Genomic DNA, 144,179 nt, shown 5'->3' on the forward strand with positions numbered 1-144,179 from the left:
AAGGAGGGTTTCAGAAAACAGCCATCTCTTAAATAACACTGCTCATTTAAGGGTTGATATGGGTAACATATGACCACTGAAGAAGCTTTTGTACCAGGTCAGGGTACAAGCCTTGCATCCCCGGGAACAGGATTCTCTGAGCATACCTGAAAATTGCCTGCATCTCTGTCTTGATTAATGAATCACCGTTAACAGCATGAGGCAGGGACAACAATTATTCTAATGTGTCAGACCATTAAACTACTGCCATTTCTACATGTTGTTAGTAACTCTTAGCTTGAAGTCAGATTTTAGAAGGGAAGTTGATGTTTTTATATAAAAGCTATCTTTTAAATAATCCCACTGGTGGAGTTAACAGCACTTTTCTGCTAAGGGGTGTCCTGACCACCCCCTGGATTCAGCAGCCAAACTCCTTCAGATAGGAGTGATGTAATGAGCACATGAGTCTTGCAGCAGCCAAAGACATGGAAACATACATTATTTCTGTAAAAATCACCACATTAATTAGGGAGAACATATGATTTGTTTATGGTTTTAGGCTTTGAAAGAGTATTTGATGGTTGGGGAAAGGCAAGGGCAAAGTGTCTTCCAGTAAGATGATGGGTGAGCAGGTCACAGCAGCAGAGGGAGAGTGAAGAGTTCTGTTCTGGCTAATGAAAAGGATGTTTTTGTGAGTAATGACAGAGGCTGGGACAGGCCAGAGCCTTTTCCTGAGGCTTGGGTAATTTGAAAGACAGCCTATCCACAGATTTCTTAGGCAATTAATTGCTAAAGCTGCTTTTCAGGAAACTCACTTTCTAGCTTTTCCTCTGCCACTGTCTCCTGGGAAACGCAATGTACGTTGCTTAGACTGTCCATGCAGGATGGCCTCCCTTGCTAGATTGGGTCTAGCAGCCACAAAGCAGTACTGCTGACAAGTCACAGAGGTACTGTGCAGTGCCAGGTGATACAGTACTAGGAGGAAAGGCAGGAGAAAAAGCAACAGCCTAAACCAAACAACAAAATACCTAAAGAAAAGGCACACTGAAAATGATCATGAAAGGTGAAGACTCTGATTTTTGAACTAGAGCTCTTACGGATCAAGCAATAAAATTAAGAGTGTCTCTTCTAGCATACATCTGATTCTTTGGACTGCCCCTCTGTGAGAATTTGATGCAGTATCTCACCCACTCAGGTAACACTCAAGGAGCCTTAGTTCAGCAGTTTCCATCACCTACGGAGCCTCCTGACATGGCCCTTTGCTGACAGAGGCAGTTGGTAGCAGCAGCTTACCAGTTCGGTGCTCATGCTCTAGTGTTCTAGAGAGCAAATAATAATTAAAAGAAAAAAAAAGTTGAGAGTCAATACAGATTATACCAAAACTGCTGGGTGTTTCTCTGTATCTGGAGTGTACACATGCCAGCCTATGAAGGGTGACATCCTTGGTGGATCAAAACACGTTCTGATTGCTGTGAAATCCAGAATCAGCAGGTCTGGAGGCAGCTTGACAGCTTTCTTGAGTGCTCGGCACATCTGTGCAGCACCTGACACATCTGGGTGGTGTGTTTCCTGCAATACTCTCATCTATGCCACTTGACACAATTTATATTTTTTTATTATTTCGGGGTTTTTTTGTTGTTGTTTGTTTGTTTGTTTTCTATTTTTCTAGAAGATCTTGATGGGCGATAACAAGAAATGCAGATGGAAATGCATTTGGAGAATGGCAATGAGGGGCCATAAAGGGCTTGCTAATACAGACTGTGCATTCATTGTATCCTCAGCTTTCTTTATGGCCTAATTACTATGCAGGCTCATGTTTGGTTTCCCAGCAGTTGGGAAACTAGTTGGAAGGTGTATGCTGAAGCTACACTGTCTCATTATGCTACATGCTTCCTCGCTTGGAAAAATCATCTCTGACAAGCCACTTTCCTGGGTGCAGAGCTCAAAAGACGCCAAGAGGCTTGGGGCTCGATGAAAGGTATTTGATGTCAATAGCATTTGACGTATGCGGGTTTGATACATTCCTGGCTTCTAAGTGATGCCAAAAATGTAGCTTATGAGAATAATATAAAGAAGGAGGACAGAGATCTAACCTCCTTCAGATAATTGCTCTGAGTTGTTGCAAGGTGACCTTCATTCACTCACAGCTTATTGGTGAGAGTGCAAAAAACCTTTGTCCCTGCCCAATTCCTGCGGGCATGCAAGAAGCAGGCAGTGCTCATGAAGAAATGTCTGCTGACCCTATTGGCTGCACCAGTAGGTCGGACGGTAGTCGCAGATGAGCATAAGAGTACCCACCCCAATACTTTCCGAGACTTCAGCGGTCATGACACAGTTCCCTTGGTAAAACCAAAAGCTGTGGTTTGTAACCAGAAATGCTCCCAGAAATGCCTTCCAAACCACCACTCCCTTCTCTTCCCTGGCAGATGTTTAGGTGCATTCGCACAGAGAAAGAGGTGCTGAGGGCCAGCACAGCTCCTTTTTCCTCAAATAGCAGGATGTAGGACTTCCAGCAGTACACACCTGCATGGCTTTGTCCCATCCTTCCCTCTCTGCAAAGCTCAGTTTCTGTCTGTATCCCCTCTCAAAAGTGTGATTTGCTGTGATCACGGGAGCCCTGGACTGAGCCATGAACTGCTTATAATTAAATGGGAAGTAGGGCAGAACATTAATAAAACGGAAACACAGCACCTGCATGCTGGGCAGCCAGCTGGAAACCTGTTCTTCCCTCAGTCACACAAACGCAGACACTGACATGAAAGGCTCCATTTCCCATCGCCTTCCCTGAGGTCCAGCGCAAGGCTGAGGAAAGGTGCCAGGGGCACGGCTCTGAGGTGGAAGCTGGGCTCCCTCTGATTTCACAGCGTTGTTCGGCTGTGTGTGTAATGCCTGAGGGATCCTCCTGTCACTTCGCAGCCCCAGCAGCAGTGCCAGACTCAGCGGTCAACACAGAGGTGGCCGCCATCTTGGAGCAGCGCCCTCCATGGGCAGAGGCCTTCAGAGGCGCTGAGGCAAAGTGAGCTCCGCACAGCAGCACGAAGGGCTCTACAGCAGGGAGAGAAACCTGGGGATGTGTGTCCCCGCCAAAAGCGTGACTTCTGATCTCACTGTCCTAGTTGCTTGCTACTGGATTTTTTTCCTTCAAAGTCCTTTCCTTTGCGTAGTCCCTCTTGGCGTATCCTGGAACATAACTCTATGCCTGGTAGGAGATGCCTATGCCCAATGCCTTCTGCAGGCTCTTCTGAGGCAATTTCAGTAGAAAAGCCCAGAATAAATGGCAGAATAAATGAGATTACTTCTAGCAACGTAGGCGAGGGGTGGGGGAGGTGTTCCCTTGCTGCTTAGACTCATGTAAACGAATAGCTCTAATATACAGAGGAAATCACACAGAATCCTGTTGTCTGGATATTTCCGCAAAATTTCCCTCCAAGGTAAAAAGCTTTTCACACTGCACTCCCAAATATAGAAATAAACAGGAGAAACAAGCTTCTCTTTTACTGATTCATTTTCCTTGGTGTCAAGGCATCACAGAGGTGTGAGTTGAGAATATTGATGATGCTCACCTGGCCAGGCAGTGCTGCAGAGCCCCTATCAACACATGCATTGAGCACTGAAAGGGCAGAGAATACGTTTAAACCTTTGTCATGGAGCATTTCTACCTGTGGCTTCCTTCTTTCACATGCCAGACTTACCTCTCCCTAAATGTTTCTGGTTGCAGATGGTTGTCAGCAAATTACTTTGCTGTTTAATGAGACTGGCTTCCACCTAAGGCTGCTTATATTTATATCTCCTAATATGGTAGCCAAAGTAGTCTAATCTGGGGAAAACTTTTCTGTCCTCCAGCTGCCCCAAATCAGACAGAGCTGTCTGCTGAAAGCCTTCACCCATATAAGGGGCAGTTGCTCCCAATGAACAGCCAGTTTCACTCAGAAACTTTTAAAAACCACCCTCCAAATCTCACTGAAAGCCTAGTATTTTTTTCTTGGCCACCTGGCAGATCAGAGCCTCTAGGGTAGCTGGAACTTGGTTCCTGCATGATTACTGGGAAGAACTTGCAACAGGCTTGCAACCAACCTTTACAGAGTGCCCATCAAACTGCCTGTTCCCATGGGGCAAATGCTTGTCTTTTTGACACCAAAAAGACACAGTACAGAGGCGCTCAATGGAGATACTTGCTTTCAGTTTGCACCCTTTGCATTATACCTGATTTATCAACAGCTGGTAATGTCACATGATAAATAATGGATAGTCAGAACGTAGTGTACAACATGCTTCAGAATCATGTCCCACGCATACAAGAGGCAATTCTTGCCCAGAGATATCTGCTAAAATATCCACAACAGAAAATTGCTATTTTCTACCTTTTTCTAGCCTGTTTGTGCAATCTACAATTATCACTTATTCAAATCCATGCCTTTTACCTATTGGTACATTATTCTAGTGAGAGCCTAAGTATTTCTAAATACCATAGATCATGCTCCCTTTAAGGAAGGAACACAGTAAGACAATACTAATGTGAAAGATGCAGACAGATAAACACTGGGGTACAAAATTCCAGAGTGGAATTCTTGTGTACCATTTATATCCTTCATTGAAGTTTCTAAAGCAGCTACCCAGCTTGAAATCCAAGCATCAGACCTGGAAACCACTTTTGAAAGCAGGGGCCAAAGAGAATGAGTAATTTTTCAAAGATGTACAGGGAATTTGCGAGAGCACTGAAGAACAGGAGCAAGATTCCCTAGTGAAATATAAAATGCTAGTTGTAAAACTTGACTTAGTATAACACTATGCACCTGTTTCTCTGCCTTCTTTGTTGAATTTCTTATATATGCTTTTAAAATATCCTTTAATAACATAAAAAAGGAATAAAAAATATGCAGGTGCTTCTATTTATGAATAAGAAACTTTCTTAGAAGTTCTCAAGAACAACAACAGAATCAATGCGTTTTCCAAGGCACAATAAGATTTCTGAGCAAGCCTTCTTTGTTATTCAGTTTAAGCACAACTGAAATATACGGCCGCTTCAGATTTGGCTCTGACCTGAAGCACGCCTTGTAGAACAGTGTTTCTGCCTCCCTGTAAGCCCCAGTTTCATTTGCCAGGCCTTGTGAACAGTGATCTATCCATCCACGTCATGCATATTATGTCAAATTTATTACGGTAGCTTTTCAGCAAATTTCCTGTCAGGGCTTCATTCTTCTTGTAGATTCTGCAAATGAACAACATTTTTAGTTACAAATGCCTCCTCGTGAGGCAGCGCTCCTGACAATAGGACTGAACTTACTGTTCAGTACTTACTGTATTTCTTACAGAATTGTGACACCAGTATAACCAATCATTATGACACATTGCTGAGAAACACCGTTTTGCTCTGCTGTTGATGTATTTCCAATTCAAAACGAACAGGAGTGATACTGGGAGTCATTCAAGCCTTGATTAGTACTTGAATAGATCAAGCATACATCTTCATATCCCATTAGAAGAAGACAACACAAAGAATTGGCTGCCCCCAACCAAGGCCCTGAACCCTGGGAGAGGTTTGTCCACAGAACAAATGACAGATACATGGAAACATGAACATCAAATATGCACAGAGCGCGTCGCGAAACAGAAAGAACTGCAAGATGCTCTTGACAAATGGTGGCAGTGCTAATGAGCATCTGGACTAAACGATTATGTTCCCTTTTTGATTGAAAGCGCTTACAGGTTTACATTAGCTCTGACCCAGCAAAGCATTAACACCTGCTCCGAGCAAAGATGCAGAGGCTTCTGGGCTGTAAAGGCAGCGCTCATGCGTGGGTAGATAAATGAACTGGGAGTTCGGGAGAGAAATGCCCCTGCTGGCTCTTCCCAACTGGCAGGATCAGTGCCCAATAAACATGCCAGTGAAATGTTATTTTTAAGAGGGGAACCAGAAAGTCCTTCTGATTTTGTCTACAGAGGAGCCTTGAGCCAGCCCTGTGGACCTGTGTGAGCTGATTGCAATGCAGACAGCTGCACCCAGGCACCAGGTGAACTCAGACATGTTTATGAGAAGCTTTAATTCATTTTGATGAAAGTTTAACTATGGTTTCCTGGTTGTTCCTCCCCTACAAGCCTCACATTCCATGCCAAGCGTAGCAACACTTGCATTTCTTTCAGCAGAGGTAAAGCAGAAGGCTAAATATTTTGGAGCATCAGAAAACATTAAATTCCCTGCTGCTCTGAGAGTGCTTCTCATAAATACTGTGGGTAGGCTGTGTTATGAGTATCAGACACAGAGAAGAAGACCAATGTGACTAATCATAAATAGACCAAGGAAAACTCATGTTGGAGTTTTGAGGATTGCTACTGGTTGTTCTTGGAGAACTTGCAAGTACAAAGTTATTGAGCATCAAATGACTATTTAACCTAGCATACCAGCATTTCTCTTGCTTTGGAAGTCTATGCCAGAGACTGAAAAAAGCAGGATTTAAGTAGCTGTCAGAAAAACTGAAAAGGCTTTGTGACTCCAAAGGTCTGGAGAAAATAAATACAATCACTCAGAGTAATTTTTAAGTCATGGACAAATGGCATTGAATAAGCTAACCATGGTGAATTTTATAAAGCAGTAAATAGGAATATCACTCTTCAGCCCAAGATTTAGCAAAGGAAAATGTCCTTTGGCAGATGAGAAACTGAATTTCTTTCCCTCAGTGCCCCATGATGCTAGCCGGGAGTCAAACAGGCAGGTCCTACACACTGCATTTCAGTGGTTTTCTTACTAAGCAACACTGCTCATGTCCACGGTTGTGTATCTACTGTTGATGACACCAAGTAATACTGCAGAGCTCAGTTCTGCAAGGTGCTGAGCTCCTGCAGTGTCTCTGCAGAGGGATGAACTCCGGTTTCATTCCAGCTGATGCTCTTCTCTCTGTGACATAAGCATGCAGCTAAGCCATACAATGCTGACAAATGCTAATTCCCACCTACAAGGCAGTACTAATTCTATTTTCCAAATCTCAATTGTATCACGACCCATACTGGATTTTCCACTGAGCCCCATGCAAAGTGCAGCACAACCCTGTGTCACGACGGGGACTATCCACCAGATCAGGTCACCAGGTATTAACACATGGCTTTAGGTTCTGCTGCAGAAATAGTCCCAGGGCTCAAGTTTAAAGCAGCACTGTTGGGTGACAGCACTGAAAGCCAAAGTGCAGAGGCATGAGGCACTCTTCTGAAGGGATACAAACAATAATCCCCTCTGCAGGCATTGGTAGCAATACAGCTGGAAGTATGTGACAGTCTAAACTTTTCAGAGAATAAAGTGAACTAACAAAGACATCAGCATCCATCCATCAGCTGTCAGGGAACACAACCTCTGTCTTTCATCTTTGCTTATGGCAAAGCACACATTTAAGTGGTTTCCTACAGAGGGATGTCTTTGCTGAACTGAGGCCTGCAGGAGCCATTGATCATTTCCATGAGTAAACAACCTCGTTTTGCACTAAGCAGAGAACACATGGATGCAAAAATGCAGGTTGTGGTTTTGTAGCAAGCCCCAGAATCTCAGGAAGTATCTTGGGTATAAAAACAAAAACAAACTTAAAGAAAAGTTGGGATTTTGGACTCCCCTCCCTCCAATACGTACCCCTTGGCACCATCATCTTCTTCTCCAATAAAGACGAAGAACAGCTTCCATAATGTAACATCACAGGTAGAGCGCAATTTGTGCATCTAAAGTTTTCTCATCAAAACCAGAAAACAACCAGGCAAAAACAGATGTTGATTCTGCTATGGTTTTGTCATGTGAATCAATCAAACGCCAGCAAAACATTACTTTCGTTTCAGTGTGAACGATCATTTCCTCACTTCCAGTGAGAAAGATCCATTCCAAACGGCCATTTGTCTCCAAGTGCAAAAACAAATCTTCAGCTACAGTATTTCAAATTAACATTATTTTTTCTAAAAGGAAGAAGAAAATCCATTTTCAATCATCTGTGAGTAAAACACTTTGCTTCCTAATTCCAGGCAGGGCTCATGGAGCAGCAGAATCCTTTGTCTGCCAGTGTATGGACTTAAAGTGCTTTAGGATTAATTTTTTTTCCTTTTTTTTTTTTTGCTTCACACTGCATTAATTTTTTTGGCTGTTAACTGCGGTGATATGCAAAAGATACAAGTATTTGTAATTAAAATCTTCAAACTTAAACAATTCTAGAGTCTGGAATGTTTAATTATTTAGTAGTTGTTGAAGATATTCACAGTATCTAAAACACTGGAAATCTCTTAGGTATTTGCATGCTTTGCATTTATTACTGTTTTTCTTCTTTTTTCCTACAGATTTACTTTTCTTTCCAAGTTTGACCCAAGAATTATGAGCTACAGGAAGGCAAAGCCGAGGAAAACAGCTCAAATCAGTTTTCTTCAGTTAGGACTTTTGGTTGATTTGTTGCAGCTACAGCAAAGAAAACAGAAGCACCTCTTAACTAAGAAACTACTGAGAATCCAAGAGACAAGCAGATAGTTAAGAAACCAATGCTGCATTTGTCTCAAGATTAAAAGCTGCTCTTCCGAGGGGTTTAAAGAGGCTTCCTCAACTGCAACATTTAGAGGAAAAAAAAGAGGCATACCAAGAAATGAACTTCTCTTAAATGTTTCCTTCAAAAGTGTTCCCATCTTCACTGTCTGTAAGTCTCTTTACCTTAGGGTAAAGACTGCTTTAGCTGTGTTTTTGGTAATTCTTAGATTCATCATAATTACTACGTGTTTAAATAGAAAAACACGGTGAATTTCCTCTTATGTACAAAAATTAGAGCTGGTGTCAGAGCTCACCCACAGCATCGCTGCTAGGCTCTCAGCTGACTTGGTCCTCCAGTTGAGGCCACATCCCCTTGTCTCTCATTAAGGTAGGGGAAACACTGACAAAAAGGAAAATAAAATAAAAGAAGAAGAAGAAGAAAGGGAAGAAAAGCAAAAAAGAAATCTAAAAAAGAAGAAGAAACAGTGGAGAAAAAAAAAACCTCTTAAGTTTCTCGAAATACAACCCGCCACCCTTTGGACTGTTTTTGATAGGCCTCTGTGTAATTAGTTCTTGCTTGCAATTTCTGTGATAATTGCACTCTGTATTAATTGAGCATATATTGTACTCCATGCAGGCAGCAAGTGATGAAGCTGTCGGTGTTTTGTTAGCTATTACACTGCCTGATTCTTTGGGCTGTTTGATATTGGTAACAAATTAGCCAATTTATACATCATAAATAAGATTCAAAAGCCCTGCTTTATCAGCTAGAGAGAAAAATACTGTTATCTTGGTTGACAAAATTCTTGTGCTAAGATTCCCAGTGCCTTTTGGCAGGAATTCATCACAGCAGATGTATTCCTTCTATTGGGCATCATTTGGTCCAATTATTCTTAATGCTTAATGGCAGAATAATTGGACAAAATGGTAATATATACTCCAATAAAATACTTTCATCAAATACTTTAATTGCTGGATCTCCATAACTGCAGTGCTGAGCTCTTAACTCTGCTTATTGACATTTGACAGACAATGATCTTAATGGGCTATTTTTATAAATCTCTTGATGAGCTTTATCAGTAGCAAGCACTAAACCCACAGAAGCAGGTCCTACTTTGGTAAATGGGCTGGGGAATATGAACAAATAGGTTAAAAAAAACAACACAATGTGACATAAATCTGCTCCATGGTGCTACCTGAGGTAGGAAGAGGAAGGCTGGGAAGCTACTGAAAATCACTGGGACCAATGGTGAGAAGGAGAGGCTTAAAGTCAGGGGAAGACTTACGGACCAGACGAGGATTGCTGGCATTCCAAGGCACTGACCAGTTGACTTCTGTGTTGCCTGTTTGGATAATGTAAGGTACTATGGGCCCTAGGTCTTTTCAGAGCTCCTTGCTGCCCAGGGACAGAGGAATACATTTTGTCATGCAGAAAGCATGCATTCAGAAGGCATCTTTTCCCAGTTTCCATCACCCACAGTGTAGAAATATCAGGCAGAAGGACTTGGCAAGTACCTTTCCAGTTTGGATTCAGCTCAGCCTCGCTGAAACAGGAGGCACCTACAGGTGTGGGTTAGAGCAGAAACAGGACAGCTCTGCCAGGAAAGGGAACGGTGTTCATGCAATCCTACTCTGAAGGAGTACCTACTCTTGAGTTGCCAAATTAATGTCATATTGTGAATAATGAACAAAGAGGGCTGAGCTAGGGCCCGGGGACCAATGCAGAGATACTGCACAGCTGGTCCTGAATGCTGGGAGCCACACAGGCACCTTCTGAATTAGCTGCTTTTAGCACTCATCTTAGAAGAGGCTCGAACATAGTGGGTGGGTGGTTCTGTTATACCAGCAACAGACAGCAGAACAAAAGGGACCACACATAAAAGTCAGGCTGTGCTTCTGCTGCTGTTGCTGCATTTTCAGATCTTTGCAAGATCCGGAAACAACTGGGACAGAACTCTGTGATGTGAGAGATCTCAAGCTTGATAATGAAACCTGGAAATCAATCTTTAAGGAGGCACAGCTTTGGCAGACCCCTTCGTATCTCCTGAAAGTAAGCCATTTTCAAAGGGCAGCCTCATGAGGACGGATCTGGGAATTTCCCAGCTAGAAAAGCCAATGCAGCTGTCATGCAAGAACAGGCTGCCTTCAGCAGATGGAGCATGACAGCAAGAATTCTTTAAGCTTACAAGCAGCTATTTCTAAAATGGGTATAATCCAGAGAATAGCAGAAAAATCAATAGATGGGTAATGTTAAGGAAATCAATAGGATTGAAGCTTTAAGGCTGAGTTGTTCACGTGGAGAATTGATGCCAGCCTGGTGTTGTCCTAAAGCGTTTTGTCCTGATGAGGGTGCACTCAGCATTCCGGACATTGGTGTGAAAACAGCACTGCTTTGCACCCGTCAGACAAATAATGGAAAAAAGGATTCGTTCTCACAAAAGACATTCTGCATGTCTGAGAAAATTCACTTTCTGAGTGTTCTCTGAAGCAAATCTAAGGAGTGATTACCAGCTGCCCTGTGGGCAAGCTGTGGAGGTGAGTTAAGCCAAACATTTCACCAGGGCTACAAGACAGTAGTTATGGAAAGGTAAATGCAAAATAATTTATGCTTCATTTTCCCTGTGTTTTGCAGATGCTTCTTCAGAGCACAACTCAAAGGGGATTAACATCTCCACATCTGAAGTGGTAGTCTTGCTGTGCAATATGGGAAAAGCACTTGGGAAAGCAGTGGAAAAGGCTGCTGGCACGAAAAGCTTACAGTTCTTCAGGAACTCAGATTTAGGCTGAGCCGTGCTAATCAATAAACGTCAGGTGATGGCCAGGTTATGATGGCCCAGGGAAAGGAAGGGCCAGTTGCTGGCTCAGCTCACTGAAGTCTCTCCAACATCAATCAGCCCTGCAGAGCAGTCAAGCACACTTAGGGATCTACATAGGAGCAGAGGATTCTAGGGTTGATAGTTTCTACTGATTAAAAATGAACAAGGATTCATTGAGCTTGTCTGTATGTGCAGAGAGGTGCGCAAGGGCAGAACCCAGGTTTGTGTTTGTTATGCAAACCCTACCTCACACCTTGCTTGGTGGCAAAGCAGGATGAGCTCTTTGATGTCCGATGGCAGAGCTGCTGCTCTCTTATTTGAAAGGCAGCACGAATCCTTCCAAAGCTTCAGGCTGTGTGCATTCACAGCCTGCGATACTGCAGCTGTAGGAGATTAATACCATGCTGCTGTCAATAGCCTTCAAACGAAGCCTCTGAACACAACCAGCTGGGAAACACATCCATTTTGCTATGCAAGCTGCCCACGTAAGGCAGGGCACCGAATGCCATGTATTTCTTGAACTGTGCTGCCCTGCATTGGCCATGATCGGTCACGAGGCCAACCAGAGCAGTGCTCAGGTACAAAATGGCATTTTCTAATTCTCACCACTGACCCATCAGGGAAACAAAGGAGGAATGCCACTGCAAGTACTTGTTGCAATGCCCTTTCTTGCCTGTTATTCTTTATTTCTGTTTTGGTGCGGCTGGAGAGCAGCAATCGGCACCTAGCTGCAAAGAAGCTGCCAGATGCAATTACAGAGAAAGTCTTGAAGGACACAGTGCTGAAACAGAGGCATCTGAAATAAAGGGAGCAGCCTTGTTTAGCTGGACGGCCTTTTGCTGCCCTGCAATTCTTTATGTCGATTATAATAGAAAGATCAAATTCCTCATTTTCCCATCTATCTAGAGCAATGCAAAAACTCTTACACTTGATCCCTCTGAGCCCTCCTTTCCCATATTCACTTACAGATACTTTGTCACTGTCACCTCTCTGACAGCGGTCTCCTTGCATGCATGCGTTCAGAAGGCTTGCTCAGGTAAATACAAAGGACCCAGTTTCCAAATCCCATCATGCTGCACATCTCAACAGCAATTTAAAAAATGGAGTAACCTACTTCTGTCAGCTGCTTCCTTCTCCCCAGACTTGGCTACTTTTTTAGGCTTCATTTCAAATTAGCTGGGATGTAATTGGGATCTGGGGGCCAGGCTACTATTCTGTTGTCAGAGACTCAAGGAAGTTTGGAATGAGACATCTCCTGTCCCAAGGAGGTGGGCAAAGGCAATACGTTCCTCATGGCACTGCTTTTCCTTCCTCCTCCTTCATGACGTGGGAACGCTCCAAGGACACGTGGAGGACAGCGATGGGAAATTTGCCATGATTCCAATATGGAACTTCTTCATTGCCAGCAAGGTGGCATCACTGCCATAACCTTTCCCTCTTGGGTGATCCAAGACCCATTGGAAAGAAGTGTCCACAAGAAATGGAAAGCATCATATAAACCTGCATTCCTCCAGTGCTGCTGTTCCTACAACACTCGGCACTGACCAGCATGGGCAGAAAATACAGAACACAAATTCACACATGCTACCAGCTCTTGAATAAGGCAGTTTTATCTCATATGAATAATGACATCCATTAATCCACGTACACTTTTGTTTTTAATCTTTAGCTGGGACTTTCTGAGGCTGAACAAAGACAAAGATGTGTTCAGGATTCTACCAGGGACGCATCTGTCTCTGGATGAAAGGATCCTGACATCAAACTGAGTGCAGCTGGGCTGGAAAAAGTTTTAAATCACTGCGATCAACACAAGTTTTGCACCAAAGTAGAAATATGAATACCATGATTTCCTCTGGGTGACAGACAAATCCTGTTATTCTACTTATGAATGGGTCTCATTAAGTGAAAAAAAATTGTTGGTGCAACCTGTTCCCTTTTAAATTAAACATATTAAAGTTGATAGATACCCCTAATTCTCTGCTCAGCCTTTTATGTATTGCAATAACACTGTTCCCATTGTTAGGGAAAGTCTTGAGTCTGCATAATCTGCTTTTCATTTCCCTGGCAGCTGCAGATCATTCTCAGTGACTAAATTAAAAACAGTTTCTTTTAAGAATCCACCAGATCTGTCCTTCTGATTCCTCCCTGCACCTACAAGTCATGACAAAAATAACAAAACAAAACCTTACCAACAAGCATTAAATCCTAGCAAATCAGGCTGGAAGGTCACCTCAGCCATCCCTCTGCCCTGCGGCAAAAATCAACTCTTCTTAAAGCAGCCCTGGCAGATGCTCATCTGACTCCAAAACACATCCACTGATGATTTCATCGCTTGTTCCTTGGCTCACCTCTTGCCTATAAGTCCAACCTAAATGTCCTTTGCCACAGCTAAAGCTCCTCAATGCTTGTCCTTTTTGCAAGAAAAACTGTTTCTCCTTGGAGAAGCACTAAGCCTGATAGGCTGGTGGATTTCTGTAGCTAAGCAGATTCCTTTCAGAGGACACGGTGTTGCCAGCACCAAGCCTAGAGCACAGAGCCCAGTGGAAAGGCTTGGACTTGTGCTTCAGACCACCCTCAGTGCACTCACCAAGCACCGAGTGCCATCCAGCACATTGGCACCATCCAGACCAAGCTGCTACAGCAACCAGAGGCCTGAGAATGCCAGCAGTTCCCAGGCAGGGCAAGCAGCACAGCTCTGCTCCCTACGGGGCAGCAGGTTGCGCTGTGGAGCAAAGGCGCTGCCGACACATCTACACTGACCTGCCGTTCCCATCACAGCAATTCTGGTGATGCCAGCTGCTTTTCCAGACACAGGGAAGGAAAGCTCTGACAAACAGGTTAGCAAATGAATGTTAAGGACATAACTCAGAACTCCTAGCTGTTACATGCTGTTCGCTGTGAGAATTTCAGGGTACCCAGTTAAAGACAACACAATGTCAGCATTAACAGCTTCCTCTTGCTTTTCCATCTACATGCCCAATCCTACAGAGCTTTACTAATACAGGCTGAAATCTGAAGATTCAAAGGCAACTAAATCCCACTTAAACTCTCACAAAGGGGATTAAGTGGAACTTACTGCTGCTTCCACCCTGCTGCTCTCCGCAGGAGGGGCGATGCTCCCGTGTGCGGTGCCCTCCAGCTTTCAGTGCTAACTGCAGGACATTGGGTTGGGACAGCAAACCTCACTTGTGCCAGGCTGCAACTCTGCGTGCTAGAGCAAAAAGAGCATCCCTTCCAGGTATTGCATTACTTGTGATTTACAACAGCTAAGACCGCAGGAAGTGTAACCAGAAGCAAGGGAGACCAGAACCAGCTACTCACATTTCCACGCAGAGAGAAAGAACCCACCTAGTGATAGCAAACCAGTTCACAGCATCGCACACAGCGAGCTGTGCATTCAAAGCATGCCTCTGGTTACAGAAAGCCAGCGGTGCCATGGCTCAAGCACAGCATGCTGATTTGGAAACACATGCCCAGAGCTAAGAAAACTTTCAATGTAACAGCTGAAAAGTAAAAATGATACTGTTCTATTCTGCTTATGGCTTAACAGGAGTGAAATTTACGTGTACTGTCACTAGATTATGCATAAGAAATGGGGGAAAGATTATTTTTTATGGTATAAGGTAGACTGCGTTAGTGAATATAAATTCCTATGTTAACTTCATCAATCTCTAACAAAATGCTGAATGGAAGAACACAAAATACAACAAACAAATTAAATGTATTTTCTAGAGAGAACAAAGTCATTAAATGGGTTCATTTTTACATTTATTTGACCAAACAATTGGTGTAGATAATGTTAATCTTTGCAGAATAATCATATACACACACAAGAGTGGTTTTGGAACCCAAAGTAGATAGGCAGTGTATGACAACATTGCATAAACAGCTCTCCTACAGAATGCCTCTAGTTGCAGTATTCAAACACAGAAAAGAGTGGCTTTTGTATTTACCCTAGTGAGGTAAACATTTCTTCCTTCAAAGCTGTGCACATCCATGCACCTTCACAAGAACTGCTAATGACAGCTGTGCCATTCAGTCACTAAGTGCAGACCCAGTGGCATATTCACTGCTGTCCTAATGGCTGTAAGTTTTTGCCTTGAGCAACAGGGAGAGAGAAGAATGGGGAAGAAAAACCTACAGAAAGTGATGACAGCAGCCTATCTCCACTATTTGTGTGAAGGGGCAGAGATTAGTGCAGGCCATTTATTTAGAAGGTGATCGTTTTAAGGGAAACGTCAAGAAAAAATCATTTACATTTTTTCTAAACAGAACGTGGTATTGATCAGAGCTGCTCAAAAATCATCATTAAGAATTTATTAGACAAATTCTCACCTCTCTGCCCATTTACAAAATCTTCCAGACCCCATCGCAATACTCACTCTGTTCACCGTTCAATTTACTGATGACTCCATGCAGTCCCTGTGCTGAGTGAGATCTGTACTGATTTCTGTAGTTACACAAGCCACTGGTATTGTCTTCTGTTCCCTGAGTGAATGATTCATGTAACTAACAGCTTGAATTTGGACTGTTACAGAAGCATAGAGAAGCTAAATAAATTTCAGTCCGTATCTGGGTACTGAAACTCATTTCTGATATAGATTTTGACTGATGGCATAGAAATGAAATACTTTAAAACTGGAAACGTTCGTCTGTGTTTTATTCTCGATGAATCAGAAATGTTTTTTTTGAGGGGGTGAAGATATTTTAATTTAAGAATATTCCATGACCCTAATAGAAAACTGCTTCAGGATCTCACCTCACTCTAAGACCTCACAGCAGTGGTTACTTAGGAAAGTGGTTATTCTGAAAGGTGAGCAGCCATTTTCTGCCTGACGCACACATTCTCCTCACAAACCCCTCTTATATGCCACAGTCACACCTAGAAACACTGCACCTCGTTTCCAAAACCTAGAAGATAAATCACATTCCACCTATTTACAGGTACAGTATAAGAAAGGAAAGTCCTTCCCTTACCAACTACTCAGTCTCTTCTACTGTGAGGTATACTTGTGAATCTACAAAAGAAAGTCATCTTAAGGCAAAACGTGTGCTTTCTAAAAAAAAAAAACAGAGAGAAAAGAAAATAAACTTTCATTTGAATAAAAATAGATATTGTGAGCACAATTTTTTTTTACATTCTTTTAAAAATCCATAAAAATATAAACCCATTATCAGTTTGCTGACTCCTTACAATATAAAAAGATGATCAATAGTATTGTGAAATAGTTTTCTCAGTGTTTATCAGTGGCAAATTCTGGAAGAAAAGGAGAAAAAAAGATTTATGAAATTAAGTATTAATAAAACCCTTAATACCAAAATTATCAAAGCTAGGTGAAGATATACTTTTCAAGAAAGTAACTGCAAGAATTTGTGAGGCCCAATTTGCAAGGCTATCATTTGCCATGTGTCACAAAGAAAGTCCCCCATACACCGATGACAGCCTAGGAAAATTCCACCAGTCCTTCTGAAGAGACAACAGGGATGACGTCTTGTAAAACATGCACTCTTCCTGCAGGTATCTTCAAGGAATTATTTTTTGGCCACACTTGCCACTGCTTTCTTTGCTGCATCTTCAAGGTCACTTGCAGAGGTAATAGGGAGTCCACTTTCATTCAAGATGCGCTGGGCTTCGTGAACATTTGTTCCTAATAAAGAACATTGGCTATAATTAGTAATTAATATTAACGAATAAACGAGCCTCTTCTACTAAATCTCTATCAGAAGTGCTGATGCTTCAAAGTACACAATATTCCACTTAACGCCAGATTCAATGACTGATTTAGACTGAGCTGAGAGGAAGGAACTCAACTTCAGTGACAATTTGGAAAGGCAGCTCAACATGATAGCACTCCTCCCTGCAAGAGGGACTTGGTAAAATTAGAGGGTCAGTCCAACACCCAGCAGAAGGGGTAGAAAGATCCCACAGCAAGAGCAGTACATAACGGATCGTGTACAAGGCCCTTACGATGCTTAGAAATTCACCATCCACTCTTATCCCTGAAGTATAAAGGACTATGTACTGATGAAAATCTTAATCCTCTGGAGCTTTCCGCAGCAAAGACACTTTTGATCACTGATGTTTTGAACTTCAAGTCAGGTACTGCACTGAGCAAGTGGAATCCACCCTTCTGGATTGTGTCAGCAGTCACACACACAGCACCCCAACTCGATCCTTTTTAGGATCATTTCTACCCCCTCCTGTGCATAAAATTTCTTGTTCGTTTGCCACATCAAACCATTCAATTACTTTGTAATTCCTAGACCTATCAAAATGAATTTTAATTATACTTGGAACCACACATTAATTGCACCCTTAATAATTAACCAAGCAAGAAGCATTCTCTGTACTGTACAACTTCCAGAAAGCTCATTTTAAGGGGTGATTTTTTTGTTTGTTTGTTTTCTGTCAGTCGTTATACAATGTCTGAATTTATACAGCATAAGTAGAGAAATTTCAAAGCTTATCTAAGCAGTGTGCCAAGTCATGGTTCCCACTCCTGGACTGGAAAACTAAAGACATCCCCACAGCACAGCCCCAGCACGTTGTGATGGGCACAGGAGGTGGAGGATGGTGCAGCCCACAGAGGTCATCGATTTGCAGAGGACACACTGTGGAGACAGTGGCAACTTGGGGAGAAAGGTCAAAGACATCTGCAGTTTCTGACAGGAGGGAGATGTGGTTGCACAGTAACATCCAGAATGGTCCAGAACTTTTCCTACAGAAGAGCACAGTGACTCAAACGAGATCACGCTGTTTGAGGTTTTTCAATCATCCCATACATTGTAATGTGGAAGTTGCTAATTGCCAGCAAAGAACTGTATAGGAAAGTCATAAGACCCTGCATAGGTCCTCTTCTCCATTAAGTTCCTTACATTTGTACAGCAATTCCCATAGAGTCCCGAAGGTTTTATCTACTTTAGTGTCATAAACACTAAACACCTGAGATGATACCAGCCTCTCAAATAGGATTCTACAAGTGTTATCAGGAGAACAAATGGAGACAGGGAGAGATTTTTACTGGAAATTTTCCCACACAGAAACAAACACTGTGACATCTACATATTTAACATGAGCTGGTCACCAAATGGCAAATATTCATTTATCAGCAGGTGTGAACCAAACAATACCTTGGGTCTGCTCTGCTCTGCACTGACTGCTCTGCAAACGCCTGTCTAACATGCATCACCGAATCAACACAAAACATGGTGAAGGCAGGGAGGAGTTTATGCAGATGAATGAAAATATGAAAGCTTAAAAGAATCTCACTGCTGTCAGAACACTAAGGTCACACACACTATTTATTATACTGCTTTACAGACAGGCCATACAACCAAACATTTTTCAAGTATTTCATTTGCAGAATTTTTTTAAACAGACGCTTTTTATCTCATCATGATGAGTGTTTTAGACACAGAGGGCATGCAAACTGTAATGATGTCCTGTTGAAAGCAGAGTTTTAAAATTAAATGTTCAGGAAATAGTGGAAACATTTAAGAGTGTACGCAAGACATCATCTTATTAAAGTAGATGTTAAAATAAACAAATAAATAATGCCACTGTTCTGACATTAACCTCCTGCCACTGGATGGTGTCAGAGAACTGTACACAGAACCCTTATGCAGACTGTTGGAAGCAACCTGCTCTTTACCTGCACCATCACTAAGGAAGTGAAAATGCACAGCACTGAAGGCTGCAGGGCTTTGCTGCTGTTTTTTCCTCTCTTGTTGTCATTTGTTTTTTGCTTCTGTCTTTGTTCTGCTTTTTAGACTTGATTGCTATTAGGAGGATGCCTCTCTGATGAGGAAAAAAAAAGATGTTTTTTCCTTCTGACACGTGTTACTACCAATGACACTCCAAAGAAAAACAAGAAAGCTCTAATTTTATCAGTATATACTTTCAAGACTTTATATTCTATTGGAAACCTGAACTCTGAAACAACCTCAATATTTGTGTACATGTAATCTGTCACATTTACATTTCTATCACCTTGAAATCTCTGCTCTCTCTAGCAAAGTGAATCTATTCAACTCATTGCTCCTCGTAATAAATATTCTATCTGGGCATGATTCCACAATTGTAGGATTATACCTGCACACACTGTTAGGAAAGAGACTGCACGGGTTGAATGAAAACAAAAAATAAAACACCCAATCATACTGCAACAGGATTTTAAAGCCAGGATGCCAGAAGAGATGGATATAAAATAAGTTCTAAACGTGACCTTGAAATGCCCCATTCTTTACTATTGGTAGGTAATGTGGCATACTAAAATCACAGCTAATAGATACTAGACCATATTTGTGCTGACGAGCCATTGGGAGCGAGACAGACAAGCTACAGCAAAATTCCACTTGCAAAAGATTTCTGAATAGGAAAATAAAGACAGAAAAATCATCAGATGCTGAAAAATACAGAACACGGATCTTAAGGCTAAATATAAGAAGTCAGGGATTTAGGCATTTGAATAGAAGCCAGGTTGATTCCGTGTTTCCACATTTAAGTAGTTCTAATTCCTCCCAGTTCTTCTCATCCTAGGATGAGAAAAACACAATTCATTCTTTGAGAGAGAACGGAAAATTTCCAACACAGGAAGAAGACATCTAATTCACAGTTTTTTTTTATTCTTTGCTATTTTCATCAAAGACTGAGCTACATAAGTGAGAAACAATTTTTGGCTTCCATACAGCACTACTGGTTTGCTCTCACAAAACTTAATTGAAATACATTACATTTTAAAGGGGAAAAAAAAGCCCTGCATTAAAACAGCAGAAGTGAGTTTTCGACATCTGTAAGAGATAAAATTCAGAATATGCAGTTTCTCCGTTTGCCTGTGAGCCTTTCAAACAACAATAATCCCATGTCTCAGCTGGTGAGTTCTTTACTGATAAGGCAAGTAAATACATGTAATTATAAAGTTACCATTTTCAAAGAGAAGAGTAATCCTTTCTTTATCCACTGGTAAAACAGCTTGTAATTATAATTCAACTGAGAACAAAGATTTGTCCACAGAATCCTGCTAAATCAAGGCAGATTTGACTGATTAAAACTCTAGTCATCACGACATTTGTAATACAGGGCATGTGGGCAAAGAGTCTTTAAAGTGCAGGTCACAAATCTGTTAGATTTACGGAAATAACCATGAACCTTCTATCGGAAAAATGGAAATCCAAAAAAAAGGGCTTGTCCCTTTTTCACCTTTTGAAGTGTAAAGTGTTGTCAGTGATGTTTTAAAAAGTCCTGGGTAGTCTTATTACCTCTACCGTACTCGTTATTAATTCAAAGTCATATATTTGGATAACCCAGTACGAGTTCAAAGAAGAACAAGGAAGATGATTAAGGATCTAGAGGGATTGATTTCTGAGGAAAGATTAAAAGAACCAAATACATGTACAGTTGGGTTGGGTGATGAAGGAGCGGAGAAAGCTGGAGTTACATGCTAACAGCTCCTAGGTGTGACTGCTGAAGGCTGTAAACATCAGAGGTCAGCATCTAGAACGAATTCACAGAGAACACTAGGAATAACAGAAAGAATTAAAATGCTTTTGAGGTAAACATCATGCAGAAGTGGGAGCTGAATGTACTATAATGGGACACAATGTCCTAAGAAAACATGGCAACGTTATCCACTGCATGACCAAGAAGCCCAAGAAAAATATAATCAAACCTAGCAAAGAGTGTGCAATCACAGGAAGACAGCTGATGCAAGATATTTGCATTGAATGATGTGCTGGACTTGCTAAATATTGAGCTTTGATCCCTGTGCATAAGTAGCACGTGGCTCTGCTATAGGCCATGGGCCCCAAGGCAGAAGCTCTCCTGATCCTCCCTACTTCTGGGCAAACTCCATTGAGCAGCACCTTTCACATACACCTAAAAATGAATATTTAAAGAGACCATAAAAACTCTATTTTTCCAAGGCTACTTAAGTAAAAAATAGAAGTTTTAAGCATAGCTTAAAAGCTGTGCTGATTCCAGCCAGTATACTTTTTCTATTTAGTGGCAGAAATCTCTCTTCTTCCTTCAGGATATTTCTCAGAAATCAGAAACAGACTGCCTTTAAAGCAAAGGAAAGAAGAGGAGCCAGTAACCACCAAGGAATGCTCTTCCTCACCTCTTCATTATTTCTTTACTGGATTTCCTCTAAAAATTATTCTATATCTTTAGCATACTCATTTTTTTAATGGATTTTAATGGACACTTCAATTCTTGGCTGAAAACACACTGCAGTAAGCTCTCTGAGAAATACTACTTCTAACCTCTTTCTTTTAATTATATTGGAGAAAAATTAAGAAAACTATTTTGCTGCAGGTTTAGAAATAATAGAAATGCATTCAGCAAAAAAACACATGAAAAGGAAATATCTTCCAGTGAATAGCAACTTGCATCAAAATCATTTCTATTTGCATTGCAAATGTTACAAGCAAAACCATAATGCTTTCATTGCAAAATTTCATCTCTTTGCATACCACCTGGTACACCAGGGATATAGAAATACACAAGGAAAGAGAGTTTATTGGCTTTAGGTCATGCCATAGATAAAGAATTAAACATAGCATGCTGGACTTAGTTTAGAGCTTAGAAACCAACAAAGCTGAAAATGTGATCACTGTGAGCGTGAGGGAGGATTTTGTCTGGGACCACCAGCACTCACCTTCCAGCCTGACCACCAGAGGCACTTTCAGCTCAAGCTCTCGGCAGGCTTTGGTGATGCCATTGGCTATAATGGCACAGTTCACGATACCGCCGAAAATGTTTACAAGTATTGCTTCAACCTGTAGGAAAGAAGAGTGGGAAACAGTTATTTTCAATGAACATGTGTACCAGATCCAAAGCAGGGTAAAAACTTCCTCTGTTTGACAGAGTTTCATTTACAGAAGGCTGGAAGCTTCGTGGCTGTGGTTGAAGAAGTGGATTTTGAATGTATTGTTTCTGTAGTATGTTGCAATGATTAAATGCCTTAGTCTAAAGTGGCACTGCAGTTTACATCATAAAAGACATTGTTAAGCAGAAAAGGAGAATTTCTACTCATAAAATAAAAACAGATAATTTACACTTTGGATTTGGAAGAATCTTCAGAGTTTGGGGCTCAAGACAGACTGGATATTTGTTTATGCACACTTCACAAAATAATACAGATACATACTTGATTATAAGCAGTACAGAGGACATGATAATACACTTGCCCTGACTTGATAAAGATAAGTAAAAATCCCTTCTAATTAAAAAGGAGAGGCATGCAATGAAGAGTTTTCACTGCTACAGATTAATTGATAACAACTTCAGCTACTGTTCATCAGTTCGTAGAAATTGAAATTCCTGCACCCATTTCACCACCCAGATGCTTTGGGTCCCCAGCTTGAAAGGAGCATTTGATTTTCATGAAATCAAATACAGCAATAGTAAAAACTAATAATAAGGACGGGTAACAAGAATTGACAACAAAGGGCTACCTTGATGTTTGCAATAGAAAACAGCACAGCACAATGCCTTAGAAAGATAACTGTTCTTCTACACACGTAAAATTATGTCAAGGTAGCACAACACTGAATCCAAGCTCCCATGGCAGGCTTCCCACCAAAGCTCTTGGAGGGCTGAGGATGCTCCACAGTAACCTTCTCCAAGCAACACAAATAAGCTTTGCCAGATCATGCTGACTCACAGGAAGATGAAATAAAAAGAGGGGATTAGGTCTGAAGGAATGAAACAACACTGGATCTCACTTGTGCAGGATGTCGACCATAGTTATGCTAAACTCACAGCACAAGGTGAACAGATTCCCCTTGCCCTGCAGGCAGACGGCCTCATGCTGGCACTGAGAACACTCCCTGCAGTCACACGTGTGCAGTTCTGCACCACCAGGTCCAGCTTTCCTCTGCAGATAAAACGTGACAACTAGCACTGGAGATGTGCAGTTACACATCTCACCACAGTCAAAAGTACTGCCATCCACAATACAGCAAGGAAAAGGGGAAAAATCTTAACATATGCATCACTTCCCACAAGTAATCAGCTCACCTTTATCCTTCAGTAGAAACCCAGAGTGCAAAGCCATCACTTACTGTTGGCGTGTGCAGAGCAATGCAGATCTCCAACGCCAGCTCAACAACCCTAAAATGAAGCTGGCAGTGGGAGCACATCGCTGACTTCTCTCAACACCTTCTGCTGCTCCCAGTTCCAAGGCTTCTCATGACACTGCCCTTGTTAAACACAGGCCAACATCTTAATGTCACGTCAAATGCGTACGTTCACCAGTCTAGGGTTTTATGGTGATGTCACTGCAACTATTTTTTTCACCTCTGTGTTCCCAGAAAGTCCTTCCCTTTGTAGAAGCTACCAATGATGAAACCTTACAGGGCTCCTTCTCTGATTTCCTCCAACTCTGCCTACCTATGCAAAGATTCATGGGCTTGGGGTGTAAAAACATCAAGGGAAAATAGAGCAGTTCAAAGTCTTATGCCATGAACCCCTAAGGTAGGGAGCTACCTATGCAAAATGCTTTGATGTTGAAACTAGGAGGACAAGTCCCAGGCACTGCTTTGCCCTTCCTAACACATGCTCCTAAATCAGGGCCATTGCATCGGGCATGTGACATATCAACTTAACCAAGGGTATTTACTTTATTAGAGATAAAGAGGAGGATATTATGCTCAATACAGATATTTTAATTCCTAATGCAGACATTCTCATTTAAGGATCTGCTTTTTAGCTTTCAAGCTGAATTCTAATCAGGTCTTCTAATCCATTGGCAGCAAAAGGAAAAAAAAGTTGAGGGAAATTAGATGCAGCTCGAATAATTGATGTTTGTGTGTTTGACTTTAATAAAAATACACTGTTAAATTAAAGAGGAGTCTAAAAGGATTCAATCAATAAGAAACTGATTCAGGTGGAGAATTCAATCTTGGGTTTTATCGTAATCTTCCAAATAAGCCAACACATCAGTCCCAATGATGCTGAGATTCACTTTAACTTCACTGAAACTTGTGAACATTGCTTATATATGCTTGCATAGACTGACGAGATCTTGAATTTCTAGTTGAAAGAACTTTTAACATTCAGACCCAGCATACAGATAGAAAGGTTTTCAGTATTTCAGGTGCACAGAGAATGTGAATCTCTGCATGTTCAGTATCTAATGTGTGTTCAGTATCTAATGCACATGGAATGGGAGATTAATAGCAAGATGGTAAATTGCCCAACACAAGACTTGGTAGCATTATTACCACATCTACCCAATAGCACCCCTTACTAAATTAGTTTGTAGTTCAGTGACATTATCAAGGAAATTCAAGATACCAGCATATCCAAAGCTTGGGCTTTTTCCATCCACTGAAACAACTGATATGAAATCACCCTCAAATGTACTCAGAATTAATTACGGACTCCTCTGGAGAAACAGAAGAACCCACAACAGCATTAAGAAGTCACCACCAATGGTGGAAACAACCTGCAGGCTGCCAGCTCCAAGCAGAAGGGGTGGAAACTTAAGTAAGAGCTGCATTACTGCTGTCTTCATGCCAGGTACAGCATGAGGCATTGCAAATGCTGCACCCTCTATTAATTTCACAGCTCCTAAATACTGTATGAACATACATACAGACACAGAGCCTTCTCTCTCTTTATACAAGAAATATTTACGTGTAGCTGCATCTATATTGCTTAATTACTAACAATTTTAATTTACAGCGACTTTTTGTTAAAGCAAGCCTTGACAAGGTTTGACAGAGCCTGCAGTCGTGCTCTAAACACCTGACATTGGAAAAACAAAACCAAGCCAACAAAAACTAACAAAGTAGATGTAGAGACCAATGGCAGATGCTGCAACTCTAACAAAAACCCAAATTTCACACATTAAAAAAAAAAAACCACCATGACTGCTCATTAATCTGAGTTTTCACAACCACGTGAAACAAGCACAGGTGGCCACCAGTGAGGGCTGTCTTGCTTTTCTCCATCTTTTTCCCTCATACACACAAACAGATGCATGAGTATTCACAATGAACTGTAAATATTATTGTATAATCTCTGACCTTGTGTAAATTGTTATTTATTTTAAAAGTAGCCACTCAGCAGCTATCAATAAAACCGCACCTGCAGCAAATTAAAAGCTCTGCTAGCGACGAGCTCACTCATGCTTTGCCAGAAAAAAAGAGAACACACAAAACATACCCAGCTTTACTAGCTAACTGAATTCATTTATTAACCACTCCTAGCTCTTCCATCAGCTAAAGACACACACAGACTCTCTGAAACACCCCGCATTTGTCACAAGATTTGTTCGCCAGGACATTGCAGTTCACATCCACATTGAGGACAGTCCATCCATGGGCTTTTGTTGGCCAGCTTGTTCTTGCCTGGAGACTTACAGTGCTTCCCAAGGTTATAACACAAATCTTATCCCCTAGTCCTGATGGTCTAAATTTGCATCCTCAAAAACACAATATTTTACCAAAGTCATCCACAAATTCACCCACAATTAAAGAAGCTAAAGCCAGCAATATGCTGTCAGGCAAAACTGAGGTGAAAAAAAAAACATGCAGAAAATGGGAGATGTAGTTCTTAATTTTCAATTTAATAAGGCACATTTAATCCTTTCTATTTTTCCATCGGTCTTTATATGCATGTATTCACAGTTTTAAAATATTTGTTTTAAAGTGAGAAAATCAGATTGCCTGCAACTCCCAGTATCATGTAACAAAACAAATGCCATACATTTGCATCTTTGCTCCACTTCTCTGCTCCAACTGACCCAAACATTTCTACTTTGGTTCCAAGTTACAGCTATTTACTCTTATCCAGTACTGAAATCTTACTGTCATCTACTAGCTTCTTTTATCAGGCAATGTTCATGGTTCATCTGCAATTAAAGATGAAGCCTACTGTATCAGCAGTACGAGTCACAAACACAGAAACAATTGCTTCAGACATCCACTGGAGGACAGTGCAACTCAATGTGGAAAGGGAATACAAAAATCCCCTCGGAAGGAAGAGCGAGGTTATTTTTTCTACTTAAAAGCTGAACTCTATTTTACTTTATGAAATGAGAGGCAAAGTGATATTTTGCATCTTTAGGGTGGAATTTTCAAAGTCTGAAGGTGATAAAATTAAGGAAGATGAGTCATCCAAAAGTAAAGCAAGAATGCCTGCAGTCAAGAAATATCAGTGCCGTGCAATTTTGAATGTTTTTGACTGTTCTAAAATAGGTCAGGGTTTAGGATTCACTATAACACACCGTTATATCACAGCATGAAAGGAATGCTGATGAATCCTCCAAAGATTCAGATTTTCTTCTGGGACAGGGGGACTGGCTGACAAGTAGGAAAAGCACACTCAGCATTTCCCTTACTATTGTTATGCTATTTTGGCTTTTATTGAAGAGGTTCCTGAGGACTGTGCATCTCACAGAGAGTGAATGTGTGGCTCTTGCTACACCCAGCTGCTGTACATCCTTTGGGAGCAGAAATATTCCCTTTCTATGTGCACAGTCTCCTTCAACCTCCCAAATACCACTGCAGCCACCACAGCAGCCTTTGGAATATTCCCTTCAGCATTACTTTTCAGTGAGGCAAGTCACTGGAGAAGGCCTCTGAAAGGCTTCCCATCTGTGGGTCACACGCTGGGCATGTGGTCACACACTCATCACAACGATGCCATCACTGCTGTGCCACTGCACACAATCACACTTCAGGTGTGTTTTGGAAGATGTAAACCTTTCCATGTTTTCTGTGCCTGTGCTACTGCCTGACAACGTATCAGTCAGTTCCTGTCCTGAAACCATGTTCTCGACTGCGTTAACATGAGCTAATTAATCCTACTTCAGAATCCAGGCAGAGCGGGCAGAGGAGTGCCTGCAACCATGTAGGCACTGTTTTCACTGTTTTCACTGATAGGAAGCACAGCAATGTCCCAGTGTAATCTTTATTTATGGTAATAAGGGACAAGAATAAGGAAAGAGGGAAGGAAAAATCTTGAGGCCACAGTGCTATTCTAAAACATATTTGAGAGTTGAGAGAACAGCTTTTACTATCATTCGGGGGATGAAATGCAGCTGGCAGTGGCTAAAACAATTGCATTTCCAGTGCCAGTATGAGAGGATAATGATCATGGGTACAAGGAATAAAAAAGCATAAATTAAATTTGTTCTGACTATTGTTTAAATATCTGAGCTTCAGAGAGATCAAGCCCCTGGATGAACCCATGCAGATCAAAATAAAATTCAGGGGTAATGATGACTACCTCCACGACTGCATACTGCAAGAACAAAAAAATGCACACAATTCTGCATCAAAGGTGCAATATTGCAGATGTTTTTAAATTTTCTCTTTGCACCCCCAGAACCAAGGGTAGATGCATGTGTAGGTCTGAGTTAGGGATTTTATTTTGGAAAAGAAATGGCGCAGCCATCCACCCCTCTCATAGGCAAAATTGGAAAGCGCTGGTCATTAAACACTTAGGGAATTCGTGTTATTTGACTGCACCATATTAGCATAATTAGTTATAAATACTCTCCAAACCCACTTACCCAAGGTGGTTTATAGACTACAAAAGGTCTATTAAAATTGATCCAATATTTGCCGAATTTTGCCTGCGAACTTTTTAATTTCTCAGAGAAACTGTACTGTGTGTCACCCGTAACATTCGTAGCGTCTGAAGCTGAAATCGGATTTCTGACAAACAATAATCAGCTTTCTGAGAAATAATGCAGCAAAGTGATCCTCATCTGAGCAATGTCATCCGACAGGGTGCGTGCGCGCCTGCTATCTCAGCAACACGCTGTGCCCCAGGATGGATCTGTGCACCGTCTCGCTGGGCTTTACGATGCATTCAAAGGCCGAAGGCCAAATGATTTTACATCATTCAAACTCAAAAAACGCAATGTTCCTGGAAGGAGGGAGAAGATGGATAGATAAAAATGGAGCGAGCACAATACCCGACCACAGCGCGGGGGCTGCAGGACGAATTGTTCACACTAAGTGATGCTGCTCAGTGCATTTGGGTATGTTAACAAAAACTTAGCCAATGACCCAAACAATTAAGTTTTGCAATCAGGAATAGTCACAGAATGACTTGACTACATAGACCTGCTGTTTTGATAATCAGTTCAGGTCTTCATTTTTATTTCAGTTAAAAATTCGTATGATCCATTTGTGAAGATCTTCAGTTTTGCCTTCTCTCAACCTGTTGGCCACGGACATGATTCTGACATGAAGTTCAGCTCAGTGGTGCTTTACTGCAAACTGAGAGATTAACTTCAAAGTTCAGAAGTGGTGGGAACAACTGGGGCCTGAAATCTTGATGTAATGTTTGAGAAATACCAGACAAGTTTCCTAGCAAAGCACAACAATTCAACACGTCATTTAAAAACTATTTTCACCTATTTTAAAACTGTTTCAAAAGAAGAAAAATAATTCTTAGCCTATAAAGCTGCCTCGGGGCTTCTCTACCTACTGAAAGTTGGGAACTCCCTTTGCATGAAGATTTCACTTTGTTTGACTTCGTATCTTAACACACCCTAAGCCATCACACTACTCTTATCCTTCACTTTTCCCAGCGTTCAGTTCTACACTTTCTCTTGAGTAAGGGACAGGTCCAGCTGCTACTTTTCCAACCATTATGGCAAGGGGATTTATTTCCTGAAACTAACACCCATCCAAACCATTTTCATCCCCAAAGGTATATTTAAAGAGAGAATGGGAGTACTGTATTTATCTAGAGTATCAAAATATTGATTGTAACCACCTCAAGGGAGAAAACGTGAAGAACAGTGAATATTTTGCTGTAGAGAACCTGAGATCTTCCTATTTTTCACCTGGGAACCATCTCTGGCATGTATTCCCTACGTAGAAAAACATAAATGCTATACAAGCTTTTAACTAGGTCACACTTTTTTCTTATTAAGACAATGGAAACTTTTATAAAGGGATTTTGTAATTCCAGAAGCTTAATTAATGTGTAAAAATGCATTGTCATGGGTACTGAACTGCATATACACGTCTGAAATCTGCAAATAATTAGAAACAGTTCTTTTATGGTAACATGCTAGTCATCAAAAACCCAAACTGCTGTGCTCGTTAGGTTCTGAATTACTATCACGTAAAATCAGCTAACTATTAACACATAAATGAAATCACAATGGAAACAGTAAAACTAAGGAAGGTACAAAGAAGGGTAACAAAGATACTGAACAAGCTTTGGATACGGAACGAGCAAATAAAACAGGGCTTTCCATCTTAGAAAAATGAAAGCTGAAACACAGTATTTTGGGAAGACCGCAAGTAGCGAGAGGACAAGGAGCAAGGTGCAATCAGTGCCTGCCTCCAGGGATGTTTCTTGCCCAGCTCTTTGTTTGGGCAACGCCAGAGATAGCAAAAAAAAAAAAAAAAAAAAAAAAAAAAAAAAAAAAAAGGATAATCAATTGTTTGGTCATTTTTATATAGAGAATACTGTTACTGTGAGGACTGGCACAGCATACTGTGGATGTGAAAAGCTTACACGAGTCCAGAATATACAGCCATAAATTCATGGAGGAAAGGCAAAGGTTGGTGAATACAAGGATATCAAAGATCACTTGAAAGCAGGGGGCATGTGTCAAAAAGCATCCTCACATGCTTGTCCTCAGCTAATGCTCTTTTCTAGGAACTGGCTTTTGGCTGCTCTTGGAGACAGAAGATGATATATCAAAGCAGATCCAAACGTTACTCAGTGCAGATATGTTCCTCCATTAAACAACTGGTATATCTCTCATTTAATTATTATTCTTATGCATTCCCTGCTCAAATTAAATAACAAAGCAGTTAGTGCTTGAATGTTTGTTCCTTTATCTGTATCCCTGCTTACAGTACTGCCTAATTTCAGCAGTTACCGTTTAACTGTTGAAGAACGTGTCCATTTGGCAGATGATTGAATAGGTAATTAATACCCCACCATAAAAGCTTGCTGCCACCTACACAATGGTGAGAACTTTTGTTCCAGAAACTTCTTTGGAAAACTGGCTTGTCCAGCATTATATATTGTAGACATTTAGCTGAGAACAGGACTGCTGAAAGATGGATGTTGATCCTTATCATTTGCAAGGTTTATTTAAAGTAATTTAAACTAAAAAGAAAAGTGACAGTTTTAAAAATTAATGGCCAGTAATAACACCCTGACAAATAGGATGCTAAGCTAAGAACTATTACTGTGAAACAGGGTGACTCAGAAGCTGACGAAGTGGCTCTCCATTCTTTCTCGATTGCCTCGCTACTTGTGAAATCATAAAATGCAATTTAACATTATTGTTTTCCCTTAGAATTAAGGGAGGGAAAATGCCCTGAGACATCAGCGACGTTACCTTATTCACTCAAATAATCTAAACTCTCATCTTCATTTCCAGTAAAGTTTTTTTAACCTATTTTCTGCCTCGAAAAAAGGAATCAGCTTCAGAGAAATAATTATTTGATAATGAACTACCAGACACTTTTCACAAATTTATCAAAGCATCTTATAATAGAAGCAGAGTTGAATTTTGTTAACCACAATTCCAAAGTGATATAATCAGCAAATCTGAACTGTGAAAGAAGTTATACGGCTACATTAAGAAACAGATGGAGTGAGCATAAAACAATCACAGATAAGCCAGCATAAAGGAACTTAACTTTAGAGTAATCAAGGTTGAGATGCTCAAGGCAGCCATGGGGAGTCACAGACATTAAAATTAGCAGGAGAAGCATGTAAATCACAGTCTGCTTCTTATACTTCAGTGCAGGCTTGTATGGAGCAACAGAAAGAACTAGAATTCTCTCACTTAACCATATTACACTCCTTGACAAGAGATTTTGCAGTACGGGCGAGGAAAAATACTTAGGAGCATGAGGCTGAGTGTTCTGTAAGTACCTAAAAAAATCCAGATGCCTGTCAACTTCAGTGAGAAGCAGAAAATCTTAAATTTTCAACTCCCGCATTAAATAGAAAAAAAAAGTCAAAAGCTGACCATCTACCTCAAAGCCCAAAGACCTCATTTGGCTTGAGCAACTGACTTCCAAACTCAAATCTTCTGCAGTGATCCATACTGTGATATATTGTGAACCTAATATTGGTTCCTTGGTGTAGGAATATAAACAGGAAATGAACCAACCCAATTCTATTTCAACTGCAGTATTACATGCTAAGTGAACGGTTAGGTCCAGCACTGCCTCACAGGTTTTAGTTTCAAAATCAGTTAAACAAGTACATGCAAAACAATTTCTTCATCTACAAACTGATACCATAAAAGTGACATCATAAGTTTAGGAACTTCTTGTGGCCACTTTCTGTACTCCTTTGCTGGATGACACATGGAACGGGAAAGTTTGTCCTTATCTTGAAGGATATTTCATCACCTAGCATGCCTTGTTTGCGGACAAGTGCCCAGAACCTATCACAGACGGGAAAGCTGTACAAATAAATGCAAATTCAAAGCCTCTATTTCAAAGATAACAACGTAAATGATTATAAGTAAGGAAATTGATGCAGGCAGAAACAGTTTAATGCATGTACTGGGTGTAGATTTTGTTAATTACTTTTTAAGTACTTAAACACAGTAGTAGCTAAAGAGAATTTGAAAGAGAGATTACATACAAATGCTTCCAAGTGGGTGTTTCCTGCTGAGCTGCAGTCTGCCATAGCAGCCCTGATTAATCAGGGAAGCCTTGCCTTCACTTTCTAGTACCTTAATGGCCCAACACCACCCCCATTCCCACCCTCTCTCTTCAAGCACCAAAAAGGCTGCTCCTGCCTCCATTCTGTACTGCCAGCTGATGCCTGCCGCTGGCTAAGCTGAAACAGCCAGCCTAAGACACTTTCTTACCCAGAATTTCATGTCTAACAGAAGCTTTCCAATAAGATTCCCAATGCCACTCCACTGACACCTTTTAGTTATGGTAAGCTCAACCCTCAAAGAATTCTGGGTGTGACAAAGACAAGGCTGTGATTGTTGCTCTCCATCTCCATTTCCCAACCTAGATCATGCTGGAACCTTAGGGCACAAGTTCCTGAAATGGCTGGAATCCAAACCAAGCATGAACAAAAGGAGAGAGAAGCAAGATCTCACCTTTTCACCTGAATTACCTGCAATGCAAAATCACCTCCTAAGACTCAGAGCTCTTATTACAGACTTGGATGTTATTCTGCATCAGTGCACTGTATGGCACAGTGGTCCTAGGCCATCGAGAGCCAGAGCAAGAAAAGAAATACAGGCAGTAATGACACTGTGCTGTAACAGCAATTAGCCTCATCCAGCAGCTGCAAAACGACCGTAGTTCAACAGGGAACTAATGTACTGGCCCTGAAAGCCAACCCGTGTGCACTTCAAGCTATTGTCTTTTAATTCATTGCAGTTGGCATTTTAATGCTACAGTTCACCTCCATAAGGATAATGCTGAACAAATGTGGATACCTGCAGCCAGCATCACAGCAGTGTATGGACATACTCTCACCAGTACTATCCATAAGCAGACAGATTACAGTTCTGAGAAGCAAGAAGGTGACACGCAGGCGTGTCCCAAAAACTCTCATCCATTGCACACCTTTGCAACAAGTCCTTTGCAGAAGCAAAACTTCACCAGTAATCCCATTTCCACGGGACACCAGTCTGAAATAGTGTGCTACGTTTGGTCTTTGGGGCACCAACACATAGCTAAAAAACTCTGAATTCAAGAAGTAGTTCAATTTGGTAAGGCCATCTATCAATTAAGTGAGGACGCATGCTAAGAATCACACTGAAAGCCCCTCTAAAACCAAGACACCCTGCAGCACTCAGCACCTCTTGCCTCAGTGACACCTTGGAGTGCTTACAAGCAGCAAACAAGAGGACTCTGGCTTACTTCAGCCTAATTAAAATGTTTTAAAGGAATTTAATTACAATGTGCCAAACCACACAAATGTAAAGATCTTTCCTACAGAGAATTAGTGATGAATTGAATAATTTTATTTTAATCTAACTGTTGGCAAGCGATGTGGGTTTCTTGTTTGTAAACAACCATACTAATGCTAAACATATTTATTCACAACTTGACACGAAATACAAGTCTGTAATTAATCATTTCCCTATCTAATTCTGACAAAATAAAACCCCAAACTTGTACCCCTCTCACATTATGAAATAGTCAGTTACACGCAAGTGAATAATTATCCGAATTATCAACTATCTACAGATGCGCAGCTCCTTTCAGCCCAGACAATGGCATACCCCTGGTGCATACTGGTAATCTCTCACACATTCACTTCTTCTTTGTTTTAAGTGAGAAAATCTCCTTGCATATTAAATAAGCTCAATCATGGGCTATTTAAACTATTGTTTCAGGTTATCTATTAATTGCAGGCTTCCTTCATTGCTAAGATGCCAACCGTCTTATTGAGAAACGCCTGTGTGAGTGGGCAAAATGTCAAAGGCCACAGGTTGAGATTAATTCTGTAAAAATAAGGTAATGCTTAATTCCAGTGACAACTTTTCACAGCTTGACTGCTTGAAACCCTGTCTTATTGTGACAACACAAAAGCTAAGTTGCAAATAAAAAAATACTCATTAGAGCTTATTTAATTTCACAGTCTTAAATAATTTGCAAGAACAGTTTGCTTTTCGTATCAACAGATGTTTAAATCTGAAACTGTATGATTACAATTCCTGTAAAACAGTATTTTCATCTGAAATGCAACAATTAAGAGCCAATATGAAGACATTGAGAACTACGTTGCTCATGTAAAAAGATTAAATTCTTTGTACAAATGTTACATTAAACACAAATAAGACCAGAAATGTAATACATTGCTTGATTATGGCTTTGAATATAATGTTTGTTTGTATGTTTTTTTTCTGCTCTGCTTAAAAGGGAAAAATAGATACACAACATCTTCACAAGCTCACTGCAGTCTCACAGAATAAAAACAGCACACAGGCACAATGTGCAAGTGACACCTTTGACAGTAAAAAGCTTCTGCTGGTAAAAACACACATAAAAACCACGACTCAAACCACTGAAGACAACAGAACTCACCACATGCCACAACCTTGACTAGAACACCATGATGCCAACACCCTTTTTCATGATGTTTAACCCCTGAACTAACAAAAACCCAAATCTTTTGTTTGCAGACTCAATATCAGCGTGCTCTAGAAGTCTAACTTAGAAGCCAGCCACTTAATTTATGCACCTGTAAGTCACTGCAGTATCACAGACGGGTTTTCAGTGATGTGATGGAAAGACGAGTGGGAAAGGAAGAGAAATAATTAAACTTCATACTTCAGGAAGTCAACTGAATGATTCTTGAATAACAACAGATGATAATACACTTATCAAAGCTTCCTTTTGTCGTTCGTCTTCACTGACTGCAGCTGACTGACACATTCTTTTATAATCCTTTGCCAGCTGCAGACTGAGAAGTCTTTTAAGTTAGTCCCTCAACCCAAGCCTATGAATTCAATTCTTTCCACAACTGACTGGGCAATGGTTCAAAACCTCACTTCAAGACACCTGCAAAACCCAATGTTCGACTTAGCAGAAGAACAAACAGGTTATTCCTTGCATTTGTAGGAATGCCAATTCAGTTTAGAATTACAGACTATCTGGATGAAAAACTGTAGGGCTGTTAAAAGTAAAGCATCATAAAAGTACCTTTGCTCTCCAAACTTCTAAACAGTTCCAATTTTGATTCAAATTTGAGGCATATCTTAATTTCTAAGACCATCTGGTAAGTAGGATCCAAATAAATGTTTTTAAACCCATTTCATTGGCAATATTTTTTTCCCACCTATATACCATAAATTGGACCTTGCTGCTTATATCCACAAAGAAAAACATTTAACTGCCTAAACTTTCTTCTCCATTCCAAAAGCAATGGTGTATCTCAGTTGAAACTGCACAAAGAATGTATGCTTTGCAAAAAAAAGAAAACCCACAAAATAATTAAAGCCAAGGTAAATGGTGCAGTGATTACTGCATCATTCCTCTCCTTTGGGATTATTCCAGTCATACAGAGTGAAGTTGTTCTCAAAAGCTTTGATCATGTCCTCATGGAGCACATCTCAGCAATCGGAGGATTCCCAATTGCAACTCCAGACAACACATTACTGCAATCAAAATTGATGCAAATCAGGAATGAGAAGTACTGGAAAAGCAAGCGAGGTCCTTGCTGAGACAATCAGTACATTTCACTCATAAATGCTCTAAAACTTTCCATTCACATCTGTCATCATCTCTTGATTTTTGAACTAGCCAGACGACAAAACCCAAACATCTGATTAACAACGTACCAAGAGGCTTCAGAACTCAGAATTAAAGCACGAACAATCTGTGCCAGCCAGTCACGGCTGCTCATGCATTATGATTAAAATAAAGAAGCATTTCCAAAGGTTCCTCTGCAAGAGACTATTAAAGTAGCAACAGTGTGGAAGAAGCTGCATTATGATGGATTTAAATAAAGCCAGGTGGGATTCGGAAAGCGAGGAGCAGAGTGAAAGGGTCAGTGTTTATTTTAGCAGGTATCTAGAGTGAACAACTCAATGTTTCACTCAAGATATGCAGAAATTCTCTAGAAAGGCGAGAAGTTACATAGCCAGGGATGTAAAGGAAGCAAGGTGGGGAGAGTCAATGAAAATTAGAGGGAGAAATACTGAAATGACTCAGTTTACTATTTTTTATTTTACATTTTTTAGATTTTTAATTGCTTCACATGGGGTGTCTTTAGCCTTTTTCTTGGAAGGAGCTATCTGTTACGGGTTACTGTCAGAGATACAGTGACTAGGAGAGATGACAGCTCTGACTCAAATGCTTATAGCTGATTCTATATACTTTTCCTTGAAGGACAGGTCACTTTGGATGCAGCAGCTCACTGATGTTTCAAGGAAGTTTCATTCAAGCAAATTGCCAAGGGAAGACCAAGAACAAGTCGTATCACTGTTCCCAGGGTGTTTAAATTCTTAGTCTAAACAGTTAGACCTCTGAAACGGCCATTGTTTTTTGCACTTACTCAAAATGAGCACTCATTCAATGTCATCATCTCAGTTATTTTCTGGCCTGGACTTCAATTTCCCTTAAAAATTTCCTTCCCTGCCAAACAACTGTGGTCCAGTTAATCACCATCATAGCCTGCCTCCATTATTACCTGCTAGGTTTTGATTACCTGCACCTCGGCAAATCCAATATCACTGATTTCTGCCTATAGCTACAGCTGTGATGATGACTTCTAGAGAACAGTGGAACTGGCAGAAAATGCTATAGTAGTTCTGCACTGACAGCTCGCTTTCCCGTTGGCATAAAATTCATGCAGAAGTTGCAAAGCTACTTTTGACATATTTATTTATTTTACTGCTCAGGCTTTAAAATCAAAACCTAGCAAGACTTTACAAGTGCTATTATTTGAATCTGTCTGAATTCTTCTGCCATACTCAATACTCTGGAATTGCAACCCTCTCTCATACCCCATATTCATTATTTAACAAATGGGATCCATACACACATCTAATGGGAGAGCTGTGAATGCTCCCAGTGAATGGCTCACATGAAAAAGCCACTAAGATTCTTTCAAACATTTTGCTGCTGAAGAACTAAGAATCTGTTGCCAGCTCAGAAAATCAGATGACTACACTGGCCAACATTTAAGTTATCCTACCAGTTGAGGCACAGGCAGGACAAACTCTTAAAACAGGGATTCCTGCAACAGTTCAGCTCATGGATTGCTGGATATGGATGTCACCAGGGTGCCTGGATCCTGGTTCTAAACACCTCTGGTTTTAGCACTCATTAGAACAAACACTCATTGCCCTAAGCTTGAGCATTTTCCAGTCTTCACTTGTATGTCATATATATGTAAGCATTCATCTGAAGCCACGTCAGACTACCCATATATCAAAAAATAAGCATGGAATCCATTAAACACTGCACATAGCTGGGAGCGCTGCAACTCTGATGCAAAACCTCAAAGAAACAAGAACCATTCTATTGATTTCTGGATAGCTCTTTTGGTTTTCCAATTATGGAAAAGCTACAAGTAGCAGTTTTCTTCAGTATAACAAGATGCTGAAGTTGTCGCCTGTTTCTCATTAATTTTTCATTTCTACAAGCAGAAGTCTTTTCTAGGAGTGTTCTGTGGCAATACAAGTCTGTTCCATTCACTTTTCAACACCAGACACGTATTTATTTCTAAGCTTTCAATTTCATTGCATAGCTTGCTATGCAACTTGCACACATCAGCCAAAGCGGCAGACAGCTTTTCACCAAAAACTTGTAGCTTGACATATACCTTGTCTTGCCTTAGGCTTAAATTGATTAATTCATCTTCCACTTGCAGTAAAGTCTTCCATTTAAAATGTTTTAGTAGGAAGAGGCAGATTTTAAAAACTGAACCAGATAGAATGCTTCCAGCCCGCTCTGCATATGTAGTGTTATGCAGTGTTATGCTCTGCTGTTAAGGAAGTCTTTAATTTAATTTTGCTGTTACTAACTCCATAAATATCTGGTTTCCATATATTCCTTCCCAATTCCTTTCTGTGCAAGAAGACTACAAAGCAATGGCTGTCTCAGGGATTTATCCTCTTGGAGTTTTCTGGTGACTGGAACATTGACTGTAATTTTCACTTTTTATTTTTTTTGCAAGAAAGTTGAGTTGAAGAATTCTACCATAATAAAAACATGAAAATTGACTTGACTTCAGAAACTCAATCTAATACATTTTTGAATGGAAGATTCCAGAGTAAATTTTGCCCATAAAATACTTGAGAAGGCAACAATATACTGCAACTTGAAAACAAAAACTGAAGATTCTAATGTGAAAAACGGAATCACAGGTATAAAATTTGATAAAACATGGAAAAGCTTACAGGTACATATATGGTACCCTCCTTAATTAATGACATTTGTATACAAAGATTGAGAATTTCTTCTACAGAACAGTATGCAGCTTATTCAGCCACATGGCTTCGAATTGAAAGCAGGAATTTTTACTCAAGAGTTTGCAGGAGGTCAGACAAGATGATCTTAAAGATCTTTCCTACCCTTCAAATCTGTGACTCAAGGTGTACACACAGATTCAGTTTTGTAGAACTCCTGAGTATGGTAAAGCATTGAGCATATTACTAGTAATAAATTTGCTTTTGTCTTTGAGCAGAAAGAGTAGATGGCACCTGGCTTTCCCCCATGGAAGTAGGTATGGGTGTCAAACCAGCACATGCAAGCCTGCTCACTTGCTTTTAGAAAACTATACTAGATGAACAGTTGATTCACATTTTTTAAGTTTGTTTCATTGAAATGCTGCTGGTATCAAGGAAACTGGATTCAAAAACACTGAACTGAACAGCAAGTCCTGGACACGATATATTTTATACACATTAATAGCAGCGTCGACTGCAAGAGTTTCTCAAGCAAGCGAAGGGAATACGAAGCAAGCTCGTATTTCTGTGGGTATTCACTCAAAGTCAGATAAACAGAAACAAGTAGGGCATCTTTTGTAATACTGATGCTGACAACGCATCAAGGAGACGAAAGAGGCTATGGTAATTTCAGTGTTCATTAGAAACACAGAGGGTGGGGAAGAAATCAGATTTTGCCAAATAGAAAAAGGGAAATCAGTAGGGAAAGCAGCTCTAATTTCAAGCTTGTATTACAAATAAAGTTTAAAAAATAAACTTCATTCCCAAGTATTTTTGTATGCACCCTTTAGAAGTGCAGACACTAATTTAAGCACAGTCTTCTGCACAAAAAAAATAAAGGTAGTAACCTAAAGGTTATAAAGTTATAGCTCAGTGATCCTTCTTCATAGATGCCTCAAGCATTCCATCTCTTACTTTCCCTAAACACTCTGAGCAAGCAAATACCCAGTGACAGGAGCACACAGCAGGTGCTTCCTCAGCTGAGAGAAGGATAAGATGATCCATGCAGCATCTATCTACCACTCCAAAACCTCTGGAACATCCCAAAAGAGAATCTTCTGTTGACTTAAGTGAGTGCTGGATGTGAGCAAGGGGTTTCCCACTTCTCAGAGGTAGAACTACGCTTAACAGTAAAACAGATCCATCTAAATTCTTCTACTGACCTTCAGTAGTCCTAGAAGGCTGGAAACATTGTCTGAAAGGTGGCATCTAGTAAAAAGGAACACACTTTCAGTGAATATCTTGGTGAAATGTACCATTCACAAAGTACTGAGAGTAAGAGAGTGACATAGCATCATCCTATGGAGCACTAACAGCAATGGCAATCTACGTACACAGAGAACAGATGACTGATCATCAGCATATCCACAAGCTGTTCTCTTGATAGCTCATTGTGATGGCAGGACATGAAGGAAGTTTAACCTAGAAAAGCAGGCACCTACAAAAGACTATGCTGAATGGAGATAAACAGATGAAAAAAATGAAAGTTTCATTCACTCAGTTTTGTAACCCTAACAAACATAAAGACAAGCTGACTTTCAGCTGACATTATCCCTTTATCAGGGCAAAGTGTGGTAACAATGCAAAACACTCCTCATGTTGCAAACATTCTCCAAGCAGTGTACTGGATACCACATTTTGGGGGTTGCTAGAAACACCTCCTTCCATTTAACACTTCTCCAGGTGACACTGTCCTGTGGCTTGTAGTTGTAGGTCACAAATTGCAAACAGCAGCAGTGTTATTAGTTGATTTTCGCTTGTATTTAAGACAAGAAGTAAATTTTATACCTTTTCATATACAGAGCAAGTCCAATTAGCAGGCAGCAAAATGCTACGCCATGCTGTTCTGCAAAAAAAACAAAAAACCAACCCAAAAAAACACTGAAAACATCTTTGCTGAAGACAAGGAAAGATATGTGCCTTCACACGTTCAGGTAGATGAGACATAAGCAAATACCAACACTTAAAGAGGGAACGGGGCTGCAGAATAAAGAATCCTTGGCTGCTATGACATCCCATTTAAGCATGAAAACTAACTTTGAAGCACTGCTATGTGGCCTGTTCTCTAAGCACGCAGCCGTAATCGTTCCACTCACATTTCCAAAGCTGAATTTATCCTGATGTTACAGCCCCAATTAGTGAATATAATAAAAAGCAACCTAAGCAGTGGAGATCAGAAACTCTTATTAAGCCTGTAGATTAATGCTGCTAGTGACACACAATAGACACGAGGTAGCTACTAAGCCATTCAAACCATGTATTTTAGAAGCACGTGTGATCCTTCCTCTCTTCCCCTCCTCAAATATTTATTTTCTAATAGCAATAATGACCTCAGCATTCAAGGCAGCCTTCCAAGATTAATGACCAGTGGAGGTTAATGGTCCTTAGCTATTCTTCGAGCCATCAACTCCTCCCAGCCAGTCATTAATCCCCACGAAATGCCTTAATGCTTCACTTATTACTGCTTAAGCATCAAGCCTGTAAATTTTCAGGGCATTAAATCTCAAGAAGTAACCTTTCTCTCTTCAACAAAACAGACAAAATGAAATTAGTCACTTCATTTTTATAGGCATTCTCTCAGCCTTGCAAAACAGTACTATTTATTTGTGTTTATTTGCATTTCTTTGTTTTGGACACTAATAAATGACTCAGCAGCAGTGACCTCCTGCAGTAGAACATAACACAGTCCACAGGACGTGGCACTGTGTGACTCAAAGCCATACAACAAAGATTCTAATGAAGGCTCTGCCACCGATATTTGAGTAACCTTGGGAAAGTCTCATTGCTTCCAGAGACCTTTTTCTTTTCCTGCTGAACCTGTTTAGACAAGGCAGCTAATGAAAAAGCAGAGCTCTTCTCTGTAGGATTTTGAGTAAGAAACCTCGATTTCAGCCCAAGGCTTCTATTCACTACTTCAGTGTAAACAGCTACAACAAATCTCTTCCAGTGGCCCATTAAACACAATGTTTATATGGAAGTACTCCATACACCATGCACTACAGCATGTGAGAAATTACCCTTCCTCCAAAGCATTTGGGTTTGTTTTTTTTGGTTTGAAAGTTGTGATAAATGGTAAAGTACTTGCTTAATTGTCTCTGGATTCCAGCAGAACAAAACAGCAAAACCACCAAAAATAAATGTCTTTATTCAAATGGTGAAATCAATCAAATTTAATCTGCATTCATTCAGAAGATCAATTATCCAAATGCGTTTAATTCAGACTGTACCTGATCTAGGCAGCCCATCAATCATTTAAAGGGCACCATTTTTTTTTTTGCCTTTTACTTTTTCAATCTCCTAGTATTTTAAATGGACATCAAGATTTACATTCATTTTCCATTGTCATTCTCTGGCTAATAAGACCTGTTTTACAAGGCATTCCCAACTTGAATTCTCTGGTGCTCAAAAGAAAAAATTATTCGAGAGTTCACTGTCCACAGCTATGACAAACAAAGCAAAATGTCATTATTTTTCAATCATTTTTCTGTGAGGAAAACAGCGCACAGAAAAATGGTGACATTACATTTAGAAGATTAGACATATCTGACTATTATCATACTCATTTATATTGGCACTCGACTAGCATTAGTTGTGAAGGTAACAGGGCTAGCTGTCAGACAACAACATGTGCAAATTGACAAGCTATTAGAGAATGCCAACTGGATCTATTCAATTAGAAAATTTACTCCAGTACTGGAAAAGCTTGCTTTCAAGATAAGGGAGAAACATTGTGTGTTGACTAGGGAAAAAAAAACGATAGAAATTAATAAACACAGAGGAAAATTAATCTCTTCCTTTCTGCAATGAACACTACAAAGAGATTAACTGTAAAATATTAACTCTAAAAAACTCCTTTAAAATATTAATAAGATGGGGAAAAAAAAGGAAAAAAGAGCAAAAGCTTTATGTCAGCATAGGAGACATCTCTTGTTCTCCTGCTAAGATGTGCTGCTACGGGGCTGCTGTGACTACAGAAACTCTGTAGTATTGTTAGCAAGCTGGTTGAAATTCTCATCTTCCACCAAAGCAGCATTTTCAACATTTGGTGGGTGTACTACACTGTCCCCATCACAGCCTTTCTTCTGGAAAACTGAAGCTATAACAATACTATAAAAATTACAGTCAGAAATACTACTTGGAAAATAAAATCAAAGAGGAATCTGTGGTTTATGAAAACAAACAGTGCTCCTAAACTGTCACAATGCCAGCATGTAGTATTTTCCTTAGCAAATATTAAATATATTTAATAATTCAAAATTATAATTAGCATTATATATTATATTATATATCATTATATATATATACATATATATATACTATATATATATACATATATATATACTATATATATATACATATATATATACTATATATATATACATATATATATACTATATATATATACATATATATATACTATATATATATACATATATATATACTATATATATACATATATATATACTATATATATATACATATATATATACTATATATATATACATATATATATACTATATATATATACATATATATATATACATATATATATATACATATATATATACATATATATATACTATATATATATATTTTGTTCATGCACATGTGCACAGGGTTTAGGAGTGTTCTCGTAACTGTGAATTTTGCATTATATAAATAGCAAAATTCACAGTTACGAGAACACTCCTAAACCCTGTGCACATGTGCATGAACAAAACTACATGCAGCATTCCCTGGAAAAAGATCAAGTTAGTTCACTCTGCAGAAGAAAGAGCTGCATGGGTATTAAGGACCCAATCTGATTTCAGTTAGATTAATACACAACAGCACTAACACTCAAGTACCAGGGGTTTTATAGCTAGCAGACACTGAGACGAATCAGACCATGATTGCTCATGGAAATAAATCTTAAGACAGTTATGAAATTTCATTTGTAACTCTAAAAAACCAAATCTGAACACTATGCTTAGTTAAATCCACAGAATCACTGACCTTCAGCATCTACAGTATTTAAGAAAAAGACACTTCTAGTTCTAATTGACAGATCCACTGCAAATACAGTCTCAGTAGCCCCAGAGCCAAGGCTGAGAAATGTAATCTAAGCGTCCAAAGCTCAGTCTAACTTACTCAAGCAGGTTTTCCTCTACATTTCTATCCAGAGAAATGAAAGATTCAAGATACAGCTCTTCAGTTAACAAGTAATCAGGAAACCACTATCATGTAGGATCATGGGTGGTGATATAAAGCACAAGTTCTTAAGATATTCCAAGTCAATAGAGAAGCATATGCCTTCAACTCAAATCTAAAATCATCCTTTATATTTATTACACAGAAAGTCTGTAAATAATTCAGCTAAAATACTAACTCTGAAAAGGTTAATTATATTTGAAATTCCATGCTTCAAATGAGACACATCTCAATGCAACAAGTATGCAAGTCCAGCTGGCACAGGACAGACCTATTATGTTCACTGAATCTTTCCAGTTTGAGATTCCAGAACCAATTCCAACAAAGACCATCCTTTCCCAGCATAAATCCCACATCCCTGCCACACCAGCACTTACCCAGATAATGCAATGCTAGCACAAATACAAACCAAACCATGCTGAAATGTTACAGCTCCTCTCCTGCACTCTTCAGACCAACCTCCAAATCAACCCCAAACATGAGAATACATCCAGGTTTCCTTATGGGCTGAAAATGAAGAAAGAAGCATGTGTGGTACGAGCTGCCTCTTCTTATTTAAGTGGAAGGTATTCAAAAACACTTAGAGAATTGCTGCAAAGCCCGCAGAATTGGAAAGCATTGTTAAAGCTGTGAGTGCTTTTGCCTCAAACCCTTCAAGGCCCTGTGTTATCTGAGGTGTTAGATAATACCTCAGTGCCTTGTTACCTTAAAACCCATAGTTCAGGGCTGAAAAGCTCTTGGATACGAGCAAGATCAAAGCAGGTAAGTTCAATAAACAGTGTAGGCTCTGCTTAGGGGCTTGAGGGGCATCGCTTCTACAGCATGCTGCAAGTAATTTTCTCTGGTGACATGCTATGTTTTGTCTTACTGAACATTTAACCTCTAGATTTGGACAGCACACATTTGGCATGGGCACATTTCTTCAGGGAACACCGCAGTGGTTACTTCAAGTGACAGTTTTCTAATTATTCTGTCAAGCATCAATCTGTGAAGTTCCAAGTTCCTCTCTGCCCTGACTGACAGGGCAATCAGCACTTTACTTAAAGCCTCTGGAACTGTTCTGCCCTGAAAAACGCTTTAAAAAAGAAACAAAAACCCAACCAACCCCTCCTCCCCACAGATTGGAGGCAACGTAAAATTTGACTTCCAAAACAGCTCCCTGTTTCTGCCACACAGCTCCCTGAGGTAACCAAAGAATGGCATGAGTGCATATCACGCAGCTGGGGAAAGAAGCACAGACCAAAACAGCATCTTTTTCGTATTACAGCAATTCATTTCAGGCATTTCATCTTGGAGAAAATCAGCTGATAAAAGTACATCAGAAACAGAGAAGCAGCTGAGATAATGCAATCATTCTCACTGAAAAGTTTTCATCACTTCTCTTACAAGAGAAAAAAAAAAACCAACACCTACACAGCACTTCTAGCTTGATTCTGAGTTCCCCTTGTTCCTGAGGAGCATCATGCTCTGATGAGCACTGTGTTGTGAATTCTCTGGGGGTGTTATGGTACCAATGACTGTAAGTAGTGGGAAAATGAAGGACTTCGTGAGCAACAAAAAAAATTAGGTCTGTATCAAATGTACAGAATAATACAAGCTATTGAGTAATCGTGACCATAATTTCTGCAATAGCACCAAAGTATTTCAAGTTCTTTATCTATCACATAACTAAAAGGATTTTGGCCATTAGGTTGGTATCACAGTAGCAAACATAGACAGTTACATGCCAAGGTGCTGCATCCAAGAAGTCAACAGTGGAGATGCTCTTCGTGGTTCCACTTAATAATGGGCAAGAAAAGATGACATCCCAGTATGGGACAGCACCAACATGCCACATATACCTATTTTCAATAAGATGTACAAAGTTGCTCCTGCAGTTTAAGTTAACTATGAATAATGCACATTTGGCGACTTGATTGTGAGCATAACTGAGCACTCCATGGTACACCACACTGCTTCAAATCAGCAACGCTAACAAACAAATTAATTACCAAGTCAGGTGTCAGAGCGGAAGAGCACAACACATTTGATCACAAATCAGAGTGAAATGCAGAAAATCTCTCTCTAGATTTAAGGCTTAATTCTGTTTTTCTGAGGACATTAAATATGTAAATATATTCACACACACAAAATTCAATTTTTTTCTTGGATCTGAATCAAAACTCCCAGCAACACAGACTACCTATGATTTATGAAATGAAGAAGGGAAGCCTGTTCTAATCAGAGCTCAAGCCTAGTCAGAGCCTAGCAATGGATACATAATTCTGTTTCTCTTGCTGGACAGCTGAATGCTGGATGATGTCTACAAAGAAATTATCCTCCTCCTCAACAATATGACACGATGAGCTTCCCTTAATGAATCAGATTCCTTTTGGATAAGGTTATGACAAACAACATCCTAGGAGAAACTATTTCCCCTGAATTCACCAGCAGCATTCAATGATGGAGGCATTGTGTGATGCACGAAAAAATACCAGTCTGCTAACAGACCAAAGCTCAGGGCTGAAGCATCCCTAAACCAGCACCATCCTCTGGGAGCCACTCATCCCATCCAGCAAAGTGTAGGGAGCCAATCTATTCCTGTTTTTACAGCTTTAGTCTTGCCAGGGCAGCTCCCTGTTGTTCGCTGCACTGTTGGATGAGCACCAGGGCACATCCAGGGAAGGAAGGTGCAAACAAAAGCACTAACTTAGATAAGCTCAAAATGCCACAGACCTGAGTGCCTCCAAGTAAGGGAAAGCCTGCACTGACTGCTGATAGCACACACAGAGGAAGGAAGCTCTTTGATAAAAAGCCTAAAATCTGCAGTGGTCAGTTAAGGGAAAATCTGTTCCACCAGCAATGGAAAGGGCTGAATTCATCTGCGTTACTGAAGTGCAACAGATTTTTAACATTATTAAGGGAGATAAGCTAACATTGTTGAAATGTATGCACTGTCGTTTTAAAACTGCTTCCATTTTATCTTTTCAGTTCAATTCCTTCCATAGTTTGTATTATGAAATGAAAACAAAAACTTATTTTTTCTCCTAATACATACAAAAAAAAATAAATAAATAACCCACCCAAAACAGCTGCATTGGGCCCTGTGAAAGTTTTGATTAAAGACAAATCCTTCACAATTCAGAGAACACATACTCAATCAGTGGTTGAAGAGGAAAACCTCCAGGGTGCAGCAGAAACTGAACAATTCTGATAAGGTTTCTGTGACTTTCCAGCAAACAGTAATTTGCTCTTTTATATTTCTTCAATGAGAAGTCAAGCATTGCAGTCCCAAACCTTTAAATCAAATGATTTGCTGGGCATCAGGCATCCAACTTTCACCATCTACCATAAAATAATGACTCTGCACATTCATTAGTTTCTTTTCAATAATTGATTTTTTAATTTTTTTTATTTTTATTTTTTGCCAGTTACAGGCCTATAATTGTGTTCTGGGAGGGCAATTTCATCAAGATTTAGTTAAGGAAAAGAAATTTGCTGCATTTTCAAGTTCTAATCTTGTCTACACTGTATAAGCATGTATACCATTTGTTTCCTGAAAGAGATATTTTTGCTCTTTCCCCCTCTGATACCATGATAAATTCCAAATCTACCATGCATCTGTAGTTCACGTGAAGGTTTCTGTCACAAAGCCAGCTTTTTCATTCAGTCCTGGAAAAAAACTTGTAGTCATCGCTCAGTCCAAAGGAAAAAAAAAAACAAACACGTGAGTTTCCATGGAAAATCTGTTTTCAAATAAAACCCTTTACATAAAGTGACCATTTCCACTATTATTTAGGTCCTACCATTGCAAAAATTCTATTCTGCTTTACACAGACTCTGTCACTGTTCCCACCCAGTGACAGCAGAATGAAAGCTAAACACCCCAATCAGTTGAACTTCTGTGCAACTGAAGGAACCATGGTTGGTTGGGAATATTCCTGCTATTTCTCTGCCTTCCCAGAGTGCACACACAAGAGAACTGGGCCAAAGGAGATAGAATAGCTCACATCTTCTGCAGACTGCGTTAAGAAGTCAAGTACGAGCAATAAAGGAGATGAGCTCTCCCCTGTTCTAAAGAAAACACCCTGTTGTAGGGAATGTCTAATACAGTAAAATACTGAAGGGTACAACCCAGCATATTTTGAGACAGGCCTAATTTTCATCTTCCTATAACAGAGATACTTCCTCTATTAGAAGATGAAACTGAACCTCTAGCAACAAGAATAAGAAATACTCATTTAAAGTAGATGTGGACTTGATTTACCAAGTACTTAAGAACATGACAAGCTTTAAAAGTGAATAGACTAATTTATTTCAGCTTTATCCATCCACTCAGAATAATAGATAATAAAATATTAAAATCTGAAACAAGTTTGAATATCTTCTTGAATTGGAGCATGAATAATGAAGTTGTGAAATAATTCAGTCTCACCTGAAATAAGACAGAGATTCAAAGGAAAGAAATAGCTTTTCCCTCTTTCATTAACCCATATTTCAAATAATTTTTGTCTTTTCCAAAGCATTTTCATTCTGTTCTCCTCAGTGCAAATGGATGGATGAACACAAGGCAAGGAATACTTTCCTCATTCAAGTATAATTAAATACACCCTTCTGACAGGACAGAGTGCATCCTGCTCCATAACTGAAGTTTACATATTTCAGAAAAATATATTTCTGACCTCAAAGCTGTATGAAGAGGCATATACAGAGGAATACAGAAAGCATCAGAAGATTCAGAGCATCTCAATTTCTATAGAAATGGGCGGATGCTCTAACAGATCTTTTTCCCCAAAATATGAATGAATTTAAAAGCTCCCTACTTGCCAGCCCTACACATTATTCTTAGTCACATCACTGTGCCAGACATTTCAGATGGCATATGGGATAAATAATAACTTAGATTATGATAGGTGATATTGTTCTATTTCCTATATTAGGATGCAAGCCAGTGCGCAAGTGTGACAGCAGAGATGAGTGATACATCTGTATTTATTCATGTAATTTTCCCCTCTTTTCCAATAACCACATCACTGAACGTGGCATGGTAAAATTAAGTCTCTTTTTTATTGCGGAGACGAAAGACAAGAAGCTCATTTAAAAACAGTGCTGTTTCACACTTTCCCCCTTTTCAGTATAGACGTCCTGTTATGCTAAAAATCTTTGCAAGATCATGCCCCTTTATTCTTTGGTCTTAAAAGGTAATTTTATGATGAGGAAATTGTATTTATCACATTGCACCTTTTTTTCCCCTCAAAATCGAGTCTTATTCTTCAACTAACCTCTACTCCTTCTATGTGTACTCCATCCATCAAGGGTGCTCTGGAAATTATAATTAAAAACAGTTGATATTCATTTCACAGCCAGGAGAGTACGTTCTACCCAGCATAAATGGCTAAGAGCACCTAGCTGAAATACACAATTCATCATCTAGGTCTGTTTCTATCAGAAACAGATGGGGGTGAGGTGATTAGATTTCTTCATTTTGGTGGAAAGATCAAACACCTTCCTAGGCAGCCATGACACCTCAAGGCACTTAAAAACAATAAGCAATAAAAGGTGATTTTCTCTACAGCAGAATTTAAGTAGGGAAACTAAATTTTTTATGAACACATTATTTCCTATTTGTATCACTAAATGATTATTCTCTCATTCCTCTCTCTGCTAGATAATCTATAAATAGATTCATAATAAACTACTCATCTCGCCAAGATGAACTGCCAAATGGAGATTCCCAAAATATCTGTCCCCTCTATCCTCAGTAACAGTGGAATGAATCACATAAATTTTCAAGATTTAATCAGTTTGTAAAGTACAGCAAAAGATTAATCACTGTTCCGATGCATTACGCATGGCATTTCTTGTAACCCAGCAATACTAACACGCAAACCACTGCACATCGTGCTGCACGCGCGACAGACGGCGTTCTGCAACTAGAGACGACACCACAACGTTCTCAAGACGGACAATTTTCTTCTCTAAACACTGGAAGATTCTCCCCAGTGTTACAAGCCCCAGCTGTCACACTCATCCAGTATTTCCTATACTGGCAGTTGAAGTAAGCACAGTCCATAACAGATCTTTACTACCACTGTGCGGTTACCAACTTCCACCACTCCTCTCCAGCCCAACTTTCTGATACACAGGGGGTAAGTGCAAAATCTCTGCAAGTTTTTTTTTCCTTGCTCATTTTTTTTTTTTAATCCCCCTTTTAAGATTCATTGTAGTCAGACTTAAAAAAAGAGGCACTCAATTTCCCAGTGCCTACAAAGAATGGCAAATTGATATGTAAATATGCTTTAATGTGAATTATCTAGAACTCAATAATACATATGCTCCTAAAAGATATGCAACTCTTGATTGTAAATCAAGAAATTCCATTATACATTTTAAAAATGCATAATTGTCCTCACCTTTTCATAAATATTGGCTATATGCTAAGAGTTTATTAAAAAGCTTAAATGGAATGAAAGAACACCTTTTCAATACTTTAATTGCTCTACAAGATGACTAGCCACCTTAAATTAATACCTGTAAAACTGCACAGACACATTAGCTGAAATCCTTGCTCAAATTCTGTTAGTCTATACACTTCCTCACCAAAGCAACACTAATAAAAATTTGGGATTACTCCTATAAGCCCAAACTCTGTAGCATCTGGAAAAGAACTACGAGTGTTAACACTTCAGACAGATGTGCTCCAGTACCCTTGGTTACAAGGTGAAGTATTTGTACAGATTTCTGATAGAAAGCAGACTGTGCCTTTTTCAACTATGCTCAGCTTTACAAAATGTCTCTGTGCTCTAATTGGTCTTTTTTACATCTACAAACTGTCCTCTGATATCATCTTAAACTTTCAAAGGCTTAAAAAGCCAAAGCCCATACAAAACTACACATTTTGGCTTTAAATTTAGGGCAATTGCAGTTGCCTGAAAGAGGAAAAGAAACCTCAAGTCCATTCATTGGCCCCAGTGCGTGATCAGCTCTTCCTGAAACACCCTGGGTAAGTTTTTAAGGCAGTTCATAAAAGCTTGCTGTGTTGGATAGTCTTGTAGCTCCTTATGTAAACTACTGAAGGACTCAATCAGCTTTTCTGCTGAATAATTTCCAGAACACCTAGCTTAGTTTCCTTCGCTGCCTTCACACAGCAGACATTAACCTGTAACACTGGGCAGACTGCCCAGGTTAACTGGTTTCCTTCACCTTGCTGTGCCTCGTCCTTTCAACTCAAGTCTCTTCTACATTTGAAGAGAAATGTATTGTCTTACACACATGTTCAAGCACCCTAAAGCAAAAGGGGATCCCTCAACGCTACTGGGAGATACCATTGAGATGATGGTGTAAGATCCAGCTTCTGAAAACTGATATACAGCAATAATTCATTAGACATCACCTTGCACAAACGTCAAAGTCAGAACACAGACACTGTTTTACTGATTATGACTTTTTTTTTTTTTAAATTGCACATTGCACTTATACAAAAAGAGTGGTGAGTACAAAACTGCCACTAGGATATGGCTGTGCAATAAGCAGTAAAATAACAGCAATAACTTATTATTTCCATAGCACTTGAATTCTTTTAACAGCCTATAAAGTTTGTGATCAGTCCTGAGAGCCATCACCTATGGAAGATGAGTGTTACAACGCACAGCTCACGTAGAGCTTGTAGTCAGCACTCGTGGAAGTACTGGGTTCTGTAGAGCACTGCCAGAAAACACAGAGGTGCTTATGAAGGATGCAGGACTGGAAGAAGAGACTTCCAGGAAGGAGACTTCCAGCTGAAGTGTGCCAGTGGGTGCTCTAGTTTGGGTGAAAGCAAGAGAATGGTGGTCAGTTCCAATTTTTGGAATTGCTTCCAGGTCTACCACTGCTGACATGCTGCCTATTACACATTTTTCTCCACAATAACTCCTACAGTTTTTAGAGTGCTCAAAACAGCACAGAATGCTTCACCCTCTTGTGCGAATCAGAAAAACACACAAGGCATAAAAATTTTTCATGCTGTGTAAAGAAGAGCTGGGTAATGAAGTGTGTAAAGGGTGCATGATATTTGAACGGGAAAGCAAGAGGATTCCTAATGACTATGTAAGGAATAGAGTTCCTCTGCACTACCTGAAATGACATGCAATCTCACAATTCAAACAAATCCAGTGCTAACACTATTATATGTCTATAACCAAATGCTATTTACATTTCATTATTCACAACTGTACACATGCTGACACAGGCTGTGTGTGTGATACAGAGAAAGTTCTCTGATTCTATAGATTATTATAACATTGAGAAATCCACTACTAGCAATTTGTCAGTGAAATGCAGGAAGTGTGCAGCAAATGACTCACATCCAGCATGCTCTCTACGACAAGGCTCACTACTGCTCCAAGACTGGCCATTCAAACTGTGGAACTGTTAAAACCTCTGCACACGATTCCCTGTTTGACTTTCACAACTTAACAGTCTGCACCCCTCCCACTGCCCAGTGCATCCTCCTCTCACTCCACACAGAAGTACCAGAACTGACAACAATAACAGCCACTCTCATCAAAAGACAAAGGCAACCCTAGAAGAAAATTATGTTGTTTCTTTTCTATTTCTGGATGTTGCTTTTGATGCTCAAGCTGCAACTCATCATAAATAAGACAGACTTGACAGTCTTGACTGACTGGCATGACAAATATTGCAACAGACATTCAGCAGATCCCATTAAACAGCTGTGCAAGCTGTCTGCACTCACAATTTGGCTGCTGGTATTATTCTTACATGCTGTGATTACACTGTCTCATCGTGGATCAGGTACACCCCATGATAGCATTCATTCCTCCCTTCTTCCAGTCTCTATGTTCACCTCCAAGACTGTCCAAGATTATGCCTGCTGCATGGAATAATTAGTTGGGAATGCAATAAGCACCTGGCAGCCCCTAAGAACAAAAAAACTCACTGCCAAAAACTACTTTTTGGCTCACATTTGTAACACTACAGACAAACACCAGGCACAGATCACTGAGTAAGACAGATTTTTGCATAACTTCCAGGGCAAAATTCTCTACTCTATAGTCAAGCGCAGTTGGAGCCATACTCAAAAGACCCTTTTCCCCTAAAACTGGGAGCCAGTCTTTGTTTCAAGCAGAATAAGAGCAAAGAGCCCAGAATCACCCCAGCACAGTCACTACACTTCAAACTGCCTGAACGCTTCCAGATTTTCTGAATTGCCTAAACTGAGCTAGTTCATCCAATTAGTTCTGAATTAGTTCAGAACTGAAATTAGGATAAAACTGGTTACAGAAGACAGCTTTTTTTTTTTTTTCCCCACCCCCATTTCTGAAATCTGAGAAAAGATTATCACAAAGCTTTTGTCTTAGTAGAGTTATGCCTTCTGCTGCCAGATAACGGACTGCAACGTTAACAACAGTAATACCAAAAATCCCTCAAGCCAAAAGGATAAACCGTGAAAAATACCTTATGTAATAAGGATGAATAAGCAGTATCACTTTCACACCAAGCACAGCTGGAAAATAACTGAATTGCAAAATTATCATTTAATGATACTTTCCTTCAGAATTCTCTTCACTCTCTCACATGCCTGGAAAATACAAGCCCTGAGACTTCTGCTCCACACACTGCCACTAAACAATGAGGCACATCAGTGCTGTTACTTCTCCCATCACTGAGATGAACAGCGAGATGCATTTGACATAAGCAAACAGCAAAGCAAAGTGACAGGAGTAAGAACACACATTCCACATTGAGTAAACAATAATCTGAATTTGGGGCAAGGAATGGCTACAGGGAAATCAAAAGCTTTGTGTGTGCTTGATATTAATTATTCCCTGGATATCAGTTACCAGATGTCAATACAGAGCATTTTTTCTAGAGAAACGTCTGTCAATCTGTCAATAGTTTTTTTGCCTATATGGCAAGCAAACACTTGTTAACAGCAATTGATTTGATAAATCTTTTGTAGCACCACCAAAGACAGGAGCCAAAAAAATCCAAACAACTTCAGCCTTTAAGCTCCTGTATTTCAGTGTTACTTTCTATTAGGAATCGATCAGTAAGTGCAGGCAGTCAGTGGCATGACAAACCTGTCCACAGTTTACACTTTGGTATTTTAGTGCCTCTTAGGGAAAGGCAAGGCATGCCACCAAAGACACAGACTGCACATCACAATTTATGCAAGCATTAAAGGGCAACTCTCCTATACCAGTAACCTACACAATATTTCAATTATTCTGTTATAACAATATGAGACAGGAATGCCAGAGGATAAGACTGGCTTAGGGTTGTAGATGAGATGCTTCTAACTTCTACCCACCAAGAGCCTACCTACTATGGGCTCTCACTAAGGTTTTCAAACTCATGACATCCAAAACTTCCCATGAAGATTCCTCTCTGCAGTGAGTATTAAAAGGTTGAGAGAAAAACTTGTAGGTAGTTTAGGAACATCAGCTTTGTGAGCTTTGCAAAGCAAAGGGCTGAGATGGTCACTAAGCTGCAGTGTCCTGGACAGCAAATTTATTGACAAAACCACGTTTTCAGCTTTAGCCTTTTGGAAACCATGGAATGCTATGAACAGTTATACGGTAAACACAACAGTCTATATCTTCACCGTAAATAAAAATGAGCACCTGTTGAGCTTGGAAGCATGTGAGAGTGCTTAAAGATGGGGACCTCAGCAAGCACAGCTACACCACTGCATTGTGCACACAGGGAGGGGCCAGGCAACACTCAGAGCCTGAAACACTGAAGTTAAAACCTTTTCTACGTACTGCTGGACAAAGAGGAGAAAAAAGGCTCAGCAGCTCCAGCTCCCAGATCCACACCCTCTTCCTCATTCTTGTCTCTCCTCTTTTCAGTAAGTAAGATTTCCTTCCTGCCAAGCAGACACACTGAACAAACTCAGAGAAACAAGACAGGCAAGAAGGAAAAAAAAAAAAGTCTGGAATTTAAATTGTGAAAAGAAAGGAATTCAGAGCCATAGCAATGACCTGTCCGACCCAGGAAGTATTGGATATGGCAGACTGCAAACAAGACCAGCAGAGCATAAAAGGGTCACTGACTCCAAAGACAGCATTTCCACCCAAAAGCCACTTCATAACCTTTTGCAGCAAACACAACTTTTTTTCCCCTATTCTTTTTTAAAGAATTATAAACACTGACAGCAGGTAGATTCAACCAAAAGCAAACCAATGATCTTTTTTCCCCCTCACAAACAATAACCCATTTTACTAAATGAAATTGTGGCACATCTGTATTTTTTTTTTCCTTCAATATAATACAGGAAAATAAATCTACTGGAAAGTGCAGTTGAATATTTTCTTCTGGAAGATTTCCTTTCTTGCAGTGTCCTCAGCACTGGCAGTGCCATATTTCAGTACAGCCAGTCACGTTGAAGCCCTGCAGACTGTTTTATTCACTCCTCAGAAGCCTGATGTTTTTGGGCAAGGATTAACTGACTTCAGAATTCCCAAGGGTAAGTTCTTATATTCTCAATTAAGATGGGAATCAGGTTAAAGGTTGCAGGGAAATTACTGACCAAATTACTGACCAAAATGTGAATGCTACATTAGACAACACTGTGTTCTTGGGACTGAAAACCTAATATTACCTAAGAAAAGAAAGGATTCATTCAGTTACCTTATTTAACTAACAAACACAGCTGGAGAAATGAAATGAGAGATTTGTCAAGTTTTCTGAGCAGAATGAAACAAAACATTATTTTTATTTTTTAACAGTTAACTTCCATTAACATTCAACATCAGAGCAGTAAGAAAAGCTACAAGAGCTTTGAGGTTAGGCTGGTATAACTGCCAGAGCTGTTACAATCTCTCATTATGTTATCATGGTTATCACTGGTAGTGCTAAATAAGGGAATACTGAATAGAAGGAGGTTAGGGATTTACAAGTTAATATTGCATATGCAGATACAGGATAGCTGAGAGCTAGTGAAATGCCTTTTTGATTCAAGATGGCTTAAACTCAGTTTTCATCACCAAAATTAGTACCTGCTGTTTGTGCTGCAGCAGACAGAAAAATGTATTAGCATAGTGATAATCATAAGGCAATCTGTATTTAGACCTTTACTGCACCTGCTTTCTCCACCACTAACACAAGTTTCAGAACTAAATTACATCTCAGCCAAATCTTCATCATCATACTAAGCATGCACTGCACAAACACAAACAAATCTGTTGATAATGTCCTGAGAATAACTAAAACTGACACAAATGGACACGAGTATGTCAGTATCTACTAGCATCAGACAGTGCAGGAAACTAAGATTTTCTACCACGGATCCAAGACCCATCCTATTTCCCTTCCACCCTACACAAGATAACTTGCTTCTCTACTTCTTCAAGGCTATGGTCTTTTAGATATATTACTAACTAGAATAAGACAACAGGTTCTCTTACTGAGGGTCTTGGGAACAACATAAACCTAGACAAAAAGTCAGCACTACCCAGGTCTATGAGAGTGTAGAAAGATGCAGTGTTTCAAATCTTGTTGATGACTCCAGTAGAGTTGAGACATCCAGGTACTGCATGCCTTAAAAATGTAAAAGAAGAGTTGCAGCTTCTAAGGGTTTACAATATGAGGTCTATATGTGATTATTTTCTACTGTAGATTTTCTTCCGGATTTTGCCTTGAACTACTGCTGCAGCCCTTTTCTATCTGAAAAATCAGTTTGTTGCTTACTGCTACCCAGGGTATATAGTTACAGTGATGTAATTTTCACAGGAAGGTGACATTTAGATGGTTTAATGGCATACAATGAAAGTAAGGAAAAGGGAAGGAGACAAAGGAAGAATTAAAAAAAGCCAAATCCACAAAAAGTAGTAAAATGCTGAAACTGGGACTTCAGTGGAGATGCTTAGGTGCAGAAAATGAATATGATGATCAAAGCCCTTTGATAGTTGATAGATCTTCATGAGCAAAAGAAAAATCTACAGCAACGTAGGCTCTGACACAAAAAAGCACAACTCTGTGTTGGCAAGGCTGGCTGGCACTGCTCCAGTGCTCATGTCTGATCAATAGCCTCTCACTAGCTATTCTGCTTCTGTCTGCAAAAGGGCACCAATGACCTCAGCATGCTAACATGCATCTCTGGAAATAGCTTCTGCTCAACACAATGGTTAGAGTCTTCTCCAGTTGTTTAAGGAAAGAGGAACTGCACCTTCATCTGCTGAAAAAAGCATTAAGAGTGCACCAGGATCAGAGGGCTGCCCTAATTCACATAAAGCAGGAGATCCCCAAGCTTTAAAGTGCACAGATTAATCTTTACAATTAACTATCTGCTTAAATTTTCCTTCTCACTCAGGTGGCACAACACTGTTAGGAATAACCTTTCCACAAATTCATCCTCTGTGTTCGTGCTATTAACTGTATTTTCAGCATACTATTTGTAGTTCTGGAACATAGCAGGGCACAGGGGAGCTTCCTGACCAAAACCAGTGCTGAGCTGCTTCTTTTTATTTATTTATTACCTTCGGATCAGCAGTCAGCAGTTTGAATGCTTGATACACTTGTGCTTCTTTCACACCTCCACCCAGATCCAGGAAGTTGGCTGGCTTTCCTCCATTCAGAGATATTATATCACAAGTTGCCATTGCAAGGCCAGCTCCATTCACTGTAATTGGAAACATGTAATGTGTGAAAAGGATTAAAGACATCAGTGCAGCCACATTAACGTGGCCCAACATACTTCATAAATACATCTTGATAGGTCAGTACTTATTCAAGGATATCCAGATAAGTGAATATCTATTCAAGGATATCTGTAACAACACATTGTTTAAAGTCAGGTGCACGCACAACAACATTTAGGTTTCTTTATGATTTTATTAATTTCATGACTTGCTCATGCCCCTTCTTTTAGGTTCATATGAGCACTGGAATGGAAGTTGTTAAAGAAAAACAAACTTCCAAGAACAGCAACCTCGATACGAGCTCCCCTCCCTCCATTTTGACAGTGAGAGATAATGCTTAGTATTACTATGAAACAAACAACTAAATTTTGAGGACAGGCATCAGATGAGCCTTAAAACTGCCTCCTGTTTTGTGTTTGTACCAGTCTAGAAGCAGTGTGACAGGCACAAACACGCTGTAAGTTAGCTACAGTAGATGAGAATTATTTGTCCCCAGTATGTTTCCCTGATGGATAAAATAAGGCTTCTGTATCATCTGGAATTTAACAGAAACAGGCAATACTAGATAATAATAGTAATAATAAAAATTACAGCAGCGTTGCCAATTCTCTTTTATACTGAGATTAAAATCTCACTGTATTTATTTGAAAAGAGAACACCACATTTTTATGAAGATTTGCAGCACCTTCTAAGTTACACCGCCTCATTTCCTAAAACTAATAACCAAATCCTGATTGCTTTTCTTGCTTTGTTTTTAATTACTGGCAAGATCAATTAACTTTGTTTAAAAGCTGAAAACAGAGAAGCCCCACCAGCTCCCCGTTCAGTTCTCCTCCTCCCCAGCACATCCCACACCCTGCCTGCCTGCTGCAGGCCCCAGCGCAGCCTCCGCACAATTTCAGTTTCATTTCTGCTAGAAATATTATCAAGGGTGAATTGAGCATCAGAATGTAAACAAAGCCTATACACTGAACAAACATGAATGCCTTCAAATGTCTTTCGGATTTATTTGTTCTTACCAAAGCAAGCAATATTTCCATCCAGTCCGATATATTTTAAGTCATATTTGGCAGCTTCGTTCTCTATGGGCTCATTTTCAGACTTGTCATCCATGGCAAATATTTCTTTTTGCCTAAATTCTGCATTGTCATCAAAGTTTATCTTGGCATCAAAGCAAACAACTGAAGAAAAAATATAAAACATAGACATTTAGAGATTAGTTAGAGCTTCTGAAATACTACCATTGCTTAGTACTACAGGAGGAGAGGCTTCCTTATGGTTTGATGCTGAAGTTCCTGCATTGAGTCCAAGAGAAAAGCACAAGCTTTTCTTCCAACTTACACTGGGAAAAAGTACAAGTGCCTCCACACCACGCAGCCACGTGCCTTTGTCAAGGCATCATTTTCTGTGTTTGCTTTACATGGAATTAAGTTACGAAGGCAGGTTTTCAATCTGCGCAGGTGGTCTGCACCAATTTCATAAGGCAGTCTACTTTAACTGAAAACAGGTTAGCAATTCCAAGCAAATACTGATACTTGTTTGAATTTCTGAAACTTTTTGAAATTTCTGAATTATTTGAATTTTAATATTATCATCTATACATACCTTATTTTCCCAGAGATCCAAATTGAAATAACTTTGAACAAAGTGATCCAAATATGATTTTTCTGTCAACATTCACTACAGTTACAAGAAAAGAAACCAACTACCTGTCTATGCTTGATTATATTAATACCAGAAACCAGCTAGTAAACATAATACTCACATAAAACCAAACAGCAGTAGAAATGCAGGTGGAGTAACTGGTTATTTGCCTATTTACTAACTTGTTTATGGGTTTGAATGGGCAAATACCTCATTAGATTTAGTTGTTCTAATGGTCTTATAGTTACTCATCATTTTACTACTTCCATAATCTTGGTTGTACTAGCTCCAGATGATTACTGACTGCAGCATAACTGATTTCTTTTGAGAAAACCAGCCAGATTTAAATTTCTTTAAATGTTGCATCCAGAAAAATCTAGTAGCCTTCCATTCTGCTCTGATTTTTATTGCTTTGACATACACAGACAGTGCACACACATCCACTCATGAGCACTGCACACATCTCTGCATCTAGAGGCCAATAACAAGTAGACAGTTTGATACAGCTATCCATTAATTAAAATGTCTAAACACAATATATTTTCAGAAGAAGAATATAACTATTTAACTTGGAGAAAAATTCCATGGCAAGCAAAACATAGACCCATTTAATTGCTTGATTTGTTTTAGGTCTTCTTGGTTTTGATTTTTTTGTTGGTGGGTTGTTTTTTTTATTTGATTGCTTTTCTGTGGGTTATTTTTTTGTTTTGCTTTCCCAATACCTGTGACTTGTAACCAATAACAGATTAAATTAAAACCGGATCTAATTTACTTTCAGAAACTTCAGTTTTAGAAAACTGTTCACAAATTCTCACATGTAATAAATCTCTGTTGAGAGTCTAGATCCTACCTTGTGACTCATGTGGAAAGGAGAAATACCTTAAGCCTATTTTTTGTTAACAACAAACTGAGACCTGTACAACTTTTCCTCTTCAAACTTTCTGTTCCTTAAATTGTTATTAAAAAAAAAATAATCAAAACCTTCAAAACTAGACTAAATGTGCTGTAAGTCCTCAGAGCTTTAAGTCTGCCCTAGACATGAACATCCTCAATGGCACAGCAATAGAACCTCATTTCTAAAGAAAATTCATCTTTAACAAAGGTTGTGCTGTACCAAGTAGCAAAAAAACAGTTTGCAATATTTATCAAACCATTTTCACCACCAAGAGCGTTTTGTTACATGCATGATAGATTTCAGAAATGAATTTTTCTTTTGAACAAATATACAAAAAAAGCTCCAACTCATATTCATGGAGTATTTCAGTTGTTTTTTGTATGGCACTATAGGATTTATGTCATCTGCCAATTCAGCAGCTTACATTGAGAACAAACAAACCAAAAAACCCTGGCAGTTACAGGCTTTTGACCCAGGAGCGTTCACGAAAAGAATGTGACGCAGAATTAAACAAAAGGAAATACATAAGATAATGTATTTTCTAATGGAAATTCACACAATTGAAAAACACAAAACGCAGCAAGAAATAAATCCATCTTAACCACTGCTTTGACAGGAATAATGCTCTTCATGTGCAGACTTATATTTTATCATTAGAAATAACTGCTTCAGGCTGCTCAATGGTTCTTCCATTTGCTTTATCTTTATTCTTAAGACATTTCAAATGGAGAAACTGCTGGCAGAACAAATAAATAAATGAGCACAGGGCAGTATGTGTTTATGTCTGCCAGCAATACGGCTTCCACAGCTTGAAGCCTGCTCTGTTTCTGACGCTCCTCAGTTTCCTGGATGCGAAATGCACAGAGAAACCTTGGAGAAAAGGATGAAAGCCCTGTGAAAACTCTTCGCATCCTTCAAATTGAGCCTTGCTCATTACTGCAACTTGGCCAAATCCACTCACTTTTTGCACAGTACTGCCTCAGAGTGCAAAATAACAACCACCAACCTGCCCAAGGCTTCCAAGCAAGGGTGCAAAGCTACTGCCACCATGGTCCTGTACATCAGCTTTTAGGTGCAGCAGTTTTGTCTCCTCTCATTCCCAAACATCCCTCCCTTCACTTGCCCTGCTTCTCTCCCAGCTTTCCTTTCCTTATTGGCCAATTCTCAGCACCTAAATAAAATCCCTTTCTGTGGTTACTCGACAACACAGTCTGCACCCTTCATGTGTCCACAGAGATCACTCACTATTATTCAAGATGTACTTAAAGATCCTTCTTGCAGAATCACTGCTGAGATGATGTATGTGCTGAACAGGAGATTTAGCCCTTTCCTCTGCCAAAACAGCACAGTCATCAACTGTTCAACCAATTTTTAGGAGAAAGTATATAAATACATATTTTAAATTTTTTTTTTCAACATCAGTTATCTTGAACCCAGAAAACATACTACATAAGTACATCAGTTATAGCAAACAAACATACTAGTAAATTTGTATTGAAGTGAACTTCATAGCCTGCAGGAACATTCCAGTACTTCTTTTCATTTTCATTTGAATTATTCAACTTCAAAAAGTCAAAAATGTCACCTGTGCACATTGCTAGAACTTGAAAATTCCAGATCACTCATTTTACAAGTCACTACTTCACTGTTGTGCTATAAATTTACTGTGCAACACAATAAAAATCTCATTTCCAGATGGTTCTAACGAGGCCAATGGATCTCTACAGACAGTGGGGGTAAGCGAACAACCTACAGAGTTCTGAGGCAACTTTTCTATTTCTATTTAAAATAGAGCCTGTACAGAAGAGCTGCACTGGTTGACAGAAAGGCTTGTTTCTCCCCTAGTACACACTTCATAAATAGGCCAAGAACCAATGGAGTTAGAATTAGTTGCTAAGAATTTGACTTCCATTTATCAAGTTGAGTGAGGTTTATAATGCAGCAACTATTGATTCAATTTGCACGTTATTATGGTACGCCAAATGAGCGGAAATCTGAGCAAACATGGCTGCAAAAGATTCTCAAAGAGAGTTAGAAGTGCCCAGCAGAAATAATCCTCAAAGTATAAAACCCACCCAGGGAGGTAAAGGATTATGGACACCAAAACACAAAGGAAGTTTATATAATTCTGCCATCAAAGCACAACTCATGCACTTTGGCAGTACTTCTATCTTAGTTCAATCTCACTTCAGTTCATCAAGTCAAAAAATAAAACACCAGGAAAAGCAACCTGGACACACTTCTGATCACTATTACCATCATCACTGAGTTACTCTCATATATAAAACAATATTTCTTTGCTGTATTTGAATACGTTACTTTAAAGCACTGAAGTATTGCATTTATGACTGAATGTAGCACCTTCTGCAATGAAATTTGGGGGATTTGTTTGAAATCTTTCCGAGTTCGTGATTAGAAGAATTCTCATGTTAAACTATGGAAAACTCTCTGCCAATTTGTTAGCATTTGGTTTGTTCATAAAAATGGAAAAATCGAGGTCAGAAAACTGGAAGAATGACATTGTTTCTGGCTGCAATTCAGCTTTTAATTCCTGACCAACTGAGCCAAAACCATGGATTTTTAGTGAAAAGCTGTTTATTTTACAAACTAGCTGTAGGCACTAAAGGTACTTTAAAAGCAATATTTTTTTCAGTTGTTACTGACTACTGCGAGGAGCTCACAGTCTTATCTGACAAAGCAGTGATCTCTTTTCCAAAAGTTTCCAGAAGAGCAAACAGCTACATTCCTCATGTCTCAAAAAACGGGCCAAAGTTTTCTCCTTACGTTTTCTGATTTCCACTTTAATCTGTAGGTGTATTCCCTAAAGCTCAAAGCAAGCTGGAATTGTCTTAAAACCCACTTGAGAACACTCGAGTACTCAAGAAATACCCACTGCCACTTCCCACTATCAAAGATTTCTCTCAATCCCGCACTATTACTTCAGGCAAGGCCTTCTCTAGGACATCACTGGTAGCAGGGGGGTAACTCACATCTACTGGGATCAGCCCTACTTTACTTACATACTTAAAACAGCCTCTTTAATTCCTCTTCTCTGCCTCTGACCAAGCTAACTGGTCAGTTGGAAAACCAACCTGCAGAACAACGTGAAAGCTAAATCAGCTCCTTTTGTTTTCCCTGCACCTTCTTCTTGGACACACATTCCAGATGAGAGCAGATCAATTATCCCTTCTTATTCCCAAAGGATTTAACAGTTTCAGCTGGAATTTTTCCTGTTCTCTGGTTGGTTGTGGAATCATGCACTCAGAATTTTAACTCTCCTATAGGTTTATAAACCTAAATTAACCTATTTTTTCCTCACAATCTCAGTAATTCTAGCAGTAAATATAAATAATACAAAAAAATAACAGTAAAGCAAAATAAAATGAAAACAACCCTTTGTGTAAGAGCAGCAAAAAACGTTGCTGTCTCTTACCATGCATGTCATGGAGAAGCTGATACTTCCATTATTTGAATTAAATAACAAAAGATATTGAAATGTAAAATCTGCTGTGGGAATGTTTATGAATATTGCTTAAATTACATTACAAAATGAAATTAATGCAAAGCTGCTGCCACGATCTTCCATGCAATTTAATTTACAGTTTGCATAAACAAAGAGTTCTAAAACATTAGTTCGTTTCCTTTAATTTCTTACCTTGCCCTTCTGGAGTTTCACCAAAGGGATTCACTTCAACCTGAGTGGCATCAATTTTCAAGAAAAGATTATAAAGCTTCTTAATTTGATCTGCTGCCTGAATTTGATCAAGAGATTTACAATTACCACACAGAAAAATAAAAGTTAATGTTTTCAAGGCAGAGGTAAGCCGATATTGATTATTTTTAATGTGTTAAATTGCACACTGGCTGTAGATAATTATGGCTTTTATTCCTGTTTTAATTACAAATATAAATACTACCTAAAATAGCAATAACGTAGCATTATGATGCTGCATAACACTTAGTAAATGTGCATTTAAAGACTACATGAATGAGATTTTCTATGAAATAAACAGCGTGATTGGTACGAACAACTTTAATTTCAAAAGTATTTAGCAGTTTATAATGACACATTCTCCAGTACACCCAGATCTAAGTTGTGTGCACGTTAATCAGTCTGAATTCAGAAACCATAAAGCAGTACATGTATATAAGTGACTTTAGAAACAATATGCATTTCTTCCCGCTTCACTCTCTAATGTTTTCAAGAAATTACATCAGAAGTATGCTCATTTATTCCCTAGAAGATATGCTTGCTTATTCTTCATTGCTTCTTACCGCCTCTCTGTGACTACTTCTGGGGTCAGAGTATTGCCACTGCCTACTAACTACCAAGCCACTTGTTCATATGATATTCTTCCATTAAAAGAACAGCTTAGTCTTCAACAACAGCAACACAAACTTGCATTAAAATAAAACACCCTTTGGTTCATTATACAGCAACAAGCTATTAGCTGAAATGAGCCTGCAGATGAAGAAGTACACTAATAAAGTACTCTTCAAATTTGTTCCTTCATTACTGATCATTTGACTGAAGAATACAAACAAAAAACATTTGGGACCTATCATAATAAGCAAAAGAGAAGTCAGTTTTCTCCCACAATTTCACGCGCAAGAGAAAACATTATAAACAGAATGACTCAACCCCAGTGCTGCTGTGCATCAGGAAGAATGTGATCAGCAGGCTGAGGGATGACCCTGTCCCCCTCTACTCAGTGATGATAAGGCTGCACCTCAAGCACTACATCCAGTTTTGGACTCCATACTCCCAGGTTGACATTGTTCAGTAAGAGGGCTTCCAAAACTGTTCTTGGTCATCACATGCCCTGCAATGAGAGGCTGAGGAGCTGGGCTTGCTTACTCTGAGGATGCTGAGGATCAATGTAACGGCAGCCCGTAACTGCTATGAAGAACAGTTACAAAGATGACGCAACTGAACTCTTTTTACCAGGGGCAGACAATACCAAAAAGGCACAACAGCCACAAACTGTGCCTTGGGAAGGTTCAAACTGAATACTGGGAAAAACAGAATAAAACCAATGCTTTTTGCTAAACGGCTTCTAGAGCACTGGAGAACAGCGACCAGTGTGGTCAGGAAACCTCTTTGTCTTAGAGGTTGTCAAGGCTTGGCTAGATGAAGTCACAGCTGATGAGAACTCACGTTTCCCACAGCCCCATTTTGAGCTGGAGAACGGACTAGCTGACCTCCAGACATCCCCTCTGACCAACACATTTAAGACTCTTTAAAGAATTATATTTTTGTCCTAGCACATCACCACAATTACTTAAGTTTTATTAAGGGCTGCTCTACCTTTCAGCACCTCACTGAATCAGGGAGAATCAGGGAGCTTAATGTCACCATTTCTCTCTTTCAAGCCTCTTCAAGGCAAAACATAAAATCCCAACCCTGAAGTACTGAATGCATAAGTAAACACTAGGATTCATCTGAATAAAACCTACGTCCCTGCGATTCAGTGAATTCCTTTGAGGAGCTGATACACAAACAAAGAAATGCACGCACCAGAGCATTATGTAAATGTAATGTTGAGAAGTCCATGTGTAGTTGTTAATTATTAAGTACTAGAACTCTTCAAGGGTTGAAAGGTTCTACAAAATCATTCCTCCTCATTAAATATACAGCCAACTCTTCAAATGTGTGTTAATCAACTTAATGGTTATGCATTTGTTAATTGCACAGTTGGGACAGAAAATAATTAAAACTGCTGAATTAAAAATAAAAGAGTTCTACAAAAATGACAGTTTGATACTATGGAAAAAAAATAAAACAGGCAAAAGCAGCTTAATATTGTATCTGCCTTTCAGTTATCAATGTTAAACTAAACAAGCTTTTTCTTCTCTGCAAAATGATACATAAGGGCAAAATTCTTGAGTACTTGTGTCCTGTGTGGAATTCCAATAAATGTAAGTAAAAGAGATACTGAAAATACAACAAGCTGCCAGCCGTCCACCTTATTTTTGAGTTCAAGTAATAAAAAAAAAAGTTTCAGTTACATAACAAGATACACTTCTACTTTTCCTCATGTTAAGGGAAAGTAGTACTTCCAAAAAAGTACCCATGTTATTCACTAAGCTCTAATAGCATTCCAGTGAAACCTAAAGAATTTCACATGGTGTAACAGCTTGTCATCAATTGCTTCTAAGACCAAGGATTTACAGTTTGTAAACCTTATTAAAACTGCTAAATCCTGATGACAAGTATGGGTACAATTTAGAATCTAAAATGTCAAAATGGTCTTGATCTAATAGAAACTTAGCATCTCGTGTCCATTTGGAAATCATTTACCATACAGCTTAGCTAAAATGTCTTCAGTAAAAACCGAGGAAGCAGAGTCAAGTCACCTGCTGTTGCAGAGGTCCTTTGAATCCCAAATTTTTTGCCATCTGCAGTGCCTGATGATCTTGCATGCCTTCGAAAATATCTATTTCCTCCTGTAACAATGATATGCATAAATGTAGCTAAATACTCAATCGAATGGAGATTTATAACTTCAAAAGGAAAATACTTAGTATATATTTGCAAATTAGTAATTAAAATATGGCTGTTTGCCAAAGTTTCTGAGACTGAGGCTATAGCAGCTGCCTATAGGGTATGTTATAATTGCCACACTATCTACGAAACAGTCCTTCCAAAAAAAATATGTAAATCTTCAGGATGGCATGCTGACAAGACAATGTGACACCAGTTTTCACTTTTAATTACTGTACAGATGGCGTTGACGAATATTTAGTCTGTTAATTTTTATGACATCTTCTGGAATGTTTTCAAAGTGATGGTGTCACTGCCCAGTAACACTGTAAAGTTTATATAATTTCAAAATATACATTAAATATTTCTATAATTTTTTTGCATAATTATCCTTGTTTCTATCAATTATTTTCCCAGATGAACAGCTTCAGTACTCATTATCATGCCTCAGTAACATAAAAAAAATCTTAAATGTAATCAATGTTAAAAAAAAACAATTAGAGCAGATGTATTGCAAATGCAAATGTCATCCAGGTAGTAAGAAATAATTAACAACTATGTCAATTAGAAGAAAGCACAAAAATAATCAAACTGGCAATGACCCACTTGTACAAGAACTGTGTACCTTCCTGAAAGCAAAGCACTGACTCACTCATAAAACATTTCATATGTTAAGTTTAACATATCATGTAACAGCCAAATTTACACTCTTTGAATCACAGAATCATAGAATCCATAGAGTAGGTTGGAAAGGACCTACAAGATCATCCAGTCCAACTGTGATCAAGCTGCAGACACAAATACTGACATAAATCAAGTGTCATGCACACTTCATCCTTTACTAGATGGTTATGTTCAGCCCCTTATTTAGTGAAATGCGATTTCTGTGGTTTTTGCTAGCTTCTTTCCACATTTGGAAGTGGTGTGAATGAAGAAAAAAGGAAAAAAGTACGATATATTATTTCTGATTACTGATGAGGAAAATGTTGGATCTAAAATATTATTTCAATACCTTAAAGATAAGTTCCGGGCTTGTAGCTGCAACTTCTTCTATGTCAACACCACCCTGTGGACTGCCAACCATTACAGGTCCATTGCAGGCTCTGTCCATCAAGATTGCAAAGTACGTTTCCCTTGAAATATTCAGTGCTTCTGCAACCATCACCTAAAAATCAATACGGGGAGAGGAAAAGAGAACAGTTCTGTGTGGTCCATTGAGCTGGTGCCATCTGATCTGCACACAGCTTCATCTCCTTAATGTATCAACATAGTGAGAACTCTAAAATCTTTTGCACGTTGGCTTTCTGATGCATCTCTAAAAGTCATTTCAGAAACTAAGTAGTTTCATAGCTTGGAAAACGTCTCGGAAAAATCAGTGTTTTGATGAAAGAATACTAAATCCCCCTAAATATTCTTCATCTTTAAAAAAAAAACACATCTGCATATAATGATGAGCAATTGTTCCTACAATCACAACACATGCCACAATCTCAAGTGCAAAGACCAAGGTGCTGCTCTACCATTTTGCTTTTCATTCTATAAGCTAAGCAGTCACCTTTGCACTACAATTCTCACTGCAGCTTCTCTTTCTGACAATAATTCTCCTCAGCAGAGCTACTATTTTGTATCTTTCAATGGAAGCAGCAGAAACTACGGAAAACACTTCTTTAAGATTAATACAATTTAAAAAAAGTAGATGGCAATGCCTTTCTAACACCGTCTGTTTATCAGGTGATGGTTTTGAAAAATGACCACAAAGATCATCACTCTGAATGAAGCATAAGGTGAAATTCATTCTATCAGTCAGTAGTTCAAACTCTTCAAGCACACAAAGAAACCACACACCTGTAGGTATTAAAACTGCCTACCCAGCAAGAAGTGTTCCATCACGGAAATATTTCTGGGGTTTTAATAGTTCAAGGACTATGAACAAGAAAGATGTACTGTACTTTCATCCAACTTGCTTTTTTGACATTCTACTCCTGAGTACGTAAGAAAGAATGTACTTACCTTCTGCCAGATTGTACATCTTAACAAAACAGGAAACAAAAAGTAAGAGATAAGAAATTAAATGAAGCTCTGTGGTCAGAATGGAAGGAAAGATGCTATTTCTTTATTCTTTTGACTTGGAAGAAAATATTGTTTACAGTAGTTTTTTTTACCTTGCTTTATGTATAGCAAGCAAGGTAAATACATATACATAACATATAACGTAGGGTAAAGTGAATCAATAGCTCAAACTATCAGCTATTCAAGAGTAGACTAAAGAAAACTCAGGGAAAGGAGACAAACGATGAATACAGAAAACTACCATACCACATTTCTTACAAGCATCTGCCTATTGAAGGTTTCAATAAGGGGATGCTAGAAGCCCAATTCAGACACATAGCTCAGCTACCTGCTGCTATTCATCAAATTAGAAGCAAAACAATCTGAATTTGTCACAGTCAAACCTTTTACCTGCACGCGTAGTTTCACCTTCATACATATCCTGTATCAGTGCATCTGGAAAACGTGAGTCAATTGCTTTAGACACAAGTTAAACAAAACCACCTGGTCCTACTGGAGCTTCTTGGAGTAGTTCAGTAGTTCCAGAGCCCTCAGGATCCAGGCCTGGCTGAGGTCAGAAATGAGCACAAACCTTAAGGACTACAATTTCATCACAGCACGTTGGATTTATGCTACTAAATCTGTTATCTGCTGCTTCAGATCCAAATGATTATCCTCACCATTGTGAATTAACATCACCAAATTACTGCTAGTCTGTGTACTCTATAGCAGCCAATACAAATTGCTGTCAGGCTGTGCAATGTGTCACATCTCCCAGCAAAAAGTTACTTTCCTACACCATCCTGCCTGTCTGATGCAAAGCAAAAGCAGGTAAACTGGCATTCAAGGTCTATAAACAGTATTTGTTAAAGTCTACTCACCATTCACATGACAAAAACTAAAGCAAAACAATGCACTGATGAGCAGTTAAGACTGGTGCAGTTGAATATACAAGCCATTAATGTGTCTAATATGAATGTGAAGTATTATTAGCTAGTTTACCACATTTGGTTTATATTTTAAAACTGCCTTAGGGAAAAATAATTTTTCCCCAAAACTTCCTGATAACTTCAAGTTTCCCTTCTCAAAAACATCACCTGAAAATATGTCACATCTACTTTACTGAGTGTAACTGTACCAGCTCTTTTATACTGAATCAAATATTCAAAACGTTAATTCTGTTATTGCTTGGGGAAAAAACACAGGTAGCAAATTCTCAGGTTGTCACGATAAGAAAAAACTGCCTTCTCAGATAACCAGGCTCTCCAAATTCCAAGCTGCCACGAGAGGATTTTATGTAAACTTACAAAACAGCTTGCAAGTTATGAAGTTAGAGGAGACTTATTTATTTAAGGAACATCAATCTGAAAACACACAAACACACTTTAAATTCTGTAGTAGTTGCACAGGCTGAGAAAGCAAGCTGAAAACTCGTTTTCTGTTCCATATTACTCTAATAGTACAAAAAAAAAAAATCTTTTTCCCTTCCTAATACACCTAAAAGTTGTGTGACTTCCACTCCCTGCCTTGACATTAGCTCACTGTTTGCTTTGCAGAAAGGAATGTGTGACAAACATACAAATTAAGCTAGGACTTTCAAAATTCAACTGTATCATCAGTGTATAATGTCTGACAATAGATGATCCACTTCTCCTCGTCAGAAGCGTGGCATCGATTTATCATGCATCCAGTTAAAATGCTTACAGTATTTCCTGCAATGCTTCCTTATATCTTAGTAGCAAAAGAAACATGCTATCAAGTCTGCTTCCCTAGACCACTGAAACTGAGTAGCACAGACTTCATATTAAGCTTCATATATACTCAGTAGCTATTCTATACGTGGTAAATTGGCATCTTAACATAATTTCGGTTTGGAAAAATAATAAACAAACAGACTTCTCTTTCATTTTTATCAATTTCAAAGAAAAACCTGGAAGTTTCTTTGTTGGAGCTAAACATGCAATTGAATGAACAGACTTGCACTCAGACAAAAGAGAAAAATGTATCAGTATGGGACATTTCCAAGTAGTTTAACTGTGGGGAAAATGACAGAATCAAATAATTTATAAAGGAAAGCTGCTTTAACAATACGTTTTCAAAGCACAGTCCCTTCATATGGGAAATTAAACACACACCCACCCTTTTTATATCCTTAGTGTCATCACAATCTCTAACAGACATACTTTAATAACGTTTCTCCTGTTTAATATCTAGTATTTCTTTTAACACCACCTTATCAGGAGTGATGGTAATTTGCTGTCTATGCTCCCCAAGAGAAGAATCACCTGAGCACTTTCCTGCAGCCCTCATTAGACAGCAGCTTTCCAGATAAGTGTTCCCCTTCTATGCTAATACCAAGCTGTTCACAATATATTAAAAAGTGATCTGCAGTTCCTTTCAGCTCATGCCAAATTATCTCCTGGCATCAGATACAGCGTGGCTGTAAACTACACACCTGTCTGAAGAACTTTGTTCAGTAAATCAAAACAATATATATACTAGGTATGTAATTGCTAGGATTTTCTGACTTTCATCAAGCTAAAAGTAAATCTTGAAGAGGTATCTATGCTTCAGTGATTTGGATCAACACATAATGACACACTCATTCCCAAAGTTTGTGGTGAATGAATTAAAGATCATTATACTGCAAATTACCAGGTATATATTACTTCCTTTAGTGGAAAGTCAATGAGCATGTAGAACTCATACAGAGTTCTGTCAGCATCGAGTACGCATCTGATGAAGGATGAAGCAATGAGAAAGGATTCTGTGCATTACAGGTGGCAAAAAGGAAGATATTTTTCCACTTCTTGGTATACTGAAATGGATAGACTAAACACATGTACACAAAGTTATCTGTTTTTTTTTTCATCAACTGGATGAAATAAATGTGACATTGGTAAAGGAATGGAAAAAAAAATAATCTATGACATACACTCCAGTATGATAATGCACAATGCAGCTAGGCAGTTCTTAATTTTTAAGAGACAAAACCTTACCTTTTTCACTTTCACACCATCCTTTGGAGTCTGCTTTGTTGACAGATTGTACCCAATCATCTGTTTAGCAAGCTGTTCAACAGTCTTAGGGCTACAAACAAAGGAAGGTTAGCTTATTGAAAGATACTAGAAGACACCTACGTAGCTATTGTAGACAGCTTGGATATTACTAAAGAAGCAGCTTATGCATAATTTCTCAATTTTCAAGTCTTACTCTTTAGTTAGATGGACTCCTCCTTTCAATCCACTGTTGAAAGTACCTTTTCCTCTCCCTCCAGCCAGAATCTGTGCCTTCAGAACAATTTCTTTTGCCTCTGTAAAAGAAAAAATAGTGCTCTTCTACCATTTGCCATTTACTGAGCTTGTTATTTTAAGTTTCAAAAGCATTTCCAGGTTAGATTCTTTAAAAACAATGAGAAGTTCAAATAATAAGAGAAAATTAAATTCACCATTTGTAAAGCCACCTGGCAAAAAGAAAAAGAAAGCAGATGTTGAAGAATAAACAGACAGTACCTATTAGCTGGACAAATACACCAGTATTTAGACGAAAATCATGCTATCGATACTACAGGACCTGCACAACAAGCCATATCACCAGTAAGTTTGACAACTTACACTCCAGCATGGCTTTTTTAAAGGCTATATCAAGCCATATTTTGTACTGAATGCAGAACAAAAAAGCTCATCAAGGATAATAAATTCCAGTCCTTTCTCTGAGTTCGTGTAGGCAAGGCTATGGATGTGGTCATAAAAGAAGATATCTTCCTCCCCAAAGGACAGGTAACCATAGAGCAAGGCACTAGCTGTGAAAACATGTTATCTTGTTCATGAGACAAGACATCATTTCAATCTGTGGTAATGTGAGTATAACAGTGACAAGAAAGTCCAGCGAGACACAGAGACAGAATTAACTGCAATAAGATCCACATTCCAAACCAAAGGGTTCCTCACATCCTTCTGAGTAAAACAACCAAAACTAAGACAAACTTCAAAGCACTTCTTGAACCATAAATGTCAGCTATAGGATTTTTGTATGTACTGACACTACTCTCAATGCCCAAAATACTACCAGGTATTTTGCGACATGCGAGACGCTAATATGAACACAACATTTTTGCTTTGTGATTGACTCAGTTCCCTCTGAGTTCTGGGGACATCTGACTGCAGCGATGTCTGGATGAGGTCACACCTTGAATCAAACTGGTTGCTTCAAGTGTGCAAGAAAACATGGTAATTTCACATTAAATTGACAGATTTGCTGCTTACATGGCACAGGATATATATACTTACAGTTAAACAAACACAGGCTTCCTAGGCTTGTATTACATGCAAACGCTTTACAAATGACTGAATACAAGTTTGGAGGTGCAGTCTTTTTTGGTGAAGACCAGTTCTAACACAGCATCATTTCAGAGTTCCAGGAACATAAACTTCAGTGAATAGAAAGCAAGTTGTGTCTTAGGACAGAATAAATATTATGAAATAAATATTCCTTTTTGTGCATTAAGGCAGAAACGTATTTTTAAAACAGCTATTGGAGGCACTGTATTGAGAGTGACTGATTTCCAAGCTGCTCAAGCCCAAATCCTTCCACGTATTTATCCGTTCAGTAACACCTGACATATATCACTCTGAACCTTAAAAGCCTCCTTGAAAGTACTCCATGCATTTGAATATATGTTCTCAGCTCCCTATTATTCATGCCACTCCAAGGCAGATAACAAGGAAATTTAAATGCAACAAAAAGTTTTATATCAAGCATTTTCTAAGCACACAAATTATTAAGATGAATTAAAACTATAAATCATTTTCCAAGCTACAGCAGTACACCCTAATGTTACAGTAGCTGCTGTGATAAAGAATCTGATACAGTATTGTTAATGCATCGCTAATAGATGCAGCAAACATTTAATTAGATCAGTTTATGAGCTGACCACACTGACAGGGCAGGTTTGGGATGTCAGTGAGATGCAATGCCAGTTAGGGGAGCATTGATCACCCCCCTGTGCACAGATCCTAGGTCAGCAGCTCCTTTTTATTCCTAACAGCACGGCATGGAGTGTTGATTATCCTCATTTGGCTACAACAAACGAAGACAGAGAAAGGAATTAACGTCTACGTTTTTAGAATCCACTAGAGAAATATCAAGGCAATGCAATGACTTCAGAAAAACAACTATCAAAAGCATAAATAAGCACACTAGAAAGTAAGCATAACCACGTAAAGATTAGACCTGAGGAACTAATCAATGTGGGAGCTCGGCAGAGCACGGTACAGCAGGTTCTGCTTGCCCTGGGGAAACCAAGAGGAAGCAATTTAATTCAATAGTTATTTGCCCAAGCTCTGTGAAATGAAGTAAACCAGCCAGATCTTATTTTACAGTAACTAGGCCTGATCATTCAGTACTTACCAAGCTGATTCACTACTTAACAACACCATTTTATTTAAAGAGCTGGTTTCCTGAAATGTTCACATAAAGTTGTCTGAATGCCATCTTCTGCCTGAGTTCCCAAATTGCTATGAGAATCTACCCCAAAAGACAAATCTGGTTTTAGCTGGGATATGTAAGGCAATTAATTCACCTTCACCTTCATTTGTAGGCACTAGCAAAAACAAACAAGAACTAAAAAGGAGTATATAAAGTCAGTATTACATTTATTAAAAACAAAAAAGCTGTAATTAATTTCAATTAGAAGCCTTCCAAACTGCTGTAGGGAGGTTGGAAAAATGTTTCAGGGCCAGTTGTATAGTTATTAGTATTGTGTTTGAAGAGAACCTAGCAGAAACAATGTGTCTTTACACTCCATTAAAGCACAGTACAACATTTTCAACAGCACTGCATTTGGTAATTAAGGCTCCAATGAACTTCTGTTTATGTCTATTGATGGAAAATGAAAAAAGCAAGCAAAACAAAACCCACAGAGACTGTTTCTTATGTGCACACAGATCTGATGCCACAGATTCAAGATCTTCTTTAACCTTAAAGGCAACAATAAAAAAGACCTTAGCATCACTAGTTCAGCAGCAAACTGTTGAAAACTTCTCCACGCAGATTAATGACACGTTTCTGGTAACAGTATGCGTTCCTAACTAATTTTAACTTGAATGCATTATTATCTCAGACATGACAGTTTTTCCTATTGAATCATATACACATATGCATACACAATTTACATTACCCTGCAGAAAAACATCATGTATATACAAATATGTGCATACATGTATATATTTTAGATAGACCAAAATACGCTAAGCCAGATGCCATTAACTACTACAGACCTGTAATTCCCCAAGTTTAAAATTTAAACACTGCAATTGGTTCCAACCATGTTCATTTCTAACATTTCCTCTAAGAACAGAGGAAAAACTCGTAAGTACTTGTATTTTAACTAAATACCATTGTATCAGGAGAACAGAATACAAAACTCTGAGGCACAAGCATCCTCCACATTGCATTCAGCAACACATCTCCTTCCCTGCAGTCAGCACAGTGCATACCAATGGCAGAGCTGCTCCTCGCAATTGCAACAGGCTCAGCTCTATAATGAAAGCCTATTTAGAATCAATAAAATCAGTCCTGCTTTTGGGAGCTATGATTACTCTGGTCCACTGGTAATGCTTGCAGCAAAAATGAAACAGCTTGTTCTCAGCCCACTGCTGTGTATATTTAACTACTGAATTCCTGATCGTGAAACAATATACTAAGAACTACAGTTCTGCTTGTTATATGGTATGTTAATTTATTACCTGTGAACAACTTTCCATTATTATTGATACGATTGCGTGATCACAAATTAGCCATGTTAACAATCACATTAAAGCATGCTGTAGCTTACCAAAAATAAGCTGCTCTAAAGAATAAGGAATGTAAGCCTGCACAGCACAAGACCTCACTCCTGCCTGTTGAACAACAGATCTGCACCCCAGAGTACTCCAGAGTGGCAGCACACATGGCAGTGAGAGCACAGGGCTGAGCAGGAGGTGGCCTCACACAGCATCCTAATGACATCTCTGTCTCACCGTGCAACCTTCCGCAGCTCAGCTTCTCTGTCTGCAGGGGTTCTGTGAAAATTAATTAGCGTTGGCACCTCTTGAAAGCGCAGAGCCTGATTCAGTATTACACTTGTGTATTTTTGCCCCAGTGTAAGGCAACTGATGACAGGAAAAGGGCCAAACTCAGGCATCTCTCCTATTACAAGGTAAGGACACGCTGCAGAAGATATGGAAGTAACCCATGGGAACAGTGCGATGAAGACACATTGAGGACAGGCCTAATTCACATCTTGCAAAAGCAGTGTCTGCTCACTGACCCAAATGGGACCATAAACACTTGTTAGTCCAACCTGCTTTGTGATTTTTCTAAGCCTTTCCTGCTTCAGCTTCCTCATTAATGTTGATACGCAAATGTGCCCTTTAAGGTTTCTGGATAACCTCCCAATCTCCCCCAAATAGTGTCTGCAGTTTAAAGCTTGTAAAGGGAACTCTGAGATGTGGAAGGCAGTAGAAACCCAACTCTCAAACTTGACCTAATCTGATTTGATAATAGAAACTTTCCTTCTCAGCAGAGAAACTACATTCCAGGATTTCACTTGTCCTCTTTTATTGTTTTTGTTTGTTCTTTTAAACACTAATGCAGGAGTTTCTAGCTTTCCTTTAGGAAAGAACAGCAATTCCTCTATACTGCTCAGGCAGAATCCTGCCACGTGCTTACTGTTCTTCACATTATTTTCCAGAGACATGGTCATGTATTTGCTTCAGCATGAGAAGGGAAGGAGAAGCACAAAAACTACAAGGATGGATAATAAGCATAATATAATAATAGTTAAAAATAGTAGCACAGCATAATTCCCAAACTGAATGCTGAATCTTCAAGTTTCCCTAAGAACTTCTCATATTTAGGCCTCTTTACATGGACTTGCCCCAAAATTTGAGACAACTTGTCCCGAGGAGCAGTTATTTCCACTCCTGCTGCTCCCAAATTCTGAGTGCTTCAGGGATGCCTAAGATCATTCCCCAAGCTCTGCCAAATACACAGACTGACACGGGGAATGGGAGCTGAACACAAGAAGATTCCTCCCACATCTACCAAGCCAATGCTGTGCTTAAAACACCTTTAGAACAAAGTTGAAAAAAAATCAATTTGCGTTTCTCCATCCCTCTTCTGATTTTAATTTAAACTCCTTTCCTCTGTTATTCCCACCCTTCTGCCCCGTTAAAACCAAAAAAGAATTATGCTCTTATTCATCTACTTTCTATATGCTTTGGTTTTCAGACAAGTTTAGAATTAAAGTTAAATAAATCATCCTTTTCATGACTCCATGGTTTTGAATATATTGTATATTTATTGCCAGATTATAAGCCTCATTAAAATCTATAATGATAAATTAGTCAGTCTCTTGATTCTGTCAGTGTTGTTATTAATTGCTTTCATAGCCATTACTACATACTCCACAAGTGATAAAAATTTTAAAGCTAGATAAAAAACTATGCTAAAGCTCACTTTTAATACTGCACCTTTAAACCTCAGAAGTAATCAGGTCTTCTCAACTTATATATTTAAGTTAAAGCTGATAAATTACTTATACAACAAAGAGCCGTTAGAATGAAAAAAATATGCACATTAAGGCAGACATCCAAAATGGGAAAGTTTCCACATTAAAATTATTTCATTGTATGGACATTTTACGTTTAATCAGTCATCCTATTTGTGATATTTTGCAACCTTTAAGAGTTTCCTCTTTTCAACATAAGTTCTCATTAATTTTAATGAAGATTTTACTCTGCAATAGACCCAGGATTTAGAAAAAACTACAAACCTTGGAAAAAGAAAAGAAAAATCTCACTAAATTCATTTCACTATAACCTTTTTCTTGGATTCAAGTTTCCTTTGCTTTCTGTCCTTTTATTATTATTTTTTTTTTAATATTTATAAACATATTTCAGAAGTTAGCAGATTCAGGCAGTTCCACCGCATCCTAAATTCTTGATTGAATACCACAGCACCATTTGTTTTAATGCAATTCAGAGAACAGGTTTCATGCAATCTGTAGTGTTGAAGTCAAGCAGTCATTAAGAACCAACTCTGCTCTCACCCCTAGCTGCAACAATACACACACCTGCTTTTCTGGAAGGATTTCAAAACTTCATTCTTTGAGATTAGGTATCAAGAAGACAAGCCAGAAAGAGAAAACTCCTACTGACTAATTCTGCTTCTTTTGTCCATTACTGAACTGTAGAGATTATTTTGAAAAATAAGTGGTTAGTGTAGAGAACAGAAAAAATGAGGAATGTGCATTAGTTGTCTCATAATTCACTCTGAGGAATGAAAGAGTTACAATAGAAGATTAGACGTGTTTAAACACTGAGAATAAAATGAGAAGGCCAAATAAACTAGCAGGGAATTCACATGGTAGAAACACAAAAACCTACATAAACGAAAAACAACAAAAAAGGGCAAAGCCAAAAGAAATCTGGAGCCCATCACACCGTGGTCACTGGGCACCAAATCAACAGCTTTGAAGGAATAGGAACACATGAGAAAGAAATCACAAGCTCCTCTGGCCCAATTTCTGCATGTTTGGCAGCAGCAGTGGGGAGGACAGAGACCCTGACACCAACTGACCCAAGAGCACAAGATGCGCGCGCGTTGCCCGGCTGTCAGCAGCTGTCATCTCTGCTGCATAATAACTGAGAGTGATGATGAGCATGAATTCACAATACGGAAACACTTTCACCAAAACAGCTCATTATCTCCTTAATTTCAAGCATGCGCTAATGCTGTCTTAGCATTTGAGTACAGGTGTAATATTTCACGAGCGGGGATTTTGACATGTTTCATGAAGATTTCTTAATGAAGCTCCACACCTAAAACTTCTCTACTGATTTAAGTAAAAATTCTTAGCTGAAAACTTGCATTTTTAGCAAAATTAATGTTTTGAGGCAGTCACCAACAAGCAATTCTGCTTGCCTCTAAGACTTGCAGCCCTCAGCTGTTGTTTCATTTTGTAGGGCTGCATTAAACACAACATGGCTGTTCAGACCATACACCCATGAATTCATACCAATACCACAACCATGCAAAGGAGCAGCGAATCTGGCAGTATTTTGATCCGAACCAAGTCCATTGGTATTGCTGTGTGCTCCAGCAGTTCAAACCATCATCCAGCTCAGACAGAATTATGGAGATTTTTGCTGAAACTGAAAATTTTCTGATCCTCTGAAGAAAATCATGGTATCCTGGGTGATGACCAGTCTACAACTGGGTGGGAAATATTTGTTACAGAAATCTAATCTAATTTATGGAAACATTTTCTTTCTGGCAAAGAAAAGACTGTCATAAAGCACATAATGAAAATAACTACCATTCATTTAAAATAATAGGGCTTTTTTGGCTTCTAATAGACATCTGATAACAGGTCTGAAATCCAGATGAAGTAAAATCAAGGAGCAGAGCTGGTAAGCAAAGGGTTTGCACAAGGCTAAGTGAAACATAAGTTCTTTTGTAGATGTAAGTGGGGCTTCATAGATGAACAGGTATGGCCCTGGCCATCTGGAATATTAATAAATATCACTCTAGTGTAAAAAGAAAAGCCACAGAAAAAAACTGATTTGAATTGGTTCTGATGTTTCATTCCAGTTAAGGTTGAATAATGGCAGACTTCTGAGCAAAAGCTTATTCATTTTCAAAGCCCAGATCTAGAAAATCAAGTTAACCAAGTTTGAAACAGGCAGGAAAAAAAAAAACAACAAAAAAAACCACCCTTATCATCATAAGGCTTAAAAAAATGGTGAAATGATGAAATTCAAAAAAAAAAATAAATGGAGAAATACATATTTAAAGCACAGAAACACTGCAGGAGGAAAATAAGCATATTTATGATGGCATTAGGCAGTACGAAAAAGAAATATTTTAGCCCTCTGGCAACAGGCAAGCAAAGTACTGCAAGCATTAAGTTTCATCTGTGGTAAGCACAACTATATAACAATATAGTTTAATGTAAGATTGAATCGGTAATAAAATAAGCATAATTAACAAGGGAGAGGAGGTATTATCATCCTCTGCTTGTTTTTGTTTACTCATCATATGTGAAATAAGGGTGATGGCCAAAATAATCTAATATTGGAAAAAGCTTAAAGAGGAGAGCAATTACCTAAATTTGCTATTACCTAATTCAATATTCCAGACTTAATTTCCACTCATTACTCCAAAAGGACATCTCTCTGGCCAGTGATAACTGGTGAATTGAAATTCAAAGCCTAAGAAAAATTCTGTTTAGAAGATAGGGTCAAATCTTTACCATCTGAATGACAATCATTATAGATCTACAAAGACGACCAAACTAACAGTTCTTTCACATGAGGTAAGCTGAGGCATTCAACACAAAACCATTCAAAAACACACGCCCAGTAATGCATCTCTGCCAATACTGAAAAGCCATCTAAGAAAAATAATCACCTTTTAATATTTTCTCTAGATTTTTTTTTTCTTCCTTCATTTTCTTCTGATATTTTTTCTTAATTTCACACCACCTGCAGACACTTTCCCAACATACTACAGAAAGACAACTTGGGGAGTGCTCCAGTTAAGCCAAGAAAGATTTGGTAATTTTTACTCTGATCTTGGGATTTCTTCTTTTTTTAAACTATTGTGTTAAGAAAAAGTCTTCAGTTTTGAGTGTTTGGTGGAAATAAGATAATGTAAATGCTACAGGCTTAGCTGTGAAGACTTGCTGTCTGTTAGGAAAGGTTAAGAGAAAAACACAGCAAGTTTTAAATGTTGTGACTGCTGCTCCTTGAAGGTAGATTGCAACTACTTGCTTGTGTAGATCAAACAAGTTTCCAGTTTTTACTTTCTCTTCCTTTGTAAAGCTAATCAAATGGAATAAAGCCCTTTTCTCCCCAGAGATGTGAATTTGTTTCTACATTCACAAATTAATTATTTAGATCACGCTGTAAAACAGTTATCAAAGCACAGAGTATCCTTAGTTTTAACCAATGGCTTTCTAGCTGAACTAACAACATTCATGAGCATGCCACTGTACCAACGTACGTAGTCTCTTCTTGTCTCAGCTTCCCTTTACCCCTGCAGTTTGCTTTGTGGATTTATTTAGGAGCTGCTTGTTACTATACAAAGCTACAACACGCTCTGTATGAGGACACTGGGCAAGCTGTTAGCTCCATTAACTCAATAATTGATTTTCGAGTGTGATTTTCAATTAATTTCATTTTCCTCATTCCATTGAAAACCAAAATTACACAGCCATATGGTGCTTCATAAGTAACAACTAAGAGTCATTTTCTAATCTTTGTGCACACAAAAAAAAAAAAGGAAAAAAAGAAAAACAAAAATACTTACGGTCACAAGGGCAGGGAGAAAATGAAGCTCTGGAATGTCTGCAGCTGTTCTTTAAGCTCCAAGGACTTCCTCAGCTTCTTGCCCGTTCACATATTTCTGGTCTGTGCTAACCTTTGGATAATCCAATTAACCACAATGTATGCCTCAAAACTCATCATCAAGGTCTTCTGAAACTGCAACTTCATACCAGCAGCTTGTACGAAGATGTATGTAGCACACTGTGTGTTCTGATTGTGATACTCAGCTTTACCGACTGAAATCCCTTTCTGTGAGATGGAAATAACATGGCTACCTACATTACTGGACATTTCTGGAGTAAGATCTACATACGTTGAGGGAAATTTTCTTTAAAAGCACTTTGGATGACAGCTTCCACTACTGCCCAACCACAGGGAGTCACGCTGATGGACAGTCAATTCTGTCTTTGGCACAAGCATCCAGATGTGCAGAAGCCACACTGGCGCTGGGTGCTTAGAAAGCAAGTCACCTCCAGTACAGACAGATGTGAACACACAATACAAATGATTCCTATCATCTGCACATCTACTGGGATAAAACTGGCAAGAGATTTTGTTAAGCAAGAGTGAGAGGAAGAAAATATTTTCTTATAGTTAGGCATCAATGGATTACTTTAAAGTCAGGGGGACTGCACGACTTTCTTAATATACCTATTTTTAAATCTGCTGAATTATTTCATTCAAAAATGCTGCATACTATGATCTTCGTCAGTTCTCAAGAGTGTAGTTTTGCCATATTCATCTTTCATGGAAAGACATTTTGAGGCTATGCTGAAGATAAGCCAAAAAGAATAAAATGCAGCATCCTTCCACATTCATATTCACGGGATTATTTTCCCCTAACAATCTTTGTGCTACTCTTATATGTATGCTCATGCTTTATATATAATTTTATACACATACATATATAGATTCATAGATAGATTTCATTATATTCATATATAGATTTCATTATATTCATATATAGATTTCATTAATATAAAAACTTAAAATAGTCATACTTTAAAGTACAGAATACAAAAACTATGGTGAGTAAGGGACAAAAGAGGGAAAAAAAAAAATCTTGCTCTACATTGTATATTTTAAATTGTTTCAATTTTAACTGTTGTTTGCATAATGCAAAAATGTTCAATTAACGTCAGGCCTGTAACCTCAGTTAATATTAATATAAACTAAAAGCACATTGCAAGAAAGATACCTACTTAAGAACTTCACAGGTCTGATGTTATTTAAAGATGTGTATCTTCTATACATACACACACTTACATACAATATTTTGCATAAACATACCTTATAATTTTGGCTATTAAAAGAGAGTACAGATGCTCAGCAATTGCTTGAAGGCATAAAGATCTCCTCAAATCTACAAGCACTTCCAAGTTTGTAGGTCTAATATATCTCCCCAGACTGCATCAAGCCAGCCATACTGTACTCCCTTGCTTAGTTACAAAATGACAATGGCAAGCCTGCATTTACATCTAAGCAACATGTCACAATTTAAGAATTTGAATGTTACTTTAAGACAAAGCTTATTATTGAGCAATGTGTTCATCTCCTGTTGTGAATACTTCAACTTCTGCATTAAAATCAATCTGGTTTAAATCCCTGATCTTGTAGATACATTCTTGGAGACACAGAAAAGCGAGCCCTGGAAGCTGGGACCTTTTTTCCTGGGAAGGTATTTATAGCAGTTAATACATCTGTGAAGCCAACATCTCTACCAGGGGGGCAAATCAAATCCCATGATCCACTGCTCATGTTTTTCCTTCCTTGGGATTCTATTGGGCATTTCATACTGGCATTTTCTTCAGGTTTACAACAACCTGCAACAAGGCCGACACATTTCCATCAGTGGTAGGACACGGCACACAGTGCTATGAAAAACACAGCAACCACTTTGGTACAAAAACAGCACTCCACAGATGCTTTGTCATCAGACAAGAGCTGCAGCTTTTCTCTGAGCATACACAGCCTCAGTCACATTCATAACAATACATTTTGCTCTTCAGAATGGTTTTGAAATATTCCACATATACTTAAGCAAAAAATACTATATATTGCTTGAGAAAATACATGCTGTCTGAATGAAGACAGCAACTTTCTCACATACGTATACATTTTATACTGCCTTGTTAATTACTAAAAAAGTTACTCTATGTCTTAGTTATAAACATCAGTAGTGTTTTAACAAAGAAATGCTGGAAATCAGCATTCTACTTGCTAAATTACTGACAAAAACACCATTATCAAAAAAGTGTGCCTAAGTGTACAGTCATTCATCCCAAAGTGACATTTTTAAGATCAGTAATTGATTTTGTTTATAAAAGTAATTATTAATCAAACTCTTTCCAACTTCACCATGCAAGAAATGTTATCTCTAGCACACATCCTGAACAAATGGATCTAAGCCATTCCTCATTTTCTTTCTTAGCACTTCCTTTTCTAACACAAGCTATTTTTCCCCCTTTTATACATCCATTTCTATTGTTTCACAAGGGAAGCCTTTTTCAGATTTGTCACAAACGTAGCCATTCCGATATCAACAGATTTTTTTTCAAAGCAAATCAGACACACAGCCTCTGGACTAGTTTTAAAGGCAAGCATATTGGATACATGAGAAATGAAATCAGATAACATACAAGTAATTTTCTTTTACTTTATTACACCACTGATCTGAAGCTGAACATCTACAATCACGTCCTTTCTTTCAATTGACTAACACAGCCTGCTTTTCTGATATTACCTCAACTGATGCTCGCAGAACCAAGTCTGCATCTGCCAAAGGAACTTTCAAGCAGCAGCAAGTAAACTGAGGTCTGGTCCTGCTTACCTGCAGCAAAGTTAAAATATCAACAGTTTCCTGGGTTTCAGCATGGGAAACATTATTAGAAAGGAAATTGATTTAAACAAAACCCTGGTGGGTCACAGAATAACAGCCTGTGTAAAACCCTCCAAGGCAGCCTGTTATGATATCCCAAAGGCCAAGTGAGAAAACAACAGAACAAGGCACAGAGGTGTGCCTTGCCCAGGATCAAGGGCAGTGTGTGTGCTTGTAACCTAAGAAAATGGCAGAGGGGAAAGAAACATGGAAGCAAGAGAGAAATATCAGAGTGAAGAACCTGAATCGTCTTGAGAAATTGAGTAATTTCCTCTAGGAGTAGGATATTTCATAGCTCTGCACAGCACAGCTCTGAAGAAAAGCCTCAGCCAGCACTGCAGAGAAAGGTGTTGATGGAGAGAGAACAAGAAACCTGAGGCTGTAACCTTGGCCATCCAGGTTAGAGAGCTGTGCTTCATGCAGTAAACTTTTCATGAAGCTCTCAACTGCCCTAGCCTAAAGAAAGAAGAAACAGGGCAATAAATAAAATGAAGAATTAAGAGTGGAATATTTTCAGCAGAACTACACATGCTTCTGTCCAAGCAGTGAAGTGGCACTGAGATGCCATCCCCTGACACCCCACACTCAGTGGGCAGAGCTGGAGGCCTCCTGTCAGTGTCTCCAAGGACCTGTTCTGCTACACAATTCAATGAACAAAGAAAGAAAGAGAAATCCTGCAAATGAGCAGTTAGAAGGATCATGCACGTTTATTACTATTACCATTCCTCAAAATGGCTTCTCATCAGCCCCCTAATTCAGAACAGGCATCAAAAATTAAGATTTAATTCTGCAGTATGTGAGCTACAAGTAGTTTAAAGTGGCTCAAAATCTATGCAGATCAAACACACAGTCAGACTTTTATTGCTTATTGACCTCAGCCTTGCACAGCTCTCTCACAGACAGCCAAATTTAAGGTCTGTGGGTTTGCTCTCAAAGCTTTCCTGGAATACATCTGACTTGATGAAGGAGTACATGAAGCTTCTCAGTGCTTGAGGAAGCCTAGATAAAAAAAATTAATAAAATCACAGGCTAAGCATTATAAATCATTCAATCTCTGGCAATCATTTGGAAGCCTTTTATATGAAGGCTCTGTTGGTCAGATGCTACAGAGCAGAGTACCCTGCCCTGACAACCCTGGACTCCAAAATAACCTAGAGCTGCCAGATAATACTGTTGTTTCTGAAACTCCAGACCATCTGTATTTGAAATGAGCATTCTGTAGACAGTTCTCTGCACCTTTACCATGCCAAGACACGCCAAAGTACAGAGTCCCAAATGTAAACACCTTCTGGCTGCATGGGAAAAGACACAAACATATGGACACAAAAAAGATACATTAAAAATAGTATTTTCCTGCAAAGATGCACCTCAAGTCAGAAGCAGCCTATTTATTATGCTTACAGTATTCACTGAATTAAGATATTACACGGTGAGATCAGTGTTGCCTATACAACAATCCACTTCAAAAAGTGGAAGCACATTCAAGTCAAGCACTTTTAAAAAAAAAACAAAAACAAAAACAAAACTATTTCTTTTTAACTGGCAGTTGGCACCTCTTACTCTCTCAAACATACTGAATTACTGTAACAACACAATACAAATTGTAAGGTCAAGGGGTAACTTCCCATTACTTCTAGCATTCTCTACCCAACAAAGCAATTCAGCCACATGCAATTCAGCATACACCTTAGAGCCTCAAGGCTCCCACAGTCACAGGGGCCAATGATGCCTCCAGACCCCTTTGTGTACAAGAGAACTGCAGCATCTCACAGCGTTAACAAAAACTTTGCTTTCCCAACTGAGCTAAACTTGCCACATCTGTTTATTTTTAATTTATGCAGAAAATAACATTTTATTAAAGGAATGCCTTCAAAGTTGTTTCTCAGTTTGGGGCTCTTAAAGTTTTCACACTCTTCCATTTTCTGTTTTTTCCTGTTGACAATTTAACATCCTCCTCTTGTAAATACGTGCCTCTAAGAATAAATCACGTTTTATTATTAAATATAAAAATATGATTGAATACAAAGCAGAAAAGCCAATCTCCATAAAGTTTCCGAACACAGTGACTGAAATTAGCTTTTATATGATGATTCAAATATGCATCCAGCCAAGCATTTAAGCAAGAGTAAGAGTAGCCGAGCTGTGCATGGGCTTGAATATCAAATGTGTTATGTGCTGCCCTTAAAAAAAGGATACTAGAGAAGTAAAATCAATGATAATTCTTTATAATGTAAGTATTCTGCAATGAGAACCCTGATATATCTGAGAACTACTGCCCATAACAGCAACAGAAGTCCATAAAATTAATACAAACTTTTTTTTAAAACGTTTATGTTGAAGTTATATTTTTACTCCCCACACTATTGATTCAGATGAAAAAAATAGAGAAAAAAACCCACAACTTGATTCTTCTGTAAATGTACTCTGCTTGGAAAAATGCCTGCATGAAGCACACCAGGGAACAGGAGCGCCAGCAGCCCATCCCACCTCACCCTTTGTTTAGATTGTCAATTCCATCTTTTGATCTTTCTCTGCAGTTGAAGAACCAAAAATTGATTTTCCCTGTAGAACTGAAGTTATTAAAAAAAAAAAAAAAAAAAAAAAAAAGAGGACAATACTTTACGTAAGATCCTTCATTCTCCCACATAAGCCTATTTCTTTATGGATATACAAAAGAAACTGGTGTTTTTGTTCTGGCAAAAAGTATTTTCAGGTAAGGAATGCTCTCAGTGCACTGACTGTGGTTTCACAGTAAACTTAAAAAAAAAAAAAAAAAAAAAAAAAAATTGGGGCTAAAAACCCCTTAAATTGGTCTCCTGAGAAGGAGTGCACATACCTCGATAACCTGCTGGAGCTCCAGAAGCTGAACTTCAGGAAAGCAGCAGTCCAGGTAAATAGGTTGTCTGAGTCAACCTAGTTTGCAAGTCATGTTATGCTTAAGATCTTGCTCACAGGCAAGGAGAAAACACAGTTTATACAGCAATAGAAACATATAAAATGAGAATATACAGTCAGTATAACCATAATCTCAACAGCTTAATCCAAAATTCATTATTATTCCAGATTTAATTACCAAAAAAAAGGAAAAAAAATCACCACACAAAAGTATTTCAATTGCAACACAGTTAAAATTTTTCTGTAAGTATATCCTTATTTTCTACCACTTGTCCTGGTGTTCCACTCACTTTTTCACAATTCTCAAGAGATAAACCTCATAACTTAACTAAAATCTTAGAGCTTCCCCATACTGATGCTGCATTCTGTGAGCCTCTTAAGCCAGCAGGTGACCATGCCATTTATCATCTCCTTCCAAAACAGCAGTTAATTGTTCAATGAGAAATATTTTGCACACTAATAGATTATTAAATACACATTTTAACCTCACTGCATCACCAGGAGTACTGCATTTAAGAATTAATTCCTTCGTGGTTACATTTACATTTCAGCATCAAGTGCTGACATAGGCAGAAAATAAAAAAGGGTTCCCTAAAACCTACAGGCATCACTGGTAATAGGAGACTGCATAAATTATGTAGCTTATGGAAGGAAGCTGAGCTCACAACGTGTTGAGCTGATCCTGAAGCTCCAAAAAAACTTTGGATGTGCTCATGATTTCCCATAGGGAGCACGAGCAGCCCGTGCCCATTGCAGGCTCTGCTGTGTGCAGCCATCCGCCGTCTCTCATGGCTGCTCCAGTCTTCTAATCAATCTCCTTCCATGGACTCAGGAAGGCTTACACAGCTTTGCCCAAGCATTTCGTTTGAATCAGTTCAGCATTTGATTTGTCACACAGGATTTATTCAGAGCTGTGGGTGGATAGCATACCAAATGCTGTGTAATTGTGACCGAGCAATCTGTAGTGAGACCAAAACCATTGACAAGTTTCAAGCCAAAGAACACTGACTGCGACTCTCCTTAAGCTATATGATTACCTCTTTAAATCTTGCAGAAAGGAGGATGCATAAGACAACCAAATTTAGTAGTGAAAAAGGCTCTTTTTGATTGGTTGAAAGACAGAAAGCCATGAGCCCTTACATACACTGGGCACTTTTGCAAGCCTCGTAATTAGTGTTGAACTGGATATTTAGAAGCTTTCTTTGCTTTCCTCATACATTATGCTGTCCCATGTAGACATTCCTCAGTCCCGTGAGATAAGGCAAGCATCCTGGGCACCAGTTTACTTGTGCTTCTGCTGCCTCTTCCACTTCAGCCTTCTTTCTTCGAGATCAAGTTCAGATCCTCTATGTAATGCAGCACAAACTACATCTGTGGAAACAGTGATCACAGCCAACTCCCATAATGTCTCTTGTGACATAATTTACCCACCTTGCTAAAACAATTCACAGAAAGGCAAGAGAACATATAATTAACATTGCCCTACCTGCTGCTGACTGCACTAATTACATTCCTTTCTGCACAACTGACAAGTACAACATCATATAGACAACTTGAGTAGTTTTGTTAAGCTACCTCTGATCCTAGCCATTAAAAGTCTCTCCCTAGTATTTAAGCTGACCCATTTACTTCCTTTCTTTAGTAGCTCATTGCTTTCTGAAGGAATGCTTCATGCACTCTGTGGAAGAGTGTATCGCTATTTACAGGATACTAGATGTCAAAAAGTGTAAAAACAGCCATGAATCAGAATCCACAACAATCAGATAGTTACAACGACCACAAAGCTGAACAAACCCAGGAGAGGCAAGAGCCTTGTTTGGGAACTGAACAACGTGCAACCTGGAGGGACATGAAATGGTTTTCATCCCAAAACTGCAAAGTGACTTTTCACTAAGAAAGGATCTTCAGGCATGCAACAATTTTTTATAGACTAAAGAAACAATTATTTAAATAAATACTATCTGCATATGGACTTCAAATAAGACTGTCACTCAAAAGCTATTTATAATACATGTTAAGTACCGCACCTAAATGACAGATTATGGTAAGAGACATAAGATTTTATTTATGGGGGAAGATTTGTATAAGAAACTAGTTTTACTGTCAGATAGTTAAATTTGCAGTAATCTGCCTCAAGTCTCTTGTTCCACTTTTACCCCAACCACATACAAAACAAAAGCTGCATTATACCACAGGTAAGATGTAGAAAAACAAGTAGCCAAGGGAAAATTCAAGCACACTTACTCAAGCTTTAATGAGCTTTAAAAACAACAACAAAAACCACACCAGAACCCCTGTGTAGAAGATTCCTCTGAGGTAACAGGCACAAAAGTGGATGTTGGACAAGCAGCTGCAGAATCAGGATTGTTATGACTACATTCTTCAGTGGAGCACAATGCTCACACACTTGACAGGCAATGAGATGAAGAAAGCTGCTGCTCAAACACACAGATGAACACCTGCAGGGATGAAGGGATGAGATTTGGCAAGGAGTGGAGGAGAGAACAAGTAATGAACAGGCTTCCCAGTGACTTTAATAGACTTAGAATGGGGCTAAATGAAGAGATTTTTCTCTCCTCCCCAAAAAATGAGCATAGAATCAAACAGTACTAACAGATCATGCATGAGAAACTGGTAGAACTGGTCAAATACACTAAGCAATGAAATGATGCTTCTAGCACAAAAAAATTCTTATTTCTCACAGAACATTTCAGCTGTTCAAGCATCTGACTTTTTCCCTCAAATCTTCCAAAATAATCCTGTATATGCATCAATTGCACTGCTGTAACATTTCCTTCTTGCCATCTACCACCTCCTCTTCCTCCTTATTTTTCTTTTACCATTTATATAGTTTACTATTTATAATGTAAACTTCTCGAGGTTGCCTTACTTTCCTCTCCCTGCCAAAATCCTGAGTTGTTCTTAAACATTTAGAACAATAAATATATTGAAGATTTATAGCCTGAAGTTTGGCCCTATTTATCTTACTCAGGTGAGCAGTACAATTGAGCCCAAGGGAGGTGCAAGAAAAATGTTCTCCCTCACAATAATGCAAGAAACAATAGCTGACTTGAACAGGACAGGGGACAGTGCACCACTTCTAGGTAACACGGTCAACTTGGAATTTTTGTAAGAAAACAAATACCATTTAAATAATAGCACAGCTAACTTCTGGAACTATGTGTTTTTCATGATGATACTCTCGAGAGTTAATGCCTCATTTAAAATACACCATGGTACATGAAGTTAGATAGCATCTCCCGACTGAATTCAGCAGTTACAAAGACACATTACATTTTCATGAATGTCTTTAAACGTTTTACTTTTCTTAAACTGCAAATATTTAAAGAAATGTAGATAAACATATTTTAAATTCACAGCACTTTCTCAAATACGAGGCAGCGAATTAACAGAACATCAGATCATCTTCAGCTTCAAATGACTGCCCTATCATCTTAGGTAGAGATTATCTGCACAGAAAATATCTCAGCTTCTTAATGGCCACACTTCTCAATTGCTGGATGTATTCAGAATATTAGGTTGTAAACTCCTTCTGTCTTCAAAGATGAAAAAAGCTCTTGCAAGTCGTACTAACTTTTGCAAAGTAACACTTAAACTTACTCCACAGGCCAGAGGAAGCTGGGGGAGAAAGGGAGGGGAAGGAGATCATGTGCAGTGTTCCTGGTGCTTGTTTTGAGCTGAGCATTGCACAGCTTGCAAGGTCAGCTGTGACAAAGATTTCTGGCTTGTTTCAAAAGCACATCTTCATAGAGCAAACAAGCAGGTTAATATCCTCATACATCAATCACAGCCCTTCCTAAAACAGCCCCTATTCCGTAAGGACGACACGATAATATATTTAACAGAAACAGCTAACTTAAAGGGTGCCACTTCAATTTGCATCCTGAAAGTGGTTATCTTACAACAGTACTTTCCTGCTACATTCTGTCACCTTTGGAATGCTGGTGGAGAGCAGGAAAATGACAAAGGCGTCCAAGTGGGGCAATAAGCAGAACAGTCACCTGTAAGACTCAGCACAAGGAATAGTAAAAAAAAAAAAAAAAAAAAAGTGGAGCAATAGTTCAGAATTCAGTCAAAGAAAAGCATCTGAACAAGAGCTCTTTGTTGGTTTTTTTTTTTTCCAGTGCAATGTTAAGTATTGATTTAAAAGAATTTATAACTACTCAAACTTCACTCTTTGCAAAGTTCCTCAGTTTAACTCTCACTACATTTGGCCTGGTTCCTCCTGTTCCTTATTATGTCCCTGTTCTGAGCTCTGATTACAAAAGGAAGGGTCTCTGCAAGTGCAGGACAGTTCTTGTAGGATAACAGTTAATGATGAGACTGTATCAGAGCTACTGTCATCTTTGCCCCCTTCCAGATGAAATCGCAGCCTCAAATAAAATCAGTTTCAAGTGTAAAAACGTCCACAGTGTGGAGGAAGGAATAAATAAGCTATTTCACCCAAGCAACTACTACCAAACTGCTGACCATACAAAAAAGCTAAGTCACTAAGGACCTAAGAGATGCTATAAAAAGGGATTAATTGTAAACCATTCTCATCTCCAGTCATCATTTTACTCTTAAATTCCATACTAATTCAACGTAATTTTACTACTTGTATTCCCATTAGAAAAGCTTAAAGTAAAAATGAAACATTGTACAGACATAAGTATCAATTACATATTTTACATTCCTATACATGGGATTAAATACCATCACACAGCCATCAATCTGAGGAACTGTCATCTCATTTCCAGTTTCTAGCCAATATTGCAAAATTAATACATGAAACATGCCTCCTGCTGAGAGTTTGTTCCATGTAAACAGAAGAATTGCAATTTCTGTGATCAAGGTCACCCCAAAGATCACAACACAACACAGCCGTAGTAATGAGCCCCAGAGAGGGCAAACTGCAAGCTGCCAGCTGAGAAGCAGATCTTTCCATCACAGGTTTAACCAATAGCATCGTGTTTGTTATCAGAATGTGCTCAGCTATAATTAATATCAACAGTGATATTTATTTAAAAAAATTAATCAGGCTTCATAGGAAGTGAGAGAATTCTCAAGTAAGTAAAAGTCACATATGGCTCCTGGACAGTGCTATTTGAGCTGTATACTTTGTTAAAACACTAATGACAACTAAACGATCATTAAGCTAAGCTGGCATTTCTTTCAGTACTGTATACTTTCTATCACATGAAAGATTTGTATTCCTTTCTACCTTGAAAGGTACTCAGCAATACAGTCAGTGATAGCAGAATCCTGAAACAAAAACAAACAAAACCAAGAATCCAGCACAGCTCATTCATCTTCCATCAGAAGCAGACATCCCCAGGAGGGGATACACTGTGGTATTTGGATAAAAGTATCCACTACAAACACAGGTGGATTTGAAAAATGGCTGTTTGGTGTCACAGATGGATTTTTTACAACAGAGTTTTACAAATTAAAAACAACACACAAGCTTTATCACATTTCCAGAGCATGCCAGAGAAGCAAGGAGCAACAGAATTTGGCTTAAGTAATCAGCCCCAAACATTTTAAAGCAGATGGGCACCTAGAGAGCACTGGAGGGATTTCTCTCCTTTGCAGAGAAAAAAAAAAAGTTGTTTAGTTTTTTCTGTCTTATACATAAAGCACATCTAATGGTTCTGATTTTATGCATAAAAAAAGGAGAATTTCATGCAGCTGCTTCCCAATTACACATCTGGTTTTTGTTTTGCAGCTGCAAAGCCACATTGAAGAACTGTGAAATACGGTGTGAGCAACCCAGAATAAGCATCAGCACTCATTTTGTACCTTCCTTGTGACACACTGCACTTCTTTACCACCTCTTCAAATCCTCATATCAAGAGCTATGGCTTCTGCCACCTCCTCCTTTCATAAACAAAAATCCACTAATACATTTAACTCAACAGAAATTTGTAAGTGACCGCTTTCTCTGGCATGCTTTAAATATGAAATTCGGTACCCCATTTCTAGAGCCTTTTTTTTCCTTTGTGTTCTTACTTCCAAGCAGCTATTTTAGTAATTTGATCAAAATATCCTACACAGGGAACAATAAGTCAGAACAACATTAGTGTCAAACATCTGAAATGAGATTTTGATTTGTTAGCCCCCAAGCCATTACTCATATTACTATAAATCTATTAAATATGAAGACATTTGATGACAAAGAATAGTTGTAAAATACCCAACTACTGTAGGCAGTTTCCAGCTTGCATTTACTGACTTATATTCAGCATGTAATTTTCCAACAAAAGGAGCAGGTAAGACAAACAAAACACATTTGTTTTTCATAACCACGCATTGGAAATGAACTATTCCAGAAAGTCCTCACCAGACTCAGGGTCCCCTGATGAATTCTCATCTCTAAAATATTAAAAGCATTGAAACTGATAATTTTACTTGGATCTGAAAGGCTCGACTTGAAACACCACAACATGCAGTGGTAAACTTGCACAACGTCCTTTCATTTATTTTGCTTCAAGAAGAATAAAACCCAAAATTGCAGCTAGGAAAGCTGAAATTGCTTTGTCAGTGTTTCTGGCATGCAGGACACAACACGTGTGGCTGCTACCAACAAGTGCACTTGCTGTTGGAAAGCTGCCCCTCTCCACACAGGTGCCTGAGGCTTCTGTGCAGGCACGCATAAAGCCAAGCGAGGGAGCCCTTGCAGGGCTTACTGAGGACATGACATTGCTTAAACACTGCAGGAAGTTTTGCCCCTTTTCAGCAGCCTGTGAAATCGTTTCATTGCACAGAACACAGCAGGAATTACAAGACTCATAAACAAACCAACCACACACAAGAAGAGGAGGCAGCAGTGGAGTTTAGGGCTTCTGTCCAGGAGAAAGGTCCTCTGATTCTCCTGGATTTCTTCATCCAGCGGACGGGGTGAGCAAATTGGATCGCTGACATAGTGGTCATTACAGATCCCCCCCCCCCCCCCCCCCCCCACAAGTTTATCATTTGCATCATTTTCAGACATGAGTGAGATTTTCATATACCGTTGGCACAAATGAACTTGGAAAAAATAATCTGACAAAATCAAACCATTTCAATGTGAACCAACAGAGAGAGAAATATTATTAGAAGTGCTAGTGATCTTTACTTAATTTGTGATCGTATGCGGGAACATTCATATCCCAACTGCCTGTCAAATAAATGGCAGTCTAAAAAAAGACTTCAGGAAAAAAGAACAGGGAGTGTGCACAAATACACAGTGCCTTCCAGCAGAATGCAGCTGTTGCATTAATTTGTTGTAAACAAGATACAGTATGGCAGACTTCTGCACAACAAAAAAAGGAAGAGCCAGCTCTCAATCAAGTCGCAAGGTGAGATGGCAGTACAAAGAGACAAAATAGATAGAGAGGAAAAGGTTCTAAGAAAAGGATAGGAGAAGGGAAAAGGGACAGATAACAAAACCACAGACCACAGCAAATTGTGGAGCTTTGAAAAGGATGATGAAATACATAAACTGCATCCAAGAGGCATCCACCAGGAGAAGACTGGGAGCAAAAGGGTAAAAATAGGTATTTCCTAATACTAAATCCCAGCAAAATGCAGGTATCCTCTAGTATTGGACTTCACCACCTAAACTAGGCAAAATCCATTACCTGAGAGGTCATCAATAAACTGGATTCTTAATGCAGGAGATGTTTGCTCTCAATAATGGTGAACGAGGTCCAGAATAAATTCTACTACCACTAGCTCTCTATTAAATATAAAAGACTGTTTTCTAAACGCTTACCCATTTGAGAATAGAATCATATTAGTCCATAACTTATGGCAGCATCTTGTCTGAAAGGATAGTTCTAGAAAGACATAACTTAGGTACAAAGAACTTTAATAAATGCTGTCAGAGAACGTAAGAGGACTTTTGGGAGAGCAGTTCCATAACAGCAAGCCAAGCTGCTGCACACAGCTCTATGGAACAGTATGTTTTAACAGCATTTCATTGCTCACCAGATGCAAAAATCCAGGGGGTTTAAAAAGTAACTAGTTAAAATCACTAAGTACACTGTGGCTTTTGGAGAAATGAAATGTTATGCACAGGTGAAAAATTATTACTACACAGTGAACCACACAATAACATGTAAGTATAGGTTAATTGTAGGCTTAGGGTTTCTACAGAAAAAAAGAAAATTACCAACTTAAGGACCAATATTTGATTTCTTCTACACATACACTGCTTTCAAGTGGTTTTCTGACTTGTACTGGAGATGAACTTTGAGGTAAGGGATGTGAAACAACACCTACAAATTTAGACTTATCCTAAGTAAGCACAGCAAAGGAAAAAAACCCTGCATGAGACAGGAAGGAATAGGGATCACATGACTGAAATCTCCACATTGTAAAACATAGTGAATAATAGTTGACAGGTAAATTATCTCATAGAGAGAAGCTTCAGAATCCTCTGCTGTTGTTCATAAAGAACTTTTACCTCTTTAGTCTGATATAAAAAGCCTGCCTTTAGTCCAGAGTTCAGTCATGCATAAGACAATAGAAATAGGATATGCAGAGACTACATGTTCTTACATTTTTCTTGAGGGGAAAAAAAAGAAAAAGAGTGAACAAAGGCCTTGCACTCAATTCAATTGCATTTCTCTGTGATAGAGTGTGAACACTGCACCTGACTGATTCCTAAATGTAATGAAACACTCTAAGTGGCAACAGGCAGCACTCTATTGCTTTTGTTAAAAATCAGGAAAAGAAATGCCAGAAGCATGCCAAGCTTCTACCATCCATTTACGATACTCAACATTTTCAACCACCTCTGTAAGTTCTCTACTGATTCAAAGAGCCAATTGACGGTACGTAGTAACACCCTCCAGCATAATTACAATTTCCTTTCAGCTCTGTCCACCTACTGGTTTAAAATGATGGTTCCCCTTAACAACTTCACTATCAGACAGAACATAAAGCACAATGCAAGAGCTGAAGTAGACTTAAGTACCCTTGGTGGGGAAGGGAAAATGATGGATCCTAAATGTTGCATGGCGCATGTGTCCAATGCAAGCAGTGAAAATGCTCACATCCTAATAACATGGGTGTATGTATGGATACACGTATGGATAGATAAGGATATTTTTTCTCCCTCCCATATTGATACTATGTGAAAAAGAAAGGAAACTCCTTCCCCAGATTAACGAGCTCTGAATGTACAACTGCATTTAGTGAGAATCAGATCAAGAGACTTGAGAGTTAGTACAGGAACAGCTAGATTGCTTTACATTTCTAGCAAACGCTCAGCTTCCAAATACTTCACTTTGTTTTCCATTAAATAGAGGTACTTGAACTGTAAGAATTTGTTTACAGGTTGTGTTTCTTCAGATGGCAGATCAAGCAGTACCTTACTGATCCAGCAAAACAGCACAACACCTTTTTCTTTCACTACTGAAAACTTTGGAAATTCAGCATGAAACATGAAGCCACTTGCAACCGCATTTCCTGATATTCTACAAAAGTCTTTACAAGACTTACAGCTGAAATTTGCTTAGCATGTAAAAGGCAATTAATGCCTTGGAGTCTAATTCTGTATTCCTTACTGTACTCAACTTCTTTTGAAGTCAATATTAATGATGTCATTTTAATCTTCTTCACATCTGTCATTCTTATCTTAGAAAAAAAGCAATCCTTTAATTCCATTAAAAATTCCTTGTAGACTGCCTTTTGTACCATTGGTAAGTTTTGAAAATATTTCTGCGAAAATTAATATTCAGTGTATTCAGTATCCACATGAATAAAACAGAGCAATAGAGGAAATGAGCAAACTGTAATAAAACTGCTGATACCAGGTGAAAGTAATGCACGTGTTCTTGAAAGGCTTTAACACCTTCCTGACAAGTGAAGACAGCAGCAAAAATGGTCTAATCCCATCGCATCAACAGGAAATCCAACAACAAACTGATGATTACAGGCACTGCAGCAATACAACATACTCAGTCTTCTCTTTTTGAGAAAACCATGAATTTACTTCATTTTCAGATTTACACTTCATCAAATCTTCAATATCAGGAATTTCTGCCCCTTTATTTGCATCATTCTACCACATACAGAGATCCATGACAATGATATAAAGCTGCACGATTATCCCACGAACAAACTGCTTCTCCTCTATTCAAGGAAATACACCTACAGAAAAAACCTTTTTTCCCCCAAAAGTACCTTTTATGTATGAATGCCTTTTGAATATGCTGCCAAGCATCCCTTCCTGCCTGCAGAAGTGAAAGTGAAGGACAGCTGCACTGAAGCATACGATACCTAAAGCACCAGATTTTTGAGTAGGCCTTAGCAAGGGTGACTGGTTCATTATCTTCTACTGCAGAATGTCTATCTATGAAAAATATCCCAAGGCCACCTCCACTCCGTATTTGATTTTGGAATATTTTGTGCCTGTGGTAAACTGAAGGTTTTTGGTTTGCTCTAAACCTTTTACCAGGCAGTTCCACATTCAGAAGACAACAGCTCACGTCACATCATGCAGATAAGTGAGTGATAGAGATACTATTTGCCTGATGGATCACAAAGGAGATAAATCTGATAAAATCTTGCTACAACGACAACAGAAACAGAACATGTTTTTGATTCTTAGTTTTCAAAAGCATGTTAGAAATACAACGGCATAATATCAGAATGATTACAAGGATGCTTAATTATCTAGTGGAACAATGGGGTGTGTGTCAATCACTTCAACATGTAATAGCTTTCATACCCTAAACCACAATTCTTTAATACACAGCAATGCAGACTGTTGAATATAGTTCTATAAATGAAGAAAGCTACTTCTGACTTGTAATTTTTAAGGTGTTAACCAGCCACCCCAGTCAAAAAGCATGCAGTTGACTTGGATTAACAAATATTTTTCAATTATTTGAGTTTCAACAGGTTCTTTTAATAGACCGAAGTGATTTGCAAAACAACCAACCTACAGAAGGTTATTTAAAATAAATCTGGCATCACAGAACAGAAAGGGTCTACTGCCTTTAATGGAGCAATTTATTTCTGCAAATAGTTAAAGGGATCTAGAATAGTTACAGTTATTGGATAGGCTAATCCATTTATGAGCTCAGTCAGGGAAAAAAGAGTTTAAGCACTGAAAGATTTGTGGAAAAAAGCTGCCATAGCTTCAAAGGACATTTCCTGGTTTTCTCAGATGTCCACACACAAAGAAATCCTCAGATTTTATGAGCTTTGCTTTAAGCCATCATTTTTTCCCACTTCGCACTAACAAATGACCATAACGGTACCATTTAATGCTTTTGCTTCAAATATATTTCAAATATTCTAATTGACATAAGAAGGCTTTGATTACTGGAAAATATATCACCTTCATGACGTTATAAAGATTTATCAAGCCATTGTGCTAATCCAATTCAGCTACTTGAGGACTGATGAGATCTCGGAGATCAGTAAATTGTGTTATTTACTTTCCAGTGTGTAAAACTGAAATACATTTAACTAAGTGGCTTGTGCATTAAGTAGAACATTAAAAAAAACTTCCTGTTATTAGACAATTAGACTACAATAACGTTTGTCCTCTGGCATGTTGATTATGGTATATTCATTTTAAACAAAAAAAATCAAGAGTGGAAAACTACAAAAAGTACTGTTATTAACTTCAGAAAAGTAAAGAACTTTTTTACATCCAGAAATGGGTGGAAAATGTACTTGAACACATTTCCTTTGGATATGACAAGTGTTACATAAACTTCTTTGTAACCCACAATCTCATCTTAATTACACTAAAATGAAGATGTCTCCTGAACCACAACCTTCTCTTCTGACCACTGTCAAATCCTTTTGTGATGGTAATTAACTCAACTCACCTTTTCTCTTTTCCTCAGATGGAATAGTATGCGTGGACAAACATGTACATAATTTTCTCTTGCACATTTTATTTCTTTGAAGAACGATAGAATAGCTGATGCTAAAAGGTTCCGCAGGTGTCTTGCCCACCCCATCTGGCTCAAAGCAAGGTCTGCTAAATTAAGTTGCTCAGACTGCATCCAACTCAGTTCTGAGTATCTTCAAAAATTGAGACTTCAAAACCTCTTTCTTCTTTTGCTTTTTAATAGAGCAAATGTTTGTTTTTCCACAAGTTTGTTTATTTCAGTTTCTTAAATTTTATCAAATATACAACATGTATTCACGAGGGTATTCTCCATTCTAAATTGGCAAAATGACTTAGATAGTATCAATTAAAGACTCCATGCTATATGTTGCCTACCCCTAAGAAATAAACTTCAGAGAAAATATTTCTGTTAAGCACTGCTGATCATAAATAAAATAAATATTTATGGTTTGGATAATATATCAAGCCATTTCAATAAACATCAATCTGAAGATTGTGTACAACTTATTAGGAAGCAATTTATTTTCCAGATTGCTATCTGGTGAAGCAGATTACTCCCATTATCGGTCAACTTACTTAGTCTCTGAGCAGCCTCCAGGGCATCATCTGCAGAATCAGCCACAAAGAATCTCTGAACTGTAACCCCGTGGTCTGCCATCAGCTTTTTGCTTTGGTACTCCTGCAGATTCAGCCATCGTCTAGGGGTTAATTGAACAGCCTAGAAAAATGAGAGGGGAAAATAACATAATGCTCATTAAGAACAGTTCATCAGACAGTCAACTGAGCTCTTCAGCCCTGTGGTTACCTCAAGCCAGCAGCTAAACAACACTGCTTCAGAGGAAAGCTAAAAGATGTTATTGATTCACTTAAACGTTAAGAAAATGCACTTCTGTCTTCAAAATACTCTGAAAGCTACAGAAGATATTAAGCCATACAAGGCTCCCTGTGTGATCTTGGCTAGCTAAATTGTCTTACATTTAGCATTATCACCACAGACCAGCAAACTTCATTCGAACCACTTACGTTCTTATGTTAACCCAAGCTGTAAAAATCCTATTTAAAAAAAAGTTACCTTAAAAAGAAATCATTTCATATTAAATCTTTACTTACACTAAATTTTACATAATTTCTCCTAGCAAAATTACTTCTACTTATTCTATGCTTCCACTGTAGTACAGCTAGAAAGAACCAAAAAAAACAACAACCAGAGAATTAGTATCACCATATAGGAAACAGCATACTGATATTTTCAGTGGTCTGTTACCTGTGCTCCGCTGGTCACAAGTATGTTTTGTAGAAGAAACCAGCACAAATGCACCAGCCATGCAAGGCCAACAGCAGCTAGAGAATTCGAACCTTTCATTCTCAACACGTACGCTTAGATGATTCTGTGTGCATATATGTTTATATTTATCACAAATACAAAGATATAACAGTTATATACATGCACACACATCATGTTTGCTTGTCTTGAAGGTAAAAAATGTTTTGCGTTGATACTTCAGAAGTCAAAGGCTCCTCACAGCAGGATATACAGAAAGGACCCTTTCTCCACCCACAGTGAGTTGTTGCAGATAAAAACAAGAGTTAAGGAGCTGTTAACATTGTGTTATTACTACGGTTCTGCAATGCGTTTGTTGGTTTCAAGTCAGTAACAAGGATAATAAATACTTCAGGCCCAGCTCTGAAAAAACATTTGAGGTAGATGCAGTTTTAAGCTTTAATCACAAGAAATTTTAACTGACCTTTTTTTCCCCCTGAAGTTGAAAGCACACTCCTGAAAATACTATTTGTTGCTAATTACATGAAAAGTTTGCTCAGACCTAACACATCCAAGACAGGCTGTATTTCAGGCATTTCAGGCATCACTATCGCCCCTGTACTACAATATAAAGGAATAATATCATCAACTAGAAAGACAAGAGAAATAGAGAAGTTCTCCTAAAAAGTTATCCTGTTATTCTGACTGCTGGCGACAGTGCGAGCACAACTTATGCCTGAGAAAGATGCTGTTCCCACATAGAGACAAAGTGCTGCCCTCCTGGCAGAGCCCACAGCCAGCTCTTGGTTCCTCCTGAAGTTCAGGAGCACAGTATGCAAGATAGTACTGCATATTCAGAAACATCAGACAAAGAGGACTATTTACTATACCAATACTTTCATCTCTAACAGCATGATAAAAAATATTATCCTAATGTAACTTTACAGTCAAAACAAAAAACCAACATGCTGAAGTTGTTCAATAATGCATACCCTTCATCAGAACACTAGAATTTTAAATGTTCCATTGCATCAAAAGCAAACCTCTGCCCGCTCCCACTTGCTTTGAAAAAATAACACAAAAGACTGATGCATAAAGGCAATACAAAACCCATCTTTTGCTGTATATAATCATGTTTTGTTCTTTTTTTGTAAAACTGACTCCCACACAGCTTAAACAGCTACAAAAAGCCAGAATTACACATTTTAAGTTCTTTTACATGCAACTTGGTTAATAAATTTTAGAAGAATACAGTGGCATATTGTCAGTATGCTCTATGGCTATGTCTAATTCCAGGTATCATACCAGCACCTCAGCATGCTTTATTCCCTCCAAGTTACTCAGAGACAATGTGTCATTATGTTTATGCAGTGCCTTCAAATTACAATTTAAGCTCGCTTTTGTAATTGTTGACTTCTAGTTTGTTTTCCCTATTGTTAAGATCTCTGTTAGACTCCAGCAGCTATTGCTCCATGATGATTCCCACAAAGGGATTAACGCTAGGAGCCAAGAGGGGACCTGAAAGTCAATTCTAACCCCACATTAGAACAGGACAGAGAATTTCAACCAAAAGTGGATGCTACAAACCCACACCTTGCCAGTAATGAGAGGAAAATTTATTCCAAAGAATTAAAGCAGTCTCGAGGGTGATAAAGAAAATCCAGCCAAAGAAAGTTTGGCACAGAAAAGAGAAGCCTACAAACGTAAGGTTAGAAAGCACACAACTTTGTCTCCTTCAGTGTTACGTGATGCTTAGGGAGACCAACTTCTGAAGGCCAAGAGAAGACTTTCAGCCAAGAGTTTTGACAAAAGACAGACTCCTGGCTGCGAATGACAGACTTCATAAAGTGAGTTAGCACAGCCTACCATTGCATAGCAGAGCACAAGATATTGAGGAAACTGACACAGTCTGTATTAGAAGCTCTGAAGAGCAAGGAACATGAAAAAATTACTTTAAAGCCCTTGCAGTATACACACCATATGTCTTGAGAAGCACAGACAAAATAAAGAGAAGAAATAAAGCAAAAGCCTTGAATCTGAAGATGACTGCTCTTTCAAGACTATCTTGAAAACACACAACTGCTGTAAACATTTGTTTTAGGCTTGCAGCACAAAAAAAAGTGACCACAAGATGTTAGAAATGTGAGTAAACATGATTCCCCAAACCAATTCCCAGTACAAAGATGTTCTGGTTGCAATAAAAGTCTGAAAGATTTAAAAGGAAACAGCAGTAAAAAGAATCTGTATAGACTCTTGAAAAATCCTTGCCAGATGAAGTTCCTGACCCCCTCAAAAGCATTTACAATGAGCAATCATAAGAATTTGAGGTGGCCTTGAAACAGCGTAAGTTTCTTGGGCACCATAAATTTCCAGGCATCCTGCATAGAAATACATACATATGCCAGTGCTAACACACAGACACACAGCCTGCAGACATCCAACACAAGTCTGCAGATATGCTTAAGCAGTTGAAGACATACCTACGTTTTATCTGCTTGTTTATGGCAGAGTTGCACTGGAATACAAGGAGTACAAACTTCATCACAGGAATTCTCTCACTGCAGCTTGTGGAGAAAGCACTGCAAACAGTAAGCAGCCTTTGCTGAGACTTAAGTCCCTAAAGAGCACTTCCATTTCACTAAGGTAAGGGTAAGAAGATGGCAAGGACTTTAAAACCTTCTACTGGTGACACTTTGCTATAATCTTTAAACATTTTTTCTGACAACAAAACAAATTTAAAAACACATTTTACTAAACATATGTATTCTTTCTACTGTAAATGCACCTCAGCGTTTTTATGTTAAGCTCTGAACAGTCCAAAGAGGAGAAGCAGGTTTAAAAATGCTTCTAAACCCCCTGTCTTTTTTTTTTTTTTTCAATGACATTTTATTTCTTATTGTGTTAGCTACAATTTCTATAGAAAAAGCTTGCTTAAAATCACTCCAAAGAACATAGATGAAAGAACTGAAAATCTAGACGGTATGTTTTCACGGACTGGAACAAAGGCAAATTCAAATTAAATTCAAATTAAGGGATGGAAGTATTCACAGCTCTACTGAAAACTTCAAACCTTCAGACCTTACATTACTACAATTTAAAAAAAAAAGGGCCTTTATATGAGCTTTTAGTGTCTTATGTGCACAGCATTGGTGGAGAACAACTCTTATCTGAGAATGATATATGCCAGGTAGGTTAAAAGGGTGTTTTTTCTTTAGTTTAAACCATGGGCAGAAGCAAAAATAAATGAGTTCATGAAAATAAGCAGAACATCACTACCAGATACATCCATGATTTTATATAGCTTATGATTTTAAATAATTATAATAGCTTTAAGGAGGAAGTAAATGTCCTATCAGGAAGCGTTTAAGATTAAATTTCTAATCAAAGAGATTAATAAACTTAAATAAGGCTGTTTTACAACTGAACATTTCATCCAGTACAAGTCTCACAGTGGATTTTCTCCTGCTTGGCACTTTTCACAAGTACCAAGCATACGTGTTTGGGGTTCCCTTCTACTCTCATTTCCCTTCTCCACTTTACAAGAGTTTTGCTACCAAGTCAGACTCATAAAAATATGGAGCAAGTACATACAGACAGACGAGGCTTTCAGAAAAGCACTGTTACAAGTAGTTGGCTGTTTTGTTCTCAAGAAGCCTTATGTTCCGTTACTTTACGTACATAGATACCATGTGTCTGGTCCAATTACATATGTACAGTGCTACTAAAATCAGCGACGTAGGCATACAAGGAAATTAAACATCTTTTCTTGGCCATCTTCACGAGGCAATGTACTTTATAGTGTAATGGTTTATTGACTACTGCTGCAGAAAAAATTGATTGTTCACATAACCCACATAACCTCTTATTTTTCCACTGCTTGGTTTGGTTTATTTTATATAAAATACTATGAGTAGCATACAAATAATGCATTCAGAAAGCAGCCAGATTAGATTCTTCCACTACTCAGCTTGCCATTTCTTCAGCTAGCAACAGAAACAAAACAGAAAAGATAGGCTAAATTATATAGATCGTTAATCTGGAGTGGAACTACGAGCACATTTTACAGCAGAAATCAGTTACAAAACATAAAAAAGATTCAGTAAACATTACAAAGAGACAATTTTGTCCTTATGCATATGCACCGTTAACTACTGTGACGCACAACATCTTTCAGATGACCCAGGAGATATCCTTGCAGTGCTTGCTTTTTATGTGTGTGCTTTTTTTAAAAGACACAAGAAACTACCCTAATGTAGTCACAAAAAGTTGTCAAGTTGCATGTTAACTACTTCAGCAAAATTGCTCAGGAATAATGTTCCATGTATCCACAAATAAGAGCATCAGTAATGCAAGCTTCAAACTGAACTACCAGTACTTGTCCCTTAGGAATCAGCGCATTGAGGGGTCGGCTCATTCCTTCATTCTCTTGCTTCCTTGGTGAAGCCACTTGTGGGGGGAACTGTTAAGCACTGTGTATTTTCCTTAAACATGGATGAAATGCTGAACTCTCCTTTTCTGCAAGTACACGAAGAAAGTGGAAAAGAAGGAAGGAGAGGTCAATCTGGTGCAAAAAGCAACGCTGATCACTACTATGAACTTTTGGTCTTAAGAAATTAGTTGCAATAAGTGTTGTACTCCTGATGCCCGATTCCACGTGAAAATACATTGGCTACGAATGTACATTAACTGCCTTCCCACCTTGAGTTCAGTAATCATGTTTAGACAATTCCTTTTAAAAGTGTAACCTTGAAGATATGGTTTCCCTTGGCAAATCTCTTCAGGTGGAACCCTGCACTTTCAGAAGGTGCCATACACAATCAGCACTCTTAAAAAACAACAACAAAATCACCATTCAGCAAATTTCAGGGGTAACTGAACATCCCTTGGCACAGCTATAAAATCTGAACAGCTCCACTGTTTACATGAACTTAATGGACTTTATTGCACCGATGCTGAACACAAGAGACACTTTAGTGATAGCCAATGTTCCCTTTCCATCCATACCAGGAAAACCAGTATTAACTACGTGAAACAAATATGGACCACTTAAAAGCACCTGAAAGTAAAGCTGGTCAAATACAAACGCATAATAATTTTCCCCTCTGCTGCTCTACTGAAGTGACATAGCATAACAGACCCAGCATGAAGTGGTTCTACCAACACAAAGCCTCTGAATGAATGCAGATTATATGAGAAATGTATAGAACATTAAGTTTCATAAATACAGACCACCCTGTAATGGTTGTACCACAAAGAAGTCATGTGGGGAGAAAAACTTGATTCCCTATGGGGAAATCTTTCAGATGCATCCTGCCTCAAAACTAAGAAGTGTGCATAACTTACGTTATATAAAATAAAAGCATTCCGCCAAAAATCCATTTGCTTACCCATCGCATCCTACAGCATTCCAGTTTATTCGATTTGTCTAATACAATTCCAAGCGCATATGAAAGAAACAGATACACCATGATGACAGTAATGAAACAGCATACCATTCATCAATACAGGAAATAAACTTTTATTGTATTTATTGACATACAGCCGCTGTAATTGACAAAGTTGTAGTAGAAGTTCGTAACAAAAAGGAACATCAAAAATACAACTAAGTAGCAGGCTTCCTTATAAACCAGTTCAGAGAGCAATACATTTTACTATGTTATATACTTGAGTTATGCCACGTAAGGTACTGAAAACAAACTAGAATACTTAGTTTGCTGGCAGTAGGGATATTAAAAAGTGAGTATTAGTAGTGTTAATCTGACTAGAAACAAAAATTTAGGAGAAATGCAGTATATTGAATGGAAAGTTCATCACACATGTAAGTCACAAAATGCAAATGTATGGAAATTACAACAAATCATTAAGCAGCAAAATAGAAAGACTTCTGGTAAGAAAGATGGGCTCCAAGGTCTGCTATGTTAAGTCAAACCACACATTCTCTTCTCCCCAAAGATAACCAATGCCATGCAACTATATAACACAGATGATGCAGAATGTCCTTCCCAGGTGACACCATCTAGGTTATCACTCAGAATCAGTTCTCACTTTCCAAGACAGCAGCAGGCCCCCAGACTTCAGAATCACAGAGGAAAGCATTTTCCACCAGCACCCCAAAGTGCTGACTTCAGATTGGACGCAACACAGCACACAGTTCACTCTGATATTAGCAGAGACCACCTTGATCAAGCAGTGGGCATTTTCAGCAACACTTCATTCCATGCTTCCGTGATATATTTGACTCAGTTAAGAAATTAGTTTTATCCTTTCATATGAAGCCTTGAATATTTTTCTGACATAAAACAAGTTTTCCACATATTTTTCCCACAGCAGTTAGAAATTATTTCTTGTTAAAATCAGTATCAAAACACTATAAATCACCTTAATATCAAGCAGTGTTGCTTCAGCTTCGAATCTTTCAGTTCCAAATTTACTGCTCAGAATGCACCACACAAAGCCACCCTGCACAGTAAAATGAACTATACCTCATAAGAAGAGAGGGAAAAAGTGTTCACGCTTTCAAGTTCTTTAAGGCTACAGCATTTTGATCAATAAACTGCTGGAGCAATTTACTTTTTTACACCACTGACCTGTAGACTCACTTTTCAGAACGAGGGAGATCTGTTGCTGCAGCTGTTAGGTTTATGTAACACAACTTCCAACAAAAAAAAACAAACAACATGAAATACAGCACTTTGCTGCTGTTTACTAAAGCCAGGCAGTTGATTCTGATGGGGAATTCTTACTACTCCTCCTAACACCTCTGTGATTCTTTGAAACAAGGTACTTGCATTAAATAAAAAAAGTGACTCTATTTGCGTGCACGACAAAAAGGAGAACAAGTGCTGGTTTGGTTAAAAGAGCAGCATCAAAAGTTAATATTATTAGGATTTTTGCCAGTGAACTGTTTACAAAAGTGAGAGTCAAATGGTGGAGGGTACGGCCAACAGTTTCAAAACTGTAAGTTTTTTGTTTGTTTGTTTGTTTTTTAGCATGCAAATGCAAAGCTTCCAAACAGCAGAACAGGCAATGTTTTCTGTTTAGAAGTTCACACTACTGAAAATCAAGCTGCTACCTTGAGAGAATAAACCCCGATAGCAAAGCCTAAGGTTAAATCCTGCACTGGAAAATCTTTGCCTCAATATTGTTTTTCAATTACCCAAATGAGCTTATTCAAAACTGAGCATTCTGTCTCTGCAAACACTAATCCACCCTTAAGTCATGCTTAAGCAGAAGTACGTCAGCTCAGTCCAGAGGCAGTTCAGTGACTTTTACAGAGTAGCACTCTTCAGCAATCAAACAACTGCTCCGTGTGCTCCTGCCATCCCAGAAAGCTGCTCCTGCCATCAGTCCTGCCTCACACCTTTGTGCAGTTCTCCAACCACACCTGACGTTGGTTGAGACTTCACCACCAATTTCCCATATAATGCTGACATTGCCCCATGCATTTTACTGCACCATTGTTAATGTTAATAGGAACACGATGTCTTATAATCACAAGAATGGAGAAGCCAAGGTGCCTGCTGCCACACGGCTGCAGTTTCCCTGTTTAAAACAGGGTTGTTTTTAAAATATATATATGATTACAGGAGCTGTTTGTATCAAGATGTTAATTCTAGTTCATGCAACAGAAACAGTGATTAGTTAAATTCTTCTCTGAAGACTTTCATAAAAATTTGTTGCAAGGTTCTTTTAGGAGTCACTGCAAAGGAGAGATAGGAAGGCAGAAATCACAGCACGTCCCAGCAGGAAACATCAGGACAGTTACAAATGAGAAATAAAGTAATAAACTAGTTTGTTCCTAAAATTGGCACGATACTGTTTTAAATGAAAAGCTAGAGAAGACATATTTAGCCATCTTTGGTTAGTGGGTTGGAAGTTGGAACACCAGGAGTGCATCCATCAGTTTGAAAGTGTCTTGCTGCTATCAAGGCTTTTTGCTCAACTCCTTCACTGAAGCCCAACTTCTAAACCTTCACCCAGCAGATGCAATCTGGAGCAGTGCTCTAACAAACACCACAATCAGAGGACGACTCCGGAACCATGACAGGAAGACAGCACCAAACTAGCTGACATTATTCTCCATTTTGAAACAAATCTACAAAGTCAAACAGCTCAGATTAGAAAAGGAAAAGTCCCTGGATAGTTCCTTTTCCATTTTACTTCAGTCGTAGCAAGGTGCATATAAAAATCCAAGTCTTTGTATGAGTTTTAGAGGCAATCTCAGTTATGTCTTGAATATCTCTCAGCACTGCAGATAAAATGGTATGGCTCAGTTAAACTTCGCCAGTTTCTAAGTAAATGCACTCTCAGTAGAAGTGGCGCTGGAAAAAACTAAACAGTTTTACAAAACTGTAAAGCCTCCTTTAACAGCTCTCCTGAATGCTCCTGATAGCTGAGGAGGAACATTTAAAAGGAACATTTTTAGTTCAAGAGTTCCTGAACATTTTTCTCTACAACTCTATGCCACATCCTTTTGCTTTTACCTTGTCCGCCTTCCTGTCCCTTTATAATCAGTCTGATTGCAAACTGATCGTTTCCAAGTTTAGCCTCTGCTCTGCCCTAGAAATGACGTACTGTGGTGCGGTGTTCTTACACTGCACCTCACTTGGGCCATTAGCTCAAGAAAAAAAAAAAAAAAAAAAAAAGAACACTACACTGTTCCAGTATGCCTTTAAGTCATGTTTACAAATGCAGCTTTCTGATTTACCCTTCTGTTTACATCTCATGCAAAGAAGCAGAGACAAGAATGAACTGGAAGCGAGTCCTTCAATTATTGCGGATTTAAAGCCTCCAGTAATGATTATACTTTACAGACTTTTTTTGCAGCTTGCTTACACACAGGGATTTTGACAGCTATTCTGTAAATACACTCTCCCACCCACTAAGCTCCATTGTAAACTACAAGGAACAAGCACAGGGTCAGACTTGAGCTCTTTCTGTCAGCCTTATTCTCCTTAACTCAAAAACCAGCATCTGAGCCCACCTCCTTGTGCACTATGAGGCAGATTTTAGCAGCTACCACCTGGACAATCTTCATGGTGTGTGTGGACACGCTTTTCTGAGGACTGCAGATCTCGGGGTGCAAGAAGCGACGGCAGGAAGAAAAGCCCCTCATCAGGAAACCCCTGACCTCAGGACTCCCTTTGCCACACCTTGCCACCTGTTGCTCAGCACTCAGTTTGGCAGCCATGGGTTCATCCTGAATTAAGGAGTGCATGGCCAAACCCTTCACAGCCCTGCACCACAATGCAGAGGAGTGGCAAGGCCTCTGTGTACAAACACCAAAATAGAAATTGCTGCAAATTAAGTGCCAGAGCATTTCGATCACCGACAAGTTCTCTGATGCATTCTACTTAGCAATTAAAGGCTGACTGCACAGAGCTGAACCTGTTCAAATCCCACTGAAGTTCAGCTGAGAGGTGAATCACTGAGTTCTGAAACACAGCCTAACTACGGCGAGCTCCTCATCCTACAAGATCACACAGAAACCTGCTGGTTTGAACAACATGGCTAAGGCCATGTAAGAAGTAGGATGGCAATAAAACAAAAGCTGCCTGCTTGGCCACTGAGCTCTCAGTCCCCTGCCCTGGATGGGCAGCATGCCCTCAGCTTACTTCACAAACCATTTGCAAACAATATCTTGCATTCTTTAATTAAACCTTGTAAATAAAACAATATTAAAAATACTTATTGTACATCCACATAAGCTCGGCACTTCTGGAATAGGTTTTCAGAGCCTTTGTTTGGACAAAAAGAAGAATACAAATTCACAGATTCAGTTTCTCCTTTTGTCAGTGTGCTAGCTATCAATAGAGCTTTTTTGCATTAGTAATTAATTTTAGTCAAATAAGGCCCATTTTATTTATTTGAAACTTGAAAGCTTCCAGAAAAGCATGCTTTCCTGACCTAAAAAATAAAGGCTTTGAAGTACCTGATGAAAATCAACTTACCACTGTATACAACTGAGTCATCAGTCGTGGAAAATACTGCGATACATTACCTGCCTTTGGAAATGAAGGAGGACTGCTGGTGATGTGCATTACTTTGCCAAAATGGGAACAGTGCTACCTTCCTCCCATAAATCAGAAATAGTCATTTATTTTAAATGCATTATTTCTGCACTCACCTTACAAAGTGTTTAAGCTTCCTCATTTTTACAAGACTTAAATCACATTTTTATGCAACTGTGAAGAAGGGTCCCACATATTAAATACAGCCAGGAAATAATAACTTGAAAACTATATTGCCACCAACCATGAAATATAAAGAGTATGAATATAAAGAGCCCAATATGAACGTTTCCTACAGCGTGCTCTAATTAAGCTTCCTGAGTTATTGGAACCTCAAAGCATGGTCAGCGGGTTGATCAGGAATGTTTCTGAACTCAGGGCTCAGATAATCACACCTATCAAAGAAGTTTCTTGCACTGGAAAAATACTTCCTCAAGCATTAGAAATCACTGATATTTTAAGAGAAACACCAATTAAATGTCAATTTAGACGGTCTAAGCTCTCTTTCTCAACATACAGAAGCAAATACGAAACATAATCACAGTTTTTGTTCCAGCTCTTGAATACTTGCAGTGAAATCATGATAATTTCCACGCTACCTAATTATGTCATCACAAAGATTATGGTTTTGAGCACTGAGCAGCATAACACTCCAAAGCAATAAACATGCAAATGTCCACAGCAGTAGAGAAATATATAGAAGTATATGCAGTAACAACAGTCTTACTGCATGCATAAGTCATAACTGGTTTACCAAACAACTGAACTGTACAGAATGGACTGCAACATTTTCTAACCCAGAAGCACCACAAAACTGACTGATGCAAAGCTTTTGTTTAAATCACCTTTTATAGTTAAAGGCATTTGGTTTTAGGAAGAGGACTTAGACCTATATGCAGTGAATGTAAAGGAGTGAACATATAAGAGGAAAGACAGGCTCCTGGTTGTTTTGGCACAGCAGCACAGAAATCCAAGTCACAAGTACCTGTCACAGAAGGGAGGATGAAAGTATGCTTTTTAACAGGAAACCAAAGGTTATGAGCATTTTTCCTTACTCTGTGGGACACTTTTTCTTTATTATTAATATTTCTTCATTATTCACTCTGAAAATTCACCCTGCTGCCATCCTCAAATCTCAAAGCAAGTCTGGGACACCACGAGCAGCATTATCTCTTCATCATCAAACAGGCTGACCTTAAAGTCTATTTCTACATTTCTTACACCACTGATCAAACATTCCAGGCAAATGAAAGTCTATTTTAAGTCATCTTTAAAACAAAGTCACCTCAAGTTTCTTGCCTTCTGGAAACTCAGGCGCATTCATCGCCTGCGCTCAGCTGTTTGCAAGGATTGAGGCTTTCAGACATGTAGAAGTGCAGTGCACAATAAAAGCTCATCAGTGAGCCAAGGGGTAGAGGAGAGCAATCCTTCACCAGAAACACGTTCATCAAGTAGCTCTTAAGAAACATTACCTACCTGCAAGCTGATAACATTAATCAGGCACTAAGCAACCAAAGGCACCAATAAAGCCAACGTCAACCCAAGAGGCTGCTCGTAAAAGACAGCAGAGTAATGAACTGAAGTCACAAGTCCCACGCATGAGGGGGACAAGGAGGAAAGCACCAACTTTGTAGGGTCAGCAACTCTCAGCGCTGCTCTGTGACCAAACCCTGTGTGAGGATCCCAAATCCAATCAGCCCCAATGCCACAGCAGCGGTCTGTAAACAAATTCATAGACAACTTGGAATGACGGATGGTTTTTCGGAATCTTTGTTACTAAATCTTCAAAGAAATGAGGTGGGTTACTGCAGTGAGTGAATTAAAAAGACACATTTTACTTTTTAATCACAAAATCTAACTTCATTTCACTCTTAACAGGAACTACCAATGGGATGTGACATGAGCCACCTCCGCAGTGGTGGAAAAAAGCACTGAGAAACGACCAGAGGTTGCAACCCTGAATCTAAAACAAGTTCCAGGACTTGAAGAGAAGTCAAACCCTCCAGCTTCCTCTGTGTGCCATGGTTTTCTCTCCTTGTATAGGCTACAGGTTAGCTAGAAAACTGACTGACCAAAATAACCTCTGTTAACACTACACAGAGAAGTAATTACTGAGAGGACATGGGAAAAGACTGCAGATGGGAAGGTTATGCAGCAAGGTCCCTTCATTTCTGGCTGACATCTGACACAAGACCTGTGCAGCTCCTAAAACCCAGAATTATATCAGTCCTAACACAGATCTTAGGTAAATAAAATGTAGTCCTAAAAAAAAAAAAATAATAATAATACTGAATACATATTATTCCTCAGCCCCATCTCTCTCAGTGTTTCACAACATGTTTAACACAAACTCTGAATATCAGATCCTCTGTTCCCTATATTTACAACATTGCTGTAGACTATTTTAAGTTGAGCCATCTAACCAAGAAACAAACCCAGACCGAAACTCTGCATGAAATAATTTAATTATATATCTTCACTGTTCCCAACGTGTTTAGAGAGGCAGAGTCGAAGCAGCTAAATAATTTAGGGGAAAATAAATTTCTTATGCCATCTTCAGACCTTAAACAGCTAAGCAAGAAAGCTGTTGATAATGAAAAGTATTCTGCCGCTTTTAATAGCGCTTTCATCTGTAATTTTCATAGATATGTGTTATCTTTACCTATCACTAATCTATAATTTGCATATGTAATCTTTCCCATAACTATAATTTCCCAGACAGTTTCATACCAAAATTATGTAGAAGTTCCTTTTTTTTTTTTTTTTTTTCCTTTGCAAGGCTGTAGCTGCTTTCTTGGCTGCCACGAAATCAGCAGATGTCAAATTAAGCTGTTCTTTTGCCCATAGATCCCTCAGAGGAAGAAAACCAACCAAAAAAAAAAGCAGCATTCCACAAGTGACTTGTTCCTGGCTTTTAATTTGCAGCTTCAGATATTTTAGTCAGAGGTCTTGAGCAAGAAGACAACTCCACCAAATATAATCAAACATCTTCCTAACTTTTCCATCCCAGGCAATTCCTACAAAATTTTCACATCTCCCAAAGAATTTAAGAGGATTGGAATTTGACGCCAAAGCAAAGTAACAACAGTAAGAGTGATCTCTGTCATCCTGACACAAACTGAGACTTTTGTTCATTGCTTATATTCCTCAGTCTATCTACCCCTATAATACCTTGCTGTTTTTCATCTTTCTCTTTTTTCCATCATTGCTCCCACGAGTTTGCTTATTGCTCCAGCAGTATCATAAGCACATGTTGTATGAATGCACGTTTGAAGTTGCTGCTACCAGTGCTCTCAAAACATCTATCCATTTTCAGACAAATAAAATCATCCCATTTACAATTTAATCATTGAAAGCAAACAAATGTGCAAAAAGCCACTTGCTCTACATTGAGTTAATGCCCACCATATCCTGAAGGTCAATATTGCATCTCGCCTACCTTCCTTAAGACAAACAGGACTTATCACAGCATTCCATCTTAACTTCTCCTCTTAGTTTGATACCTATACCTACTTTTACCTGGTTAAAATAAGATCAGTAGCTCACTACTAATTATGGATCAATGCTTAATTACCATTCCCAGTTACCATCATAATCAGTTGCGGTGATAACCTGACTCCTGCCTGCGTCCTGTATTTTATTAAAATGCTGAGGTGGGAGACGAGCATTCAGCTCTGACACACGGATGGCTACAAACTGGCTTCATCAGCAGAGAATATTAAGGAACGGAATTTTCTGTAGAAAATCCTTAGGGCATATGCTTAAAGCTGCAGATTATAGCCTCAAACATGCACAGAAAGATTGGACTGTCTCAGGCAATAATGAGCTGCTTGCTGCAGGTGTGGACCACAGCAACAAAAGAATAAATCAGGAGGGGTTCAGTAATCCCAGAACTGTCCCGTTAAGTGCCTCCTCAAGACTTCCAACTACAAATGAATATTCAAAACAAAAGGGGAAAATTATCTATTCTTAAGAAACAACCAAAATTCAAGCACTTCCATGCACACCTCACTTTATTCCCAAAAAAAAATCACCATCTTCCCACATCCCTCAGAGCATCCTTGTTGGTAGTCAGAGTAAATAAAACTGGAACAAAAAAATAAGGAATTGCCACACACGCTGACAGTATTCCAGGGAAAAAGAATAGGAGGAAAGAAGAAAATTCCTCAGACACCTGTAAAGGAAACAGAGTTTGTCTATTAACACCTCAGGAGGCTGAACAATGAAAAAAAGAACTTGCTTTTATAGGAAAAAAAATTGTTAATCCTAAATGTACCCAAGCAAGGGGCATCTTTGGGTGAACTGGTTGGCAGATCAGAAGATGGAAGAGTTTACTGGTCCATGGCCAGGTTTAAGAACATAGATGTCCCAGGCAATTCTCAACCACATGCCATACTCATGAAGCCCATCCCTCCTCAGCTCACTGGCCCTATCCTCTGAATGTACTTAGATGAACTACAAAGAATGGCCAATAAAAATGGCAAAATCCTCCAACGAGGATTTTCTAACTGTGCTTGAGGGAACTGCCAGGAAGGAGTGGGCCAAACTGCTGCTACGTATTGGCATTTCAGTGCTGCCTACAGTTCAGAGAGGATGGTAGTTTTTTTTTTTTTGTTTGTTTGTTTTAATATAAGCACACATAATAAAAACTATTGCTTGTGGAAGTCAGGAGGCTCATGTAATGCCTGCCTCTAAATGTAAAATATTAGAAATTGTAGTGAAACTGACAACCAGGGAAAGCCAAATATAGAAGCAGACTGAGCCTTCAAGAAGCTTTCAACAACTTAACAGAAAGTAAAGAAAAAAGCAAGATTTCTGGCACATGAGTAGCTGCTGAAGTCATAAATTACAAGTTATTGAAAATAACGCTTTCCCTTGCATGGAAGATCATTAACTCCACTTACAGCTGATAACTTCTTAACAAAGACAAAACTTCCTCCATTCAGCATTAACAAGGCTTCACAAGTTATCAAGTTGAGGAACTGAAAGCATCTGCAGTGAACAATCTTGACTATTTTTAACCCCCACAGAAATCAGTAGATTTTAAAGCAGGAATTCCATGCCATTCCTGCATCCAATCTTTTCTTTCTTACTTTAAAATATTTTCAACATGTGTGAAATTTGGAAATGTTACGGTAGGACTGAGGACAAGTTTTGAAGGCCAGCATAGGGTTGTATAATGCACTATTATCTGATCATTGTATTAGAAAATTTGAGAGTTACCTTAAGCATTTTATTATGATTCTGACTTAATTGTTCCTTATTTATATTCATCGCTGAAATTCACTGCATCTGAAGCTATTTTGAAAACACAGCGTTCTCCCAAAGGGCTGAATCCAACTCCCATTCAAATAAACAGCCTTCAACGGAGCCTATTTGTTGCTAGCCAACAAGATTGAATTCTGCTGCAGAAAGGTCCCTGGAGCGTTTGTCACAGCTCTTTACAAATACTGCTCCAGTAAGAGCAGGTCTAAATACGCTTGTCCACAAGCACTGCAGACAACTGAAATTTATCTTTTATCTTCTTGAAACACTTGGTCAGATTTAAACTCCAAGAGCACAAAGAACTGAATCCACGAAGAAGGGGGAAAAAAAGGGAAAAAATAAGTTATAAGAAGTTAAAGAGACAAGGGGAAAGCTGAAGGATGATAAAATATTTTCATGTGATAAGATCAAGCACCATTTATTCCACACTTAAAGTTGCAGAGAAAAAAAACGCCTCTTCACATAGGTTTTTATGAGTGCACATAACTAAACTTCTCAAAATCCTTGTTTCAACACAGCTGTGAGCAGCACCAATAGTTTTGAAGCGAGTAATTCTGCAACAAAGTGTATGAATTGCACTCCTACCATCAGCCTTATGAGGAAAGATTTTGAACTTCATCAGGCATCAACTTACACGGGGTTATGAAAACACCAGAAGGCACTGGATCAGAAACAAAACCGATCTGCTGTGCTCCTGCCTGAGCCTCCTGGTACCAGAGCTCCAACAAACTGCTCCAGCTAACGCTCAGCTGGTCACAAGTCTGAGGCTTTCCCAACATGAAATAAGGGAGGAGAATCCCAGAAGAAGTATTTTTAAAAATATAAGATTATTTCTTGCTGTGCCAGGCTTTGAGGACAAAACAGATTTTGCTGTTTTATAGTAAATAAATCAAATTATTGGTGCAATTTCCAGTCAACACTAAGTAGGGAATGGGTCAAATGATAGCAGTTATATCAATGAAAGGCCTCTCTCACATTCCTCATCTTGCTACTTCGTAGCACCACACAATGCAGACTCTACACCAGGAGAAAGGTTTGTAGCTTGATACCATCAAAGGTAAAGGATAAATCTATGATGCAACATCGCAAAAATGAAGACCTTTCCATAGAAAAAAAATGTTTTACTTGGAAAAAAAAAATTGACTCATTGTTACACTGGATAGAAAGGGTTCTTGAAAACAGTCTGGAGGAAGGAGCATAACCGGGGAGAAGCTCTTACTATCTGATAGTTCAAACACAAGAACATGTCATTCACAATATAAGTTCAATAGCACTATTTCGTAAGTAACAAACAAATTCAAGAAGCTGACACGTTAATATCTTAGTAGTTTTGACAATCTGAGCAGATACGCCCTATAAAAGCTGTCCCAATCAGGGCTCTAAAGAATCAAAAAGAAGCTGCTTATGGGGGTGGTATTGTAGGGTCAGAGTCATCTGAGCCATTATGACAGAAACACATCTTCAGCATAACACATGAGCACCAAACACTGCTGGAACTGACAGGACTGCCAATCAAGGCAAAGATTTAAATGTGCACACACAAATATATGAAACAGATGGGCAATAAACCAATTGCTCAACTGCACTGAATTCCACTGTACCCACCATCAGAAAACCAAGGTTTCCCCAGGCTGAAGGGCAGTCCGTACAAAAGGTACACAGTGTAAATCCTGCCCAGCTGATGGCACGCAGCCCCAAGCACCCAGCAACAGCACCACGCAGCACTCAGCTCTAAACCAGCTTTGTTACCCCAGGAAGCTTTTGCTTTTAGGAAAACATTCAAGAGCACAGACCAAAGAAGACTCGTGTGCAGTTGCTGATCTGCTAAGAAAACAAAATAAAGGGGAAGGCACCAGAACTAACCCAAATGTATGTATCTCATTTCATCTTCAGCACTTCTGCTGTTTTGTGGCAGAGCTGAACCAAGGCCTCCTGCCATCAGCCCAGCAGAGTCCCAGCCCCAAAGAGGGGAGCCAGAGCCACCAGCGAAAAGCAGCTGCCCCAGACACCGCTTAAACTTGCACTACGGAAACAATCAAGTGACTGCTAAACGAAACTAATGAGGAGCACCAAAAGGCCACGCGAGTTCCACCCAGAGACCGATTTAAGCCTCGAGCGCCCTCCAACTCGAGGCAGAGCCGCCCTCCAACCCTCTGCTGCTCCCAGGACCTTCGCCCCGAGCCAGCGAGAGGGGCGAGTTTGCTTGCTCCTAATGCTACGAGCATGTTTGTTTCTACCACTACACGTTTGTTTGTTTCCAGCGCTCCCAACGCAGCGGGGTTTCAGGCTCAGCACAACCTGAGCAGCAACAGGGGACAGCCAGAGGAAAGCAAATCTCTCTCCAGCCACGGGCTGAGCTGAGCCCCGAGCCCAGCGGGAGCCCGAAAGGAAACGCTCCTAGGGACGGCCAGCAGCAGACAGAGGGACGGGGAGCAGGGCGGCTTCTGCAGAGGCTCCCTCCTCAGCAGGACGCGGCGGCCAGGGCTCACTCACCGGGAAGCTGCCCCGCAGGCGGGCGGATCGCAGGGCCAGGTCCCGCACGGCAGCGCCCGCCCGAACGCTCACGGGAAGCGCCATCTTGACCGCGCAGCACTCCCTCCCGCCCGCCGGCCGCTGTCTCCGCCCTGCCCCGCTCCCCGGGCGGAAGCGCTGCGCGGTCCCAGGGCTCCTATCCCTCCGTAGGGGAGGAGATGGGGAGGGACGGGCACGGCTCAGGGCAGCGCTAAGGGCGCCCGGGAGGACATCTTGGAGCCCGGCGGGAACGGTGCGGTCACCTGCTGCAGGTACCGCGCTGTCTGCGCTAGTTGTTCTCATGACTAAAAGCACTCCTTTAATTATTACCTTTTAATTAACTCTTGCTGATAAGCCCTAATAAGCGTGGCTGGAAGCCTGGGGACTCTTTGCAGTCGCTTTCGTTCGAACTCCAAGAGCCTCAGTTTGTGCTTCGCCCATAGGTGAAACCTGTTTAATGCCCAAACTGAGGTGCTGAATTGCAGCCCTCCTGCAGGACGGTACAGAACATCAGAGTCCTGGTAGCTCATCACGTGGAAATAAAGTCTAATGTAGCAGTTCCCAGGCACAAAAGTGAATGCCAGCAGCTGAATTTGTGAAAACGCCTCCTTGCATCCACGTGGGGATGGAGTGAGCACAGGTGTGACGTGCCTGCATGGCTGGGTCTTGGCAAAGGTCCTGCATGAAGCCAGGTGTGTTTTTGGGTAACATACTGCATAATCCGTGCTTGTGGAATGGAGAGTACGAACAATTCACACCAAACTGGTGATTAATTAAAAAAAAAAAAAAAAAAAAAAAAAAAAAAACCACGAAAAATTGAGTAGCAAATGAGATACCTGTACAACAGCTCAGATTTTCACCTATATGAAAGAATGCAAAGTTTAGCACTGTAAGAAGGCACAACGCTGAACATTATTTGTTCAGTGTTTGGTAATGAAAGGAGGAATAAAATTCTAATGTAGGGTGTGAGTGGGAGCAAAGGAGAATTCTGCTGTCACTGCTTAGGGCTTGCGCTCCTAAATACGGCCTTAAGAAAATCAGGACTGAACATCTTTAGATGAATTTAATCAGGAAATAAATTACACTTCTATTAGAAAAAAAAATAATCTGCAATTTCATAAAAACAGAAATCTGGGAGAAGCTGAAATTGAACAATTTTGTCTTTGTCTCAACAATTTAAGTAATGTAATATGTTTCAATAAAGAATCTGAAGATGCAGCTTTTTGATAGCATTGAGCAATAATGTGTGGCTTCCAGTATTAACCTATGTATTACTGTGTGCTTGTTCTTTAAAATGTTATATATTGGCTTCACTATTATGGTGGAGGAATATAATTTCATTTTTAGTTTCATAGCTGTGGCTCAATAAGCACAGTGTTTCCTATTCATACAAACTATTATGGCTGTCTATATTAGGTTTAGATATATAACAGGTATATAAGCCTTCAGATAATGTGCATAGATTGCATGCAACGCTATCATTTAATACTATATGGAGCACTTTCACTGCTTAATATAAATTGTGGAGAACCTTCTTTACTACATTTTTACTGTTTAGATTTGGTAAATGGAAAAACACTGCAAACACACAGTCTGTGTTAGTCACTGAGAGATGTTTTTTGTGTATTGCTAAGGTAGAAGATATCTGATTCTTGAAGTATGAAGAGAAAAAGTATAAAGATTAACTGTCTTCATGTTTAGTCTCCTTGTTTATAAATATAAGCCAAAGAAATGTAGATTAAGTAGGTCTCACATGGTTAGCAAAGCAAGCAAATGCCAGCTTTCTTGCAGTGTGGGATAGAAGGCTATGTGTGTCAATGTTTAAGAGATGAGATAGCCAATATGGATTATTGTTGGGAAACTCACTTAGGGTGCGCTAATTTGAGATCAGTTAAGGATCATTCCCAATGCACTATCCTCAGAGCAACATAAAAATAGGGTCAAGGGAGACTGATTTCAAAGCGCATTTCTTCTAGGCTTCTAAATACTCCTCCTTGTACCTGTCCTGGGAGTGCAGCACTTTATATGCATTCCCTAGAATGCATATAAAGCTAGATTGTGGCTAAACTTTTTAGCAGTGGTCCACTTAAAGCAGAACAACCCGTAATGTTTTTGAAATTCAGTAAGGTCTTGTACAGTGCATGTTATAATGCTCTTATGATCTGATCCCTAATCCTATGTAGTTGATAGTATTTAGTGAGAACACACACAGAAGTTAGCACAGGTAAAGCATATTTTTAATGCTCTTGCATTTCTTGTTCATTACATCTGTACTTGTTAACAATGAAATTGTACATTTATTTTCTCACCCATACAGATTACCTCCCGAAACATTATTTGCTAAAGATGGACTTCACAGCCAGCACATGGATGGTGTACCCAGCAGTTCAGAAAGGTTGTTTATGATTAATTTTTCATTTCACCATAAAGCCATTTGACAAATACAGGCTCATTATAGCTTGCAGAGCTGAATGGAGTTTTTTCTTATTAATTTTTCCTGAGTAACATATCTGAGCTCGTGCTGATCCATGTCAGGAACAAAACCATTATTGCAGCAATAAAGCAGGGAACATTCGTGTTTTTACAGAATGTATAGTCTTCTAATTTAGACTGAAATAAAATTGGGACAAATAATCTTTCATTATTCAGGTGATTAGTCTTACAACTTCAGTGAAGTACCTAGTCAGATGATTCCTCACACTTGCACTTTTTACCACTGATTGTAGAGTTGCCCTAATCTGTTTTTGATGGGTTGCAACCTGGTTTTCAGAACATTGTTAACAATGATCAGAAAGACATTTCATTGTGTACATATTAGTAATCATACTGGTGTCAGCTGCAGAACAGTCTTCATATCCACATGCATTTCCTAAAGAGTGTGTTTCTGTGTAAAAGGCATTCCACACACAGCATTCCCAGGAGTAAAGCAGGTGTGGTGAAACTACATGAAATCCACCAGAATGGTACCACTGAAGGTGACTGAAAAACAGAAAATAAGGTCACAAACCAAGCCTTGTGATGTGCAAGTACCATTCAGCCTGCAATACTGAATTAGTTCCACACATTCCTCATCCCTTTCCTCTGTTTATGTCTTGCCTCCAAATACAAAATTAAGAAAAGAGAGAAAAAGTTCATGGCTAGTGGTAAATATACCAGTGAGTGCAGGGAGGGTAAAAGAAGGTTAAAATTCGATTTTTTTTCACATTCAATGCTAGAACACAAAAGAAGACTGAAAATTAAAAAAGAAAAATAGAATCTTAAAATTTGTAAATGACGTTCTAGGTCAATGAGTTCTGTCACTGCACACAGCCACAGAATTTCCATTTGTTAAAAGATTACTCAAGTATAGTGTAAGGAATCCAGAAAGCTAGAAAGATGGAATACTTTAGGGTTAGGTAGGATTGGATTTTGTGCTTGCAGGCTTAAACAAATACATGGAGCTCTATCTACTACTGCATTGCCAGTCTGTCTATGTAAATAACAGTTTGCATTTTTCATTTTCAAATTATATGCACTTCTGACATATCTACTGGAGCTCTTATGTGGCTAGGAGCAAAAGAATAAAGTGAGACTTGAAACAGTCCCTGAACTTTGTATTTGTTAGGGTGGGAAGTCAAGGTGCCATGTTGTAACGTTGTGTGATTACTGTATAGTTAATACTAAAAGCAGGAAATAAGTGACTAAATTGAGGAAGGTTTTAAATAATAAAGCATAGTAATAAAGAGAAGGTAGTAAAGCAACCTAATTTAAAATTATTTTTAGCAAAAGAGGCAATACCAATGGCAGCAGCAGAACTCCTCCTTTTTGATATCTAAACATTTGACTGTGTGGAAAGGAAACATTCAGGAATTATAACATAAATTAGTTGACTGAAAACAGTAGAAGTGATGCAGCAATATACAAGTGGTATCTTCCTTTTGCCAGAGGCCTTCTCTCTAATAAGGCAGACAGGGGAGTTCAGGTTTCTCAGCAGAGATAGACTATAGGTCTATAACACTCAGTTCCCACAATGTTGAGAATCCTGATACTGTGGATAGAAAGGCAATTTTATTGAACTTCTGTCAGAGACAATATAGGACTGTGAAGAGAAAAAAGTGTAGATATCTGAGCTGTGGGATACAGTGGAAGAAAAACTCTCAGAGGCTGGACCTCTTTGATAAGGCGTGTCTTTATCCGCACAAAGACTTTGAAAAGTATAGACAATCTAAATTCAGGAAAGAAATATCTAACAGCCCCCCCAAAAAAGTAGAGAGAGGGAAAGGTAAAGAGTTACTTGTGGAAAAGGACAGAAGGTTAGAATAGCATCAAAACAGTCATGTAATGAGAGAGCAGGCTCTATCATGGATGCGCTAGCAATTCAGCCTGTTACTGAGATAAGCATTCTAATAAACCCCACTGGCTTATCAAATATGAAACAGAATGATTAATATTATTTTGTAAGTTACATTAAAACATTATCACTAGGACATTATATTTAAAAATGTATTTAACAGCAAGCTAACTAGAGTGCAAAGGAAAGTTCACAAATGAGTAAGATGCCCAGTTAAATGTGTAACATCCATACCCAAGGGCACATACTCACCAATAGGAATTTGAGGTCTCTGCACATACCAAGCAGTTAAGCTCTTTAACTATTGCACAGCAGGACTAGAATTGTCATCTAGAAGAATAAAGGCAAAGTGGCCTACCTTAAAAGAAGCTAAATCCTAACAGATTCATTGTTAGATAGCATTGTCTGAGTCCTACGCAGCCTCTGCAAAAAACTAAGCATTTTCCAGAAATGGAACCTGGACTTAGCATGATACTACAGACTGCTCTAACTGAAGTGTTCCTATGAGCAATGTTTGCTTTTTTAGTAAATGAAGGTTAGAAGAATTATAAAAGCTGTAGGTGTCCACATCTGTAGCAACTGTACAGGTCAGTATAATGGGAAAGGTGCTACAACAAAGGTGTGAGAACAAAAGGGCTAGCACAGTAGAGAGGTACTATCAAGGAAGAAGATTGTTCAACCATATCAGAAGATACCAGGTTTACAGAGAAAAACTTTACCAAGGAGAGATCTCCAGGTAAGAGATCCTTCCCTGGTGGGAGTCAGCCCTTAAATGAGATCTAAGAGAGGTGTAGCCAGGCTCCATCCCTTCTGGTTGCACAGCTGAATTGCCTTCACCTGTGCTCCCAGGGCTGGCCAGGTCCTTTCCCCAGGTGCTCAATCAGAGGTTCAAGCCGTGACTCAACAGTTACCATACAGCATCACATCTAATCTATGTTTTAATTGATTCATCACAAAATACCTTATAGCATAGCACCCCAACCTGTTACAGAGCTTGAAATTGTCTATTCTAATTAAATTCTAAACCTGTAGACTGAAGGGACTGATAACACGTGAGGGGTAATTTTTTCCTGATGAATTTTATGGATTGCAGAGGGAGAGAAATTGATTTTTCTGCCGAATTAAGTATTGATTTAAATGTAGCTTTCTGTGCTAGGTAGTTTGGGGTCATGGGGTACCATTTCAGTGGATTTTGTAGATTGCTTGCTGTGTCTTCCTATTTCAATAAAATCTTTCTGGCATAGATGGAGGTTTCACTTTCATTACAACTGGCTGGACATCAGCAAGTGGTTCAGTAATTATGGAAGTTCATGAAAACCATAAACTTTTTAAATAGCCTAACGGAGAACTGCAGCACTGTGTAAAAAGTCTTAAAACCTAAACGCAAATCAGATATAGCTTCTGCTGTATGGATTGTTTGTCCTTAATAAATGTTTTGTTTGTCCTTAACAAGCATATTTTGATGGTTTTGTTTCTTTATGAAACCTGGATGTGTTTTGATGCATAAAAATGAGTCTACAATCAAAATTCTACCCCAGTGGGTATTTGCTTACTCTCTGGTTGTGCTTCAGAAAAAGCTGATTTTTGTCTTAAGCAGAAAAGCAGTGAAGACCAATTCATTAAAAACAACTGCCATAGGAGGAATGCGATTTGTTTTGAGGATCGTTTCAGCTCAAAATGCAAACAGTAATAAAAATTCAGGGAAACAATTGAAAATCTACAAGGACAGCTCATTTAAAGGCTGTGATGATTTTATGTTTAGAATTAAGGTGATGTGCATTTAAAGTGTAGTATTCTGAAATAATTACTCGTTTTATTCTCTCTAGATTTGGCTTCTTTAGATTTTTAACTTATTTTTAGTGAATGTTAAGCTATATACTGAAAGGTGTCTGTGCGTTACTCAAGGCTACACATGGTTTATGCAATTCAGAGGATTCCCAAGAAATGGGAGAGTTTGAAACAACAAATGTGATGATCTTATCTCTGCTTGTCTCTGGGAGCATAGTTGTTACAGTGTTTGTGAACCATATATACAAAATATTAAATTTACTTTTATTAGTTAACCAGTTGAAATGAATCTGAGCATACCTATAGTTTAACAGTAGGAATACCATAGCGTAGAAGAAATGCTAAGTCACAACCTGAACCAGTGATGGAGCACCTGGTGAGAAGGCAGGGCCAACCCAGGGGAGCTCAGCTGCATGCAGTGTACCTGAGTGATGGAAGGGGTGGAGCCAGGATCCACCCTTTCCCAGACCTCATTTAAGGGTTGGCAGTGAAGGCAAACGTCTTTTGCTGGAGTTTTGTGCCTATTTGAGACACCTTTCAAAGGTAAGCAGCTCTTCTTTTTTTTTTTTTTTTTTTTTTTTTTTTTTTTTTTTTTTTTGCATCTGTTGCTGCTGCATTTGGTATTGTTCTCCGTAGTTCTGCTGTTATCACGCTATTCTAGCATTGTGCTAAGTTATCAGGTGATATTTTTAATTGCAAGTATATTGCCAGTAAATAATACTGTAGATTCCAATGAAATTTGTTTCTGTGTAAGAGTTGATGAGTATTTCTTTTAATAGTCATCTATGATGTTGCTGTACAAGAAAAAAAGTAAGAAACAGTACTGTGTGACTTGAATAACATATGCAAGTGGTTATGACATTCAAACTGAAAACATAGCTGTTCTTGTTCTGTGAAACTGAAAACACTCGGTTCATTATTTAAGAACAAGTAACTGAGGAATCTGAAAAATACTTCAGTGCTCTGTGAAGAGAATAATTTGTTTAGCAATAGTTGTTATGAATTAATCAGTCAGCTTTAATACTTAATATAATTTTGTGATACAGCATATAAATACAAGCTTTAGACAATACACAGGCAGAGAAAAGGCTTGGCAAGAGATTTGTCTCTTGTCCAGACTTTCTGGGAAGCAGCAGTGAGTCTTTATGCAAGTCTCATATCTCAAGATAAAGAACAGCTAGGCTCAAGCTGTCTTATATTAGAACTACAGGTCAGAGTAGTAGCAATACTCCTTCTCTATATCACTATATCCTGGTGAAGCCTCTTACTCTTTTCAGGCTAGTGGGAGCAGTAAGCCAAATATTTCTGGTACTCTATAAAGCACTATATATGTATTTTTATGTGTGTGCATTTATATATAATGCAGTCCTTTATTGATAGGATATTTTTATAGTAATGTAGGAGGAAAAAAAAATCTATCTTTTACTGGTTTTTTTTGTTTGTGACATAAGAAGGCCTGCAATATTTTTTTCTGTAATCCCTCCATTTTCTTTCTGTGTACACCTAATTTTTTAGCTATTACTGGCAAAGTGAGGACTAATTGCATATATATGTTGTTAATCAAGTCCAGTGATTTCAAACTGAACTTGTATAACAGTAAGTAGTGCTTAAGGATCCTGAAGGGCTGAGAGAGTGAGAATCAGCTCCATAAAACCCCACCCAAATGGGAAAATCAGCCGTCAGTGAACTGTGAGTGTAGACCATCAGAGGTCATTTTTCTTGATGGGCAGATGGAGAAATGTATTTTTGAAGGTAGGCTGTTAAGTTTTTGAAAGGCAACTATCAGAGGTCATTTAAGACTGTTGATTATGTCTTAGGCCTTAGCCAAGACTAAATGGAAAGTTCAAAAGTCTCTTACATACAGCAGTGAAGGGTACTTAAAACAGATGAAAGTTAAAGAAAAGAGATGAAGTCAGAGTCAAATTCAAGGAAAAGAAGAGCTCTCTCTTCTAGGGTAGTGTGCTTATTGATGAAGTGAAAAGCAGAGATTGTTTAATCATGTTTCAGTTTAATCATTTAATCACTTTTCCTCCCTTAGCTATGTGAAACTGGACCAGTGTTCACATTTGGTATTCAGTTTCTGTTCTTACAAAGAATGCTGGTGTAGTTATAAGCACTCAGTTGTATCCCAGGAAGATAAGATGGTTTGCAACTTGAAAAATAAAAGTAAAAAAGAGGACAAGAGCATGCAGCAACTGTCATCCTAGTCAAAAAGGCATTTAGAAGCATGACCTTATCTCTGTGATGTATTTCAAAGCCACAACCTGGATGAAGCAAAAGCTTACGGTGGGGGTTGATGTTGACTTATTTTGCCTCATTGCTTTTGTTATCTGCCAAACAATGCAGTAGTCATATATGACAACTCTCCTTTGCAGACGTTGCCATACTAACTGAATCCAGCTCATCTATAACTTAATTCTCGTGGTGTCTCTAGGCAGGTGGTCTGCACTATTGCTAAGGCTTCTGCTCAGATACCACAATGACACCAAAGGAAAAAGGTCCTCGCTCAAGGAAATTCCCCTCATTTGTAGAAGTAAGCTGAATTTTTCATCAGGGAGATATTGCTTCTCATTTATAAAGGAAAACATCAGCTACCATGATAATAATACAGAAAGCCTCATTAATTACAGCACACAATAAAGGATAAAGTGAGTTTAAAGAAGTCTAACAGATGGTGCGGTATAAACAGACCTTTAAAAACAGTAACCTTCACAGTAGGGAATGCTATAGGAAAGAGTGCAGCTAAACTTGCATTAAAACTTTTTATTTCTATGTTTAGAACATAGAAATATTTCCAGGTATGTTGTTTGCTTAAAGTTGAGTTATTCTAGAAAAACAAAAAGCAATGCAAATGCTTTCTAATTACAGAGATTATAAGGTTGAGTGCTGGGAGACAAGAGGATATGCTGTAATGTTTTTTTACTGCTTTTCTGTCATTCCTTCTGCAGTTTTGTAACCCTAAAAATTTATCAAAACTTTTCTGGGAAGAAGTTTGGTGATTAGCAAGGGAAAGAAGGAACATGCAAACAGGAGCACATGTAACTCTAATTTTAGGGTTAGGAGAAAGGAATGCTAGAGATTGTTGCATGGAAGGAGGAGCCTTCAAGGTGCCTCCCTTTGGGGTAAATGGCAAAAGCAGGGTGAGGAATTGTGCAATCATAAAATCATCTGAATTAGAAAACATCTTCAAGATCATCAACTTGACCTACCAAGTCATATTGCTAACCCGTGTCCCTTAGAGCCATGTCCACCTTTCTCCTAAATACCTTCAGGAATGGGGACTCTGCCAGCTCTCTGGGCAAACCATTTCAGTTATTGAAGTATTGTTATATGTTAGAGGCCATTTTAAGAGGCAAACCCACTAAAGATTCCTCCATCAATATCAAGTATTCTTCTGCACCTTGGAAACTAAAATGATTGCCAGATTCCCTTGCAAGTATCCAGAAAATACTTGTACAAACTTATGAAGTATTTGATTGCAGATACCATGCCTTAAAACTAGGCTTGTGAGGTTTAAAAACTCAGTTCCCATCCAGTTTCTAAGTAGCAGAATTGTAATGAATGAAATGAATGCTAAGGGAAGGCTTCCCTCTGCTTTATTACAACAGTACTGGAGGACTGCTCATATTTGCTGGTATCTTAACTGACCAGCCCCAGGAAGGAGAGATGCTCAGACAGCTGCTTTGCATCTGTGCATCTTTGTAGGCTGCCTATGTGTGAATCCCGTCTGCCTTTGCCTTCACTGAAATGGGAGGAATCTCAAGCTTTTGTTTTTTTTCTCCAGTAACCAGTGACTTCAGTAGGAAAACAGAATAACAGCTGAGGAGTGTCTATGTGAGAGTTGAATCTAGATGACTATTATGGTCCTTTTCAGCCCAGGCTCATAAAGGTGTTTTTTTTTTTTTTTAATGTATCAATGGTTATATTAACCTACTCCTCATATGTGGCAATAGCAAGAGACAAAGCCTTGTCTCATGAAGAAGTCTTTCAGCTGTTATCAGAGCTTTCAGTTATGCTTCTGAGATGATATCTAATTGTGTTCACAAAACACAGGTATGAAAATGACAGCTCTGAAGCTTAGGGGAGGATTTCTTTTCAGCTCACTGAGAGATTACAGCAAAGAATAGAAGTATGTACATACTTTATTGGTGTATTTACTTGCCCACCCTTTTCCTGACAGGCAGCTTAATTGATTTTTTTTTTTCTTCTAGAGAATCATTAACATCTGGGAACTTAAAGAAATGAAATAATGTTATATTTGTTGAAAATCAGAATTGTATTTAAATATAATCTCATTAAGGGTTAGCATACTGGAACCTCAGTACCTCAATAGATACTAAATGAAACTGAGTCTCTATGTGTAAATACCCATGTTCATAACTGATGTGATGCATTGAGTGTGCTGAGAAATGGAGTGTAGACATCAATCTGACTGTAGATGATGGTAGCATCATTTAGATATGATGATACAGGATTAACACTGACAAAGGATGTAAATGGCAGAGACAGTAAATTGCTTCCTCTATGAAATGAGACAGCTTTTTTGAAAGCATTTTTAGATCTGTCTCTTCCTTTTTTTGATAATAAATGATGAAGAGGGTGCGACTGATGGGCAAACTATGAAATCATTTGTTCATCAAATGTTCAAACTAAGTGAAAGAATGTACCAAAATACGCAGTGTAAGTCTCTGCATAGGTGCCACAAAACTCATACTAACTTTTTGTAGAAACATTGCTAAGCATGTGGTGCAAATCAGTGCTGAATTCCATTTCAGCTTCATTTGTGTGAAAGAATTGGGGAATTCAGAGAAGGTGCTTTAGCTTTTTCAAGATTTCTGAAGTTACATTCTGGGTGCGCTTTTAAGTTTTAAGGAAAGATGGTGGTATCTGAACCTGTTCCTTCTTGTTGGCAGCAATATTTGGAGGAATAGTTTAATGTTTGTATCATTACAGGAAGTTTCCTTAATACAGCTCATAAGGATATCCCATTAAAATCAAAGAGTGTGACTATATGGCTATGCAAACACAAAGTTTGACCCAGAAAGGGAAGATATGCTAGAGTTTCTGTGACATCCTCTGGAGAATTCACTATTGCTATTGATTTTTGCATGAAGGTGCTCACACAGTACAGTGATGGACAGCAGTATAAAACCCTAAGAGAGATGGATAGATGTGATTAAGTGTTTATTGGCCAGTAGTCAGTACCTTTCCCTTATTCTCTCAAGTCCCAATCCACAGATGATATGCTGTTACCGCTTTTAGCTACAGGGTTGGTCATTAAACTTGAGAAGAAATAGCTGATATATTTAGGTCCAGAGGTCTCCAGTTTATTGCTTGTTTATCTCTGTACTAGAGTCTAACGTAGTTACAATGCAAAGGCCTAAATCAACTAAAACTATTGTGAATATTTAATTTGTTGAAACCTTCTAATTCAAATATTAATCTCCAAAGTTTTCAGCTATCTTGTCTGTTCCCTGGAGAATTTAGTTTCCCTTGAGATTGTGGTCTGTTACTCTTTCCAAAGGAAGTGTAGAAATCATATTATCCTGAAAGGATTATTTTCCCTTTGTGCTCTGTTTAATGTTTTTAGTTGAATGGTATGAACTTTTCTGAGCACACTTCTAGGATTTATAAATTCATATCAGATTCTCGATAAAGAGGCTTTTTATCAGATAAGAAAACCTGGAAGAGAGTCTGAATCTTAACAGTGGGGATGGGGACTAGAACTGTTCTCTTAGAGCAAATCTTACTGCATTTGAGTCACAGAGAAGATGGAGTACCTTTATTTTGTTCACTGGTTATATTACTCCTGCAATAAAATAAATAAGCTCTGTAAGAAGAAACCTGTGGGATGTGGATGTATTCAATAGCAGTGTGTACTAAGAAAAAATGAGCATATTTGGTAGTTTACTACTATGTGGTATCTAGATGGCCAACTGTCTTAAGAGCACTTTCAGATCCTGCAGGTCAATGTTCTGCTAGATTCTGGATTTAGCATTGTTAATGATGTTGCCATCAGTGCCTTGCTATGCAGAAAGATATCTTTCTGGATTCAGGCATGTTCTTTCTCAGGTGATACTGCACTTCTTTGCCAGCCATCCCTATCAGTTGAGAGGGTGGTGTTGGTACCTTGAAAACATATTTTTCTCAATCCTGGTCTCTTCATTGGAAATACTGTATTGTTGTTTATATAATTCTGCCTTCTTCCTTAAGATCAATCAGCAATTTATACCTCATTAGATCAAGTTTTTGTAGCAAATCGAGGCAGCCTGACCAGCTCAATTATTTTGTGTTCCAGAAGAATTAACTATCATAATTTCATAGTAGAACATAGGAAAAAAAAAAAAAAAAGCTGGATAATCCTAGGGTAGATGGAAATAAATATAATTTAAAGTAGTATTCCACAAGTGCATAGTGTCAAATAAAATGTAGGAGATAGAAGGAGGACGTAGAAGATACCAATAAAGTTAGAGTACAAGAGAAGCAATGGTAAATAATGTAGTAAGATGTGCTAATATCACAGCTATATAACATTTGTGTATGTATTATAAGTATGGAGTATGTATTGTAAGCAACCTATGTTCTCAGATAGCTGGTTTATGACAAACTGTTTTATAGCTGTTGCCTAAAAAAACATTCATGATTTACCTTTTTTTTTCTGAAATGGTTGTACGTTTACTACACCAAAATAATGCCTAAGTGTTCAATAGAAGGCAGAGGAAACCGTGTGACAATCCATTAAAGATGCCAGTGACTTTATACCTTCGTGTATACTTTGAAAGAAAATTCTTGAAAGGAGATGGTGAGTTCATACAGAATGCAATACATTTTCAGCAATCACACTTTTTATCCAATTAGTTTGAGAGGATTTGGGTTGATCTTCCGGGAGGCGTTCGGTAGTGATTCTTGCTGTGATTCTTAGTACTGGTGGTATGGTCTAGTGAGCTACATCCCCAGGAGCATGTCAGCTTTAGCTCAGTCAGCAGCACATGAAGAGACCTCGTGCATATCATCTGAAGCTCCATAGGAAGGAATACTGTGATCTCCTTCAGTATGGAAGCAAGGGAAGGACTTAAGTTCACAATTTTCTTGAAATGCTTGATATATTTTTTACAATATAATGGCTGCAGAAGCTCAGTGAATTTGAAAGTGGGAGAAGATGGCTGTAAATATTACATAGAGTTGGAGAACAGTATTAAGAAATTAATAGAATAATGTGCCTTCCAGCTATAATTTGAGATTGCATGCAGAAATCCTTGTGAATTCTGATTTCTTTCCTTGAGCTAGAAAGGATGAATGGATTATGAAACATAATTATTGTAGTCAAAGCAAGGAAATGGGCTATTAGAAAGAAGGGGACAGACTTTAGAAGGATCTGTTGTGACAGGACAAGGGAAAATGATTTCAAACTCAGAAGGCAAATTTAGATTAGATATAAGACGTTGTTGTTTTGTGTGTGTTTTTTTTTTTTTTTTTTTTTTTTTGTGGTAAGGGAAATGAAACATGGGAACAAGCTGCCCAGAGGGGTGGTGGATGCTCCATTTCTGGAGACATTCAAGGTCTCATAAAGATGGACTAGCCTTGCTTTTCCCAAACAACTGATGCAGCTTAGAATGGCACTGTTTCTCCTAGGCAAAATGGCCCCAGCTCATCCTAACCACATCTGTATGTCACACCTAGCCTTTCTAAAGAAATGGAAGGACTGTAATATCAAGAGCAGTCCAAAATGGAGCAGGCCAATTCTAGGCTAGGCTAGGATAGACTGGTGGAAGCATTTTTCCTATTAGGCATACATATAGTCCTTTGTCCTATGTTGACTGGTTGGGATATTTTTGTCAGCCAGATACACATTGTAGTACTGCTGATTGTAGTCTGGATAGAAGAACGATATGCAGGACCACAGTCATAAGCTCCCAAAGTAGAACTGACAGCTCTGACACAAAGACAGTGAGTATTCTCTGAGCAGCAGTAGTAGTATCAGGCCTATCATATGTAAAGCAATTACAGTGCAAGCTAATGAAATCAGATGCCAGCTTTGCTGTTATGACTAGTTTCACAATCTCTAGCCTTCTGAGCATAACACAGAATAATTCATAATGGGACTGCACAGAACTCTTTCAATTAGATTTCAGCAGTGGAGCGAGTTATTTTAGTTAGGCAGAAGTATGCAAAGCCTGTAGGCTCTGGCACATGGTAATTGAATAAATAGACTCAGGCTTCTGCTATCACAAAAGAAATTAAGAACACTGTGTAAAAGATGTGAGAGTCTACCTCTAAAAGACACCCGTTCTGCTGAAATCATCTCACTCCATTTGTACTCCAGTCAAAACACTTCTGTATGAGGGGAGAGGTTGCTTCTTCTCAGAAAACCTCTCAGAGGTGAGGATGCCTTCAAGTGCAGACTGAGTGCAACTAACTTTTGCATGCTACAGATGTCAAAAATGCCTGCAATGCATGAAAGAAATTGGACATTAATGAATAAACAGGGACTGTGAAGACAAAATCATTCAGGGATGCTACTTTTATTAAATATTTCAGCATTTCAGGAAAGTATCAGTGATAATCACTTGATCCTTACACAGCATAATCTCTTGTATTTCTGCTTTTTTTTTTTTTTTTTTTTAAATCCTTTTAAAATGTGTTCCACTCCACCTTGCAACTGTTTTGCAGTGGTTAGTGTCTGCCTACCTGCCAAAGCATATTGAAAATAGCACCTAAACATTGAACCAGCTGAATGTTTGAGCCAGTGTATTCGCTGCCTGGAAGTTTCTTCCTGTCTTCACTGTATTTTGCACATTTCTGCTAATGGTTACTGGTAGGTGATCAGGTCTTTGGTCGCTTGATCTTTTCCACTATTGTTGGGAAAGCTCTCCCCAGCTGGATGGCTTGTTCCCTAGCCAAATTACTTCAGCCAAGAATGTTTGATTCAAGACTTTCACTCTGGGCTTCAGATGCTTTCAAGTAGCAAACTGTAGATGAATGTATGGTAGGCTAACTCTTGACTTACTAATAGATTTGAAGAAAATGGAATAAATTCAGGACTCCATGAAGGAAAGTTCGAGAAGTCCCTAAATGCTCTTTCTGGACAGTAATGGCATACTGGAGAGTAAGCAGAAATGGCTTTGTTTGTAATATTTTTATATTATTTTCAGAAATTCTTTATAATCCTTCACGGGGCTTCACTCTGAGAAAGAAGCATTACATGCTATGGCAAATTTGCAGGGAGAAAAAAAACCTCGTATGAATTTTGATGATAGCTTCAAAAAGGGAGAACTAATTTCTGCCTTCTAGGTTTGAATAAGAATTGCTTATACTGAACATAGATTTTTTTTTCCAATCCATTAAGTTCAGTCTGTACAGAATGAACTTAACTGGCCAGATTGACACCTTGAGAATACACCTCGTGCTGGAGGGAATCCTCATTTGGGTACAGGTGGTGGGGCTAATTCTGTTACTACTTGCTTCAGAACTGACATTTGTGAAGTTTCTGTTGTCAGAGCTATGTGTTGTGTGTATGGGAATATTCTGAGGCAATACAAGAGACTAAAGGGAAGAAAAAAAAAAAAAGGAAAAAACAAGGCAAATAATACTATCTGCTATGTCATGTCCTCAATTAGCTAAATAAGCAGAGTATGTGGGCTTACACCTAATATCTTACTGCTCCAGAGCCATGCAGATCCTCTCTGATGCATGCACCTCACTCCCCTGATACTCATATCTGAATACAAACGTTGCAGTGTGGTGAATCTAATCCTTTTGATACTTTTGTTTAATTATTATGAAGAACAGACCTATTTTCTTGCTTACAAGGAAGAGCTAATGTCTTCTAGAGAAATGTCTCTAGTAGAAAGAGAATAGGATCAACTAACGTCAACTATCAAAGGCTATTAACATACAGACACTGAGAAAAAGATGAGCAAGGAAACTTCTGGAAATGTTCTGGTTTAAAAAAAAAAAGTATAAAATGCCAAAAAAATTCTGTTTGGCCGTAATTCCTCTCTACCCTTCTTGAGTCTCCATTTAAGTGATGGAGTATGAACTTGGCTGAGGGCTCATGCGATTCAACAGCCATTACACCAAGTCCAGTAGTTAGTTAAGTGGAGTTGCTGTTTAATCATTGAAAATTGTTTTGTATCATAGTCATAACAAATCATGAGCAATTGACCATCTTTTCCAGCAGTAGGAAATTGTGAAAGCTCTTGGTCTCTTCTACGTAGTGTCTGGCACTGGTTTATAGTTTCTTAGTAACAAATAGGAGAGAATTTAGCATTTATTTATGAGAAGGCTGTGGGGAACAAAGAAGTCATTAGAAGTGCTTTAAGCAGCCAGGCGAATTATCTAACTGACCAGTCTGAATTGCACCTACCAGCATCTAAGCCACTTCTGAGTGCTTTTTTGGAAGAAAACTTCTACCTTTGCACAAGTCTAAAGGTGCTGCTTTGGTTCTCGGGAGTGGGAGTGGACTGTGGAATTATTTCCATTGATTGTAACTCAGGCATTTACATTCTCTTTTGGTTTTTTATTCCCTTCCCTTTTGAAGAATTGATTTCAATAATGAAGGCAGTAGCAAGAAAAAATTGGCTATATTGAATTCACATTGAGCTGATTAAAAAACATAGAAGTTATCAGAAAAATAAACATTTTCTTTTGCATTATGTAGTATTTCATCTCCAAATTTATTAGTTTAATATACTAAGTAAAAATGACAATGAATATTATTTAGCATCATTGGAGAATTTCAGCAGCTTGCAAACAGTTTTTGTGTGCATTAGTTTACCATTTTTTTTATGAAAGAAATCATAATTTTTCATCTTATGCAGCAAGGAATGAGTAGTATGAAGGTAGGCTAGACATTCACACATCTAATTTTGTTTACATATTTTTCTTGATTATTGTTAAACCTTAACTACTGAAGTCAATCTTGGTAAAGTTTATTTGGAGAATAATTAAGGGGTAGTCTGAGCATGCAGATATTGGTCATTATTTCCATTGTTTGAAGCTTGAGGCTTTTGTGCTGTGAGGAGTTGTAGCTGATGCCAGAATCTTGTTTCCAACTCACAAAGAAAGGTAACTGACAAAACAGTCAGATGCAGTACACTCACTTCCATAGGGAGGCCTCATTGATTCTAGAATGAGCGGTGCCTGTCTGTGAGCTGGAGGAGAAGCTGAGCCCCAATGCTATGGTCAGCAGAGCCTTCCAGAGAAACTGATGGTATATAAAAGAGACCTATATTCATATAAACCTTTAGGAATAGTTTGTGTAAGAATGCAGGATCAGTCTGAATTAAATTCCCTCAAGTATTCCACTGGGCATATTAATTCTTTCCCTTCTCAGCTGTGTGATGCTGCAATCTACTTTTAAACAGCTGCTGTGGCTCCTAATCAAAGACAGGTGAAGTAATCCCAGATCTTTTACCTGCCTCATACAGGTGTTACGAGGTTTAATAAATGTGTGCTTTTATAGCACAATGAGGTCCTTGAAGAAAAGATAGTATAAGGTTGTATTCCCTGCTATGTTGCATTACTGGCTAAGCAGATTGCTTGGAAATGCAATTTGTTATGCACAGGTGGCACTGCCTTCTACGAGCTCCTTCATTTGTGTGCTTTCCCTGGGTCTGATCTCATTCTTTCTCCTTTAGAATTTCTTAATAAGAGGTGAAAAAGAGAAGGCAGGTCAAAGAGATGCTTAGTGGAAGACATTAAACTTTTCCAAGGAGGTTCTGTTGTATTGTCCCTTGTAATGATCAATTATGGAATCTTTTTCTCATGAGCACAACTCCAGGAACAGATAATGAGTTTGCACAAATAAAAGTACCAGTAGAATTTGATATGGAAAACAGACGTGCAGAGACTCTTGATGTGCTATGTGACTTTGCTATTCATTTTTGTAATATCCCAGCAAATTCATGAGGGCCCATTCTCAACCATGCTATATCCATGTACGTTCAAGAAAAATGAAAATTTCCTGTCAGAACTTTTATTTTTGATTGTTCAATTGTTTTAAGTACTTATGTAAGGAAAGCAGCTGTTCTCTATAGGAAACATTTTAATTTAAATCAAAAAATGCACTTCCAAATGTCATTTCAGTAAGGATGTGAATATGTAAACTGAGAAGTTTTCACTCTTCCTCATTTTGGTTTCATAACCCCAAATCTTTGAGTGACACTGATTTTTAAGCGACTTCACTCTGAAGAACGAACAGCATGGCTTCCTGGTTTTCCTTCAGGTAGCTTATCAGAAGAGGCTTTTATGTCCTTCTTGCCCCACTCCCTCAACTTGGGGTCAGACCAAGAATATGAACTTTGGTTTCATCAGTGCAGCTCATTCCTCCTCCTTTGGGTACATTTTTTCCATTGTTGCAACTGTTAGTGGTTATTAGCTGATACTATTAGACTTGGGAGATGATGCTTTCCTCAGGGGAAAAAAGCATGAAAAATTGAAATGACAGCACTGTACCAGTGTTGTGATGGCTGTGCAGCTCCAGCTCAGCCATAGGTTCTGCTGTGATATTACAAATGCCTTGTTGTGATGCAGGGAAATTATAACAGTGCCCATGGGCCCTACCACAGAACACAACACATTTCCCACGTCTCTCTCTCAAGAACATGCACTAACTCTATGGAGTGACTGCACTGTTACAAATGTTACACAAGAGGAAAATGTCATACCTGTGAAGTGCACTGACAGAAGTTCAGGCAATGTTTTCCAACCACTGATGTACTTGTTACTGTTTCCAATTGTTTGAAGTTGGATTATTTGGGGTGTGGTGCAGTGTTTGAATCAATAAATCACAGAATTGGAGAACTGTAGGGGTTGGAGGGGACCTCTAAAGATCAAGTCCAACTGCCCATGACCTTAGAGACAAACTGTGCTTCATGTACAATAGTGAGCCGTGGCCTTAATGTATCTGGGAGCAGAATGAGGTCCCAGAACTAACTGTATGATCAGGAGTTAGGTGTGTCATTCATTTTTCATTGATTTCAGTGCAGCTCTTGGGCTGTAGCATCATTTGGGTGGCTTCTCTGAACAGGGGCAGAATGGCTCAACTGAAGAAAGTTATGTATTTCTGTCTGGACATCCTACTCCTAACCAGTTCTTAGATTTAATAAAGAGACTCTTCAGTTAAAATTCCTTTGCAAGAGCTTTCCCAGTGGTAAGAAGTCTTGGCTTTGGCTGCAGTTTTTTTTAAAGCCATTGCCCAGGCAGCAGCACACTGCCTCTCTCTTCAGATCATAGGATGAGACACTTTGCTGACATAAGCCTGCTTTCCCTGGTGTAGAAGGACCTTTAATGATTTGCACTGGCTAAACATATGACCATTACATTTCATACTTGTATTTATTTTATGTATCTGTGCATATTAGCAATTCAAATCTAAATATTTGCTCATTTAAATGTTTGAAATTATCAGTCTCACCTCTATTTTGAGTGGCTTGTTCATTCTTTTGCCCTTGACTAATGGTGCAAAGTGTTTTGTATCACAGTGCCTGTGTGTGATCCTCCCAGCTTAAAAATTCATGTATTCAGTAAAACATTAGATTTAGAATATTCTTCGTCATGAGAAGATAAATACAGCCCATAAAGGTGGCCTTTTTTATATTATAGAAATTTTTTCCATCATTACAGGTGAGTCTGAATTCTGCTTGTTCAGATCAGTAACACAGACTGTACATCAGAGGTGTTGATGGGCAGAGATAGCTGTTCTGCAGCCATATGGGAAATGAGAAAACCATCTGAAAAAGATGAGGCTAATTTAACCTGTTGCCTACTTTGTTCTACAACCAAAGATTAAATTACTTGAGTTAACTTTCTGATTGTTGAGAACACTTACTCTGCATAGATAAATGACAGCATACACTACAGGTTTAATTAAAGAGAACAGAGATAAGTACTGTATTGTATGCTAAAGTAATGTTTACTATAGCAATTGATTACTCTGCAGACAGCTTGTTATGTTCCATTCCATTTTAAAGTGAAGATAAGAAATATAGAAGGATGATAAATATTCTATCTGAACTGCACCTTTTAGGGAGGTGACTGAAAGATACTGAGAACATTTATATAAGAAATACAGCTGTAAAATCTGCAGGTGATGCAAATTGGCATGTTCCTATTTGATATTACTGAGTGTTGTTTTGCACCGTCTGAGAAACTGACTGCCAGCAGTGCTAATAAAAAAAAAAAGCATTGGTATCTTCAGACCATTCTAAGAAGAGCTGAACTTTTTAAATCGGTATGCAATGGCCTGATAAATCATCAGCGATTTCTTCTGAGAAAGTGAGAGAGAAATGGTAGGGAACAGCGTTGTTGTACTCTGGAAGAAAGCTGTAGGGCGTAATGGAGGGACATATCGTAGCACTGACTCACTGGTGAGTCCTTCAGAACCCGTGGTTTTGTCATTTCCGCAGTTGCTGCTCAGTGTTCTTTCTCTGATTTGGCCTGCTGGCTGCATTACCACAGGAGGTCAGGTTTTCTGTTGAGGTCATAGATTAGGAAAAAAATGTTATCTCGGGTTCATTATATGGCTTTGGCAAACTCCATTGGTAGTGTATGATTCAGTGTCTTCACTGACACACTCTTCTGAGCTGCCCTTTCTGAAAGGCAGGATTGCTGTAGGTGAGGAGTGGGCTGGTGTTTAAATTCAAATTATTTGGACTATAGCACTGCCCTGCCTCAAACTGCTTGTGTTTCACTTGGTGACTGGGTTATTCTGCCACAGCTGAGTATAAAACAAGGACAAAACAAAACTTACTAAACGTTGAGCTAGGAGTCAGTAGGACCACAACTTGCCAGCTCCACAAGATGATGGTGTGAAGGGGAAAACAACTTGTGTCTTAAAGTTATCAAGGGAAAATTAATCCCTTAATCATGGCGCAGTGTGCACTTCAGGATGCTGCAGAAAACGTGGTTCAAGTGCTTCAGGAGGCAGTGAGCTGTGAGCTCTGCTGGCTCCTTGCTCTGCTCTCGGTCATGCACTGAGCAGGGACTGGAGTGCTCAAAGCATTCAGCTCACGTTTGTGATGCAGCGGAGCAAAGGCAGGCTTCACATGTGACAAATTTGTCCAAAAGGAGATCTGGATTGTGAGCTTTGTTATTCTTTTATTACTGTTATTAATGTGTAGGTATTGCATGTAATTGTGGCATGGGCTATGTTAATTCCAAATAGCCTTTTTAGCTAGAAAGTGTATGTTGTATTTCATTACTGTAATAGTCTCTGGTTTTCCAAGTTTCCTCAAAACAATTTTCTTTTCAAGTGTACATCACCGAAGCCAAAAAGACATAATATTCCCAACTGTATAAAACAGCCTGTGGCAACTAGGTTAGAGCTGTCAGTTTTACACATGGGGTGTCTGACAAACATATTATACATACAACTCAAGGCTGACCTTATACTGCACCTGAATTTAAATCTGTGTACTGCATGATGCTTTATGTCCTAAATAGGCTGTTAACACAGTCTTTCAGCCCTTCCCTTTTATAATGGGCTGTAACTGCAAACTCTAAATTGTCATCAGCATCAGCCAGAAGGTAACACCATCAAATTAACTAATTTTAACATAAAGATGTCAAATCACTGCTGCATTTTCTTTTAAATGCTCACATGCTTGTGGATGAGAATGTTCCATCAAAATGTCACTATGTTTCCCAGTGTATTAAAATGCCTGGTGTATCCAGAACACCTGGGATTAGATAACACATGGACTTGTAGAGCTGGAGACCTTTGAGAGAAGCTTAGAGAGGAGGATGTATTGCAGATGAAGGCTGTGCAACCTTATGCAGCCTCTCTGGATGGAGGTGTGTGTCCACATCCAGCATACAGCTGGACAAATGTGTGCTGTGAGCCAGGGCTGTGCCAGCCATGTGCTCGCTATTGAGCACTTTGCCTCTGAGCTTTTGCGAGTCATCTGATGACATTTTGTGTGCAGTTGTACGAAAGCAGTCCCTGGTATGGAGAGAGGAGCTTTTGTTCATATTATACAGAGTGTTCTTTACTGAACAGTCCCCACTAACTTTTTTTTGCAACTAAAGCCTCCTAATCTATCTGTGAGATAATCTTCTAACTAGAAGTTCTTGGCTCTGCTTGCCTGGGGATGCTGAGATATTAGCCAGTGTTTTCAAGAGGTGTAACAGTCATTTGCAGGGGATGAAATGCATGCCAAACTCCTGATGACTTCAGCAGGGTGAAATTTCCACTGTAACTTTAATGGAAGTGCAGATATGCAGCACCTGCAGAGAAACCAGCGGTGGGGCTTCTGCTGATGTGCTGGGGAAGTAATAATTTGTTTCCTCCCTTATTATGACTGGAGGCAGTACAAAGTCTTTGCAAGGGATGGTGCAACTGCAGTCAGGGAGGCAGGGGGTTGCTGGGGGAGGATAGGAGCAATTTTCTGGAGCTCAGCCTAAATTTCTGTAGGGTATACAGAAGGCTGAAATAGAGAGAGATATGTTGTGCTTTGCCACTGCTCTACACATAGGCAATCAGACATTTCTTTTGGTACTGTATAGTTGGAGAAGGCATCATGGAGTGTTTCTATCCTCATCTCCCTCTGTGTCAGATTTGCTCTGTTGGAATGCTGTTCTCAGTAGCTATGTCCTTGCTCAGAATGCAAAACAAACTCTGATGCTTACTTTACATTGCTATGCTTATTATCTTTCATGTGCTTGCTGCTGCAGAGTTGTGTTGTTTGCATGTCAAATCACCCCCTGGTTTCTGCTCAGAATAAGAGGTTCATTCAGAGAAAGCAAACTCTGGAGGGGTCTGGGGCAAGAAGCCTGATTTCAGACTGACTCAAGCAGTTGGAAGATTGAGATTATGATCTCAGCCTGAGCTTTGTAAACCAGGCTGGACTTTTCAGATCAGTTCCAGTTCACACAGGAGCTGCTTGTGTTTAGCTTTGGGCCTTGTCTCTGGGATCTGGTATCATCCTTGGCACCTTGAGCAACATTTGGAAAGAAGGCTGTTTTTCTTGGCGTAAACAAATCCTTTTGGAAATGTTTTCAGGCATTTTTGAGGTCTGCTTGGAAGTATCTCACTTCAATCTGTAGGCTGCTTTTGCTATTCTTGTATGTGCTCTTGTCAAGCACTGCAACTGATAGGTACCATTTGGGTTTAAATTCTTTTGGAAGTAAAATCCTTAGGATTAGTGTTTTTGTTTCCTTTGATTTGGTTAGTTGCCAGTCATTGACTGATGTCAGGCTTTAAAAGAAACTGGCTGCTATTCTTGCTAGAGAAAATGAAGACTAGGGTGAAGTGTAGCATGTATATTGTTATAGTTAATGAAATTATGGCTCACCAGTGATGCTTTACTAACAAACACTAATAATTCATTGAGTGGATTAGTTTCTGTAATTGATTTCTGACTTTCCTATCAAAGCCTGTTCTCAGAAACTTTTAAACATAAGACAGTTCCTCTCCTGCCTCTGGAGACATCTCGCTTGTATGCATTATGAAATGGGCACAGCCTATTAAGGTATTCTTCCCTGCTTGAATATGACAGATATTCTCAAAGGAACTAAACTCATTTCTGCACAATGTGCTAGAGACCTGAAGAAATAAACTATAATTTATCTTCCCTGAATAACGCTTCTCAGTTCAGTGCCTAAGCTAGATCACCTTCCAATGAACTCTTCATATGGATATTTATCTGCTGACCCAAAGCCATATGAAATTATTTTTATTATATGCAAACCATCTTGTAGATAATGAAAACAAACTTTTATTATGTACTTTCTAGAAATCAGAATTGCCATTGACAAAAAAAATTGACTAGTTACACAGTTATTACATTCTTGCATATTGCTTTTTAATTATTCACTGTTTAATAAAACAAATATGTCTTTCCCATCAAATGATAGGTAAAGCATGCAGTCTCTTGGTAGACATATAGCACAACTCAGAGTAGAGAAAAGGGCAGGAAACTGTAAGCAATTCCTTTTGGGTTTCTTCAGCAGCACGCAGTCACTCAAACTTTTTCCTGTGAGAGAGACGATAACTTGAGCAAAGTCACGGTACAGCTGCTGCAGGAAGTGCCTTTGTCCCTAGAGATGAGCAGGCACTAAAAACAAGGCATGTTAAATGTCCCAAATGTCAGCTTCCTAAGTGTGAATAGGCTGGCACCTGCTGAATATCAGCCTCAGCATCCCTCTGAGTAATCTGAGCATTCTGCTCTGAAGCTCAAAGCCATGAGACTGACTGTGGGTCAGCATCTCTTCATTTCTACATTCCTCACTGTATCCTGATTTGTGCCTGTGTCCTTTGTGCTGCACAGATATGTTCCCTCTTTGCAAAACAGAGAGGGAATAACTCATTGAGATCAAAGAAATACAAAAAATTAGTTTAGAAACAAATGTGAGAAAACTAATGACTTCTGATAGCCTGTCTAAATGGTGGGATTCACACACGTTTCACTTCAAAATAGCCATGTTCTGGTTTTTTTTGTTTTTGATTATCCCAAGACTCTTCCTGAGTCCCCATATAGGGGAAACCCCTATAGCAACAGTTGTAATTTCTCAAACAATTCCTAAAACACATTTTAAAAGTAAAAATAAATGTAAACTGTAACGAGGATGTTATTCACATATAAAACCATGGTCTGAACTATTTTCCATGTGTTTTATTTGCTAATTAGTCTGGAAGCTTCCCAGAGTTTATTTTAGAGTCCACTTTATAGACATGCACAGCCAGCATAGTAGTCTGTGCTGAGGCATATGTTTAGAATAGATGCACAGAATTGCTTTATGTCTGTATAAAGAATAAATGTTTTCTCCAGATTGCAGTATCACACTTCTAAAAAATCAAAGACAAAGGGTGTTGTATTAAAATCCTGCCAACAGAATGAACAGTAGTTATTGGTACTTAAACTTTTTTATTGCAGTGTAAAAAATACTTATCTGTAGTCTCTTCTCACCTCTGCGTGACATCAGAGGGTGAGGCTAAGGAGTCCTAAACCATTTCAATTTGCTGTTATGTAAGAGACACCAGCTATTTTCAATTGCCCTCACTGCCAAGCAAGCTGGCAGCAATTAATTCTTTGAAAAACAACCATTATTTCAAGTGGTAGAGCTATTCCTTTAACAGCTCCTTCTGTTAGAAAGTTACCGGCATTTGGAGCCAGAATGAAGTGATTTCCCAAACCTTCATTTGTAAGAGAGACTTTGGCTCATAGACATAGTGGGTATTCATACTCTTTAATTATAAGTGGCATTTAAGATGTTTCTTCCCTTGAGGCTACTTTTGTAGGTAGTGGAGAGAAACTAACTTCTTCAGGTATGATTCAGATCAAACAGAGTCTAAGCCAAACCTTCTGGAGACGCAGAACTTTTGTCTAGGGATGTAGGTTTACTGTACTTATAACACAAGCATCTCTGCTACATGCTTACACTGAGATGAGCTGGGATGAAAACAAAGTCTTTGTGTGTCAGAAGAAAACAATAGGCTAAATTTATCTCATTTCTTCATTGGCTTGGAACTTTCTAAAGAAGAATGAGGAATTAGGAATTAGTTTGTTTCAATGTGTACTGAGGAGAAAATGACTTTAAATCCATTCCTATATATCCATTGTGTATTAGGTTCAGTCAGTTACACCTCTAATTCCTGATGTTAGGAGAATATGAATGTATGTACAGTGTGGACATACATGAAAGGATGCACTTGGAATCATGTAGGTTCCATTGAATCAAGTCCTGACCTTCACATGCAAACAACTTACAGAGTATTAATTAGTTAGCTGTTGCCAATTGCATGTTAATTTACTATTAATAACTGTTGCTTAGTAACTCCAGGACAGGTGCATGAGGAAACAATGCTCTAGATGCATAGGCGTAAATCATAGAATCACCAAGGTTGGAAAAGACCTCCAAGATCATTTGTCCAACCATTCACTTACTACTACTATTGCCTCACAAAACCATGTTCCTTAGCACCACGCAGCTCCGTATTGCTCTTGGTTAGCAGTGAGTAAATTCACTGCTGCAGTTTCTGGTACTAGAAGGGACGTATATTCCATGGTCAAACTCAGATCAGTGTATTTGGTGAGGCAGGCTGTTTCCTCCCAGAAGAGGAAAGAGGAGACATAGCACTAGTGCTGTACTTTTGCTCTAGCTCTACAGCATGTGCATTTGGAGCTAGGAATCCTAGCTTAAGCCCTTGGAGCCAGCTAACCTGGCCAAGTGTAGCATGTGCATCAGCAAGAACAGCTAATAAAGGAAGGCTCCAAAAACAGGCTTCCATGCCAATACTGGTGCTGTATAATAAGTATAGCACAGGTGCATTAAAGCATTCAGAAGCTGAATTTCCTGTATTTTTGGTTGCACTTTTATAAAAGTGGCAACTTTATCTGTGCTCTTACATACAAGAGAAAACAATGGAAATTTCTTAAGTAATCTCAAGAGGCTGAATCACAGCTCCAGCAGAGAGGTACCACTTCTCTTTATTGACCTCTCATGTACCTTTCCTGGCATTCTGCAATCAATGCAATCTTTTCACTATGATCATAATGGCCATTGTCCTGAAAACAATTGATACAAGTAGAAGTAATATTAAATGAGAAAAATAGCTGACGGATTGTTTTCTTTATGGATTTTTTTTACAAGTTTTTATTTTTCTCCTCTTTTTTTTTTTTTTTTTTTTTTTTTTTTTTTACAAAAAGGGAAATATTTTTACATTGAAACAAGTGGTTGGCCCCATTAATATTACACTTTCCTCTGCCTCAATAAGTTGCCAACAGTAAGGTATTATTTAGGGGAAAACATAAATGCATAATAAACAGATCTATACAATCATTACTGAAGTAAAATAGCAGTTAGGGAAGTATTTTTATTGTGAAAAATGGCCCTGTAGGACTTGCTGGCTATTTGTAATGTTGCAGTGTAACTCAGATAAATTGGTGCCCAGGAGTGTGACATTTCAAAAGCTTGGAAATACACTACATTTTTCTGGAACACCATTTTTGTAATTCTGCTAGCTATTTTGCA

The 144,179-nt window shown here is 38.8% G+C and overlaps 1 protein-coding gene across 1 annotated transcript; it reads right to left on the bottom strand.

The window, feature by feature from the left end:
• Nucleotides 1-16,806: 16,806 nt before the first annotated feature.
• SUCLG2 (succinate-CoA ligase GDP-forming subunit beta) lies at nt 16,807-117,154 on the bottom strand (the record flags this gene model as incomplete). The annotated part of the gene is made up of 11 exons (XM_079540135.1): nt 16,807-16,922; nt 21,930-22,050; nt 56,804-56,946; nt 57,985-58,146; nt 63,160-63,256; nt 65,862-65,951; nt 67,001-67,153; nt 71,037-71,127; nt 71,251-71,350; nt 98,618-98,759; nt 117,071-117,154. The coding sequence occupies 11 exons, from the start codon at nt 117,152-117,154 to the stop codon at nt 16,807-16,809; spliced, it is 1,299 nt and encodes a 432-aa protein (XP_079396261.1).
• Between the last annotated feature and the right edge of the window lie 27,025 nt (nt 117,155-144,179).

This window comes from Tetrao urogallus (genome assembly GCF_951394365.1).
Source record: "Tetrao urogallus genome assembly, chromosome: 10".
NCBI classification, from domain to species: domain Eukaryota; kingdom Metazoa; phylum Chordata; class Aves; order Galliformes; family Phasianidae; genus Tetrao; species Tetrao urogallus.